The following is a 144179-nucleotide window of genomic DNA, read 5'->3' on the forward strand; positions in this document are numbered from 1 at the left end:
GTTGCAGGTTCAGGATAATCTAATTTCCTGGGGCCCAATTACCACACTTATACTAATCTGGGGGGCTGGGTTGCCTGCTAGGTCACGCCTTATGGGTGGGACCTGGGAGGGGGGTGGTTACACCCCCTTCCCTTTGTCCAGTTTCGCACCAGGACTGGGGCTGGAGTGCCCCAGCACCGGTTTGAACTGGACTATGCATGGGACACCTTGTGTGCCCCAGGCAGTGTCTCGTTTCATTCATCCCTCCCTGCCCCAATACACTAAGGCCTGTCTGGGGTGGTGCTCGCACCTCCCAAGGCAGGAAACCTATTGTCCAAGCCTCCCTTGCCGAGATCACTCCCAGCAGCAGGAGGTCAGACTTGTGTCGTGGCAGCAGCATCCATTTTGTGATGCTGGGGCTCTGGTTAACTTTAACCGGGTAAGTAGGTTTCAACATGTCTTCTCCCTCTAGAAGGGAGGGATAATATCCTCATCCCCAGAAATGGGATGGGGGTTGTGAGAAGTTGGCCTGATATGTAGTGCTCACTATTCTAGTGATCACTGTGTATCATTCCAAACAACCCCCATTGATGATTGGTTGTAAGTCAACCTTATAGACCAGCTATCCTAGTAGCGTGGATACGAGCAGTCTTAGGCTAAACTCTAGAGGGCGTGTTAAGCCAGCTGTTTACCATCACATATACCCCTTGAACACCAAGTGAAAGGACACCACACAAGTTGTCATGAAAATAAAGGATATTTATTTATAACAAGACTACCCTGGCTCTTTATGAGTCAGGGAGCTAAGCACAATACAAAACTCTTAGGAAAATACTTCTGGTTGCACAATTTACACAAATGCCCGAGGGCACGAAACCATTACACTGCAAGTGGAAGGGGTGAAGTTAGAAAGTCTAAAGTTACTGATTCCGGAGTGATCCGATCAGTGGGACTAAACGAAAAAGGAACTGGACACTTGTAAAGCGAACCTGCGATGGAGCACCGAAATGCTCGAGTTACCTAGCCCAGAGGCTGCGACTGTGGAAGGTTCGGCAAGATGTCGGAAGTTCTCGTTGTAGTCTCAGGAGCCTGAAAGAAGAGTTGCTGGCAGGCGACCAGTGTCGAGGTTCAGCGAGATCCAAGCCTGGATCGGTGATGAAGGAAACCTGAAAGCAGAGGGGACTCAGTTCTCAACCGCTAGCCAGCGATCGGGTGGGCACCAGGAGGGTACCGGCTGAAGTCACCTCGACCAGGTGAGTGGATGACGTCGGACTCGGCTGTTCCTCGGACCAGGAGGCGCGGCGGCGACCAGGATGGAGGGCGAGCTGTCCCACGCAGGTGTCTGCTGTCGATGAGGCTGGGCCCAGGAATGGGGCAGCGGATATTGGCAGTGGCAACCCACGCGGTGGAGTCAAGATGGCGTCTGGAGTGGACCAGGAGGGTCCGTGGTACTCCTCTGTTGAAGGGGAGCAAGAGCCAGTCTGGAGCAACCAGACTAGTGATGAAACAGACGTGGTGCGTCGTGAAGAGGGCCACAAGCCGGTCGGCAAGTGGTCGACAACGCGTTGAACAGCAAGGAGCGGAAGGGCCCCCACGCAGATCTCGGGGATGCTGGGGAGGCAGGCTTCGGTGCTGGAGCTGCTCAGGGTTAGGGCTTCTCAAACCCTAGGTGCACTCACTCGAGGGTCCCTCGGTGGGCGTGCTTAGATAAGCGTTGTGCAGGTTCTGAAGATGGCCGGTCCCGCAGGTCTCGTCACACCTACGACTCTCAGCTGGGCTGATGAGGGAGGTAAAAGGTCAGAGATGGCAGGGAACTCGGGTCTCGTCGAGCTGGGCAGTCTTGATCCGTAGGAGAGACTTACAGCAAACCGCAAGTGCTTAGGTGGTGCCTGCTGGTGCAGGGTGGCTACTCCTTAGCCACAAGGGAGAGTCTTCAGAAATAGTCAAGAGTTCCTTTCGTGGAAAGTAGTTCAAGATTCAGAATTATCCAATTTGGGAAGGGGACTCGCTCCTACCTTTATTCTAAGAAAAGGGGCTGGCCCGTGACTAGGTTCTACCTATGGGTGGAGCCAGGAGGGGGGTGGTTACACCCCTCTCCTTTGTCCGGCTTCGCCCCAGCTCAGGGGCTGGTGTGCCCCCGAAACTGGTTTGAGCCGGGCTATGCACAGTGAGCACCGGGGTGCCACTGGCAATCACCTTCCTTTCAGCCCTGCCTACCTGGGATACACAAACCCTGTCTGGGATGGTGCCAACACCGCCCTCGACAGGAAACCCTTTGTCCAAGCTCCCCTCGCTGGAAGGTCTCCCAGCAGCAGGAGGTCAGACTTGTGTCTGGTGGCAGCATCCATTTTGTGATGCTGAGGCTTGAGTCAACTTTAACCGGGGTTCAAGGTTACTTCCATGTCGTGCCCCTCTAAAAGGGGGGAATGCTAACCCCGTCGCCAGAACTGGCGAGGGGTTCGTATTCCAATTCGTATGACACCTTACTCGACATGTGTAGGTGATGCGATGCCAAAGTTAGCAAATAACCGCGAGGATTATAATGCATTTAAAAGTAGTTGGCCCGCGTCACCATGGAACGGCTATTAGGACTTGGTTCCGCAAACCGTCGACGGGCTCAGCTCGCGCCAGAGCACCGTCCCACATGATTCCCTGCACTCTGCCTTCAGGATTGATAAGGCCTGCCATAGGAGTGACTGATAGGAATCCATGTGTCCATTTTAGGGTTAGGTGTAGGAATACTACACCTACAGCAACGGGTGATTACACCACGTTGCCCCAGCTGTCGTGCAGCCAGTTGTGTCAGATTTGGGCGGCCATTCCAGGGGTGGCATAATACATGCTGCAGCCCCTGGTAGGCCCTGGGTACACCGATGCCCTGGATACCTGTGGTATGCTGAGACAGGGACTGACAACGCGGCCCAGTTCCAATTGGTGGATGCACCTAATGTACATGTGTTTAATTTCGAGAGAGAACAGCTAGGCTGTGGGTCTGATTGGCAGGCCCACAGCCGGGGAAAGTCATAAACCAATGAAGCAAAAGCAAAAAAATCTGGGTGATCATAGGATTGCAGACCCTACTCTCCTACATGACCTCCCCCCCAAACTTTGGGACAATAAGCTAACCTTGACCAGGTGAGTCTTCTTGCTCTAAGTGGAAATACCTGGAGAGCCCATCTGCATTGCCATGATCAGTGCCAGGTCTATGCTCCACTGTGAAGTCCATCCCCTGTAGGGAAATGGACCACCTAAGTAGTTTGGGGTTTTCACCCTTCATTTGATTTAGCCACAAGAGGGGCTTATGGTCGGTCTGAATCTTGAAGTGAGTGCCAAACAAGTATGGCCTCAACTTCTTCAGGGCCCAAACCACAGCAAAGGCCTCCCTCTCAATAGCTGACCAATTCTTCTCTCTGGGGGTCAGCCTCCTGCTAATAAAAGCTATGAGCTGGTCATGACCATCAAAATTCAGTTGAGATAGAACAGCTCCCACACCCAGCTCCGAAGCGTCTGTTTGGACAATGAATGGTCTGGAGTAGTCTGGACTCTTTAGGATAGGCGCTGTGCACATGGCCTGCTTTAGGTCATCGAATGCCTTCTGACAGCTTGCTGTCCACTGAACTTTTTTTGGCATCTTTTTACTTGTCAGGTCGTTTAGCGGGGTCACAATGGATCCGTAATTTCGGACAAATTTCCGGTAATAACCAGTCAGGCCCAAGAAAGCTCGAACCTGAGTCTGGGTGGTTGGAGGAGCCCAGTCCTGGATGGCCTGTATTTTGCTCTCCAATGGTTGAACCTGGCCCCCACCTACAAGGTGGCCCAGGTATACAACCTGTGTCTGCCCTATCTGGCACTTAGTGGCCTTGATAGTGAGGCCTGCCTTTTGCAGGGCCTCTAACACTTTCCTCAGGTGGACCAGGTGATCCTCCCAGGTGGAGCTAAAGACAGCGATATCGTCCAGATACGCCGCGCAGAAGTCGTCCAACCCAGTGAGAACTCGATTCACCAGCCTTTGGAAGGTGGCAGGTGCATTTTTCAAACCAAAGGGCATTACCACGAACTGATAATGCCCACCCGGGGTAGAAAATGCTGTTTTGGGCTTGGCCTCCTCAGCTAACCTGATTTGCCAATACCCAGCTGTCAGGTCAAACGTACTTAAGTAGCTGGCCGAAGCCAACCGGTCGATAAGTTCGTCTGCTCTTGGTATTGGGTGGGCGTCAGTCTTAGTGACTGCATTGAGACCTCTGTAGTCCACGCAAAACCTCATCTCTTTCTTACCGCCCTGGGTGTGAGGTTTCGGCACGAGAACTACGGGACTAGCCCAGGGGCTGTCCGAGGGTTCAATGACTCCCAGCTCCAACATTTTCTGCATCTCCGTCTTGATGCAGTCTCTGACATGATCAGGTTGCCGATAGATTTTACTCTTTACGGGCAGACTGTCCCCAGTGTCGACCTCATGGGTACACCAATTGGTCTGACTGGGCGTCAGAGAGAACATATGTCGAAAGGATTGAAGAACCTGTTTACAATCCTTTTGTTGATGTCCAGAGAGGCTGCCACAAAAGACAACACCATCTACTGACCCATCGTCAGGGTTCTGAGAGAGCAGGTCCGGGAGAGGGTCACTCTCCTCCTCCTGTCCCTCATCTGTGGCCATGAGCAAGCCCATGCCCTCCCTGTCGACATATGCCTTGAGCCTGTTTACATGGAGCACCCTGTGGGGGCTCCGGGGAGTTCCCAGGTCTACCAAGTAGGTGACCTCTCCCTTTTGCTCAATGATCGTGTGGGGCCCAGACCATTTGTCTTTGAGTGCTGCTGGGGCCACTGGCTCCAGCACCCACACCTTCTGTCCAGGCTGGTACACAGTCAGGACAGCCTTTTGGTCGTGCCAAGCTTTCTGTAATTCTTGGCTCGATTCAAGGTTTTTAGACGCCTTTTCCATGTACTCCGCCATCCGCGAGCGGAGACCGAGTACATAGTCCACAATGTTCGATGCCGGCTTTCTGAGAGGTCTCTCCTATCCTTCCTTTACCAAACAAAGGGGTCCCCTTACAGGATGTCCGAACAGAAGCTCAAAAGGGCTGTAGCCAACCCCCTTCTGCGGGACCTCTCTGTAGGCGAACAAGAGGCAGGGTATCAGGACATCCCATCTCCGCCGAAGCTTTTCAGGTAGTCCGTGAATCATCCCTTTTAGGGTCCTGTTGAATCTCTCAACAAGCCCATTGCATTGTGGGTGATAGGGTGTGGTGAACTTGTAGTTGATACCACACTCCTTCCACATTGCAGTCAGATATCCCGACATGAAGTTTGCACCTCTGTCTGAGACGACCTCCTTAGGGAAGCCCACTCTGGAGAACACTCCAAGTAGGGCCCGTGCCACCACAGGTGCTGTAGTGGTCCTAAGTGGAATAGCTTCAGGATACCTAGTGGCGTGGTCCACCACCACCAGTATAAACTTGTGCCCTGATGCTGTCTGGGGTTCCATTGGTCTGACAATGTCGATCCCCACTCGTTCAAAGGGTACCCCCACCACCGGTAGTGGTATGAGGGGGGCCTTTGTCATGCCACCTGACTTACCGCTGGCTTGGCAAGTGACACAGGAGCGGCAAAACTCCTTCGTATCTTCGGACATGTGGGGCCAGTGAAAGTGTGGAACAATTCTGTCCCAAGTCTTATTCTGGCCTAAGTGACCTGCAAGGGGAATCTCGTGGGCCAAGGTAAGAAGGAAACCTCTCAGAGACAAGGGGATGACCAGCCTCCTGGTCGCACCAGGTTTGGGGTCTCTTACCTCGGAGTACAGGAGTCCATCGTCCCAGTACACTTTGTGGGTACCTGTGGCGTTCCCTGCAGCCTCAGCAGCAGCCTGCTGTCTGAGGGGTTCAAGGGAGGGGCAGTCTAACTGTGCCTTCCCCAGGTCTTCCCTGGAGGGTCCCCCTGAGCCCAGAAACTCAACCTGACCAGGTTCAAGCTCTTTCGGCTCAGTTTCCCTCAGTTCTTTAAGGTCAGCCTCCTCAGAGACTTGATCCACGACCTGGGGCAAGGGGGAAGGCGAAGCCTTACCCTTACTGCTCCTCTTCTTGGAAGGTGTCTGGTCCGTTCTTCCAGGATCCAGCACCTGTTCAGCGGGGCACCTTTTGGCCTGTGACCTGGTCACAGCAAGGACATGTGCTGGCAAGCCTAACATTTCCATGTGAGTCCTCTGCTCCACTTCTGACCATTGTGACGTTTCCAAATCATTGCCCAACAGACATTCTACGGGGAGGTCTGAACTAACCACAACCTTTTTCGGGCCACTTACCCCTCCCCAGGAGAAATCAACAACTGCCATACTGTGATTGGTAGTGACGTTGCTGGCATTGGTCACTAGGTAACTGGTACCTAGCATGATCTGTCCAGGGTCCACAAAGTTAGGCGTCACCGTGGTGACACTGGCACAAGTGTCCCTGTAGGCCTGAGCCACTTTTCCATTAATCAAAGGTGTCTGTCTGTATTTGCCCAAAGTATTGGGACTGGCATCAGGGGACATATCCATATCCCCTGTACAGACAAGGACGGCCTGAGTGAGGGTGCCGACTAAGTCGTCACTCCCCTCGGTTCCCAAGGTTAACCCAACTAATGCCTTGGGAGGCGCACTACCACTGCTGACTGTACTAGGGGGTGCAGGTGCCTTAGGGGCTGCAGTGGTAGGAGTTTGCCCTCCTTTCTTGGTGCACTCACTAAACCAGTGAGTCTTACTTTTACAGTATTGGCACCACCTTTTTGACTGGCCTTCTTGAGTCTTCTTCTTCTGTGAAGCCTGACCCCCACCCTCTTTGGTTTGTTGGGGACCTGTCGAAGACTTCTGGTCATTTTGTTCATTCTTGTTACTACCCTTCTGGTCTGCTTTCTTCTGACCACCCTGGTTCTGGTTCTGGTTCTGCTTGACCCTTTTTCTGACCCATCTGTCTGCCTTCTTTCCCAATTCTTGGGGAGAGGTCAGATCCGAGTCGACAAGGTGCTGATGCAACAATTGGTTCTGACAGTTGTTTAAAATCTGTTCTCGCATGATAAGATTGTACAATCCTGTGTAATCAGTAACCTTGCTACCCAGCAACCAGCCTTCCAAAGCCTTAGTGGCACAATCGACAAAGTCAGTCCAATCCTGAGACTGAATTTTCTGGGTGTCCCGGAACAGCACCCGGTACTGTTCCGTGGTTAAGCCGAACCCATCAATCAGTGTGTTCTTCAGGACTTGGTAGTTGTTAGCATCCTCAGCTCTTGTAGTGAGGAGCTTGTCCCTTCCTTTACCTTCAAAGGAAAGCCACAGTATAGCTGCCCACTGACTTGGGGGGACGCACTGGACAGTGCAGGCCCTCTCCAAGGCAGTTATCCACTTGTGGATGTCGTCCCCTTGTTTAAAGGGGGGCACTATTTTACTCAGGTGTCTAGTGTCTATACCCCTGTCTTTCTCTCTATTGAGAATGCTGCCACCAGTGGGATCTAACCCACTTAATTTCTGCTCTCGGGCCAGGGCAAGTCTTTCTTTGGCGAGGGCAAGTTCTTCCCGCTCGATCCTCAGATTGACTTCCCTCATCTTCGCTTCATGCTCCCTTCTCTGAGGGGACGTCATTCCTCTCTGAGAAGATGCCTGAGAGACATGTGTATGAACCGATCTGCCAGAGCCTCTGGAGAGAGACCTAGCTCGTCCGTTCCCAAGGTTAGGCCTGCTTGAGCGTGGGCCCGGGGCTCCCCCAGTTCCACTCTCATGCCTGCTTAAGTTGGTCCTTGTAAGCCTGCCGACTACCACTGGACCTTTGTCTGCCTCGTCTCCTGATAACTCCTCCTCGTCCTCCTCCTCTGTGTGGAGGTCGAGGTCTGGGTCACCGAGGGTTCCCTCTAAGGGAGGCATGTTCCCATCAGCACTGGGGGGACCTGTGTTAGAGGACCTCCTAGCATCGTACGCCTCTAAGAGACCTATCAGAATTGCGATGGTAGGGTTAGAACCCTGGTTTAGCTTCCTGGAGGCACACAGTTGTCGCATCTCCTTGAAGCTAAGATCTGCATATCGTGACACGACCTGTGGAGGGTCACTGACCACTAAGGGAGTCTGCGAAGACTCTCCGTGGACCGACATGCTTTTCTAGTGAGGTGTAAGTGATGCACCTACCTACACTATGGGTTTACCTACTGATCCCTTGCTAAGAGTTGTAGTCAGGGTGTGCTAAGCCCTGTTACACTACAACAGCCGGTTCAGTAGAAATCGGAGTATTCTAAGTTAAGTTATATGTACCTGGGTACTTATGTGATCTTTCACTGCGATATTCTTAGGATACGTGTGTGGTAAAACAACAGCAAGCTCAAATCGCAACCGCTGCTCACCAATGTGAGAAGTTAGCCTGATATGTAGTGCTCACTATTCTAGTGATCACTGTGTATCATTCCAAACAACCCCCATTGATGATTGGTTGTAAGTCAACCTTATAGACCAGCTATCCTAGTAGCGTGGATACGAGCAGTCTTAGGCTAAACTCTAGAGGGCGTGTTAAGCCAGCTGTTTACCATCACATATACCCCTTGAACACCAAGTGAAAGGACACCACACAAGTTGTTATGAAAATAAAGGATATTTATTTATAACAAGACTACCCTGGCTCTTTATGAGTCAGGGAGCTAAGCACAATACAAAACTCTTAGGAAAATACTTCTGGTTGCACAATTTACACAAATGCCCGAGGGCACGAAACCATTACACTGCAAGTGGAAGGGGTGAAGTTAGAAAGTCTAAAGTTACTGATTCCGGAGTGATCCGATCAGTGGGACTAAACGAAAAAGGAACTGGACACTTGTAAAGCGAACCTGCGCTGGAGCACCGAAATGCTCGAGTTACCTAGCCCAGAGGCTGCGACTGTGGAAGGTTCGGCAAGATGTCGGAAGTTCTCGTTGTAGTCTCAGGAGCCTGAAAGAAGAGTTGCTGGCAGGCGACCAGTGTCGAGGTTCAGCGAGATCCAAGCCTGGATCGGTGATGAAGGAAACCTGAAAGCAGAGGGGACTCAGTTCTCAACCGCTAGCCAGCGATCGGGTGGGCACCAGGAGGGTACCGGCTGAAGTCACCTCGACCAGGTGAGTGGATGACGTCGGACTCGGCTGTTCCTCGGACCAGGAGGCACGGCGGCGACCAGGATGGAGGGCGAGCTGTCCCACGCAGGTGTCTGCTGTCGATGAGGCTGGGCCCAGGAATGGGGCAGCGGATCTTTGCAGTGGCAACCCACGCGGTGGAGTCAAGATGGCGTCTGGAGTGGACCAGGAGGGTCCGTGGTACTCCTCTGTTGAAGGGGAGCAAGAGCCAGTCTGGAGCAACCAGACTAGTGATGAAACAGACGTGGTGCGTCGTGAAGAGGGCCACAAGCCGGTCGGCAAGTGGTCGACAACGCGGTGAACAGCAAGGAGCGGAAGGGCCCCCACGCAGATCTCGGGGATGCTGGGGAGGCAGGCTTCGGTGCTGGAGCTGCTCAGGGTTAGGGCTTCTCAAACCCTAGGTGCACTCACTCGAGGGTCCCTCGGTGGGCGTGCTTAGATAAGCGTCGTGCAGGTTCTGAAGATGGCCGGTCCCGCAGGTCTCGTGACACCTACGACTCTCAGCTGGGCTGATGAGGGAGGTAAAAGGTCAGAGATGGCAGGGAACTCGGGTCTCGTCGAGCTGGGCAGTCTTGATCCGTAGGAGAGACTTACAGCAAACCGCAAGCGCTTAGGTGGTGCCTGCTGGTGCAGGGTGGCTACTCCTTAGCCACAAGGGAGAGTCTTCAGAAATAGTCAAGAGTTCCTTTCGTGGAAAGTAGTTCAAGATTCAGAATTATCCAATTTGGGAAGGGGACTCGCTCCTACCTTTATTCTAAGAAAAGGGGCTGGCCCGTGACTAGGTTCTACCTATGGGTGGAGCCAGGAGGGGGGTGGTTACACCCCTCTCCTTTGTCCGGCTTCGCCCCAGCTCAGGGGCTGGTGTGCCCCCGAAACTGGTTTGAGCCGGGCTATGCACAGTGAGCACCGGGGTGCCACTGGCAATCACCTTCCTTTCAGCCCTGCCTACCTGGGATACACAAACCCTGTCTGGGATGGTGCCAACACCGCCCTCGACAGGAAACCCTTTGTCCAAGCTCCCCTCGCTGGAAGGTCTCCCAGCAGCAGGAGGTCAGACTTGTGTCTGGTGGCAGCATCCATTTTGTGATGCTGAGGCTTGAGTCAACTTTAACCGGGGTTCAAGGTTACTTCCATGTCGTGCCCCTCTAAAAGGGGGGAATGCTAACCCCGTCGCCAGAACTGGCGAGGGGTTCGTATTCCAATTCGTATGACACCTTACTCGACATGTGTAGGTGATGCGATGCCAAAGTTAGCAAATAACCGCGAGGATTATAATGCATTTAAAAGTAGTTGGCCCGCGTCACCATGGAACGGCTATTAGGACTTGGTTCCGCAAGCCGTCGACGGGCTCAGCTCGTGCCAAAGCACCGTCCCACATGATTCCCTGCACTCTGCCTTCAGGATTGATAAGGCCTGCCATAGGAGTGACTGATAGGAATCCATGTGTCCATTTTAGGGTTAGGTGTAGGAATACTACACCTACAGCAACGGGTGATTACACCACGTTGCCCCAGCTGTCGTGCAGCCAGTTGTGTCAGATTTGGGCGGCCATTCCAGGGGTGGCATAATACATGCTGCAGCCCCTGGTAGGCCCTGGGTACACCGATGCCCTGGATACCTGTGGTATGCTGAGACAGGGACTGACAAGGCGACCCAGTTCCAATTGGTGGATGCACCTAATGTACATGTGTTTAATTTCGAGAGAGAACAGCTAGGCTGTGGGTCTGATTGGCAGGCCCACAGCCGGGGAAAGTCATAAACCAATGAAGCAAAAGCAAAAAAATCTGGGTGATCATAGGATTGCAGACCCTACTCTCCTACATGGGTATTATTCCAAAGTGTTAGACACCTTACACGACATGTTTTGATACTGCCCAACCATAGTTACCATAACCGTTTAAGATTATAAGGCACTTTAAGAGTATATGGTAGGCTATATCATAGAACAGCTATAAGGACATGGTTCCGAAAGCTGCAGACAGGCTCAGCTCATGCTAGAGCACCATCTCACATGTTACCAAGCACTCTGCCTCCAGGATTGTTAAGGCCTGCCATAGGAGTGGCTGATAGGTACACATGTGTCTATATCTAAGATAGGTATAGGAATACTACACCTAAGCAAGGGGTGATTACACGACCTTGCCCCAGCTGAGTGATCAGCCAGTTGTGTCATAATGGAAGGCCAAGGGTGGCATAATACATGCTGCAGCCCCTGGTAGGCCTAGGGTACACCTATGCCCTGGGTACCTAAGGTACACTGTACAGGGGCCAATAAGGTGATCCTATCCAAATGGGTTATGCACCTAAAGTACATAGTATTAATTTAGAGAGAGAACAGCAGGGCTGTGGGTCTGATTAGCAGGCCCACAGCCACATCTAAGTCAAAAACCAGTAAAGCAAAAGCAAAAAGTGGGGGTGAACATAGAAAGCAGACCCTACTCTCCTACACAACCCCCCCCCCAAACTTAGGGACATTAAACTAACCTTGACCAGTTGAGTCTTCATGTTCTAAGTGGAAATATCTGGAGAGTCCATCTGCATTGGCATGGTCAGTCCCAGGTCTATGTTCCACTGTGAAGTCCATCCCCTGTAGGGAAATGGACCACCTAAGAAGTTTGGGATTTTCACCCTTCATCTGATTTAGCCGCAAGAGGGGCTTATGGTCTGTCTGAATCTTGAAGTGAGTGCCAAACAAGTATGGCCTCAGCTTCGTCAGGGCCCAAACCACAGCAAAGGCCTCCCTCTCAATAGCTGACCAACGTTTCTCTCTAGGGGTCAACCTTCTACTTATAAAAGCAATGGGCTGGTCTTGACCATCTATATTAAGTTGTGAAAGAACAGCTCCCACACCCAACTCAGAAGCATCTGTCTGGACAATAAACTCTTTGGAGTAGTCTGGACTTTTCAGAATAGGTGCACTGCACATGGCCTGCTTCAGGTCATCAAATGCTTTTTGACAGCTTACTGTCCACTGAACTTTCTTTGGCATTTTCTTGGAGGTCAAGTCATTAAGTGGTGTCACAATGGACCCATAGTTCTTAACAAACTTTCTGTAGTACCCAGTCAGGCCCAAGAAAGCTCTGACCTGCGTCTGGGTAGTTGGAGGAGTCCAGTCCTTTATGGTCTGGATCTTGCTCTCCAGTGGTTGAACGTGACCCCCACCGACTAGGTGGCCCAGGTATACAACCTTGCTCTGCCCTATCTGGCATTTAGTGGCCTTGATAGTGAGGCCTGCCTTTTGCAGGGCCTCTAAAACATTCCTCAGGTGGACCAGGTGATCCTCCCAGGTGGAGCTAAAGACAGCAATATCATCAAGATAAGCTGCACCGTAATCATCCAACCCAGTAAGGACTTGATTCACCAACCTTTGGAAAGTGGCAGGTGCATTCTTCAAACCAAAGGGCATTACCACAAATTGATAATGTCCTCCTGGGGCCGAGAAAGCAGTTTTGGCCTTTGCATCCTCAGCTAGTCTGATTTGCCAGTAGCCTGCTGTCAGGTCAAATGTGCTCAAAAACTTAGCAGCTGCCAGTCTGTCAATGAGCTCATCTGCCCTAGGTATTGGGTGGGCATCTGTCCTAGTGACAGCATTGAGACCTCTGTAGTCCACGCAAAACCTCATCTCTCTCTTACCATCTTGGGTGTGAGGTTTTGGCACCAGAACTACAGGACTAGCCCAAGGGCTCTCTGAAGGTTCAATGACTCCCAGCTCCAACATCTTTTGTACCTCAACTTTTATGCAGTCCCTGACATGGTCAGGTTGCCTGTAGATTTTACTCTTCACAGGCAGACTGTCACCAGTGTCCACCTCATGGGTGCACCAGTTTGTCTGACTTGGGGTCAGAGAGAACATATGTCTGTAGGATTGCAGAACTTGTCTGCAATCCTGTTGCTGATGGACAGTGAGGCTGTCAGAAAAGACCACACCATCAACTGAGCCATCATCAGGGTTCTGAGTCAACAGGTCTGGGAGAGGGTCACTCTCTTCCTCCTGCCCCTCATCTGTAGCCATGAGTAGCCCCATGTCTGCCCTGTCAACATATGCCTTCAATCTGTTGACATGAAGCACCCTGTGGGGGCTTCTGGGAGTCCCAAGGTCCACCAAGTAGGTGACTTCTCCCTTTTTCTCAACAATAGTGTGGGGTCCAGACCATTTGTCTTGGAGTGCTGCTGGGGCCACTGGCTCCAACACCCACACTTTCTGTCCTGGCTGGTAAACAGTCAGCACAGCCTTTTGGTCATGCCAAGCTATTTGGAGTTCTTGGCTTGCCTCAAGGTTTTTAGAAGCCTTCTTCATATACTCTGCCATCCTGTACATAGTCCACTATATCAAGTTTGGGTTGTCTGAGAGGTCTCTCCCATCCTTCCCTTACTAAACACAGGGGTCCCCTTACAGGATGCCCAAACAAAAGCTCAAAAGGGCTGTAGCCAACCCCCTTTTGTGGGACCTCTCTGTAAGCAAACAGAAGGCAGGGTAAAAGGATGTCCCATCTTCGCCTAAGCTTGTCTGGTAAACCTTTTATCATTCTCTTTAGGGTGTTGTTGAATCTCTCAACAAGCCCATTGCACTGTGGGTGATAGGGTGTGGTGAACTTGTAGTTCACCCCACACTCCTTCCACATTGCAGTCAAGTATCCTGACATGAAGTTGGCACCTCTGTCAGAAATGACCTCCTTTGGAAAGCCCACTCTGGAGAATACTCCAAGTAGGGCCCTTGCCACAACAGGAGCTGTTGTGGTCCTCAGGGGAATAGCTTCTGGATACCTGGTGGCATGGTCCACTATCGCCAGTATAAATCTGTGCCCAGATGCTGTTTGTGGGTCCATTGGTCCTACAATATCTATGCCCACTCTTTCAAAGGGAACCCCCACCACAGGTAGTGGTATGAGGGGGGCCTTTGTGGTGCCACCTGATTTGCCACTGGCTTTGCAGGGGACACAGGAGCGACAAAACTCCTTGGTATCTTCTGACATACGAGGCCAGCGAAAGTGAGGGACAAGCCTATCCCAAGTCTTGTTCTGGCCTAAGTGTCCTGCAAGTGGAAAGTCATGGGCCAAGGTAAGAAGGAAGCCTCTGAACTTCAGTGGTATGACCAACCTCCTGGATGCACCAGGCTTGGGGTCTCTAGCCTCTGAATACAGTAGCCCTTAATCCCAATACACTCTATGGGTACCTTGAGCCTTCCCTGCAGCCTCAGCAGCAGCCTGCTGTCTGAGGGGTTCAAGAGAGGGGCAGTCTACTTGTGCCTGCCTCAGATCTGCCCTTGAAGGTCCCCCTGTCCCAAGAAACTCAACCTGATCAGGTTCAAGTTCTTCCAGGACAGTTCCTTCAGGGCTCTCTGAATCATCCTCCTGGGAGGGCTGATCCACTACCCGAGGCAGGGGAGAAGGCACAGCCTTTACCCTACTGCTCTTTCTCTTGGGTTGTGACTGGTCCATAGTTCCAGGATCCAGCACTTGTTCAGTGTTGCACTTTTTGGCCTGTGACCTGGTCACAGCAAGGACATGTGCATCTATCCCCAGCATTTCTGCATGGGTCCTATACTCCACTTCAGACCAAACTGAAGTTTCAAAATCATTGCCCAGTAAACACTCTACAGGAAGGTCTGAACTAACAACAACTTTCTTGAGGCCAGTTACCCCTCCCCAGGAGAAGTTAACAATTGCCACACTATGGGAGGTAGTGGCATTGCTAGCGTTGGTCACTAGGTAGTTCTCACCTAGTATGATCTGTCCAGGGTCCACAAAGGCAGGTGTCACCATTGTGACACTAGCCCCAGTGTCCCTGTAGACCTGAGCCATTCTTTGGTTGATAAAAGGAGTCTGTCTGTACTTGCCCAGGTTACTGGGGCCTATAGTAGAGGACAAAGCTATGTCCCCATCACAGATCAGAACAGCCTGAGTAGGTATCCTGACTAGGCCAGAATCCTCCTCAGTACCCAGGGTTAACCCTACTACACCCTTTTGCTGGGAACCACCACTTACAGCTGAACTAGGGGGTACAGTTGCCTTAGGGGCAATGGTGGCTGGGGGCTTATCCTTTTTGGTGCACTCACTAAACCAATGTGAGTTGGACTTACAATAGTTGCACCATGGTTTCTTTTGGCCATCTTTCTTTTTATCCTTTTTGGGACCACCCTCCCCCTGAGCCTTTTGGGGGCCTGGTGAAGACTTCTGGTCTTTTTGTTTCTGATCATTACCCTTCTGGTCTGCCTTTTTCTGATCACCGCCCTGGTTCTGGTTTTTCTGCTTAACTCTAGTCCTGACCCATCTATCTGCCTTCTTTCCCAATTCTTGGGGAGAAGTCAGATCAGAATCAATCAGGTGTTGATGCAGTAGCTGGTTTTGACAGTTGTTAAGGATTTGTTCTCTCATGATCAAATTATACAATCCTGTATAGTCCTTAACCTTACTTCCCAATAGCCAGCCTTCCAAAGCCTTAGTGGCACAATCTACAAAGTCAGTCCAGTCCTGAGTCTGTGTCTTCTGGGTATCCCTGAACAACAACCTGTATTGTTCAGTGGTTAGGCCAAACCCATCAATTAGAGCACTCTTCAGGACAGTGTAATTATCTGCATCCTCATCACTAACTGTGAGGAGCTTGTCTCTACCTTTCTCAGAGAAGGAGAGCCACAAGATAGCTGCCCACTGACTTTGGGGTACCTGCTGTACTTTGCAAGCTCTCTCCAAAGCAGTTATCCATTTGTGGATGTCATCCCCACACTTGTAGGGAGGGACAATCATGTTCAGGTTTCTATTATAATAGGTCCTGTCTCTATCCTTAGGGATATTGCTGCCACCAGTGGGTTCTAACCCACTTAACTTTTGCTCTCTAGCCAGAGCAAGCTTCTCCTTGGCAAGGGCAAGTTCTTCCCTCTCAATCCTTAGATTAGCTTCCCTCATTCTGGCTTCATGCTCTTTTCTCATGGGGGAAGTCATTCCCCTATGAGAAGAGGCATTAGAGATGCTAGAGACATGGGAGTGGATGGATTCCCTTGAAGGGGATCTGTCTCTCCTGCTTCTCTGGTTAAGCCCACTTGGGGGTCTGTATGGGGGGACCCCATGTAAACTCCCATGTAAGCTTAGGTTAGCCTGGCTAAGTCTTATAACTCTGACCTGGCTGTCTACCTCCTCATCTGAAGTCCCATCTGACTCATCTGTAGCTGGTAGACCCTCCCCTGTACCTAGGGTACCAGCCTGGGAGGCCCTAAGAGCATCATACTCCTCTAGGATCTCTACTAGCTGAAGGAGGGTAGGGTTTGCACCCTGTTTTAACTTTCTGGAGGTACACAATTGTCTCATCTCCTGAAAAGTTAGGGTATCATATCTAGAGGGGATCTTTTTAGGACCCCCCCCCCCCCTCCTGAGAGAGTATCAACTTGATCTCCTCCGTGAGACATGATCTAGTGAGGGTGTGGTGTGTGCACCTACCTACACTAGTTGTATCTACTAAACCTCTCTAGTAGTTGTAGTCAGGGTGTGCTAGTCCCTTCAACCTACAACAACTAAGTCCAGTAGGACTTAAGTATTATAATTTATGTTATATGTACCTAGACAATATCTGTGTGATCTTTCAATTTAGTATCTCAAGATTACAATGGTATTACAACAGCAAGCTCAGATCCCAACCGCTGCTCACCAATGTGAGAAGTTGGCCTGATGTATGATGTCACTAATTCTAGTGTACACCTTATATCAGTCCAAACAACCCTTATGGTGATTGGTTGTAAAGTCAACCTTATAGACAAGCTATCCTAGTGGTAGCATGGACAAGAGCAGTCTTAGGCTAAACTCTGAATGGCATGTGAAGCCAGCTGAGATACCATATATAATCCCTTGAATACCAAATGAAAGGACACCACAACAGATATATATATATAACATAAAGTGTATTTATTCTAGTCAAACCCTCAGCACTCTTTATGAGATTCGAGGTAAGTACAACACAGTCTTATTTAAGCATACATTAAGTCACACAGGTAAGTAATACAGTTAGGCCCTAGGGGCCACGCAAACCATATACTAAAGAAGTGGTATAAGGACCACTGTCACGGAAATAGAATAGGCCTAGGCCTAGGGAATCGCTGGGGCTACACTACACTACCAACAGTTAGGAAGTGGGAGGCCCACGGGATTCAGGTGCAGAGTGGAAACACTCACGCGTAATGCGTATAATCGATAGAAATAGTACAGTTCTGAAATAAGCAGTTTTAGGACACTTCTGGAGTAGCTAGAAAGTCGAGACTCGGAAACTAGACCCTAGGATAGTCAATACCCTTGTGAGCACCGAAGTACCCAAGTTACCTAGCCCACGGGCTGCGGGTGCATAGGTGTGAACTTGCGTCGGGTTTCGTCGTTGACTTCTATGGATGCCTGAAGGAAAGTTGCTGACAGGCAGTCAGTGCAGAGTGTCCGGTGGATCCCAAGGCCGGGATCAAGAAGGAAGGGTACCTGCAAGCAGAAGGGACATTGTCAAGGTCACTAGCCAGTGACCACGTGGAACCAGGAAGGAACCAGGCGATGTCGTGAAGATTTCAGGTGAAGGGTTAAGCTTGTCGCTGCAGCCACGGGTACCAGGAGACGTCGAGGACCACCAGGACCAGGAGGCGAGCTGTCCCACGAAGGCTCTTGCTGTCGGCGGCGTCGAAGTCGAACTAGGACTCGCCAAGCCTTGGCAAGCGGAACCCACGAAGAACGGAGGACTTGCTTCTGGTGCAGACCAGGAAGGTCTGGGGTGCTTCTCTTTTGCAAAGAAGCGGGAGCCAGTCTGGAGGAGCCAAACCAGCAGTGAAGATTTCAAGGTGTGTCGTCACAAAGGCCGCTAGCCAACGGGCGAGCAACCGGACAGACGCGGCAAGCAGGAAAATGCAGAAGGGCCCCACGCAGGACTCGTGGAGTGTGGGGGGCTGATCTTCTGTGCAGATGGTGCTTGGGGTTGGGGCTTCTCAATCCCCGGTGCACAACTTCGAGGGTGCCTCAGAAGCTGCGCTGGAAGATACTCGCCACTTTTCCCAGGTAGCCGGTCCCACGTCTCTCGTCGCCTCCACGAATCTCAGCTCGGCTGTGGATGTGGATCAGGGTCAGAGAAGTCTGGAAGTCGAGGCTCTGGTCGGGCTCTGCAGTCGGTCCCTCGTAGAACTTTAGCAAAGCAAAGGGTAGTCTCTTGATGGTGCCTGTTTGCACAGGGTAGCCACTCCTTGGCCACAAGGGAGATTCTTCAGTCTTCTTCTTTCGTCGAATGTCCAGAGTTTCTGTTCAAGTTGCATGTTCAGGATAATCTAATTTCCTGGGGCCCAGCTACCACAGTTATACTAATCTGGGGGGCTGGGTTGCCTGCTAGGTCACGCCTTATGGGTGGGACCTGGGAGGGGGGTGGTTACACCCCCTTCCCTTTGTCCAGTTTCGCGCCAGGACTGGGGCTGGAGTGCCCCAGCACCGGTTTGAACTGGACTATGCATGGGACACCTTGTGTGCCCCAGGCAGTGTCTCGTTTCATTCATCCCTCCCTGCCCTAATACACTAAGGCCTGTCTGGGCTGGTGCTCGCACCTCCCAAGGCAGGAAACCTATTGTCCAAGCCTCCCTTGCCGGGATCACTCCCAGCAGCAGGAGGTCAGACTTGTGTCGTGGCAGCAGCATCCATTTTGTGATGCTGGGGTTCTGGTTAACTTTAACCGGGTAAGTAGGTTACAACATGTCTTCTCCCTCTAGAAGGGAGGGATAATATCCTCATCCCCGGAAATGGGATGGGGGTATTATTCCAAAGTGTTAGACACCTTACACGACATGTTTTGATAAAGCCAAACCATAGTTACCATAACCGTTTAAGATTATAAGGCACTTTAAGAGTATATGGTAGGCTATATCATAGAACAGCTATAAGGACATGGTTCCGAAAGCTGCAGACAGGCTCAGCTCATGCTAGAGCACCATCTCACATGTTACCAAGCACTCTGCCTCCAGGATTGTTAAGGCCTGCCATAGGAGTGGCTGATAGGTACACATGTGTCTATATCTAAGATAGGTATAGGAATACTACACCTAAGCAAGGGGTGATTACACGACCTTGCCCCAGCTGAGTGATCAGCCAGTTGTGTCATAATGGAAGGCCAGGCCAGGGGTGGCATAATACATGCTGCAGCCCCTGGTAGGCCTAGGGTACACCTATGCCCTGGGTACCTAAGGTACACTGTACAGGGGCCAATAAGGTGATCCTATCCAAATGGGTTATGCACCTAAAGTACATAGTATTAATTTAGAGAGAGAACAGCAGGGCTGTGGGTCTGATTAGCAGGCCCACAGCCACATCTAAGTCAAAAACCAGTAAAGCAAAAGCAAAAAGTGGGGGTGAACATAGAAAGCAGACCCTACTCTCCTACAGTACCCTCTCTGATTTCCACATGCTCTGATGGCCGAACAAGTAACGGAACAGACCAGCAGTTATTCAGATGCTGCAATAACATCGTATCACACTCACGGGTGGGGACATTACCTTCGTGGTTGAGGTCCACGAAGCATTTAGGAAAGAAGTATTCTACTCATGGGTTACATTCCCAGAAGCAGACTATCAAACAAGATTGTTTCACAATTCCACTGCAACGTGCGTTCCCCGTAACTGCACAGCGTACAAAGATCTAGAATTACCGCTAACATACTGTTGTGTAGTTTCCCCTAATCAGTAGGAACAGCACGTTTGGGAACGAAATAAACGTAGGATAGTGCCAGACTGTTTCCATGCACCCCAACAGGATATGTTGTCCCTTGGACCAGCTAGCTCACAGTGCCACTATGAGCCCCCTTAAACAGGGAGCAAACAGTTCTGGCAACTCCTGACCATGACAACCGTCTTTCCTCAGGAAACTCAGTGACAGAACTAGAACTTTTCGCTCAGTCACTCATGCGCTCTTTCGCTCAGAGAAATATACAGAGAACACACAAAGTGATGTTTTTCAGTATTTGTTGAACCGTAGTGATTCTTTTATAGAAGATGTGTGCTGCAATGATTAGTAGACAGAAGCAGACAAAAGTTATAAGGAGTGTCATATCTGTGAATAAAACAAAGAGTTCCACCATCTTGTTGAGACAACTTATATATGCATACATATTCAGTTTTTTAACAATCTAGCGTACTCCCACAATGCAAATCCTAACCTACGTGTCTAGGGTGTAAATATATGGTCTGCCATTAAACCCTCTTCTGGGTAAGAATGTAGTACCACGCCTTGGTCACAAAATGAACACCCCTCACAGAGTTGTCAGTCAACTGTTAGGCAAAAACTTCAGCATGCAGGGAAAAAGATGATTATTTTTCATATAAGATAAATCACAATTGCAGACAGTGTCTCTTCTAAATTATAAAATGGCAGTGGTATGACATACTGTTAGAGCTATGAATCCTGTTAGAACTAGGGTTACTTGAACAGGAGCAACCACACTCATAGACCCTACCATATGGATAAGGTTGTTACTAGCTGTTCCATCAACCCACGGCGCAGCCCAGATTTGGACACTCACTCACATATATCTGAGATGCCCAGTAGAATTCTTTACAAGACAAGATGAGACTACTAACTCACCTCTCATATATTTTTTTCAGAGTGGTGACCACCCCCCTGAGCTGTTTGCCAGGCTGAGGTGAGGTCTGTTTCCTGCAACCATACAGGTAAGCTGCAATCACCTACCTTTACTTTACCTATAATATTAGAAGAACAAACAGTGACAACCACTAGTCATGTTGAAACGTATCTGATTCATAGCGCTAACAGTATGTCATACCACTGTCATTGTATAATGTAGAAGAGACTGTCCACAATTGTGAGTTAGCTTCTATGAAAAATAATTATATATATATTTTTCTCTCTTTGTACACACTTATAGGGGGGATTGCGATTATTTTTAAAGATATCTACTCCTGCTCTCTGGATGCTGTTCCTTTCCCGAACTGTGAAGCCGCACTGTTTAAGATAGCAGTTTCCCCTCGACTGACGTTATCGGGCATTTTAATCTACCGCCCCCCCTGACAAGCCTACACAGTGGCTAACCTTATTTGCTGAGTACGTAGCTCCCCATGCTATGAAGGCAGCGAACTTCACTATCCTGGGAGACCTAAATCTCCATCTAGAGGATTCGCAGAACAGACTAAGCAGAACGTTTTTATCCGATTGCGAGGCCATTAACCTAACACTGCGCAACCAAGGCCCTACCCATCAGGCAGGCCATCTACTTGATCCTGTCATTTCTAACATTCTGTTTGACTGTACCTCTCCTGCTCTTCCCCTTGATTGGTCCGATCATTTTGCCATACATTTCACTCTGCCTGCTGACACTATAAAGTGCATGTCTCTTCCTGGCTTTAGGAATAACCATAGATCCTGGTCTAAGCTGAATATCTCGGCGTTTAACGCCTCTCTTATGGACACCTGCCCCGACATCAACCTCAGGTGCATCTCCTTAGCTCAGGAAGTGTCCTACTGGTTACCTTCTAATATAAATCACCATTTGCCGTCGCGTCCGAGACTACCGACCCCGCATCTCGCCCCTGCCCCATGGTTCACGGATGATCTGAAAGTATCTAAATCCGAATGCTAACATCTGGAGAGATCTTGGCGGAAAACCTATGCCCTGAATGACAAATTAATTTATCGTTCAGCACTCAGGCAATACCATCAAGCCTGTCGAAAGGCAAAAGCCCTGTTTCTCTCTGAGTCTATTGAAAAGGCTATTAACCGTCCAAAAGCCCTCTTCTCTATGGTCAAGAAGCTAGCTGGCTCAAATACCGTCCCCACTCCACCTGCACTAGGGGAAGTTGAATGCAATGAAATTGCTGACTTTTTTATATCGAAAGTCGAAACCATCTACAATGCCCTATCCCGAGCTTCCCCCATACTCCCTTCTGACCTTTCTACTCTGGACTCACTGAGCATGCAATCTCAGGAAATACAGATCTCTGAATGGCCCCTGCTAGATTCCAACTCGCTGCTCGCCTGTATAACTAAGGTCAACTCAGGCTCCCCCCTGGACCCAATTCCTATGAACATCCTTCGTAAGCTTTCCCCTGATGCTCTACTAATCATTCAAGAGCTCTTAAATTCCTCATTGCGAGAATCCACAGTCCCGGAGGAATGGAAAAGAGCTTTGGTAGTGCCACTTTTTAAAAAACCTGGTGCAGACCCTAAGACGCTCGCCAATTTCCGGCCTATCTCCTTGCTGCCCATGTTCTCAAAAATCCTGGAGAGGCATATCAACATACATCTTACATCTCACGTGGAGACTACAGGCTTTTTACATCCGTCCCAATCGGGATTCCGCTCTCACTTCTCCACTGAAACAACCCTCCTGGGGGTTACCGAGAACCTACGCACCCGTCTTGATCATGGTGAGACCGCGGCGCTTATTCTTTTAGATTTAAGCGCCGCATTCGACACGGTCTCACACTCTATTCTTCTGAGAGCCCTGAGAACGGCTGGAGTGACTGGCCCTGCTCTTGCTTGGCTGGCCTCTTTCTTAAATCACCGCACCTTTCAGGTTGTTTCTTCTGGCTCTTCTTCCTCTGTTCGTTCATCTGCGTATGGTGTCCCGCAGGGGTCTTCACTGAGCCCTATGCTCTTCAATATCTACGTGAGACCCCTAGCTACCATCGTGGAAGACTCTGGTCTCTCCCTCTACTCATACGCCGATGACACTCAGATTCTTTTTTGCCTCTCCTCAGCAAACGCTCCATCTGCTCTTAAATTAGGACTTAGGCGAGTGGCAGAGTGGATACAGGCGAACCTCCTGAAATTAAACGGAGATAAGACGGAGGTGCTCATTCTGGGCAAGCAAAAGCATCTCTGGAGCCCTGCACACTGGCCGTCAGAAATGGGCCCTCCTCCCCTTCCAGTGACCCAGGTTCGCAATCTTGGCTTTGTCTTGGATGATTCGCTTTCCATGCGACATCAAGTGGTTAAGGTGGCAGCCACTTGCTTCTCCATCCTGGGGTGGCTCCGAAAATTTGTATGGATGCTCCCAGTATGGACTAGACGCTCAGTGGTCCAGGCATTAATCACCTCTCGCCTGGACTACGGCAATGTGCTTTACCTAGGAGTTACCCTAGAGCTTCGGAGGAGACTTCAGCTTGTACAGAATTCAGCTGCTCGCCTCCTCTGTAAGGCCCCATGGAGATCTCCTATTTCCCCTTTTCTTAGAGACCTTCACTGGCTCCGTATCGATAACCGTGTCAAATTTAAGGCCCTTTGCTTTCTGCATAAAATCAAGCAAGGGTCGGCCCCAGGTTACCTTAAGGCCCTTGTCCAACAATACTCTCCATCCCGCCCCCTTAGGTCATCTGCTCATGGCAACTTTCTGATTCCGCGCTTCAACCTGATGAGAATGGGCGGATGCTCTTTCTCTTGCGTTGCCCCCAGGTTGTGGAACTCTCTCCCGGCTACGCTGAAACTTGAACCATCTCTGCTAAAATTTCGCAAAGACCTTAAAACCTGGCTCTTCTCTCACTAACAACTGCAATGCGTAATCATTAACTCTATTGGCGCCGGGAGACCCCTTGTGGGTAGCTGCGCGCCCTATAAATTCAATTACATACATACATACATACATACATACATACATACATTATAGGTACCACCAGTGAATCCCTCCACAAACAAAACTAAGACAGATTAAGGATCGCTATTTTTGTAGTGTTGCATATATATCTTTTGAACTCTTATTACTGTTATTATTTGTGTCACTTTACGTTAGATAGTTTCACAAATTTATAGACTGTCAAGCCGCAGCACAAGTTGGTCCTGCCGAAAGCTACGACACATCTAATGAGGGTCATCTGGCTGAAACATGTTAACCACCTTTGTCACTAACTGCACGTAAATGTTTTTCCTGCCTGTGCCTGGTTTTAATCCTGGCCCAGGGACATTCTAATAAAGGCACTTCACATACCCTGGAGCAAGTTTTACTCCTTAACACCCAATCACACTTCTTTCTTTGCACTGCGTCCCCCACCAAACCTGAAGCTCATTATTGTGGTATTTAGAATACCCCCTTATTAGAATCAAAACATCCCTGAGCTCCTCCCTCTAAGGGATGGGCTTGTAGCCTGTGCTGGGACTAGGCATCATGGCACAAGGAGAATTCCAATGATGAAGCATGCCACCATTGGTAGGTGGGGGATTTTGTCCTAATAAAGGGACATTCAGTTTTCACTGGGTCACTCCCCTGGCTTCATCCCACAACAACTTTGACTGTTCAACATCAATTAACTCCCATTCAAGAGAACTCTGAAAGTCGGACTTAACATAGCCACTAGAGACTCTTTCAAGTTGCAAGACAGATTCATACAGATGCATTACATGCCCTGTGCAATGAAACGTCTTTGCATACAAGGGACCCCTTAAAGTATTTTCGCAGTCTGAGCCGCTGAGAAAACTTCAGTATCCTTATTCCAACACCGGAATGTGAAAGGAAGTTTCCATTGTTCATGAATGAACTTTCTGTAGGAAGGTAGGATCCTTCTATCATGGTTACCCCCACTTTGTGCCTGGTGTCAGTGTGTTTTTTTACCAAGTCTGCTGGTATCCTGCTAATCAGGACCCCAGCAACTGTCATTTCTCCCCTAAATTGACGTGGTAAGTACTTTGGCACCGCCACCATGGCTAATGGTGTGCCGTTATAAGTCCCTAGCATATGGTACTAAGGTACCCAGGGCATAGGTACACCAGTGGTATCCCATGGGCTGCAGCAGGTAGTCTGCCACCCATGGGAGTCCACTTGAACTGTGACTACATGCCTGCCATTGCAGCCTGTGTGAGTTGGTGCATACACTTCTCGCAACAGGTATACGTTTTCTTATATCTGAGGTCCCTGCACTTAAAACCTATAAGTCACCCCTATGGCAGGCTCTTCTGTCCTGAGAGCAGGTGTGAGGTTGCATGAGCAGGACATCCCACAATCCCCAGAGTCGGTTCTTCAGGCTTTGTAAATGCAGTCAGCTATTTTAATACATATAGTGGACATCAGTCATTACAAGATGTCTAACTCTATAGTGGCTGCACCGAACCCGTTATGTTTGGTAACAATTCAGTTCATAATCTTTATTTGATCTCTTTTTAAAACAGATCATAAAAGCATCAATTCATCAGATAAGCCATAAAACAATATTATAAAACCATATTAAAACAATTAAGATCTTTGAAGGGTTATTGGCAATTTCAACAAATGGGCCCTGCATGAGAAAGATAGTATCTAAAACCATATGTAGGAAAACGTCATAGTCTTTGTGCAGTTTTTGGCTTCTTAGGCCCCCATCACTTAAATAAAACCAATTATTCCTGTTATTGCAGCAGGTTAAGTCAACATATTCTGGTTCTTCCTCTTTCTCACACATGCCCACAAAAAACATGCTCCAGAGAAGCAGACAAAGGGGTCAGAGAGTGCCTTTAAAAAATACAATGCCACCCTGCATTGAGTGAAGGTATAGCACCTTAAAATCAGAAAGATAAAAGCTTTTTGTTCAGTATGGTAGTACTTACAGAATAGTACTACATGTAAATCCGTTTGGGGCGAGCAATTGTCGCAAGGGCAGGGGAGCAAATCTGAGTGTTTAAACTTTCTCACTGGGAGAGCTAGGATCAGAGGGATGTAATTCAGGCGAAAGCGCAATAGAATAAATCTGGTATAAAACATGTTGGAATCATACTCCAACACAGATTCCAGTGTTGGGAATATGATTCCATGTACTGGGGGGCTCCATTGTGTATTCCTCTGTACTCCCGGTAACAGCCCTTTAGGGTCTGCCAGCAAGCTAGTGCTGCTGCCGACCACAGACACAATTCTGCCTTCCTGCTGCTGAGCTTAGCTTGAGCAGGGAAGGTAGAACACTAGGTTTCCTGTCTCAGGGAGGTGACGCCACCTCCCTGGCAGGGCTTAGTGTATTGGACTGCCGTGGGGGTGCTTGTTACCGCCACCAGACTGCTTTGAAGGGCACATTCGTTGCTCTCCTTGCATACTCCAGTTTGAGCAAGTTTAGGGATCCCTTTGCTATGCTCTGGGGCAAAACTGGACAAAGGACATGGGAGTATCCTCTCCTCTATCCAGCCCCTCCTCCTGGAGGGACCCCTGAGTTGTCCTAACCATTTCCTTGGGGTACTTAAGGGTTTACCTGTGGGTGGTTCCTTACATTCGTCATGGGACAAGACTCAACCCTGAAACTACATAGCTCTTCGATCGTCTGGGCACTTATACTTCGGTGGACTTCGACTGGAACCAAGGCTGCACCAAGGTAGAATCCTGCTGCTCCTGGTCTTGCTGTTCTTCAAGTCTTATTCATCATCTGTGCCTGTGCTTCTGCCAGATTCTTCAACAGACCTGTGGGCATCAAGGACACCTGAAGAAATCTCCCTTGGTGTGAAGGAGTCACCCCCCTGCAGGCATCGCAGCGAAGCTGACTGGTCTGCTGCTTCTGTCATCCTATGAACTTCCTGAGGCTTAGCAACACAGGTGGTGATTCTGCAACTCCCTCGAGGCCTGACCTGTCCTTTCTGCAATTTTGAGACCTGTATCCCTCGCCATAACCGCTGGAAAAAACCCCTGTGTACTGTGTTGACTTGCTGTTGCCAAGGCTTGTTGGCTTTGCACTCCAGGGATCTTCAGGCTACACGAAGCTCCAAAATCTCTTCCCTCCAAGATCGGCATCCCCGCCATATCTTCTGCACCGGGGGCCATCAACTTTGGTGAACTGCTTGAGGTCCTCTTGCGACTCATGTGCCTTTGGCCAGTGGGTGCTCCTGAGGGTCTTCTACTGCTTCAGTGGGCTCCCCTGATTGCTCAGGCCTGCTCTGACTCTCGTACTGTTGGCGAGTCCCTTGGTCCTTGCTGATCCCAACGTTGCAACTTTTGCGTCTTCCATTCCAGTTGCGGCTACCAAGGCTTTGTGGTGCATCCGCCGGCCACAACTACCTAGTCACCAACATCCGCCGTTGTGCAGCTTGTGCATGGCTCCAGATCTTCTTCAGCGTCCTCATTGCTGCAGCTATAAGGTTACCGTCAACTATTCAGAACCTCCCGACATTGGTGGGCATTGCATCTCCGTGCCTCCTGGCTACTGTTATATTCCGTATAGGTACCCTATATAGGCACAGGTAACATTGCAACCTTTCACCTATATCCTTCTCTACATTTAATACATAACGGTTCAAAGGGACTTAACTCTTACCTAGATACGACACTGCATTCAGAACGTGGGTTTTTCCCTAGTTCAAATCTCATACATTATGCATGAGGCTTCTTGGAAGCACAGCAGGACTAACGGCAGGAATGACATCTCTGGTATAATATCTCTGTATAAAGTTCAGGCCCAACGTCATCCTTTAGGGCGACACAGTAACACAGCAAGGTAGGACCCCTGGGGAGACATATGGGTATATATACATCATGTCTTGCTTAGAAAGACAAAGGAGACGGTGACTTCCCGGCTGACACACTGACCAGAGACGCTGGGGTCCCTGCATGCAGACACTCCAGCTCGCAGTGATCTAACATCCCTCGTGGAGTGTCCAACTCGAGACCAGGATGGGGTCCCATACTCTCTCAAGTAATGGGGTTGACTAGACCTAGAGGGATCCTTGGCATAACACCTAAACAGATGCTAGGTACATTTAGGTACATCTACTTAGGGAGGCATCGTAGGAGTACGCACTTTTTATCATGTGTTTTAGATACGTATATGTATTTATGAATGTTACATATTGGTGCAGCTATACCATCCATTTACTTTCACAGGGGCATATCAGCAAGCTAGCGATAAAAAATTATCCCCGCTTTAGCGTCCGTTTTCGGACAAAAAGCGGCGATAATTTTATCGCTAAATCAGCAAAGTCACGCTAATGTGTGATTGTTTGCTTTAGCTCCCTTTCCCATAATGCCCACCTTTCCATCTCTAATGAGATGCAAAGTGGGCGTTCTGTCCCAAAATAACTGGAGAAATGTCACTAACCGACATTTCTCCAATTATCAAGGGAATCGCTAACAGGCATAGCGATAAGAAAAGTAGCGCTAACCACAGTTAACGCTACTTTCCTTACGCCTGCTTTCACCCTGACTTAGCCATTATATCCAATGTAAGGTGGCTATAATGGCTAAGTATGCTCTGCCTTATCAGCAAGCTAACGCCAAAATGTGTGAGATTATCGCTGGATTTCCAGCGATAATCTGACTTTTGGCTGTTAGCGCGAGGAATTTTATCGCTTTTAATATAAGCGTTGCTGATAGCACGCTATCTCAGCGATAAAATTCCACGATAGCCGGCGATAATTATCCTAGCTCTAAGTGCGCTTAGCGATAATTATTGCCGGCCCTTGCTGATATGCCCCTTAGTGCTTCTGATCATATATCTCTGCTACTGTCTAATGGTTGTTGCAGACGGAGCAACTGGCTCTTCTGACAGCGCGGGGACACACTGACAGTGTAACCAGGCGCTATACAAAATCAGAAATAATAATAATCTATTCTACACTATAACAACTGTTCAATAAATCTTTATTGACAAACGCCCGGTATGTTTATTCTGTGTATCTCTGAGAGAACTAAGTGAGCATGAGTGACTGAGCGAAAGGTTGTATATTGTTTCCACGATCCTGAGGGATCAGGGTTGTCGTGTTCTGAGGTTGCCAAGAACTATTTTCTCCCTGATAAGAGGAGATTCTAGTGGCACTGTGAGCCCAGCTGATACAGACAGGCTAATGTATCTGGAGGGGGTGCACAGAATCAGTCTGCCACCAGTCCCACAGTTTATGTTATCCAAACGCGCAGATCCTGTATAGGTCATATAGGAACTACACGACATGGCGCCTCCAACGTTGGTTAGGTACTTATTTAACAGTAGAATCTGAGTCGTTCAGTTGTGCTATTCTCAGAGACCCCTACTCACAGAACACTAGAGACATCTGGAGTGGGTGGGAACAAACTCCACCACAGCTGAGTAGGCGAAAAATCCTATTTATTGGCTGTTGGTTAATCAAGCTTGAAGGACACAGTGTTACTAAAATTGTGCATAGGAAACCTTATCTTAGTTCCCTTGGACAAACTTCTTCTTTACAAAAATTGCTGAGACCAGACATGACTTAAGAGTAGATCTACACCTCTCAGCCGGAGAAGAAGATGCAGTTGCAATTCCGATTGCAGAAAAATTAAGAAATACAGTCACCCTGAAACAGCTAGAGCATGGTTTAACACCTAGGGGTGGCATAGTAGCTTCTGTAATCGATGCACACAAATCATATAAGACAGAGGTATTTTATTTGTGTGTTACATTACCAGCAGCAAATACAAGAATAAAAACATTTCACTCCTACACGGAAGCAGATGCACCAGCGGAATATTGCCCGTTTGAGGACATAGAAGTTCCGCTCACGTACCAGGAACACTTATACTGGTTTAAAGGCACCTACCCCATATAAGAAGAAGAGTAAGACTCGGCCCGCTCGGAGGAGAAGGGGCAACATGGCCGATATTAGTAGCCTACACACCACATCCTGACATTGAAACCACGCCAGTAGGAGACTTACTCACACAACACAAAGATTTCATTAAAATCTATAGAAACTTGACATAATCTATACTAAAATCACACCACAAACATTACACGCAGTGATGGGCAAAATGCTCACAAAACGCAAACAAATGCCATTCTGGGTAGCTCAGAAAATAACACAGCTAGAGGCAGTATTCCCGAATACTACCCCGTACGAAAAACACAGAATGCTAACAATCAGCTTGCCCATGGGGATAACACCACAAGTAGAAGATTGTACCACTTGGGGTACAGTCGTTAGGGCCATTTATACCAGGACTCATGGTATTCCTTCATTAGCAGTGATACCAGATGTATTGAGACAAATACAAAACGAGTACGGAGCAGAGCCTGCCCTGAACTTAGGGATGAAGTTACTAGGTAACCATGCCCAGGTATCAGCCATAATACTAGCTAATATTAAAGGGGAAGCAGCTTCAGTGGCAATCCTCCAATGTCTAAGGGAGTTCAGTCCTTTAGAACAGGAACACGAACTACGGAAAATAATTGAAACTTCATATGCAGAATTAGGCAGAGACAGTTTGGGTGGGAAAGCTTTAAAACCACAACTGATAAGCAGTCCTGAAAAGGACACTTCCAAGCAGACACCTGCATCAACTAAAAAGAAGTGGGACAATAAAAAACAACAAAACTTTAAAGGAAACAGATCTCAAGCCTGAGGTAGATCTCCTCCACAGGAGCTCTCCAAAAAGATATACCCTTAGGAATAGGATAATCTTGGGAAACCTGACAGGTATCAGGATAATGATACATGTTCCTCCTGTTCATGTCAGGGTTCATCGAAAAACTCCGAGAGGGAAGGACAGTCAGACAGACAAGAAGAGCGTTCAAAGTCCATAGACAAGCAGCACACTTAAGATTACACTTCTAAAAAAGAAGAAAAACCAAAGTAAAAGCCATGGTTCAAAATGAAGAAAGTTGCAGGTCTAAAGATCAGACATGCCAAGAATTCTGATGAGTCGACTACTGAACGAGGAGTGGGCTCTGACGATGCTAGACAGTGCGGCAGAAATAACAATAGCTCGCCAGAACCTGATGGGATTTCTGGTGACAGCGGACTTCAATGATTATATCACAGTAGAACCACCCGATACTAGGGTTAGTGTCCCACATAAAGTATATGAAATAATGCTCCAGATAGAGGGGGACAAAAGTAGAAAAGTAAGAGGTCTCTTTTGGGAGAACCTGACGTTTAGCTATGATATTTTATTAGCTGAACAGGATTGGCCGCCAGCATTCGTCATGGATTGCCCTAAAGGAGAAACTATAATTCTACCGGCATTCTTGGACCATATTCCCAGGCACTTACAACCATATATGCGCAGGAGTGGGTGGTAGCCCAGGCTTCAGCATTATACAAAAACCATGTCGGATGGGATGAGGATTCAACCCACCACATAATTCCTTTAAAAAATACTCCAATTGCACAGAGGCTGTATCCAATAAAGCATGAAGCTAAAAAACAGGTCAGGGAGATCTTAGAGCAACTTGAATACCAAGGGGTGATTAAAACGTGTACCTCTCAAATGAACAATCCTTTGTTTCCAGTCATAAAACCGGACAATTCATATCGTCTAGTTTTATATTACAGACATTTGAACACTTGCACTAAGACATTTGCAGTCCAAAATGCACACAGTGCCGCATTATTGAATAACATTGTGCGGACAAAATATAAAACAACAATTGATATCTTAAATGGATTTTTCTGCCAAAATATAGCGCCTGAAAGCAGGTATCTAACAGCATTCTCAGCGCTAGGGTCTCAGCATCAATTTTGTTAACTTCCCCAAGAATATAAGAATAGCCCGGGTTTGTTTTCGGCCAGAGTAACTGAGTTACTTCAAAATTTGGCTGAGGAGGCATTGTCTTATGTGGATGATATTTATTCAATGGACGATGACCTAGAGGAGCACTTGAACAGAGTGAATACCATCATTTTGAGATTTGTGTCTAAAGGCTACAAATTCAACTTAAAAAAATCTAAAATTGACCACCTCAGCTTCCTGTTTTTAGGATATAAACTTTCAAGTGAAGGAAAATGCCTGGCAGCCAATTCTTTAGAAAAATGCGCACTGGTCCACCCTCCAAAATCATAAAAAATTAACAATCAATCTTGGGATTCCTAAATTTTGGTAGAACATATATTTTAGATTACGCATGGAAAAAATCTTTCTACGACTTAATAAAACCTGATTTTTCAGTTATACACTGGACACAGGCACACACAGATACTCTTTGTTCCCTACAAGCTGATATGATAGCTTCAAAACATTTACAGACACGTGTAAACGTACGCAACCTGGTGATCCGTATAGTTGTGGGTCAATCTGGGTACACGTATCTGACATATAATGAATGTGAAACAGTACCAATTGCATAAAAATCTAAATTGTACACAAATGCTGAGATGCACTGGGAACAGGTAGTGGAGTTAAAATCCGGACTACCAAGGGCTCACGTGATACATACACTGAGTCATCAGTGTGATGGCGTTCACGTTGAAGGGAATCCATTGGCTGATGAAGCCTAAAAGGGGGCTGTACGCACGGCTTCCGTAGCTGCAATCCCTTGTTCTAAAGCGAGAATAGACGGTGAGATTATGTTAGCTGTCATTGCTTCACGCAAAAACAGCAAAGCACTACTAAAAAAGTTTACACTCAAGTACTCCTATAAGTTAGGACATTGGCGGCAGAAGAAGGCAAGATGGTGACTGGGTGAGTCGGTCGCTCTGCTGCTCTCCAACCATGACTAAACTTCGGCGGTGAAATGCGGCAGTAAATGGCAGCAAAGGATCGCAAGTCAAGGAGGAAAGTACGCTGACTGAGAGTCCCAATTATTTAAAAAGAAGACTAAAAAACAAAAAGATTACGAGTGGGAGAAAAAGCAGGAGAGAAAATGAAAAAAAGGAACAGAATGCATGAACAAAGCGGAATGGAATTACCGCTCGTCCACCTGAAGCTCTGTGATGGTCCCATTCAGTGTGAAGCCGTGCTGTGCTGCACGGAACTTGTAAGGGTGCTCCTCATCTCTTTGCGTGCGCTGACGACTGGTGGAGAACAGACGAAACGCTGCCGGCTCTGCTCAGGCTTCTCCCGGGTGTGCTGTGGGGAATCTATGGCTCCAAAAATTCCTGTGGCTCCCGCAGCTAAGGTGAAAACGCGGTCAGGCGTGGGTACAACCGCTGGCTTGTCCCCTAAAGGACAATGTCCTCGGACCCCCACCCGAGACAGGGCGGGGAGAAAAACCAAACCGCGGGGGGTGCCGTATCCAGGATTGATAAGCTGGAGGAGCAGAAAAATCAAACTGGGGTGCCGCCTACAAACGAACCCTCTGTGCTGGATCTCCTACAAGCAGTGACAGGCTCAAAACACCCACAACCAAAAGAAGGTGATCAGCTACGGGGGGGAGAGATAAGGATGGAGATAATGTGATCGGGGAGGCTGATGGGGGGGTCCTTGATGTCACACAAGAACCCTTATCTGTGACTACGACTCTGACAGCGGATGCATCTAAGGACAGTCAGCTTAATTTGTTTAATCACTCCCCTCCGGCTGTTTTTGGCCTCTCTGGAGGAGGAGGAGAAGGGGGAGAGGGGAGAAGGGAAGGAGAAGCGAGAAGCGAGAGGGGAGAGAGGAAGAGGAGGTTTTGTTCTGTTTTTCTGGTCTTTGCTTTTCTTTAGATCTGTGTCTCCTAGCTGCTGGGAAACGAACGTCGGGTTGAGGGCAGCATTCATCACAACAGACTACTCAGCCTGGCAGCGTTTCTACAGGGGACGGGTGTGCGAAGGGCTCAAGGGCACTGGGGGGTGGGAGAAGAGCCGACGATGGGGATGGAGGGGGGAAGGAGGGCTTGGGGGATAGGACACAGGGTGGAGAAAGAAAGAAGTGGAGAAGTTATAAATAAAAGAGATAATAAGTTTAAATAAGCAAGAGCACCTAGTTCAGAGAAAATTAAATGACTTAGATGAGTAGAATCACTATTTGTTCAGTCAATATTGGCGGTCTTAATGACAAACAAAAGCGTATCAGAGTTGGCGAAATATTAAGAGGCCTAAAAGCCGATATAATATGCCAACAAGAAACGCACATTCCCTGTTAGCTATAAGGGGATATAATCTCCTCGCTTGTTCTACCCAAACTTCAACCATGGATGACCCACACATTTTTAATGACTTAGAAGTTCAGCTAGCATTATGGCCAGGCCCATTAATAATTTGTGGGGACTTGAACATCCATTATGATCCCGGTTATGAGGGAATCCAGAAGTACCAAGGCAGGAAACCCCATGTTCATCGTGCCCTCTTGGCCTTACGGGCTACCTATGACTTGAAGGATGTGTGGGTGGTAAAATATCCAGCTGACCCTGGTTATACTTATTTTTCAAAGTCCCACAAGAAGTATGTCAGGTTGGACTACTTTCAGGTGTCACCCTCTTTGATTACGACGGTAGGGATAAAGAAACTGCCCAGATTACTGTCAGACCACAATCCCCTACTTATAGATTTAGCATTTCAGACAGAAGACCAACCACAGGCAAAGTGGACGTTTGACAGATCCTTATTATCCAACGATCAATATCTTAAACATATTAAACAATGGGTCATAAAATATTATGAAATGAACCGATTTAGCTCTTCGAGGGGCGTAGTTTGGGATCGTTTTAAAGCAGGCCTCCGGGGACAAACAATAAGTTTTGTGGGGAAGAGGATAAATCAAGAGAAAAAGGAGATAACTGATCTGATAACTGTATTGGGGCAATTAGAAGAACATACTAATGCAATTAGACAAAAACAAGAGGAGGAAGAATTATTACGGCGACAAAACATTATGATCACAAAAGCAGAAATAAATAGTTATTACATCAGGAAGAGGGCAGCCAGGTATCAGACACACAAAAACGAGAGATATGAATATGTCGAGACCGTAGGTAAGATACTTGCTGTGCGGACTAAGCAAAGAATAGCCAGAAATAACATAACGGGTATAAGAGCCCAAGATGGTAAACATCATACAGAATTAAAAGATATTATTAAGATCTTTGAAAAGTTTTATCAAGATCTGTACCAGCAGGACAACCTTGATCCTATGCTTTCTAATGAAACTGAGCTAACCTTAGGAAACCATCATAGGCTTAGCGTAGAACAGCGACAAGAGCTCGACAAAGAAATTACGATTGAAGAGGTTCTATTAGCTTTGAAATCAATGGCCTCAGGAAAAGCGGTAGGTCCTGATAGAATCCCACTTGAACTATATAAGCTAATTCAAGAGGAAATAACTCCGATACCCTTAGACCTATTTCTCGGAATACAATATAGTGGGACCCCCCTGGAGTCTTGGCAGGGGGCAGACATAGTGGTCTTTTTAAAAAAAGGGAAGCCTGCTGACACCCCTGCATCATACAGGCCCATATCCCTCATAAACGCTGATGCCAAACTCTATTAAAAAATTCTCGCATCTCGGCTAGGGGGGATTATAGTTCATCTAGTTTCACCGTGGCAGCATGGCTTTATACCTACAAGAAGCACAACAGATCATATCAGACGTGCTATAGCCTTGTTTGACATAACGGAGACAACTGGTGAAAAGATGGCCATGATCCTCCTAGATGCTGAGAAGGCATTCGATAGCCTTTCATGGCAGTATCTGTGGACAACTATGGCACAGAGAGGATTTGGGCCTGGCTTTATGACAGCTATACAAGCAATGTATCACAGGCCATATGCTAGGTTAAATATAATGGGTCAAGAATCAAAATCTATTGACATTGCAAGAGGGACAAGGCAGGGCTGTCCCTGTTCCCCAATATTATTTGCCCTTTATATTGAGATTTTTATGGAGCAAATTCTTCAAGATCAAGTAATTACGCCAGTTAAGTGCAATGGATTTGAAACAAAGATATTGGCCTATGCCGATGATCTGGCAGTGGTCACTACTGACCCAGTAAATGCAATCAGCCAAATTCAGGATTTAGCTTACGAATATGGCCGAACATCTGGCTATTTATTAAATATAGTGAAAACTCAGATTTTATGTAACTCTGAAATCTTTTGTAATGTCCCTCGAAGATTAGATGAGGTAATCTATCTCGGCATTAAGATCAACAGCAAAGTAGAAACCATCTGGAAAATAAACATGGTCCCCATGATTGATAAGATCAGCATGGATCTACGTAGTTTAGATAGACTGCACCTAACCCTCATAGGAAGATGAAACATACTTAAGATGGTTATGCTTCCTAAGGACCTGTATTTGTTTAGATCGATCCCATTAGCAATTGATGATTCACTTTAAAAGAAAGTAGACAGTATATTTAGCAATTTTCTTTGGAAGTATTCAAAAATTTGACGCTCCCTTAAATTTCTAGCATTACCACAAGATCGAGGAGGATGGTCTGTCACTAATTTTAGATATTACTATTATGCAACTTTTCTACAGCAAATGGCTTTTGTGATTTTACCTGGTGTCGGTAGTAGACAATACGACGTAAATAGGGACCGCCCCTCGATTTATGAGTTAGCAATAGGAAGAAACGCACAAGGAGTACTTTTACGACAATTAGAGCCCAGTTACTACAAAAAAACCTAAATTTAAGGTCATAACTGTAATTTGGAATATATGGAAAAGAATGGTAGAGCTTACAAAGATATCGAAATACAACAGGTATACACCACTGTGGCAATCCCCTCTCTTTCCCGCATCAATGTATGATAATCTGGCTAGGCAATGGGAAGAAAAAGGAATATTGAAGATGGGGGATATCTATTTAAATGAACAAAGGCTGTCGTTTTTTGAGCTGCAACAAAGGTTTGGTATAGCGAACAAAACATACTTTAAATACAGACAGCTTACCAACTTTGTAAATCAAATCAACGAAGAGAGATTTTCCCTATGCAGGAATTTGTTAATAGAAACTATGTTTCTGCCTCAGTCAAGAATCAAAAACATATATACAATTTTGATAGATACCCTTCCCGATGAGCTTGAGGCAATAGAAACCAAATGGGTTACTAAAGTAGGAGTTCCCGGCATCGATGTGTATAATTCATTAGCTTTAGCCAAAGGGACATTCCTCGCAGCCAATGTGAAAGCTCAACATTATATTACGGTATATGACCTCTATTTCACCCCCGCAAAATTACATCGGTGGGGTAATAGAGAGGATGATAACTGCCCGCGATGCGATCAAGGGCCAGCAGATATAATACACGTGTTCTACGGTTGTGAGAAATTGAATCCACTGATTAAGCAGATAGGGGAATCTTTTTCAGCTGCAATAGACACATGTATTAACATAACTCCAATCCTAATGCTGCTGGGATGTGACGAGAAGGCGCAATATGACCGTCACAAGGACAAGTTTGTCTTTGTCTCAGTAGCTGTAATTCAACTCCTCAGTACTACACACTGGAAAGATGCGGAACCCCCTCGATTTCATGCCTGGCTGGGTCGCTTGCTGGCTATTTATCATCTCGAGAAAGCTCTATATAAGTGTAAAGGCCGCAGCGCAGGAAGGAGAGGTAGGGCAATCTGGGCCCCTATGAATAACTGGATTATAAAGCAAAATACTTTTTAAAGAGATAGGGCGAATCATGATGTATTTTCTTCTTTGGTTAAAGACCCTATGAAACAAAAGAATACCCATGTTTTTAATGATTTTTATGCTCTTTTCGGCCTTTGTCTCCTCTTTCTTCCTCTTTCCCCTTTCTGATCTACCTGTACTGTAAATATTTATGAACTCGCTCTTGCACCACACAATCTTAGTTACATGTATATATTAAAATGCTCATAAAGTGTAAAGGTTTTTCCTGTTGTTATACTCTCTCCAAATAAAAATAAATAAATAAATAAATAAAAGTACTCCTACAAGTTAGATGCCAATAACATTCCATTTGCCCAGATTCCTGGAGTGGGGGATAGAGTAATTCCAAACATGGATCGTAGGTTAGGTTTAATTCTGGCAGCACACAAAGGGATAGGTTCTGCACATGCAGGAGTTACGGCGACTGTTTCCTTTTGAAACATCGTTATTGGTGGCCTGGATTAACAAAGTAGACTAAGGACTATGTCTTCAAATGCGACATCTGCCAGCAGATGAAAGGTTCCACCGTAACACGTCCAGCGCAGACACCATTGTTAATATCTGACAAACCTCTAGCATGCGTTTACTTTGACCACTGTGGCCCGTTAAAAAGAGATGGGCCTTACAGGTATATCATGGTTGCAGTGGATTCCTGCTCAAGATTCCTATGGGTGTGGCCCCAACGCTCGGCTGACGCTCGAACTGTTATAAAAGATTTGCAAGTCTTTATAAGGACATACGCAATTGGCACATTACATTCTGAACAGGGCCCTGCGTTTAGCTCTCGGGTTTACAAGGAGGCTATGCGAGGATTGGGTGTAGCATTGCGGTACTCCTCTCCGTACCATCCCGAGGGAAATTCGGTCGTGGAGAAGAAAAACTGAGACTTAAAGCAGTCTTTAATAGCTAGAGTATTAGGCACGGGTGAGAGCTGGGTAAAACATCTGTATGGAGTACAGCGGGCATTGAACAATATGTCAAGAAGTTCTCAAGGGGGTGTCACTCCTTATGAGGTCCTATTTGGGACAAGAATGTGGGTACCTGATCTTGGTTGGGAAGGGGCAGTGGCGTTTGAAAAGCCTTTTGACATCATTTTGGCTATTTTACAGGATCTAAATGAATCCAGGACACAACAAAGTAATGTCCACCTGAAGCAGACCGCCACAACCGCTGGCTTGTCCCCTAAAGGAACAATGTCCTCGGACCCCCACCCGAGACAGGGCGGGGGGAAAAACCAAACCGCGGGGGGTGCGGTATCCAGGATTGATAAGATGGAGGAGAAGAAAAATCAAACTGGGGTGCCGCCTACAAACGAACCCTCTGTGCTGGATCTCCTACAAGCAGTGACAGGCTCAAAACACCCACAACCAAAAGAAGGTGATCAGCTACGGGGGGGAGAGATAAGGATGGAGATAATGTGATCGGGGAGGCTGATGGGGGGGTCCTTGATGTCACACAAGAACCCTTATCTGTGACTACGACTCTGACAGCGGATGCATCTAAGGACAGTCAGCTTAATTTGTTTAATCACTCCCCTCCGGCTGTTTTTGGCCTCTCTGGAGGAGGAGGAGAAGGGGGAGAGGGGAGAAGGGAAGGAGAAGCGAGAATCGAGAGGGGAGAGAGGAAGAGGAGGTTTTGTTCTGTTTTTCTGGTCTTTGCTTTTCTTTAGATCTGTGTCTCCTAGCTGCTGGGAAACGAACGTCGGGTTGAGGGCAGCATTCATCACAACAGACTACTCAGCCTGGCAGCGTTTCTACAGGGGACGGGTGTGCGAAGGGCTTAAGGGCACTGGGGGGTGGGAGAAGAGCCGACGATGGGGATGGAGGGGGGAAGGAGGGCTTGGGGGATAGGACACAGGGTGGAGAAAGAAAGAAGTGGAGAAGTTATAAATAAAAGAGATAATAAGTTTAAATAAGCAAGAGCACCTAGTTCAGAGAAAATTAAATGACTTAGATGAGTAGAATCACTATTTGTTCAGTCAATATTGGCGGTCTTAATGACAAACAAAAGCGTATCAGAGTTGGCGAAATATTAAGAGGCCTAAAAGCCGATATAATATGCCAACAAGAAACGCACATTCCCTGTTAGCTATAAGGGGATATAATCTCCTCGCTTGTTCTACCCAAACTTCAACCATGGATGACCCACACATTTTTAATGACTTAGAAGTTCAGCTAGCATTATGGCCAGGCCCATTAATAATTTGTGGGGACTTGAACATCCATTATGATCCCGGTTATGAGGGAATCCAGAAGTACCAAGGCAGGAAACCCCATGTTCATCGTGCCCTCTTGGCCTTACGGGCTACCTATGACTTGAAGGATGTGTGGGTGGTAAAATATCCAGCTGACCCTGGTTATACTTATTTTTCAAAGTCCCACAAGAAGTATGTCAGGTTGGACTACTTTCAGGTGTCACCCTCTTTGATTACGACGGTAGGGATAAAGAAACTGCCCAGATTACTGTCAGACCACAATCCCCTACTTATAGATTTAGCATTTCAGACAGAAGACCAACCACAGGCAAAGTGGACGTTTGACAGATCCTTATTATCCAACGATCAATATCTTAAACATATTAAACAATGGGTCATAAAATATTATGAAATGAACCGATTTAGCTCTTCGAGGGGCGTAGTTTGGGATCGTTTTAAAGCAGGCCTCCGGGGACAAACAATAAGTTTTGTGGGGAAGAGGATAAATCAAGAGAAAAAGGAGATAACTGATCTGATAACTGTATTGGGGCAATTAGAAGAACATACTAATGCAATTAGACAAAAACAAGAGGAGGAAGAATTATTACGGCGACAAAACATTATGATCACAAAAGCAGAAATAAATAGTTATTACATCAGGAAGAGGGCAGCCAGGTATCAGACACACAAAAACGAGAGATATGAATATGTCGAGACCGTAGGTAAGATACTTGCTGTGCGGACTAAGCAAAGAATAGCCAGAAATAACATAACGGGTATAAGAGCCCAAGATGGTAAACATCATACAGAATTAAAAGATATTATTAAGATCTTTGAAAAGTTTTATCAAGATCTGTACCAGCAGGACAACCTTGATCCTATGCTTTCTAATGAAACTGAGCTAACCTTAGGAAACCATCATAGGCTTAGCGTAGAACAGCGACAAGAGCTCGACAAAGAAATTACGATTGAAGAGGTTCTATTAGCTTTGAAATCAATGGCCTCAGGAAAAGCGGTAGGTCCTGATAGAATCCCACTTGAACTATATAAGCTAATTCAAGAGGAAATAACTCCGATACCCTTAGACCTATTTCTCGGAATACAATATAGTGGGACCCCCCTGGAGTCTTGGCAGGGGGCAGACATAGTGGTCTTTTTAAAAAAAGGGAAGCCTGCTGACAACCCTGCATCATACAGGCCCATATCCCTCATAAACGCTGATGCCAAACTCTATTAAAAAATTCTCGCATCTCGGCTAGGGGGGATTATAGTTCATCTAGTTTCACCGTGGCAGCATGGCTTTATACCTACAAGAAGCACAACAGATCATATCAGACGTGCTATAGCCTTGTTTGACATAACGGAGACAACTGGTGAAAAGATGGCCATGATCCTCCTAGATGCTGAGAAGGCATTCGATAGCCTTTCATGGCAGTATCTGTGGACAACTATGGCACAGAGAGGATTTGGGCCTGGCTTTATGACAGCTATACAAGCAATGTATCACAGGCCATATGCTAGGTTAAATATAATGGGTCAAGAATCAAAATCTATTGACATTGCAAGAGGGACAAGGCAGGGCTGTCCCTGTTCCCCAATATTATTTGCCCTTTATATTGAGATTTTTATGGAGCAAATTCTTCAAGATCAAGTAATTACGCCAGTTAAGTGCAATGGATTTGAAACAAAGATATTGGCCTATGCCGATGATCTGGCAGTGGTCACTACTGACCCAGTAAATGCAATCAGCCAAATTCAGGATTTAGCTTACGAATATGGCCGAACATCTGGCTATTTATTAAATATAGTGAAAACTCAGATTTTATGTAACTCTGAAATCTTTTGTAATGTCCCTCGAAGATTAGATGAGGTAATCTATCTCGGCATTAAGATCAACAGCAAAGTAGAAACCATCTGGAAAATAAACATGGTCCCCATGATTGATAAGATCAGCATGGATCTACGTAGTTTAGATAGACTGCACCTAACCCTCATAGGAAGATGAAACATACTTAAGATGGTTATGCTTCCTAAGGACCTGTATTTGTTTAGATCGATCCCATTAGCAATTGATGATTCACTTTAAAAGAAAGTAGACAGTATATTTAGCAATTTTCTTTGGAAGTATTCAAAAATTTGACGCTCCCTTAAATTTCTAGCATTACCACAAGATCGAGGAGGATGGTCTGTCACTAATTTTAGATATTACTATTATGCAACTTTTCTACAGCAAATGGCTTTTGTGATTTTACCTGGTGTCGGTAGTAGACAATACGACGTAAATAGGGACCGCCCCTCGATTTATGAGTTAGCAATAGGAAGAAACGCACAAGGAGTACTTTTACGACAATTAGAGCCCAGTTACTACAAAAAAACCTAAATTTAAGGTCATAACTGTAATTTGGAATATATGGAAAAGAATGGTAGAGCTTACAAAGATATCGAAATACAACAGGTATACACCACTGTGGCAATCCCCTCTCTTTCCCGCATCAATGTATGATAATCTGGCTAGGCAATGGGAAGAAAAAGGAATATTGAAGATGGGGGATATCTATTTAAATGAACAAAGGCTGTCGTTTTTTGAGCTGCAACAAAGGTTTGGTATAGCGAACAAAACATACTTTAAATACAGACAGCTTACCAACTTTGTAAATCAAATCAACGAAGAGAGATTTTCCCTATGCAGGAATTTGTTAATAGAAACTATGTTTCTGCCTCAGTCAAGAATCAAAAACATATATACAATTTTGATAGATACCCTTCCCGATGAGCTTGAGGCAATAGAAACCAAATGGGTTACTAAAGTAGGAGATCCCGACATCGATGTGTATAATTCATTAGCTTTAGCCAAAGGGACATTCCTCGCAGCCAATGTGAAAGCTCAACATTATATTACGGTATATTACCTCTATTTCACCCCCGCAAAATTACATCGGTGGGGTAATAGAGAGGATGATAACTGCCCGCGATGCGATCAAGGGCCAGCAGATATAATACACGTGTTCTACGGTTGTGAGAAATTGAATCCACTGATTAAGCAGATAGGGGAATCTTTTTCAGCTGCAATAGACACATGTATTAACATAACTCCAATCCTAATGCTGCTGGGATGTGACGAGAAGGCGCAATATGACCGTCACAAGGACAAGTTTGTCTTTGTCTCAGTAGCTGTAATTCAACTCCTCAGTACTACACACTGGAAAGATGCGGAACCCCCTCGATTTCATGCCTGGCTGGGTCGCTTGCTGGCTATTTATCATCTCGAGAAAGCTCTATATAAGTGTAAAGGCCGCAGCGCAGGAAGGAGAGGTAGGGCAATCTGGGCCCCTATGAATAACTGGATTATAAAGCAAAATACTTTTTAAAGAGATAGGGCGAATCATGATGTATTTTCTTCTTTGGTTAAAGACCCTATGAAACAAAAGAATACCCATGTTTTTAATGATTTTTATGCTCTTTTCGGCCTTTGTCTCCTCTTTCTTCCTCTTTCCCCTTTCTGATCTACCTGTACTGTAAATATTTATGAACTCGCTCTTGCGCCACACAATCTTAGTTACATGTATATATTAAAATGCTCATAAAGTGTAAAGGTTTTTCCTGTTGTTATACTCTCTCCAAATAAAAATAAATAAATAAATAAATAAAAGTACTCCTGCAAGTTAGATGCCAATAACATTCCATTTGCCCAGATTCCTGGAGTGGGGGATAGAGTAATTCCAAACATGGATCGTAGGTTAGGTTTAATTCTGGCAGCACACAAAGGGATAGGTTCTGACACATGCAGGAGTTACGGCGACTGTTTCCTTTTGAAACATCGTTATTGGTGGCCTGGATTAACAAAGTAGACTAAGGACTATGTCTTCAAATGCGACATCTGCCAGCAGATGAAAGGTTCCACCGTAACACGTCCAGCGCAGACACCATTGTTAATATCTGACAAACCTCTAGCATGCGTTTACTTGGACCACTGTGGCCCGTTAAAAAGAGATGGGCCTTACAGGTATATCATGGTTGCAGTGGATTCCTGCTCAAGATTCCTATGGGTGTGGCCCCAACGCTCGGCTGACGCTCGAACTGTTATAAAAGATTTCCAAGTCTTTATAAGGACATACGCAATTGGCACATTACATTCTGAACAGGGCCCTGCGTTTAGCTCTCGGGTTTACAAGGAGGCTATGCGAGGATTGGGTGTAGCATTGCGGTACTCCTCTCCGTACCATCCCGAGGGAAATTCGGTCGTGGAGAAGAAAAACTGAGACTTAAAGCAGTCTTTAATAGCTAGAGTATTAGGCACGGGTGAGAGCTGGGTAAAACATCTGTATGGAGTACAGCGGGCATTGAACAATATGTCAAGAAGTTCTCAAGGGGGGCGTCACTCCTTATGAGGTCCTATTTGGGACAAGAATGTGGGTACCTGATCTTGGTTGGGAAGGGGCAGTGGCGTTTGAAAAGCCTTTTGACATCATTTTGGCTATTTTACAGGATCTAAATGAATCCAGGACACAACAAAGTAATGTCCACCTGAAGCAGACCGCCACAACCGCTGGCTTGTCCCCTAAAGGAACAATGTCCTCGGACCCCCACCCGAGACAGGGCGGGGGGAAAAACCAAACCGCGGGGGGTGCGGTATCCAGGATTGATAAGATGGAGGAGAAGAAAAATCAAACTGGGGTGCCGCCTACAAACGAACCCTCTGTGCTGGATCTCCTACAAGCAGTGACAGGCTCAAAACACCCACAACCAAAAGAAGGTGATCAGCTACGGGGGGGAGAGATAAGGATGGAGATAATGTGATCGGGGAGGCTGATGGGGGGGTCCTTGATGTCACACAAGAACCCTTATCTGTGACTACGACTCTGACAGCGGATGCATCTAAGGACAGTCAGCTTAATTTGTTTAATCACTCCCCTCCGGCTGTTTTTGGCCTCTCTGGAGGAGGAGGAGAAGGGGGAGAGGGGAGAAGGGAAGGAGAAGCGAGAATCGAGAGGGGAGAGAGGAAGAGGAGGTTTTGTTCTGTTTTTCTGGTCTTTGCTTTTCTTTAGATCTGTGTCTCCTAGCTGCTGGGAAACGAACGTCGGGTTGAGGGCAGCATTCATCACAACAGACTACTCAGCCTGGCAGCGTTTCTACAGGGGACGGGTGTGCGAAGGGCTCAAGGGCACTGGGGGGTGGGAGAAGAGCCGACGATGGGGATGGAGGGGGGAAGGAGGGCTTGGGGGATAGGACACAGGGTGGAGAAAGAAAGAAGTGGAGAAGTTATAAATAAAAGAGATAATAAGTTTAAATAAGCAAGAGCACCTAGTTCAGAGAAAATTAAATGACTTAGATGAGTAGAATCACTATTTGTTCAGTCAATATTGGCGGTCTTAATGACAAACAAAAGCGTATCAGAGTTGGCGAAATATTAAGAGGCCTAAAAGCCGATATAATATGCCAACAAGAAACGCACATTCCCTGTTAGCTATAAGGGGATATAATCTCCTCGCTTGTTCTACCCAAACTTCAACCATGGATGACCCACACATTTTTAATGACTTAGAAGTTCAGCTAGCATTATGGCCAGGCCCATTAATAATTTGTGGGGACTTGAACATCCATTATGATCCCGGTTATGAGGGAATCCAGAAGTACCAAGGCAGGAAACCCCATGTTCATCGTGCCCTCTTGGCCTTACGGGCTACCTATGACTTGAAGGATGTGTGGGTGGTAAAATATCCAGCTGACCCTGGTTATACTTATTTTTCAAAGTCCCACAAGAAGTATGTCAGGTTGGACTACTTTCAGGTGTCACCCTCTTTGATTACGACGGTAGGGATAAAGAAACTGCCCAGATTACTGTCAGACCACAATCCCCTACTTATAGATTTAGCATTTCAGACAGAAGACCAACCACAGGCAAAGTGGACGTTTGACAGATCCTTATTATCCAACGATCAATATCTTAAACATATTAAACAATGGGTCATAAAATATTATGAAATGAACCGATTTAGCTCTTCGAGGGGCGTAGTTTGGGATCGTTTTAAAGCAGGCCTCCGGGGACAAACAATAAGTTTTGTGGGGAAGAGGATAAATCAAGAGAAAAAGGAGATAACTGATCTGATAACTGTATTGGGGCAATTAGAAGAACATACTAATGCAATTAGACAAAAACAAGAGGAGGAAGAATTATTACGGCGACAAAACATTATGATCACAAAAGCAGAAATAAATAGTTATTACATCAGGAAGAGGGCAGCCAGGTATCAGACACACAAAAACGAGAGATATGAATATGTCGAGACCGTAGGTAAGATACTTGCTGTGCGGACTAAGCAAAGAATAGCCAGAAATAACATAACGGGTATAAGAGCCCAAGATGGTAAACATCATACAGAATTAAAAGATATTATTAAGATCTTTGAAAAGTTTTATCAAGATCTGTACCAGCAGGACAACCTTGATCCTATGCTTTCTAATGAAACTGAGCTAACCTTAGGAAACCATCATAGGCTTAGCGTAGAACAGCGACAAGAGCTCGACAAAGAAATTACGATTGAAGAGGTTCTATTAGCTTTGAAATCAATGGCCTCAGGAAAAGCGGTAGGTCCTGATAGAATCCCACTTGAACTATATAAGCTAATTCAAGAGGAAATAACTCCGATACCCTTAGACCTATTTCTCGGAATACAATATAGTGGGACCCCCCTGGAGTCTTGGCAGGGGGCAGACATAGTGGTCTTTTTAAAAAAAGGGAAGCCTGCTGACAACCCTGCATCATACAGGCCCATATCCCTCATAAACGCTGATGCCAAACTCTATTAAAAAATTCTCGCATCTCGGCTAGGGGGGATTATAGTTCATCTAGTTTCACCGTGGCAGCATGGCTTTATACCTACAAGAAGCACAACAGATCATATCAGACGTGCTATAGCCTTGTTTGACATAACGGAGACAACTGGTGAAAAGATGGCCATGATCCTCCTAGATGCTGAGAAGGCATTCGATAGCCTTTCATGGCAGTATCTGTGGACAACTATGGCACAGAGAGGATTTGGGCCTGGCTTTATGACAGCTATACAAGCAATGTATCACAGGCCATATGCTAGGTTAAATATAATGGGTCAAGAATCAAAATCTATTGACATTGCAAGAGGGACAAGGCAGGGCTGTCCCTGTTCCCCAATATTATTTGCCCTTTATATTGAGATTTTTATGGAGCAAATTCTTCAAGATCAAGTAATTACGCCAGTTAAGTGCAATGGATTTGAAACAAAGATATTGGCCTATGCCGATGATCTGGTAGTGGTCACTACTGACCCAGTAAATGCAATCAGCCAAATTCAGGATTTAGCTTACGAATATGGCCGAAAATCTGGCTATTTATTAAATATAGTGAAAACTCAGATTTTATGTAACTCTGAAATCTTTTGTAATGTCCCTCGAAGATTAGATGAGGTAATCTATCTCGGCATTAAGATCAACAGCAAAGTAGAAACCATCTGGAAAATAAACATGGTCCCCATGATTGATAAGATCAGCATGGATCTACGTAGTTTAGATAGACTGCACCTAACCCTCATAGGAAGATGAAACATACTTAAGATGGTTATGCTTCCTAAGGACCTGTATTTGTTTAGATCGATCCCATTAGCAATTGATGATTCACTTTAAAAGAAAGTAGACAGTATATTTAGCAATTTTCTTTGGAAGTATTCAAAAATTTGACGCTCCCTTAAATTTCTAGCATTACCACAAGATCGAGGAGGATGGTCTGTCACTAATTTTAGATATTACTATTATGCAACTTTTCTACAGCAAATGGCTTTTGTGATTTTACCTGGTGTCGGTAGTAGACAATACGACGTAAATAGGGACCGCCCCTCGATTTATGAGTTAGCAATAGGAAGAAACGCACAAGGAGTACTTTTACGACAATTAGAGCCCAGTTACTACAAAAAAACCTAAATTTAAGGTCATAACTGTAATTTGGAATATATGGAAAAGAATGGTAGAGCTTACAAAGATATCGAAATACAACAGGTATACACCACTGTGGCAATCCCCTCTCTTTCCCGCATCAATGTATGATAATCTGGCTAGGCAATGGGAAGAAAAAGGAATATTGAAGATGGGGGATATCTATTTAAATGAACAAAGGCTGTCGTTTTTTGAGCTGCAACAAAGGTTTGGTATAGCGAACAAAACATACTTTAAATACAGACAGCTTACCAACTTTGTAAATCAAATCAACGAAGAGAGATTTTCCCTATGCAGGAATTTGTTAATAGAAACTATGTTTCTGCCTCAGTCAAGAATCAAAAACATATATACAATTTTGATAGATACCCTTCCCGATGAGCTTGAGGCAATAGAAACCAAATGGGTTACTAAAGTAGGAGATCCCGACATCGATGTGTATAATTCATTAGCTTTAGCCAAAGGGACATTCCTCGCAGCCAATGTGAAAGCTCAACATTATATTACGGTATATTACCTCTATTTCACCCCCGCAAAATTACATCGGTGGGGTAATAGAGAGGATGATAACTGCCCGCGATGCGATCAAGGGCCAGCAGATATAATACACGTGTTCTACGGTTGTGAGAAATTGAATCCACTGATTAAGCAGATAGGGGAATCTTTTTCAGCTGCAATAGACACATGTATTAACATAACTCCAATCCTAATGCTGCTGGGATGTGACGAGGAGGCGCAATATGACCGTCACAAGGACAAGTTTGTCTTTGTCTCAGTAGCTGTAATTCAACTCCTCAGTACTACACACTGGAAAGATGCGGAACCCCCTCGATTTCATGCCTGGCTGGGTCGCTTGCTGGCTATTTATCATCTCGAGAAAGCTCTATATAAGTGTAAAGGCCGCAGCGCAGGAAGGAGAGGTAGGGCAATCTGGGCCCCTATGAATAACTGGATTATAAAGCAAAATACTTTTTAAAGAGATAGGGCGAATCATGATGTATTTTCTTCTTTGGTTAAAGACCCTATGAAACAAAAGAATACCCATGTTTTTAATGATTTTTATGCTCTTTTCGGCCTTTGTCTCCTCTTTCTTCCTCTTTCCCCTTTCTGGTCTACCTGTACTGTAAATATTTATGAACTCGCTCTTGCGCCACACAATCTTAGTTACATGTATATATTAAAATGCTCATAAAGTGTAAAGGTTTTTCCTGTTGTTATACTCTCTCCAAATAAAAATAAATAAATAAATAAATAAAAGTACTCCTACAAGTTAGATGCCAATAACATTCCATTTGCCCAGATTCCTGGAGTGGGGGATAGAGTAATTCCAAACATGGATCGTAGGTTAGGTTTAATTCTGGCAGCACACAAAGGGATAGGTTCTGCACATGCAGGAGTTACGGCGACTGTTTCCTTTTGAAACATCGTTATTGGTGGCCTGGATTAACAAAGTAGACTAAGGACTATGTCTTCAAATGCGACATCTGCCAGCAGATGAAAGGTTCCATCGTAACACGTCCAGCGCAGACACCATTGTTAATATCTGACAAACCTCTAGCATGCGTTTACTTGGACCACTGTGGCCCGTTAAAAAGAGATGGGCCTTACAGGTATATCATGGTTGCAGTGGATTCCTGCTCAAGATTCCTATGGGTGTGGCCCCAACGCTCGGCTGACGCTCGAACTGTTATAAAAGATTTCCAAGTCTTTATAAGGACATACGCAATTGGCACATTACATTCTGAACAGGGCCCTGCGTTTAGCTCTCGGGTTTACAAGGAGGCTATGCGAGGATTGGGTGTAGCATTGCGGTACTCCTCTCCGTACCATCCCGAGGGAAATTCGGTCGTGGAGAAGAAAAACTGAGACTTAAAGCAGTCTTTAATAGCTAGAGTATTAGGCACGGGTGAGAGCTGGGTAAAACATCTGTATGGAGTACAGCGGGCATTGAACAATATGTCAAGAAGTTCTCAAGGGGGTGTCACTCCTTATGAGGTCCTATTTGGGACAAGAATGTGGGTACCTGATCTTGGTTGGGAAGGGGCAGTGGCGTTTGAAAAGCCTTTTGACATCATTTTGGCTATTTTACAGGATCTAAATGAATCCAGGACACAACAAAGTAATGTCCACCTGAAGCAGACCGCCACTGGGGAAGTCAAATCAGTCAAGGCAAGACCTGTCTGGATCCCAAAAGTCGGGGATCTGGTCAGAGAGAAAATAGCGGACAAGACATAATTTGGGCCATCATACAGAAAGCCTGTACAGGTCCTAGCAGTTGAAGGAACAGGAACTGTTCTTCTACCGCCTCTTTCCGGAAAAAAAAGAGAAAGATTTGTCTCAATTGACCTAATCAAACCCCAGTATGTGGCCGATACTGAGTAGCAGGCCACATGGACTCCAAAGTAGCTGACGCCCTCCTCTCGCTACAATTCAAGAAGTTCAAACGGAAAGACTCATCACGTTCAAAGAGTCCCCTGTACGGAGTGATGGACTATGCAACAAGGCTATGGAACTCATTTCCCTTGAACCTGAAGTTCAATCAATCAATCAATCAATCAATCAGAATATTTGTAAAGCGCACTACTCACCTGTGAGGGTCTCAAGGCGCTGGGGGGAGGGCGGGGTGCTGCTACTGCTGGATGTATGTCGTTACAACGCACACTTTTACAACGCATGCACTTATAACGCATTTTTTACAACGCAACATCCACTACAACGCATTCCATTACATAGCATGACACTACAACGCATGTTTAAAAACTACCTTTACAACGCATTCCATTACATCGCATACTACCTTTACAATGCATACCATTACAACACATAGTATAGGGGTAAACATTACTATTCTAACTCCAGGGGGTGCAACAGTAGGGTAAGTGTTGGATTGCGTTGTAATGGTATGCGTTGTAAAGGTAGTATGCGATGTAATGGAATGCGTTGTAAAGGTAGTTTTTAAACATGCGTTGTAGTGTCATGCTATGTAATGGAATGCGTTGTAGTGGATGTTGCGTTGTAAAAATTTTGTTGTAAGTGTAGTGCGTTGTAACAGTTGCGTTGTAAAGGTTGTTCACCGCTACTGCTCGAATATCCAGGTCTTGAAGGTTAGTAGATCCTGGGTCTGCCGTAGGAGGATGGGGATGGTGTCCCAGGTTTTGGCGGCGAGGTGGTAGAACGATCTGCCGCCGGTGGTCGCTCTTTGGCGTTGGGGGACGGTGGCGAGGGCGTGGTTGGCGGAGCGGAGCTGGCGGTTCAGGGTGTAGAAGGTGAGTCGTCTGTTGAGGTATGCCGGTCCAGTGTAGTGGAGTGCCTTGTGTGCGTGGGTGAGGAGCTTGAAGGTGATCCTCTTGTTGATGGGAAACCAGTGCAGGTCTCTCAGATGGGGTGTGATGTGGCGAGGGATGTTGAGGATCAAGCGTGCAGAGGCATTCTGTATGCGTTGTAGTCGTTTCAGGAGTTTGTCCGAGGCTTCTGCATAGAGGGCGTTTCCGTAGTCCAGCCTGCTGCTGACGTGGGCCTGGGTGACCGTTCTTTTTGATTCGGTGGGGATCTACCTGTAGATCTTGTGGAGCATGCGGAGGGTGTTAAAACAGGAGGACGAGATGGCAATGACTTGCTTGGTCATGGAGAGTGTTGAGTCGAGGATGACCCCAGGTTGCGTGCGTGGTCGGTGGGTGTCGGTGCTGCTCCCAGTGTGGTCGGCCACCAGGAGTCGTCCCAGGCTGAGGAGGTGGAGCCGGAGATGAGGACATCCATCTTGTCCGAGTTCAACTTCAGACGGCTGTTCTTCATCCACTCGGCAACGGCTTTTATTCCTTTGTGGAGGTTGGTTTTGGTGGTGAGGGGGTCCTAGTTGAGGGAGAGGATCAGCTGGGTGTTGTCGGCGTAAGACATGATGTTGAGGTCGGGCGAAGTGGGCGAGCTGTGCCATGTAGACGTGGGACAATGTCGGGCTGAGGGATGATCCTTGGGGAACGCCGCAGATGATATCGGTGGCTTCGGAACGGAAAGGGGGAGGTGGACGCTCTGGGTTCTGCCGAAGAGAAAGGAGGTGGTCTATTCCAGAGCCTTGTCTCGGATCCCTGCGTTGTGGCGCCATGTGCGTAGGGTGCGGTGGCAGACAGTGTCGAAGGCGGCTGATAGGCCCAGGAGGATGAGGGCCACGGTTTTGCCGTTGTCCAGCAGGGCGCTGATGTCATTGGTGGCGGCGATGAGGGCAGTTTCGGTACTGTGGTTGCTGCGGAACCCGTACTGGGACGGGTCCAGGATGCTGTTCTCCTCGAGGTAGCGGGTCAGTTGTCTGTTGACGGTCTTCTCGATGACCTTCGCTGGAAACGGGAGCAGGGAGATGGGCCGGAAGTTCTTGAGGTTCCTCGGATCTGTCTTGGGTTTTTTGAGTATGGCGGTGATCTCGGCGTGCTTCCAGCTCTCCGGGAAGGTCGCGGTCTCGAAGGAGTTGTTGATGGCCTTGCGGAGATGGGGTGCGATGGTGGCGCTGGCTTTGTTGAAGATGTGGTGTGGGCATCGGTCTGACGGAGAGCCAGAGTGGATGGTGTTCATGATTTTGATGGTGTCGTCGTCGTTTATGTTGGTCCAGGTGAGCAGGGGATCAATGTGGGTGGTGGCCGTGGGGTCAGAGGTCTCGGTGGCTCTCGGGCGGTCAGGTTGTTGAAGCTGTCGTGGATGTCTACGATCTTGCGATGGAAGAAGGTGGCAAGGGAGTCACACAGTTCTTGCGATGGTGGGATTTCGTTGGTGTTGGAGCTCAGGTTGGAGAGTTCCTTCACGATGTTGAAGAGCTCTTTCTGTTGTGCGCGTTGTTGTCTAGGCGGCCTTTTTGGTGGATCTGATGAGGTAATGGTGTCTGCGGATGGCATTCTTGTGGGCTGCGTAGCTGTCCGGCGTCTGTTCGCGGTGCCATTTCTTCTCTAGTTTTCGGCAAGTTTGCTTGGAGGCCTGGAGATCCGTGGTGAACCAGCTGGCTTTCTTTTTGGTGCGACTGTTGGAGGGTTTCTTGATCAGGGAGAGAGTGTTGGCGCAGTCGTCGATCCACTGTCTCATGTTGCCGGTGGCGGTGGTGTTTAGCTGGTCTTCGGTGACTGCTCCAGCTGCGGCGGGGGATCTGTTGAGTGCGGTGGTGCGTGGTGGGTTTCCGGAAGGTGAAGTGGATGCAGCGATGGTTGGTCCAGTGGAGTTCGGTGGTGTGGCTGAAGGTGATGTGGGAGCTTGCGGAGAAGATGGGGTCAAGTGTGTGGCCGGCGGAGTGGGTGGGTGTTGTGACGAGCTGTCTGAGTCCAAGGTTGGCGAGGTTGTCAATCAGGGTGGTGGAGTTGGTGTCGTTGTTGATCTCGAGGTGGAAGTCCAGGTCCCCGAGGAGGATGTAGTCTGTGGAGGCAAGGGCGTGCGTGCTGACGAAGTCAGCGATGGAGTCACTGAATTGTGGCCGGGGGGTGTGTAGACGAGGGTTCCTCTGAGGGTGGTGTTGGGATCAGTGTGGATCTGGAAGTGTAGATGTTCGGCGGTGCTGAGGGTGTCGTCGGTGCTGGTCGAGACTCTGAGGGTGTTTCTGTGGACGATGGCGATTCCTCCTCCTGTTCTGTTGGTGCGGTCCCTGCGGGTGATCTTGTAGCCGTCAGGGATGGCTATGGCGATGTCGGGTGCCGAGGAGGTGTTCATCCAGGTCTCCGTCAGGAAGGCGACGTCTGGGGAGGTGGAGTCGAGTAGGTCCCAGAATTTGATGGAGTATTTGCGGGTGGAGCGGGTGTTGAGTAGAATGCATCTGAGGTGGTTGCGTCCTTTCTCTGTTGGCGGTTTGGGGGCTCAGAGTCTTGGAGGCTGATAAAGCTGCAGCTCCGGCAGGAGAAGGGTGCTTGGGTGCGCTTTGGGGCGGCCAGGAAGCAGGTGTGTGATCGTCCGGTGTTGAGTGCGCGTAGGGTGCTGGCATCGTAGCAGTGTCAGGCATCGTGGCGTTCGCGGGGGCCAGGGGGTCTGGCGCTGGGCGCGGTCCATGCGCGGACGGGCTAAGACGGGCTTGCCTTAGGTGCTCCTTTGGTGCGGCCGCCATATAAGCGGAGGAGCGAGGGAGGAGCAGCTGGGAGGCGGGAGTGGGGCATCGAGCAGGGGGGCGGGGACGCAGCGGCGGGAAATCAAGAGGGTAGAGCGGGCGGAGGATACAGAAGGCAAAAAAGGGTACAATAACTACAACAGTACAAAAAAGGAATAAAAGGCAAAATACAACTAATAACAATACAGGAGCGCAATTACATCAAGCCGATAGGGAAAAAAGGGGCTGATCGAGCACAGAGAGCTTACGGCCTACCACTGGCCACCAGGGATGAGGCGCAGGTGGTAGCCTGTGGGTGGAGGTGGGCCTCAAACTTCCAGCAAGCGGCAGCGGCAGGCTCAGGGACACGGACACACAGGTGGTGCTGTGCGGCGTGGGGGGCGACCTGCCTGAGAAACAGGGTCAAGGGTCGCTCTCCTCACCGCGCAGCGGCCGCCATATAAGGGAAGGAGGAAGGGAGGAGTTCAACTTCAAAATCAAACTCAAAATGAAAGACAAATTGCTATTAGGCCTAAATACAGATGTCGACGTCAACATGCCTCGACAAGAACAAAGTACGATTTCAACAAACGCTGATGCAATTCCAACAATTGATCGAACTGCGTCTGGCTACTTCACAAACTTTGATACGTTTTCTTTGGATCCAAGTGAGCTTGAAACGACGCCAGCCCAAAAATCACCAAGCAGCAAGTTAAAGACTTTCTGAACTTTCTTAAAAAGACTTGCCTGATGTCACCTTGGGTAGAACTATGGGTAATCATCGGGATACTTTTCTTTCTTTTCTGGGTAGGCTTAGCAATAGTTTTTAGCATGCTTGTTAATGGCAAATATCTTCGACAAAGCTCTGAAGCCCAAAAGGGGAATTTAATTTTGAAACCGCTTCAATCATCTAATCGAGAACAAAGAGACCTGTCATCAGTGAACATTACAGCAGTTGCCATTCCAGATGGTATAGTTTGGGACAAGGTTGATTTCGATATATTCGGCCCGACCAAACTTTTAAAAATTCCACATTTGGGGGCGTGGCTAGCAGCCGTGGTGAATGGCCGCTGCCTGAATCGGCTCCGACTTCCCCACCGAATATCTTCTATTATCCTGTGCCATCCACGTTAAAGTATACACGGAGCATACCCTACCTCCGTCCTGTGCCCCCGGGAGAACTTTGCTGCACGAACAACGAGTGGAGGGGCTTCGGCTGCCTGGGACGGCGCCCCGCTCTCGGCGGCGGCTTGCGGCTCTTGGACCCCGGTGGGGGCTCGGGCTGTGGAGCGTCCTCTGAGGCGGGAGATCTATCAGCTCAGCCGAGCTGTGCGGGGAGTCAGCGGGGTCCCCCTCTGCCACTGGGGAACCGGCGGTGACACCTGGACTGCCTGCGGTGAGGCGCGAACTGTATCGGGGCCGACGGCGGTGTGCCCGGGTGAGTGCTGTGGCCGGGGGCAGCCCCGGCTCCGGCGCCTGGAGGATCGCTGCGGCCTGGCGATTGAGGCGGTGCTCTGGCCCCGAGGGGGGCACGGGACGCCCCAGCAGTGGCAAGAAGAGCCTGGCCGAGGTGTGTGCGGTGGGCGGCTCGCTGAGACGGAGACATTGCGGCCAATCGGGCGCTAACAAAATTGAGGCCCCGGCTTGCGGCCTACGCCGATTGTGTGTTGGTGTCGTTGAGGGGCGGTGCAGGCACAAAGGCCAGCCGGAAGGAGCGTGGCGCCCCAGCCGCGGTAACAAGAGCCTGGACATAAGGTGTACAATGGGCGGCCCGCTGGGACAGAGACATTGAGGCCAATCGGGCGCTGGGAAAATTGAGCCCCCTGGTGTCATGGTGGGGAGGTGCAGCCACAAGGACCGGCCAGAAGGAGCGAGGCGCCCCGGGGTGGGGTGTCGGCCGCCCCCCTTTCGGCGGATCAGGCCCAAAAGAATTATTTGCGGCCACTGGCGGATGCAACGACGGTGGAGGCCGGTGCAGAGGCGGGCCTACCAGCCCCTTGCCCTGCCCGCGTTCTCCAAGGCGGGGTTATCCGAGCGAGGAGCGGAGAGGACGGAGTCTGGCTGCGGCGGACGCCCGGGGCCGGAGGTGACTGGCCCTTCGGTGGGCACGGTGGACTGAGGGGGTAATCGGGGGTGAAGCTTGTGGACCCGGTTCATGCACGAACGCCTTTAACAGTCGCTCCGGTGCTGCCCTGTTTTCCCGCCGAGGAGGCTTTCACCAAACGCACCTCCATGGCGGCGGGAGGTAAGGGATCACGGGAGAATGCCCAGAAGCAGCTGGCCAAGTTCGCGTGGTCCAAGGCGGACGAGGCGGCTGGTCCGCCGCAGCGGGAGAAAGATGGTGGGGCGGCTGCTTCCACGCAGGGACCGGAGCCTACCCTTCACGACGTCATGGCGGCCATTAACGGAATGCGCGCTTCGGTGGACACGGTCACAGTGGAGGTATCTCTAATTAGGGCGGATCTCCGGAAGATGGACGATAAAGTCAAAGAGCTCAAGACGGTCACTGGTGCCCTGCAGTCGGACACGGCGGAACTCCAACAACAGATGCATGACATGCAGAAAAAGCAGGAGAGGATGGAGCAACAGCTCGATGAATACGAAGGTAGGGCTCGCCGCGATAATATTCGCATCTTAGGTGTTCCCGAAAAAACAGAGGGGCCGGCAGCAGACCTATATGTGGAAGACCTCATTACAAAACACCTGCGGCCTAAGACTTTGTCCAGCTACTTTTCCATTGAGAGAGCCCACAGAGTGCCAGGGGGTAGACCAAGACCGGGGGCGCCCCCAAGACCTCTCATTGCCAGAGTGTTCAACTATCGGGAGAGAGACATTATCCTGCAGACCGCGAGATCCAACCCCCTGCTGAAGATCAACAACTTTGAGGTGGCTTTCTTTCCTGATTTCACGTCGCAGCTTTCAGGCAGTAAAAAGGGATCTTCGGGACCAGGAGGTGAAATATGCGATGCTGTTTCCTGCAAGGCTGAGGGTGGAGTCGGATGGCAAATCATGGTTTTTTGACTCGCCTGAGGCCGCCTGGGACTGGATGGAGGGCTGGAACACGGTAGGGGGCCATGGCGGAAGGCGTCCTGGTGGGCCTGGCCTACGCAAAGGGGTCCGAACAGAGGGTGCTCAAAATTGTCCCGCGGAGAGTGGACGGCTGACAGAGCAGGAATGATGACCCTTGGCCTCGCAGGTGGGAAGCCGGTGTCCGGCTGAAAACAGCGCAAGAAATAGGGGGTTTAGGGTGGGAGTTGTCAAGCCCGGTCCTGACAGTGCTTGCCAGTGAGTATCTGGTGAGTGCTGTCGGGCCGATGGGTTTCTAGAGCCGTGAACTGAATGGGACCATACTGACCGAACTGTGGATGGCAAAAGTACCAGTCAATCATGATATGAACAGGCGGGGAAGGGAACTGATCACCCCGTGCATACCTAGCATTTTGGGGAGGGAGAGAGGCACTCTGCCATGTTCGGGGGTGGGTAGTTATAAATCCACGGGCAGGGGGGCAGGGAGGGGGGCGGTGGTTGAGGGGTGGGGGAAGTGGGTTGTTTGAAGTTACATGGTTTTTCGGGGGAGGGAGGGGGGAGGGGAGAGGACACTAGTAGGTTTGGACACTGGGAATGTTTCTTCTTTGTTGGTTTTATTGGTAAACATCGCTGTACTGAGATTCAAAAGTGTAAAGTATCCATGCTACACACGGGGCGACAAATGCTTGATAGGCGGTTTCAGGTTTTTTCTCTGCTGGTGTTGATCCGTAGGTTGGGAAACTGGGCGATACAAAGATATGGGGGGTGGATAGAGACCGAACACTTTCCATAATGACCTGGAATGTAAATGGGATTGGCGACAAAATCAAGAGAGGGATTGTGCAACAATACCTGAAAAGACATTCACCGGATGTGGTCCTGCTGCAGGAGACACATCTGGTGGGCCACAAGTCCAGGGCCCTCACTCGATGGGGTTACAAACTCCTAGTGCACTCGGACTACACCACGGGTTCAAGGGGGACAGCCATATTGGTTAAAAAAAGCACACCTCTTATTGTCCACAAGACATGGGCGGATGCGGGAGGCCGGTTCGTAGGGGCAGAGGCCCAATGCGATGGGACACACATCAACATCATTTCAGTATATTTGCCTCCCGCGCTGGGTAAGGCAGCGCTAGAAGACCTGGGAGGTAGACTGATAGGACTCCGAGAGGGCACGCTAATTATGGGGGGAGACTACAATATTACATTAGACGACACGGTCGATCGCCAACCACCGAAGTCTAAGGCGCAAGCTAACACCCTAATGGCTGATTTCACGACTGCAATGGGGCTGACAGATGTGGGGCGTGCTCTTCACCCATTTGACAAATTATTTATATACTTCTCCAATGTTCATAGCAGCCTCTCACGCATAGACTATTTTCTCACCCATCTGTCCTCCGTGGGTGACTTCGCCCAGTATAAAGTTTTACCAAGGGGCATATCGGACCACTCACCAGTCTGGCTGGATTACACGCACTGGGAACGACAACCGCGCACCACCATAGTTCTTAACCCATGGCTCATACACGTACCGGATATAGGGGATGAACTCCGCAGGCAAACCGAGAACTACTTTAAGGAAAACGTGGGGTCAGTGGAATTCGCACAAACACTCTGGGAAGCTTACAAAGTAGTACTCAAGGGTCAAGCTTTGTCCCTGAAAACTGGATACATCACTAAAAAGCGTGAACTACTGGTTCAGGCGGAGGCCGACCTCTTGGCACTGGAGCGAGACCACTCGCAAAATCCCTCCCCAGATGTGAGTCATCGGCTTTTAATGAAGCAGGAGGAATACAGGATGATGACTAGGGAACAGGTGGTGACCAAACACCGTGCCACCCAGCACAGAATTTATGAACTTGGTGACCGGGCCAGAAAAACACTAGCTTGGTTGGAAAGAAGAGAGCAGGGGTCTAGATGGGTGCATAAACTGACGACGCTGGGGGGTGCCGCGGTGCTACATCCACGAGAAATAGCGGAGCAATTCGCTGATCATTTTGAAAGGGTATACACCCCCTCTACGCAATACACGGCTGAAGACTCGCACCAGTTACTTCGGGACAGTGATGTGCCGAGTCTCTCGGAGGGGGAGAGGGAGACCTTAGAGGCGGACCTCTCGAACGAGGAAATACGTAAAGCCCTGGGACAGATCAAATCGGGAAAGGCTATGGTTCCAAATGGCATTCCAGTTGGGTTTCTCAAAGCAACTGCCTCCCTGACTGTACCACACCTGAAAGCCATGTACGAGGAGAGCCTGGAAGTAGGTAGCTTACCAGAGGATCAGCGACTAGCCACCATAGTGGTCATCCACAAGCAAGGTAAACCGGTAGATCAATGTGGCTCTTACAGACCAATCTCGCTGATTAACGTGGAGACAAAGGTGCTAGCCAAAGTCTTGGTTAATAGATTGGTGACAGTTATCACATCGTTGGTCCACCCGGATCAATCTGGCTTTATGCCGGGGAGAAACACAGCCCTTAATATTCGGCGCCTACACAATGTGCTGGCTCGTCGGAAATACATTGAAGAGGATGTGGCAGTGCTATCTCTTGATGCCTCAATGGCATTTGACGCTATTGAATGGCCATATATGTTTGAGGTACTTAAAAAGGTGGGACTGGGCCCTAAATTCGTAGCCTGGGTGAGGCTCCTTTATACCGGAGTGCTGGGTCAGGTGAGGGTCAAGAACTATGCCTCCCGGAAGTTTGAGCTGTGGCGGGGTACCAGGCAGGGATGCCCGCTTTCTCCGTTGATATTCTCGCTTATTCTGGAGCCTCTTGCGGCCTGGGTGCGAAGGGGCGTGATGGTGCGAGGGCTGCGGTGGGCAGAAAGAAGGAGTAGAGGACCGCATATCCTTATAGATGATATACTGCTGTATCTAGCATCCCCGCATAAATCGATCAGAGCGGTATTGGACATATTCACAAGCTTCGGTAAATATTCAGGATATGCTATTAACTGGCATAAATCTACACTATATATGCTGAGGGGCCCGTCCCCCCGACTTCTGCCGAACTGTAGGATAGCGGTGGCGACGGAGGGGTTTTGATACCTGGGAGTCTTTGTCACACCAGACCCTGGCGCTTTCTATAGTTCCAACCTGGCTCCCCCTCTACTCAGATTGTGAGCTAACGTGAAGCACTGGAGGTCGTTGCCTCTAACATTGCTGGGAAGGGCGGCGCTCTCCAAGATGCTGGCCCTTCCTCGTTTTCTCTATATATTACATAACTGCCCGCATAAAGTCCCAGATTCGTACTTTAGAGCAGTTGAGGGTGAGATTCGAACGCTGCTGTGGGATGGAAAGTCCCCCAGGATCACTTTAAAAAAACTGACGAAGGGTTGGTACGATGGAGGCAATGCACTCCCTGACCTGCAGCGCTATCACTGGGCTGCGCAACTGGTTGCTGTCAACCACTGGATTTACCACCCCCCTGATGACCCAGCGTATGCGCTTGACCGATACCAAACAGATCGGTCCGGCTATCTCGGTGCTCTGTACACGGCCGATCGGAAAGGAAGGGGAGGTTTTTTGGTCCTACTCACCATACTCTAGAGATCTGGCACCTAGTTAATTCCAAGTTGGGGTGGGCTGGAGTCCTCTCGCAGGCCACACCGTTGTGGTTCTCCCAGAGGCTTGGCATGCTGTGCCATCAGCCCGGGTTCGACAAATGGGAGCTTATTGGGATTTCGGCAGAAAAAGACCTGGTGCAGAAGAGAGCACTACTTACTTTTGAGGACCTCAGGAGGCGCTACCATATGGCGCAAGGAGAAGTATATAGATACCTGCAGATAAGACATGCGCTTACGGCGGCGTTCCCGTCCTTCACAGATATACCACAAATGTCGCCTCTAGAGGATCGTCTATTAGATGGACCTCTAACCTCAATGCGATATCCCTAACTTACAAAAAGCTGAGCAATAACCTGCCGGACACATTTTTAAAGCTTAGAGAGAAGTGGCAGGACGACCTAGGCGCTATGGATGATGAAGACTGGCAAACGGCTCTCATGTCCCCTCGAGAAGCGGCCATTACACAACGCTTTAGGCTGATTCAGCTGCGCATACTACACCGATCATATATCACAGGGAAAATTCTGGCGCGAATGGGGGCCAGACCTGACGACTCCTGTGTGAGGGGGTGCGGACAACAGGCCACATTTTATCACACGTTGTGGAGTTGCCCAGAGATACGTACACTTTGGGAAGGGGCCGCAGAGCATATGCACACCTCCCTGGGGACGGCCATAGTACTGACACCAAAACTGAGACTTTTGAACATATGGGATGACACTGACCTCACGGAAACTGAACAGCACTTCGGAACCCTGGGATTTACATTGGTGAAGAGAGAATTGGCCAGAGGGTGGTGGGGAGTGAACCCACCACGCGTCACCCTGTGGGCTAATGAGATGGATAGATGCATGCTAGCGGAGACCGCAGTTTTTAAGGCTCGGGGTTGCCCCAGGAGGTGGGATAGAAAGTGGTCACATTGGAATGCATACCGAGGGAATCCCTGTGTATCGCCTACTGTCGAAATGGAAATTAATAGGCAGCTGGGAAGTGAGGGAGTGGGATAATATGCACTGAGAAATAGTGGCTGTTCCTTATTATGTCTTCATACCTTGGATCTGTTGTCCACTCATGTATGCATGGTTATCATTGCAAACCAATAAAAATATTTGAAAAAATAAAAAAAAATCCACATTTATTTAAAATATTATTAAGTGATATCATTACCTCAAGTACATTTTCCGATGATTGGGATTTTGAGACTGTAAATAACATGTTGTCTGATTTAGAAAAATCTGCTGCATTTTCAAATAGTGAAACATTGGAAAGCACAACAGATTTCGGAAAGATGTATTGTTATCAGCACTATGGTCATCATTTTTTGCCTAAATCTGCTAATCCTAGAAATGTGTTCACATAACACCAATGGAAACATTGTCCAACACCACCGAAAGGCAGTTCAAAAACATTTACACAAAAGTTTCCATATTTTTCAGGGTATAATATGTCTGACCCAGCCTTATATTAATATAAGGTTGCATCAACATCAGCACAGAAAAATATGTTAATCTGAAAGAAACACGTTAGTTAGATTCCGCACCTTAGAGTATCCCCAGGCGTTAGGCTGGATCCGGAAAGATTTTTCGTCAGCAATACCCTTGCGCGTCGCTAGGCATCATCTGCGGCTCCGCGTCCGTCGTCGGCGTCGTGATCGCCGGAATGACGTCGTCGGAGTACTTAGACGCCGCCCTTGCGCGCTGACGTCAGTTCTTCTTTTTTCCACGCCAGTAAGCGCCGATCCTGGAAGAGCATACTCTTTTAGTCACTTTTTGATCTCTTTTGGTTCTATTCTTGTCGACATCGACTCTGGTGCCGGTAGGGATGCCTGGCTTTAAGGCTTGTGACTCCTGTTACCGACTGATGTCGGTCATGGACCACCACCGCCGGTGCCTCTATTGCCTCGGGCCCGACCACGATGCCGAGTTGTGCCTCGACTGCCGGGCCTTGACTTCGAAAGCCAGGCGGGAACAGTCCCGCAAGCTACTCGAGTACCGGCAGTCGGTTCCGCGCCGCTCAAGGTCCCGGTCGCGGAGGAGGTCGAGGGACCGGTCGCGGAGCCGCAGCCACCTCCGCTCGTCGGGGTCCAAGTCTTTGAAATCCGATAAGTCGAAGCACAGCAAGAAGTCGAAGAAGCGACATCGCTCTTCTGACTCCCTTCGCCGGTCACGCAACTCGGCTGAGGGTTCGGGTGGCAACACCCGCGCGGCTCTGCTAGAGCCGCAGGGGTCCCGTCCGTCCCCATACCCTCCGGTCCCTGGGAATGACGCAACTCCAGCGGAGGTCAGTGCCTTCCTCATGGCCATGAGGAACCTGGCTCCGCCGTCGACGCCTGCCGATAAGGTTGCATCAACATCAGCACAGAAAAATATGTTAACCAACACCAAACAGATTTACTCTGCATCCTATATTGTCTGAACAAGGTTACGACTTATGGAAAGACACCATAGACTTAAAATCGGTCTGGGGTACAAGAGAATGGCAAGTTCAGGGAACGGAAGCTTTATTTAGAGCATGCCTGATCCCTCAACAAATCATGTTTTTAAACAAGACAGTGCAACAGACGTCTTGCCTTGGACTAGCCAAGAACAAAGACTTGAACACGCCTCGGCTGCCAACACCATCATACACCAACAAAACATCACAAAAAGGGATTGCATTAGATGACATAATACAATATAACAGATCAGACCCCAATTGGAAGAAATGGTTGAATTGGCTCACAGACACCAATAGTTGTCACACGAGATTCATGGGTAAAACCGAAGCGTTCGCTATCCATAGGCCAGATCCGCATTATGTACAGAGAGTTTCAGGCTCCGTGGCTAATGCCGCCCCTGACGGCGCCCGCGCTTGAGAGCAGAGCCGAGAACCTCACCCGCCATTCCTTTACGGCAGCTGGGGACGGCGTTTGAATGATAAAAGAACTGGATCCACGCTGGTAACGTGCTTCGTGTTCCAGTTCGGATCCCGCCAGGCCTCCCACCGCTTTTCGGATTTCCCAGCTTACCTGTTCCTTAGGCTTGCCACTGGTTGTCGTCTTCGGTTATTCTTTGTGTTGCTGGCTCCTGTTGTGTTCCTCTGCTTCCAGGTCCTTGGGTGTTCTTCCGGGTCTGCTTGCAGGCTGCTCCCGGTTGTCAGGATACATTGTAGCTCCAGAGTTCTTGTTGGGCTTAACCCTTTAACGTCCTGATTCTGCAAAATATAGAATTAGGCAAGGGGTTTTAAAGCATCACGGTATCTTTGTTTCTTGGACATTTCCACGCTATGTTTATGCTGGAATAGTACTTATCTGATGATTCTATGTTCTCTTGCACATTTCTTGAGGTCTTCTTGTTCTCAGATCTCTGTGAAGTAAGAAAGCATTATTAGAACTGCAAAGTAACGTAGCTCTTCGCTAGAACTGATTATATAGTTTTGCCCCCGGCAATTTTTGCCTTTTGTCCTGTGTCCCCTCCTGATAAGGGAAATGAGTATTTTTTTCCCCCCTGCAAACAGGAGTAACGGGAACAATTGTTTGTTTTACTTATGGGGCTTACTATCCCTACGGTGATTTTCACCCAGGTCTGTACCTTATTTCTTTTCTTAGTTTTCCTGCTTACTGTCGCTGTCCTATTGCCTATTGACCTGTGTCCCTCCTTCTAGACAGTAGAGGTGTCCTATCGTCCCTGGGAGTGGTTTCCTCACACATAGTTGGCATCTCCTATCTAAGGTATGCCTTAGGAACTAGGAGGGACATAGATATATATCCTGCCTTACCCATACTTGGTACCCACATTATGTTTTCTTTTTTAAGATTGTAGAAGGCACTCTCAGAAGACCCAGCGGGCGTCTACCCCATCTCTCTTACCTTGTTTTGTTTCCCTCCTTTCCCACCTTCCATCTTTGGCTTTGACATAGTTGGGCTAAGAAGGTGGGTGAGGGAAGTTGGGGTCTAGCATCGTGTTCATACATGCCGTTCCTGCAGTAAACACAGGTGAGCCCTCACAGAGAGAACATCCAGGGGTAGTGACCTCGTACACTGTTGGGAAGTTGTGCCTTGATTGGCTAAAAACCTCAACACTCACACAGGTGAAACAACACTTATCCTTACTATCACAAGATGTGGATCTTAGGGATTTTTTACTAGGTCCCAGGAAGCCACGTCAGAAACGTTTCATATATGCTAGCATTTATGCTGCCTACAATGAAATATGGAAAATATCCTAACAAGAGGCCACAGAGAGACAAGGTGAGATAGACCGTATAAATCTAGAAAAATCTCTAACAGTGGTAGACAATGGGTTAACTACATTGACCTCCAGGATATATTCCTTAGGCAACATTGTATCTTCTGCGATAGACATACTAGAACAGGATTTAGCCATATTACAACACGGGCAATCTCAGTTATGTTCTATTATTTTGTTAAGCTGCACGCTGCAATCTTTGCGCGCAGGCTATGTGCCTGGGCTTTTATCAACAGCACGCCTCTGTTTTCTGATAACAATCTAATAGATGAACAGATAGAAAGGGCACACAGGGGAGCAAAATATTCAATGCAGCGTATCAAAAAACTGGATAGATTACCATTTACTGTGGCAGAATCACCGTCCACAGAATGGCTAATCCATGGCCACATAACTCTACCGGTCACTACTTTTCAGTTTCAATATTGCCTTGAAAAAAACAGGCAGGAAGATATGAGAAAATGGGTAAGGAATACATTAAGGAATCTTGGGAATTACCATACAGATTTTGGTGCCGTAGTGGGGATCGAGAAGTGTTTCTAAGCGGTACAGACTGTGAGAACGCTTTAAGTGGATCACTAATATGTCAGGATATAATGCTGCACAGGGCTTGTAATGGTTCTGTAGCAACTCTTCGGGGTCCTCTGGGAAGGGGCTTCTACAAAACTGCCACTGCAACTTCTCCATTGACTGCAATTGGGCATGCGGCTGTGTTCCCAGTCTGCACACTGACTCCGTGGGGTTCCTGGGTACTAACCTTGGGTGATTTCTAGTGTCTCCGGCTCCTCCTCGTCTTCTTGACCAAGTCCAGTTTGCATTCCACTTTCATAATATTTGGTTTGGTCTCCCACAGGAGACCACTATATTTTGTGCTACTTACCCGATTGCCTTTGAAGTATTCTTGGTTATTGTGTTGATATCTCCGGTTAGGAGATATACCAATATGATAGAGATAGTGTGTTGTAATAAATAGACTTGTTTTTGCTAAACACTGTGTGCTTTCTTTTAATCTAATCTACACTACAGATTAAACTGTTAAACAAGCTGCTTAACACTCCTTCAAGATAAGCTACCACTTTGATAGCTTTCTATGTTTATCAAAGACCACTAAAATCACCATAAGGTTTGTCTGGATTAGTTCAAGGTGCACCACTTGAATAAGTGTGCACCATATACTAGGCCAGCCTCCTACACCCTCCACCTAACGCTTCATACCTGCCTACATGATGGTGTTGTAGACAGTACTGAAAGTGGAAAGTTGAGATTGGCAGTGTAATGTACCTATGGAGTATCGAATTTGAAAATGCTATCTCAGCGACGGTAAAAGGTGATTTCTCAAGCTTTTCAATGTGTAACGTGTATTTTGCATCTTTCCGTGCCAAAGCTATCAGTTGATCAGAAAGACTTTAAGGTGAAAACAGGTTTGGAATGTTAATGTGTCACCAAGGCACGTGGCCGGAACGCATTGTTTGTTGTGTCCAGCTCAACATTAGAATTGACCTGAGTTGGGGCTGCCCTTGTTGTAATGCAGACAAGTCTGGTGGAAGCACATCTATTGTAGCTGAGACAATGTTACCTAACGAATAAATTATAGATGATAAAATGGTCAAACCGTTGTCCACTCCTGCCAGAGCCTGTTCAAAGTTGGCCTTATCAATCTTATGCACTCTTTCAGCAGCTTCTTGTTTAGATATTTTCCATATCTTGTTAGAGACATCGTAAAAGAAGCATTCTGATGTGGTTTCAGTGGGACCTTCTAAAATATGTCACTAATCCAGGTCATCAGATAAAAGGGACAGGTTCTGCTGGACCCGAGATAGTGTTGAGATTTTTAGCCAATCAAGGCACAACTTCCTAACACTGTAAGTTGTTACCATCCCAGAATGTTTGCTCTGCACATATCACATGTCGGGCTTATTTGCTGTAAATCCCTCGATGTTGCCCAGAAATCTATCCTGACATTTGTTAGTGTCTAATGGCCACACTAGCCAATCCTTTCCAGTTGGGATCTGACGAGTTATGTCTAAACTTACACAGCATATTATCAATAGTGTTTTCGTCATATGGTGTTAACTGCTGCCAACTATCAAATCTTGTAAGAGAGGGAACCCTCGGTGTGTTGAAATCCTTTATCTTGGCCAGGCCAAGACATGTCGTTTATTGTACAGTGCTATTCAGGAAAGTTATCTATTGCGGTATTAAACAGGCTCTGAATAAAGTCTCAGTTCCCTGAACCAGCCGCTCTTTAGCCCCCCCAGATAGATTTCACATCTACTGCATCCCTCCACAAGTCAAACCCTGGGAGAGAAGGAAGCAGATTAAATCAGCTTAGTATCAATTAACATATTTTTCTTTGACGGTGAAGGAGCAGGCCCATAATACAATGAGGCTGAATCAGATGTGTCATAACCAGAAAAATAGTCAAACTTCTGTGCTAATGCCTTTGAACTACCCCTTGTTGGTGTAGTACAATGTTCCCATTGTGTAAAGTTAAACATTTCATGAGGTGTACTAGCCTTGTGTAGAAAATGATGACCATAGTGTTGAAAACGGAGCAGCTCATAAAAATTAGCTGTACATCATAAAACTCATCAGAAGAAAATACAGTTGGATGTTCTGAGTCTTCTAACATTTCATAGGGCCCGATTCACAGAACTAACTTAAGACAAAATCCTAAACGTACTACTTTTGGTATTCACAGAAGTCTTAAATTTGTCTTAAGACAAACTTAAGACAGACTTAAGATAGACTTAAGACAGACTTAAGTTAGGATTTTGTCTTAAGTCTGTCTTAAGTCTGTCTTAAGTTTGTTTTAAGACAAACTTAAGACAAAATCCTAACTTCTGTGAATACCAAAAGTAGTAAGTTTAGGATTTTGTCTTAAGTTAGTTCTGTGAATCGGCCCCATATACTGTTTCTATATCCCAATCATCAGAAATAGTACTGGGGTGATAATATCATTTAAAGACATCTTAAACAAATTTGGAATTTGCAAGAGTTCAGGGGGACCATACACATCAAAGATACCCTGTCCCATACAATCCCATCCAGAAGTGTAACAGCTGAAATGTTCACCAAAGACAAGAAAGTTTTTTTAGTCTCGATGTGATGATGTGTGTGGTTTCAGAACCAAGTTCACAATGTGTACTGCAGAGCATTCCGGGACAAAGTGTCCATTTAATAGAATGAAGGACGGGGCGTGGCTTAGCAAGCTGTGATGGCGATCGCGTTCTGAGCGCACTCCGTCCAGCCCTAAGTTATCCTGCACAATTATCCTGTCTCTCTGACCTTACTTCAGGACCCAAGTGGCTCAGCCGCAATTGGCGCACGGCGGCTTGCACCCGGACCGGTTTTCCCGCCGCAGGAGTCTCGCGGACGAAACTGCGGCCACCGAGGGGAGCTGAGGCCTGTGGGAGGCGTGCCCTAGGAGAAGCCAGGGAGTTGCCTGGTGTCCGACCGGGCTGAGGAGCCATCGCAGCAGTGGTGCGAGCGGCAGACCGGCCGTTGGTCTCACGAGCCCGGACGAGGGCCCGTGGATGTCTGGTGTCCCCTGATTCGGCCGGGACCGGCAGAGGTGCAACACAGGTCGGTGGCCCTTTCGGGCCACGGAGGTAGGGGGCAGCGGGAGTGAGTGGCGCAGCTGGCCGAAAGACATTTTAGGGTGCCGAGCGTCCCTCTGAGGCTGCCACGTTGGACTTTGGGGGCCAATTCCTTTACTGCGATGCGCTATTGTCTCCCCCCTCTGTCTGGCGGTGACTGCACGTGATGGGGCTTCGGCAGTCGTGCCGGACTGCGGGGAGAGACGGAGGGGACCCGGTATGGCAGCCACGCGAGGGTCCCGCGGTGGATCCCGAGGACAGCTGGGGACACTGCCGAGAATGGGACCTGCAGGGGTACGCCCCCCCTGTTGCATGCCGCCTGTTGAGCGGCCTTGCTCTGTGCACCGCTGGAGGTCTTGGTTGCTGGGCGTGATGGAGGAGTTACTCATCTGCCATTTTGAAACATTGGCCTCATTCTGGAGGCGACCCCACTAGACTCTTGGACGCCAGGGGCCTGTTTGCTGGGTCTGTGAGCCACCTGGTGGTCCGGGATTGCCGCAGTGTCGGTGGGGGACTATCTGCCCGCCACCTCTCTCCCCCCCCACATTGGAACCAGTGCCGGTTGGAGATCCGGCGGCCGTGTCGGGCCGCGAGAGGAGGAGATATTCCTTGGGAGTGAACCCAGTAGCTGTTTCTGGAGGGCCTTCGTTCGGTGGTCGGACCAGACCGCGGGTGTCCACCGGAGTGTATCCCCGACAGCGGCCATGACGCGAGACAAGGGTGTTGGCGGCCAGACAAAGCAAGGCCCCATCGATAAATATACAGGTACCGGGGCAGCTGGTGGGACACCAGGAGGACAACAGGGAGTGGTGCCAGACAATGCAGCACTTGTGGCAGCCATCACCCAATCTAGGGACATGCTCGATGCAAAAATTGGAGCGGTCGGCTCAGATGTCATGCTGCTGAGACAAGACCTGCGCAACGCAGTGTCGTGCATTACAGAGGCCGAAACTCGTATATCGGGGGTGGAAGACAACGTCACCTCGTTGAAGAAAAAAGTAGCTGCCATGGAGTCGGTCCAAAAGGGGCTAGCGATGCGAGTGGAAGATGCAGAAGGGCGGGCCTGGTGTAACAACCTCCGCTTCATTGGGTTTCCGGAGGGTTGCGAGGAAGACAACATGGAGCACTTTCTGACGCAGTGGCTAGAGGGCTGGCTTCCCCCTGAGGCCATGTCCTTTTGCTTCGTTGTGGAACGGGCCCACAGGGCGCTTATGCAGAAGCCGCAGCCGGGGGCTCGCCCGCGGCCAGTTATAGCGAAATTCCTGAACTACCTTGATCGCGACGCCATCTTGAACCAGGCTCGAGCTAAGGAACCCCTTATTTATGACAATGCACGTATTCTCATTTTCCCTGACTATACGAGGTTAGTGCAGCAACAGCGACAGTCGTTCATGGCGGCGAAAGCCCGCCTGAGAGACCTCAAGCTCCCCTATGCTCTCTTGTTTCCCGCCCGCCTGCGGGTGGTGTACTGCTCCCGTACCCACTTCTTTGACACACCGGAAGAAGTCTTCAAATGGACTGATGAGACGGTGCGAGTGAGAGCCCACACGCCGCCTGGTAGAGACTCTGATTCATCAATGAACGAGATGGCCCGGCGAGGCCCGCGGGGCCAGCGGCAGGGCACCAGACAGTCACGATCTAGATGCCTCTCCTGGTCCCGCAGCGCCTCTTCTCGGGGATGCTCCATCTCTGGGCAGCAGGCATCAGCGGATTGATCCTTGGGTCCGCGGGGTGCTGCTGAGACTCCAGACTGCTGTTTGATTATCAGAGAGACAAGGTTATGGGCTGGTCTCTCTGCCAGGCCCTTGCTGGCTGGGGACGTGCCCGAGGGCTATGGACTGAGTTGGGGATCCATTGGTCGGAGCAGCTCTCGTCCCCCTGTTGGGGATTGGGACCTCGCCCGGCCGCGACAGATACTTCAGTGTTTTTGAGTTATAGGGCGGGGGGTTTGTTGGAGGGGTTGTTCATGTTTTCTGATCGCGCGCCTGCTGTAGGTCTACACTGTCCCACACACATACTGGTACATCCTCATGTAGGTTATGGCAACAATAGCTTGACCGGATGGCCAACACATCGAATAGGATACAGGTGACCCCTGGTACTCTCCGCATAGTTAGCTGGAATGTTCACAGGGCCTTAGACAAGGTCAAATGTGGGGCCATACTTCAACAGGCTAAACGGGCCGGGGCCGATGTACTCCTACTACAAGAAACTCATTTATTGGGCATGAAGGCCCTGTGTTTTCAGAGATATGGGTATCAGCAGGTCTTCCACTCAGGTTTCACGAGGGGTTCCCGGGGGGGTGGCGATTTTGATACACCGCAGGATCCCCTATGTACATGATAAATTGTGGACGGATATGCAGGGGGGATATATATTCCTTCGGGGCAAATTTGGGGAGGACATTCTGATATTGGGTAGTGTTTATGCGCCGCCTCCCCTGCAATGGAATCTAGTGGAGCGGATTATGACCCTCTGGGCAGACATGCCAAATGCACCCACAGTGGGGACTGGAATGATGTCATGGAGTTGAGCCGGGATAGATGGCAGGGTGGGGGTGATTTGGAGGGTGGTCGTTCCACAAAATTGCATTCCCTAGTGACAGGGCTGGATTGGGTGGATGTATGGAGGCGCCTCTACGGGTATAGATGGGAATTCACTTATCTCTCAGCAGTTCATGATTCCTATTCCAGAATCAACTATCTTTTTGTCCCCAGAGCGGCAGTGAGCAGAGTAGTTTCAGCAGACATCCTGCCCCGAGGCCTGTCCGATCACTCCCCGGTGGCACTTACGCTCCAAATAGATCGTGGGCGACAACCGTTCAGGTGGCGGCTGTCTGTATGGCATCTGCAGAATAACGATTACAGGGAACACATGAGTGTAGCCATAGATCATTACCTGACAGCTAACGTGGGGTCCGTTTCTCGGGCTGAGACACTATGGGAGGCATTGAAACCCACATTGAGGGGGGTGGATATTTCCTGGTGCGTGGCAGCGCGTAGGGAGTGTAGGGAGGAGCTGCTGCGAGCTGAGGCGGATATAGAGGCAGAGGGCAGTCGGGCTAGACGACAATTGTTGTTGGCACAGCAGAGTGATGCGGCCCTCTTAATGGATGAGGCCCACCAAGTCTGGCTGGCGACATGTAGCAGGGTGTATCAATGGGTGATAAGTCCAGCAAGATGCTACACCGGCTTTGCCGGGGAATCTTTCACTCGCAGGCCCTACCGGGAGTTCTGGGTCCGGCGGGGGAGCCGATTCTCGACCCCCTGGCTATTGCAGAAAGCTTCGCCACCTACTATGCGGATCTGTATGCTCCGAAAGAATGCCTCACGGCCGCAGTCATGGACAAATTCATTGCAGACCTACCACCCAAAGCGGTGTCAGATGAAGTGCGGGACCAGTTAGAGCGACCGCTGACAGATGAGGAGTTGGGCACGGCCCTGGGAGAACTTAATCCTGGGAAGGCGCCGGGACCCAATGGCTTCCCCAGTGAATTTTTTAGACGCTTCTTCACACAATTGGCCCCTCACTTTTGACCGGTGGTGGAGGAAGCTCGGGAACGAGGCTCGCTCCCTCCGGACTGGCAGCATGCGGAGGTGGTGGTCGTCCACAAACCGGGCAGGCCCCCGGAGCAAAATGCCTCATATCGTCCTATTTCCCTTTTGAATGTGGAGGCGAAGGTTCTGGCCAAGGCATTGGCTAATCGTCTCCTGCCCCACATCTCCACCCTGGTGCACCCCGATCAGGCTGGTGTTCATGCCCCGGAGGGCGACCAGACATAATATTAGACGCGCGCATGTGGCAGTGGCGGCCATCAGGCACTTGGGGGAACCAGCGGCACTGTTGTTGGCCGATATGGATAGAGCGTTTGATTCCCTGAGCTGGGTGTATCTCTTCTCCCTGTTGCGAAGGCTCAACCTCGGCCAGCGTTTTCTCTCCTACCTGACGCTACTATATACGGATTTAACGGCGTTGGTGCGAGTGGTGGGGGCGCTTTTGCCGTCCTTCTCCATCGGGCGGGGCACGCGGCAGAGTTGCCCTTTGTCCCCCAATCTATTTGCACTGGCCATGGAGCCCCTGGCTGCATGGGTGCGTCTAGATGCACAGATCCAGGGATTTGAGTGGGCGCCGAGCCTGTCTGATAGGATCGCATTATATGCGGATGATGTTCTTTTCTTTGTTACAGCTATAGACAGGACGGGGCCGCGGCTGTTGCGCATTATGCAAATTTTCAGGGAAACTTCGGGACTCTATATGAACCCCCGTAAGTCCACATTATGGGTTCTTGGCGATCGGGAGGGAGTTGGAGCATGGGCTTCCTCGGTTCAGTTGGCGGCAGGGGGACGGAAATATTTAGGCATATTCCTCTCGGATGTCCCTGCAGTCTCCTGGGAGCGCAACCTGGTTTTAGTGTGGGAACGGACCCATGAGGATCTGAAGTTCTGGTCCCGTATGCCTCTGTCCCTGTATGGCAGATCAGCGATCTTTAAGATGGTGGCGCTTCCCAGGCTCCTCTACCAACTACAGAATAATCCATATCAGATCCCGCCCTGATGGTTCAGACAGGGAACTGCAGCTCTGAGGCAGTTCCTGTGGGAGGGGGGTAAGGTGCGGGTGGCTCTGCGCACGTGTTTCCTGTCCACCTACTGTGGGGGACTGGCGTCCTCGGATGTTCTTTCATACTACCAAGCCTCACATTTCTTAACGAATGGTGGTACGGTGACAGGGGAGACCCAGCTTATGCAGTTGAGCGACATCTCGTGGGACGCCATTCCCTCCACACTATATTATATTCAGCGCCACTGCGCAAGTCATTGCCATCGGCCACACTGGTGGTGTTTCTAATTTGGAGGCAGGCCTTGTGCCGAATGGGGTGGTGGAACACCTTGACTCGGGAGACCCCCCTCTGGGGCAATGGGCGTTTGCCTCAGCTGGCAGCTTTATAGGGCTTCCGGGGATAGGACGCGATAGGCATTTTGGTGCTTGGGGATGTTATGAGGGGTCGGACGCTTAAATCCTTTCAAGACTTGCACACAGAATTCCTCATGCCACGATCCCAATTCTACTGCTATCTTCAATTTCGACATGCCCTGTCCCCCTACCTGGAAGGCTTGGAGACACTGCCGGAATTCAGCCCGCTAGAAGCAAAGGTCTTCATGGGTGATCTCACTGACCGGAAAATCTCTCGTATTTATCAATCCCTAGTCACCCATTGCTCCCCTACGCTTCAGAAGCTTCGGAGGGCTTGGGAGGAGAATGTGGACGAGCTAGAGGAGGAGGACTGGACAGAGGCTTTGGCAGCCCCGCGAGGGGCGGCCATAGCGATGCGGCTTCGCCTGGTCCAGTTTAAACACTTACACAGGGTCTATTTCACCCGGGTGTGTCTATGGAGGGCAGGTTTGATCGCCTCCCCCATGTGCCTTCGTTGTGGTTGTGAAGAGGGTACATTTATCCACACTGTTTGGCGCTGCCCGTCCCTTGCGCGCTTTTGGGGAGGGGTATATTCCTGCCTTTTGGAGGTTCTGGGGTGGGAGCACCCCCACACGCCGCAACTGGCCATACTTCATGTCATGGAGGGAATAGGTGGCAATATTTACGAGCGACACCTTATGTACTTGGGCTTTACACTGGCGAAAAGAGATATTGCCAAGGTATGGAAGGCGCTAAGGGCCCCATCGGTAGCCGCATGGAAGAATTGCCTTGATTTTTGCATGGGGCTAGAACAACCTATTTATGTAGCTAGGGGGTGCCCATGCAAACATTACAAGATACGGAAACGGTGGGCAGATTATCGAGGCCTGTTGTTAGATCCGCCTCCAGTGGCAGAGGATCAACCAGTGGACTGATACGTATTCATATCTTCGGACTATGGGGACATGGTACGGGAGGGCCCAGAGGGGTCTACCCTTTCTGCTGTATCTCTATGTGGTGCTCAGGACTAGGTGGCTGAGGTACGATCAGGGGGGTGGGGGGTGTTGTTGGTATATGTTTTGATATTCTGTATAAAAAGTCAAAGTCACCATGATTGAACTGTTGGATTGTGCAGTTGCCTCTGGGGTACAGAGCACTGCAATATATGTGCAACTTGACGCAATAACATTTGTTTAAAAAAAAAAAATAGAATGAAGGACACAGTCACAAACCCAATTCAAAGGACTAGGAAGTAATGCAATTGTAATCCAAAGGTGTAACCATGGAGAAACAAAGTATGTTCTTCTCAGCTAACGATAAAAGACACGCACCTTTCCTTTACAACAGGTGGAACCTCCAATTAATGGGAGAAGTCTTCAAAGTCGGTGAAGTATCCAGATGCCTTCCAGTCTATTTTAGGCAGCTTAGCTGGCTAGTTGGTATTAGATGAAGACTCGATCTGGGGTACACGGACGTAGAGTCTGTTCTTCTCAGCATTCTGAATTGAAATCTGTGTTTCTGTACTTATAGACTGCACAGTTGTTGTTGGTTTTGAAACAGGTAGAAGACATACCTCATTGTTGTTCCTTGTTGTCTCTTGTTGAAGAGAGCAGGCTTAATTTGGAATTAAAGCTTCCATTTGAACCTCCTGTATGGCAGCGAGAGAAAATCCACTCATGGAATCTGAGCATAGTGTGTTTTGTGCATCTAACTTGTTGGAGTACTTGAGGGGGAAGCCTTTCGGCAGGTGTGTGTCATTGCGCGCAACATGAACGCCAACACTTTGACGACTCAGTGTGTGAATGACATGAGACTGTGCCTAGCATTTTTTTAGCTTTGCCACCTGTTCCCAAAGCAACTTGTGCTTCACTGTGCAGCCTATCAAGTCTCTGAATCCATTCTGCCTCCAATAATGAAGATGCTCATTATATGACTGCATACAACAATACGAATCACACACAATGTGTGGGGAATCCAGCATCCGTATTCTGTTGTGCCAGTACTAGAGCCTTATGTTTTGCTAGCTGTGCTCCGCTATCACCTAGTGACTGCATGTAGGTTTTTTCAGTATGAAATATTCCATCATGCATACGGCCTTTCACAACTTTGCATGCATCTGAATATTGCTGTTTGGTCCCTATAGCAGGCTGATCAGAGCTATCAGCGTAAATGATGTAGTCATGGCGTTCGTGAGGCATCATTTCATTAGGCAGAGGATATTCCTGCTCGGTCTGGAGAAATGCTTGTGCCTGTAATATAAACACAAGGAGATGATGTACGGAGCACTGAAACTTTTCAGGCACACACCCCCAGTCACAGATCTTGGTTGAATCCATCATTATTCCTTAGCTCACTTTGCCACCTCAGTTGAGACCCAGCTATATGCAAATCAGTCTTGACCCTGTGCCTCATGGGAACAGTCCAGCCTGAACTGCCAAGCCAGTTCTTCCCTGAACCGGAAACAGGCATTCTGGGATGGGTTTCTGGGTAACACCCTTCATCAGCCAGGCTAGTTTGAATCCAGTAGCAAAGTGAGTAAGGGACCCACATCTGGGCATACCCTGCCAACTTCGGGCAAACAAAGCAAACACAAGGAGATGATGGACGGAGCGCTGAAACTTTTCAGACACTCACCCCCAGTCACAGATCTGGGTTGAATCCATCATCATTCTTTAGCTCAATTCGCCACCTAAGTTCAGACCCAGCTATATGCAAATCAGTCTTGACCCTGTTTGAGGACAAGGACGGTGCACCAAGAAACAAAATTCAAAGGGCTTCCAATTTTGCCAAAATTAGGTCCTTTATTCTTTTTCAATCTTTAAAAAGCCTCAGCCAACGCGTTTCGTTCCAATGGAACTTAGTCAGGGCTGAAAAAAGCACAAATATAAAAGACATACTAAATATACAAACAGACAACACGAACATATAATACATACTACATATATATATATATATATAAACACATTATAAAACAAGACACAACAAAGCTTCAGGCTGGCTAAAAGTACAAATCTAGGGCAGGGGATTCGTACTACATATAAGAGACACAGTCCTACTCCACAAGACAGATATTGCATCCTATATACATATAAGTATATATAAAGCCTTGGTAGGTCTGATAGGACTGAAAAGCATTGACATGGAATGATTTCTTAAATATCGTACGTATCCAATTGGGTAGCATATAAAAGGGGACATATAAAGCACATATACATAAACACCACAACACTTATGAACTACATTACAACCACATAATTAAAATGAAGCAAAATACTGTATTACATAAAAAAAATCCCACCCTATAAATTTCAGGCATATGTGTAAAGCACATAAAGTATTTACCCCAGCAATGTGCATCAATATAGAAAAGAAGAAATAAAGAGTGAGAAGTAAGAAATTGAGCGTAGTGGAGGGGACAAAGACCGTTGGAAAAAGAGAGAAAAACTTAGCAATCTGTAACCTGATAGTACCAGTAACCAATAACAAAGCTATAATGCTTCTATATATATTACCTATTGTATGGTGTATAGTGCAGGGAAAACGTTAAAGGAAGAATTGTAGACTTGATAGGATCAAGATAGTAGCCACTATAGGAAACAGGGAATATCTCTATATAAATATATAAAGCTAGGAAGAGGCCCTACGACTGCAGACCAACAAGAAAACCAAACCATTGATCTCACCTCGATAATCTCTTGTGGTTCCAAGACAAAGGTCAAAAAGATCTTTAGTGTTGGAAACACTTGCTCTGGTAACCGCCGCTAAAGTTGGTACTGGGGTCAATACAATAATTAGTTTCCCTTGAACCAGGGCATGCTCTCTCACTGAACTTATGTCAGTATTTTGTTAGTCACAGCAAACACATCTCAGCATTTGTATAGAGATGCATTTTATATGCAATTGATACTGTGTCACTTTCATTGACCGTGACATATGTATACCCTGACGCACCTGGGAATACATGGATCACCAAGTTTGTTCTGTTTACACGTTTGTGCAAATATTTGAAAGCTATTATGTCAGCTTGTATAGAACATAACATTTCTGTGTCTTCTTGTGTCCAATGTGTACCTGAAAAGTCTGGAAGAATGAGGTCGTAGAGTGGTTTTACCTGTTCTGCATAATCAGAAATGTATGTTCTGCCAAAATTTAGAAATCCTAATATGGATTGTAATCTTATCAGAGTCGTCAGAAGTTGAAGCAACGCAAATTTTTCAGAAAATGCATCACCAGGCTCTTGCTCCCACTTGACAGCTTATTCTCAGGAACAGGGCACTGAGATGGGCAATTTTGGATTTTTTTTATTTAATCTATAGCCCATGTTAACAAAACACAGAATAATGCAGTCTACTCTGGTCATGTTTTCCATCACAGGACTGTTAAGTATATGTGATTGATATATTGTTATCAACCCCAATGTACCCCAATATAGGCCTAGGTAGTTACACAACCGTTTGCCTACATCTGTCCTACCATTGTTCTACATAACGGTTTTGGTGCTGACCTTTTACCTAGGTAGGTGCTACATGACTGTCGTGGGGTTTTCTCCAAAAACTGGCCTCATGTATTATGCATGAGGATTCTCAGTATCACAGCAGGATTACCATCTTCTGCATAATAACTCTGTATAAGGGTCGCCTCTGTAGTCATCCTTGCCCGACATGCCCATAGTACATTTCTAGGTAGAACCCTTGAGGGTACCTTTCGGGTATATAAGCACTACATTTTCACTGGTTAAATTAGAGGAGATGGACTTCCATGCTGACGCGAGAAGCTGAGTCCCTGCACGGAGCCACGCCAGCATGCAGTGGTCTGACATCCCTTGAGGGGTTTCCATCTCGAGACCAGGAAAGGGTCCTTCGCTTTCCTACATCAGGTAATGGGGTTGGCTCTATTCTAAGGGGATTCTTGCCTATACACCTACATACATGCTAGGTACATTTAGGTACACCTAGTTAGGGTTTGCATCGTAGGAGTACACATTATTACTGTTAAGTATCTATATGCCTGCATATTTTCATTGTTTTAGCACTATGGTAGAACTCACCTTTTCTTTACTCTACTAGTGCTCATAACCGTATATATCGGTTTATGTCTAATGGTTGTTGCAGCACACGTATTTTATACTAGAATGACGCTGGTTCAATAAATACTTATTGAAAGCGTCCCCACAGTTTATTCTGTGTACCGCTCTGAGACTAAGTGAGCACGAGTGGCTGAGCAAAAAGTACTGTTCTGTTTCCACGATTCCTGAGGGGTCAGGATTGTCCTGTTCGATAGTTGCCAGAAACTATTCGCTCCTTGGTAAGAGGGGCTCATAGTGGCACAGTGAGCTAGCTGGTCTTCAGACTAACATATCCTTTGGGGTGCCTGGAATCAGTCCGGACACCAATCCCTTATTTTACGTTGTCTAAACGTGCAGACCCTATACAGATTTATAGAAACTACATGAAAATATGACAATGCCTGATCATCAGAATTCTTAAGTAGTTCTGTGACTCTGGCTGAAAACAATCCTGGGCTATTCTTATACTCCTGTGGTAAACAACAGCAGAACTGTTTCTGAGAGCCGCCTTCATGGCAGTCAAATGTCTGCTTCCAGGCGCCATATTTTGGCAGACGAATCCATTCAAGATATCTTGTGTTATTTTGTATTTTTTCCACACAATGTTATTAACCCCTTCACTGCTAGGCCTTTTCCCCCCCCCGTGCTAAGACTGTTTTTTTGGCTATTTGGGGTAGTGCGCTTAGGCCCCTGTAATTATTTGACCACATAAGATATCCACACCAAATTTGCGTCCTTTTCTTCCAACATCATGGGGATTGTAAAGGTACCCAGGGTTTGTGTATTCCTCTGGAGGGGTCCAAAATACAGCTAAACTTTGTTTTTTATGGGAAAAAAGGGCTGCAATTGAAATCGTCTGGGATTTTACCTGCACATGGTATCTAAAAAGGGTTTGTGGGGCTGAAATCACCATTTTCCCAGCTTTTAGGGAATGAAAGACTTTTGTCAGAAAATCAACATTTTTTACACAGTTTTGCCATTTTTCTCGGACATAGCCTTTTTTGCTATTTTTTGTGCTTTTTACCTCTTTCCAGTTAATGGGAGAAATGGGTATGAAAGCAATAATGGATCCTGGAAAGCTATAAATTTTGGAAAAGTAGAAAATATTCTGAATTCAGCAAGGGGTCATTTGTGTAGATCCATCAAGGTTTCGTTATAGAAACTAACAGTTAAATATAGGAAAAATTGAAAATGAGTTGAAAAAAAACAGCCTTTTGTGTCAACGTTTTCACCTGTAACTTCTTCTAATTATGACAGCTCTTTGAAGGCAATATACCGTTACATCCGCTGGACCTTTCCGGTTGTGGGGATATATAGGACTTGTTGGTTCACCAAGAACCCGACGAACCCAGAGTCAACAACTGAGCAGCAATTTGCAATGGCTTTTTATTATGTACCGGGTATATATCAATTATAAAAATGGAAAAATCGGTATGAAAGACACCTATGTATTTCTGAAATGAGAACAAATTATAGAGTTCAGAAACAGTAGATATTCAGTTTTCAAAATGACTTCTTTTTTACATAATGTCTTTCATTTGGAAGGCAGAAATGCATCGAAAGTCAATAGGTAATAACAGTTGCTTTACAAATCTGAATTACCCTAAGTCTCCCAATAAAAATGGTACCTCTCTTGTGTGGGTCGGCCTAATGCTCGCGACAGGAAACGGCGCAAAATGCAACGTGGTCACACCTCAATTTCGCAGTGAAAAATGACCCTTTTTTGGCAAAGTGCCTAGCTGTAGTTTTTGAACCATAGCTCTGCCGGCACCTAGGGAAACCTATCAAACCTATACATTTTTGACAACTAGACGCCCAGGGTAATCCAGGATGGTGTGACTTGACTGCCTCCCACCAGGTTCTGTTACCCAGAATCCCTTCCAACCTAATTAAAAAACACATTTTCCCCACATTTCTGTGGTGGAAAGGTCTGGAATCTTCGTGGATCCACAAATTTCCACCCACCCCGCGTCCCCCAAAGTCTTCAGAGAAAAATGGTACCTCACTTGTGTGGGTCGGCCTAGTGCCCGCGACAGAAAACGGCGCAAACCGTAACGTGATCACACCTCAATTTCACACTGAAAAATGACCCTTTTTTGGCAAAGTGCCTAGCTGTAGTTTTTGAACCCTAGCTCTGCTGACACCTAGGGAAACCTAGCAAACCTATACCTTTTTGAAAACTAGACACCCAGGGGAATCCAGGATGAGGTGACTTGACTGCCTCCCACCAGGTTCTGTTACCCAGAATCCCTTGCAAACCTAATAAATTGCAAAAAAAACATATTTTCCCCATATTTCTGTGGTGGAAAGTTCTGGAATCTGCGTGGATCCACAAATTTCCACCCACCCCGTGTTCCCCAAAGTCTTCCGGCAAAAATGGTAACTCACTTGTGTGGGTCGGCCTAGTGCCCGCGACAGGAAATGGCGGAAAACGCAACGTGGACACCTCAGTTTCGCAGTGAAAAATGACCCTTTTTTGGCAAAGTGCCTAGCTGTAGTTTTTGAACCATAGTTCTGCCGGCACCTAGGGAAACCTATCAAACCTATACATTTTTGACAACTAGACGCCCAGGGTAATCCAGGATGGTGAGACTTGACTGCTTCCCACCTTGTAATGTTACCCAGAATCCCTTGCAAACCTAAAAAATTGTTTTTAAAAAACAAATTTTCCACACATTTCTGTGGTGGAAAGTTCTGAAATCCGCGTGGATCCACAGATTTCCACCCAACCCGCGTTCCCAAAAGTCTTCCGAGAAAAATGGTACCTCACTTGTGTGGGTCGGCCTAGTGCCCACGACAGGAAATGGCGCAAAACGCAACGTGCACACACCTCAGTTTCGCAGTGAAAAATTACCCTTTTTTGGCAAAGTGCCTAGCTGTAGTTTTTAAACCATAGATCTGCCGGCACATAGGGAAACCTAACAAACCTATACATTTTTAAAAACTAGACACCCAGGGGAATCCAGGATAGGGTGACTTGAATGCCTCTCACCGGGTTCTGTTACCCAGATTCCCTTGCAAATCTAAAAAATTGTTTTAAAAAAACACATTTTCCCCACATTTCTGTGGTGGAAAGTTCTGGAATCTGCGTGGATCCATACATTTACACCCACCCCGCGTTCCCCAAAGTCTTCCGAGAAAAATGGTACCTCACTTGTGTGCGTCGGCCTAGTGCCCGCATCAGGAAACGGCGAAAACGTAACGTGGACACACCTCAATTTCGCAGTGAAAAATGACCCTTTTTTGGCAAGTTGCCTAGCTGTAGTTTTTTAACCAAAGCTCTGCCGGCACCTTGGGAAACCTACCAAACCCACACATTTCTGAAAACTAGACACCCAGGGGATTCTAGGAAGGTATGGCGTAGTGAGGCGACATCAACACTGCCTATCGCAAAACAAACTGGTTTTGTAAAGGGGGTACCCTGGGTTTTTGGCCCGGTGCTTGGCGGACACCTAGGGAAACCTACCAAACCCACACATTTCTGAAAACTAGACACCCTGGGGATTCCAGGGAGGTATGGCTTGCGTGGATCCCCCAACGTTTCCTTATCCAGAATCCCCTGCAAACCTCAATTTTAGCTGAAATAAATCACTTTTTTCACATATTTTTTGTGTGGGAAAGTTGTGGCATCACTGGGCTGACACAAATTTCCTACCACCCAGCGTTCCCCCGGGTCTCCCGATAAAAACGATGCCTCACACGTGTGGGAGGCACAAGTACCCGTGATAGGCAAGGGCCCAAAACGTAGTGAGACGACATAAAAATTGCCTATCACAAAACAACCTGGTTTTGCAAAGGGGGTACCCTGGGTTTTTGGCCCGGTGCTCGGCGGCCACCTAGGGAAACCTATCAAACCCACACATTTCTGAAAACTAGACACCCTGGGGATTCTAGGGAGGTATGGCTTGCGTGAATCCCCCAACGTTTCCTTACCAGAATCCCCTGCAAACCTCAATTTTAGCTAAAAAAATCAATTTTTTCACACATTTTTGTGTGGGAAAGTTGTGGCATCACCGGGCTGACACAAATTTCCTACCACCCAACGTTCCCCCAGGTCTCCCGATAAAAACAGTGCCTCAAACGTGTGAGAGGCACAAGTACCCGCGACAGGCATGGGCCCAAAACGTAGTGAGGCGACATCAAAATTGCCTATCGCAAAACAAACTGGTTTTGTAAAGGGGGTACCCTGGGTTTTTGGCTCGGTGCTCGGCGGACACCTAGGGAAACCTAGAGAAACCTACAAAACCCACACATTTCTGAAAACTAGACACCCGGGGGATTCCAGGGAGGTATGGCTTGCGTGGATCCCCCAACGTTTCCTTACCCAGAATCCCCTGCAAACCTCAATTTTAGCTAAAAAAAATCACTTTTTACACACATGTTTGTGTGGGAAAGTTGTGGCATCCCCGGGATGACACAAATTTCCTACCACCCAGCGTTCCCCTGGGTCTCCCGATAAAAACAGTGCCTCAAACGTGTGAGAGGCACAAGTACCCGCGACAAGGGAGGGCCCAAAACGTAGTGAGGCGACATCAAAATTGCCTATCGCAAAACAAACTGGTTTTGTAAAGGGGGTACCCTGGGTTTTTGGCCCGGTGCTCGGCGGACACCTAGGGAAACCTACCAAACCCACACATTTCTGAAAACTAGACACACAGGGGATTCCAGGGAGGTATGGCTTGCGTGGATCCACCAACGTTTCCTTACCCAGAATCCCCTGCAAACCTCAATTTTAGCTGGAAAAATGACTTTTTTCACATATTTTTGTGTGGGAATCTTGTGACATCCCCGGTCTGACACAAATTTCCTACCACCCAGCGTTCCCCTGGGTCTCCCGATAAAAATGGTGCCGCACACGTGTGGGAGGCACAAGTACCCGCGACAGGCAAGGGCCCAAAACGTAGTGAGGCGACATCAAAATTGCCTATCACAAAACGACCTGGTTTTGCAAAGGGGGTACCCTGGGTTTTTGGCCCGGTGCTCGGCGGCCACCTAGGGAAACCTACCAAACCCAAACATTTCTCAAAACTAGACACCCTGGGGATTCTAGGGAGGTATGGCTTGCGTGGATCCCCAAACGTTTCCTTACCAGAATCCCCTGCAAACCTCAATTTTAGCTAAAAAAAATACATTTTTTCACACATTTTTGTGTGGGAAAGTTGTGGCATCACCGGGTTGACACAAATTTCCTACCACCCAACGTTCCCCCAGGTCTCCCGATAAAAACGGTGCCTCACACGTGTGAGAGGCACAAGTACTCGCGACAGGCAAGGGCCCAAAACGTAGTGAGGCGACATCAAAATTGCCTATCGCAAAACAAACTGGTTTTGTAAAGGGGGTACCCTGGGTTTTTGGCCCGGTGCTCGGCGGACACCTAGGAAAACCTACCAAACCCACACATTTCTGCAAACTAGACACCCTGGGGACTCTAGGGAGGTATGGCTTGCGTGAATCCCCCAACGTTTCCTTACCAGAATCCCCTGCAAACCTCAATTTTAGCTAAATAAAATCAATTGTTTCACACATTTTTGTGTGGGAAAGTTGTGGCATCACCGGGCTGGCACAAATTTCCTACCACCCAACGTTCCCCCAGGTCTCCCGGTGAAAACGGTGCCTCACACGTGTGAGAGGCACAAGTACCCGCGACAGGCAAGGGCCCAAAACGTAGTGAGGCGACATCAAAATTGCCTATCGCAAAACAAACTGGTTTTGTAAAGGGGGTACCCTGGGTTTTTGGCCCGGTGCTTGGCGGACACCTAGGTAAACCTACCAAACCCACACATTTCTGAAAACTAGACACCCTGGGGATTCCAGGGAGGTATGGCTTGCGTGGATCCCCCAACGTTTCCTTACACAGAATCCCCTGCAAACCTCAATTTTAGCTGAAAAAATCACTTTTTTCACAAATTTTTTGTGTGGGAAAGTTGTGGCATCACTGGGCTTACACAAATTTCCTACCACCCAGTGTTCCCCCGGGTCTCCCGATAAAAACGATGCCTCACACGTGTGGGAGGCACAAGTACCCGCGTTAGGCAAGGGCCCAAAACGTAGTGAGACGACATCAAAATTGCCTATCACAAAACAACCTGGCTTTGCAAAGGGTGTACCCTGGGTTTTTGGCCCGGTGCTCGGCGGCCACGCAGGGAAACCTACCAAACCCACACATTTCTGAAAACTAGACACCCTGTGGATTCTAGGGAGGTATGGCTTGCGTGGATCCCCCAACGTTTCCTTACCAGAATCCCCTGCAAACCTCAATTTTAGCTAAAAAAAATCATTTTTTCACACCTTTTTGTGTGGGAAAGTTGTGGCATCACCGGGCTGACACAAATTTCCTACCACCCAACGTTCCCCCAGGTCTCCCGATAAAAACAGTGCCTCAAACGTGTGAGAGGCACAAGTACCCGCAACAGGCAAGGGCCCAAAACGTAGTGAGGCGATATCAAAATTGCCTATCGCAAAACAAACTGGTTTTGTAAAGGGGGTACCCTGGGTTTTTGGCCCGGTGCTCGGCGGCCCCCTAGGGAAACCTACAAAACCCGCACATTTCTGAAAACTAGACACCCGGGGGACTCCAGGGAGGTATGGCTTGCGTGGATCCCCCAAACTTTCCTTACCCAGAATCCCCTGCAAACCTCAATTTTAGCTGGAAAAATCACTTTTTTCACACATTTTTGTGTGGGAAAGTTGTGGCATCCCCGGGCTGACACAAATTTGCTACCACCCAGCGTTCCTTCAGGTCTCTCGATAAAAACGGTGCCTCCCACGTGTGGGAGGCACAAGTACCCGCGACAGGCAAGGGCCCAAAAGGTAGTGAGACGACATCAAAATTGCCTACCACTAAACGACCTGGTTTTGCAAAGGGGGTACCCTGGGTTTTTGGCCCGGTGCTCGGCATCCACCTAGGGAAACCTACCAAACCCACACATTTCTGAAAACTAGACACCTGGGGGATTCCAGGGAGGTATGGCTTGCGTGGATCCCCCAACGTTTCCTTACGCAGAATCCCCTGCAAACCTCAATTTTAGCAGGAAAAATCACTTTTGCACACATTTTTGTGTGGGAACATTGTAACATCCCTGGGCTGACACAAATTTCCTACGACCCAGCGTTCCCATGGGTCTCCTGATAAAAATGGTGCCGCACACGTGTGGGAGGCACAAGTACCCGCGACAGGCAAGGGCCCAAAACGTAGTGAGGCGACATCAAAATTGCCTATCACAAAACGACCTGGTTTTGCAAAGGGGGTACTCTGGGTTTTTGGCCCGGTGCTCGGCGGCCTCCTAGGGAAACCTAGGGAAACCTACAAAACCCACACATTTCTGAAAACTAGACACCCGGGGGACTCCAGGGAGGTATGGCTTGCGTGGATCCCCCAACATTTCCTTACCCAGAATCCCCTGCAAATCTCAATTTTAGCTGGAAAAATCCCTTTTTTCACACATTTTGGTGTGGGAAAGTTGTGACATCCCCGGGCTGACACAAATTTCCTACCACCCAGCGTTCCCCTGGGTCTCCCGATAAAAACAGTGCCTCAAACGTGTGAGAGGCACAAGTACCCACGACAGGCAAGGGCCCAAAACGTTGTGAGGCGACATCAAAATTGCCTATCGCAAAGCAAACTGGTTTTGTAAAGGGGGTACCCTGGGTTTTTGGCCCGGTGCTCGGCAGCCACCTAGGCAAACCTACCAATCCCACACATTTCTCAAAACTAGACACCCTGGGGATTCTAGGGAGGTATGGCTTGCGTGGATCCTCCAACGTTTCCTTACCAGAATCCCCTGCAAACCTCCATTTTAGCTGGAAAAATCACTTTTTTCACACATTTTTGTGTGGGAATGTTGTGACATCCCTGGGTTGACACAAATTTCCTACCACCCAGCGTTCCCCTGGGTGTCCCGATAAAAATGGTGCCGCACACGTGTGGGAGGCACAAGTACCCGCGACAGGCAAGGGCCCAAAACGTAGTGAGGCGACATCAAAATTGCCTACCACAAAACGACCTGGTTTTGCAAAGGGGGTACCCTGGGTTTTTGGCCCGGTGCTCGGCGGCCCCCTAGGGAAACCTAGGGAAACCTACAAAACCCACACATTTCTGAAAACTAGACACCCGGGGGACTCCAGGGAGGTATGGCTTGCGTGGATCCCCCAACATTTCCTTACCCAGAATCCCCTGCAAACCTCAATTTTAGCTGGAAAAATAACTTTTTTCACACATTTTTGTGTGGGAAAGTTGTGGCATCCCCGGGCTGACACAAATTTGCTACCACCCAGCGTTCCTCCAGGTCTCTCGATAAAAACGATGCCTCACACGTGTGGGAGGCACAAGTACCCGCGTTAGGCAAGGGCCCAAAACGTAGTGAGACGACATCAAAATTGCCTATCACAAAATAACCTGGCTTTGCAAAGGGGGTACCCTGGGTTTTTGGCCCGGTGTTTGGGGGCCACGCAGGGAAACCTACCAAACCCACACATTTCTGAAAACTAGACACCCTGTGGATTCTAGGGAGGTATGGCTTGCGTGGATCCCCCAACGTTTCCTTACCAGAATCCCCTGCAAACCTCAATTTTAGCTAAAAAAAATCATTTTTTTCACACATTTTTGTGTGGGAAAGTTGTGGCATCACCGGGCTGACACAAATTTCCTACCACCCAATGTTCCCCCAGGGCTCCCGATAAAAACAGTGCCTCAAACGTGTGAGAGGCACAAGTACCCGCAACAGGCAAGGGCCCAAAACGTAGTGAGGCGACATCAAAATTGCCTATCGCAAAACAAACTAGTTTTGTAAAGGGGGTACCCTGGGTTTTTGGCCCGGTGCTCGGCGGACACCTAGGAAAACCTAGTGAAACCTACAAAACCCACACATTTCTGAAAACTAGACACCCGGGGGAATCCAGGGAGGTATGGCTTGCGTGGCTCCCCCAACGTTTCCTTACCCAGAGTCTCCTGCAAACCTCAATTTTAGCTAAAAAAAATCACTTTTTTCACACATTTTTGTGTGGGAAAGTTGTGGCATCCCCGGGATGACGCAAATTTCCTACCACCCAGCGTTCCCCTGGGTCTCCCGATAAAAACAGTGCCTCAAACGTGTGAGAGGCACAAGTACCCACGACAGACAAGGGCCCAAAACGTTGTGAGGCGACATCAAAATTGCCTATCGCAAAACAAACTGGTTTTGTAAAGGGGGTACCCTGGGTTTTTGGCCCGGTGCTCGGCGGCCACCTAGGGAAACCTACCAAACCCACACATTTCTCAAAACTAGACACCCTGGGGATTCTAGGGAGGTATGGGCTGCATGGATCCCCCAACGTTTCCTTACCAGAATCCCCTGCAAACCTCCATTTTAGCTGGAAAAATCACTTTTTTCACACATTTTTGTGTGGCAATGTTGTGACATCCCCGGGCTGACACAAATTTCCTACAACCCAGCGTTCCCCTGGGTCTCCCGATAAAAATGGTGCTGCACACGTGTGGTAGGCAAAAGTACCCGCGATAGGCAAGGGCCCAAAACGTAGTGAGGCGACATCAAAATTGCCTATCACAAAACGACCTGGTTTTTCAAAGGGGGTACCCTGGGTTTTTGGCCCGGTGCTCGGCGGCCCCCTAGGGAAACCTAGGGAAACCTACAAAACCCACACATTTCTGAAAACTAGACACCGGGGGACTCCAGGGAGGTATGGCTTGCGTGGATCCCCCAACATTTCCTTACCCAGAATCCCCTGCAAACCTCAATTTTAGCTGGAAAAATAACTTTTTTCACACATTTTGGTGTGGGAAAGTTGTGGCATCCCCGGGCTGACACAAATTTCCTACCACCCAGCGTTCCTCCAGGTGTCTCGATAAAAACGGTGCCTCCCACGTGTGGGAGGCACAAGTACCCGCGACAGGCAAGGGCCCAAAAGGTAGTGAGACGACATCAAAATTGCCTACCACTAAACGACCTGGTTTTGCAAAGGGGGTACCCTGGGTTTTTGGCCCGGTGCTCGGCGGCCACCTAGGGAAACCTACCAAACCCACACATTTCTGAAAACTAGACACCTGGGGGATTCCAGGGAGGTATGGCTTGCGTGGATCCCCCAACGTTTCCTTACGCAGAATCCCCTGCAAACCTCAATTTTAGCAGGAAAAATCACTTTTGCACACATTTTTGTGTGGGAACGTTGTAACATCCCTGGGCTGACACAAATTTTCTACCACCCAGCGTTCCCATGGGTCTCCCGATAAAAATGGCGCCGCACACGTGTGGGAGGCACAAGTACCCGCGACAGGCAAGGGCCCAAAACGTAGTGAGGCGACATCAAAATTGCCTATCACAAAACGACCTGGTTTTGCAAAGGGGGTACTCTGGGTTTTTGGCCCGGTGCTCGGCGGCCTCCTAGGGAAACCTAGGGAAACCTACAAAACCCACACATTTCTGAAAACTAGACACCCGGGGGACACCAGGGAGGTATGGCTTGCGTGGATCCCCCAACATTTCCTTACCCAGAATCCCCTGCAAACCTCAATTTTAGCTGGAAAAATCACTTTTTTCACACATTTTGTGTGGGAAAGTTGTGGCATCCCCGGGCTGACACAAATTTCCTACCACCCAGCATTCCCCTGGGTCTCCCGGTAAAAACAGTGCCTCAAACGTGTGAGAGGCACAAGTACCCACGACAGGCAAGGGCCCAAAACGTTGTGAGGCGACATCAAAATTGCCTATCGCAAAGCAAACTGGTTTTGTAAAGGGGGTACCCTGGGTTTTTGGCCCGGTGCTCGGCAGCCACCTAGGGAAACCTACCAAACCCACACATTTCTCAAAACTAGACACCCTGGGGATTCTAGGGAGGTATGGCTTGCGTGGATCCCCCAACGTTTCCTTACCAGAATCCCCTGCAAACCTCCATTTTAGCTGGAAAAATCACTTTTTTCACACATTTTTGTGTGGGAATGTTGTGACATCCCCGGGTTGACACAAATTTCCTACCACCCAGCGTTCCCCTGGGTCTCCCGATAAAAATGGTCCTGCACACGTGTGGGAGGCACAAGTACCCGCGACAGGCAAGGGCCCAAAACATAGTGAGGCGACATCAAAATTGCCTATCACAAAACGACCTGGTTTTGCAAAGGGGGTACCCTGGGTTTTTGGCCCGGTGCTCGGCGGCCCCCTAGGGAAACCTAGGGAAACCTACAAAACCCACACATTTCTGAAAACTAGACACCCGGGGGACTCCAGGGAGGTATGGCTTGCGTGGATCCCCAACATTTCCTTACCCAGAATCCCCTGCAAACCTCAATTTTAGCTGGAAAAATCACTTTTTTCACACATTTTTGTGTGGGAAAGTTGTGGCATCCCCGGGCTGACACAAATTTGCTACCACCCAGCGTTCCTCCAGGTCTCTCGATAAAAACGATGCCTCACACGTGTGGGAGGCACAAGTACCCGCGTTAGGCAAGGGCCCAAAACGTAGTGAGACGACATCAAAATTGCCTATCACGGAGGAGCCTAGCGCGCATCCAAGATGGTCGCGTGAGCACAGGGCTCCCCGGACCCTCTCTGCTCCTCGGAATTTATCCTGAGAATATCCTGACGTGGCTTATGGAATCTGGGAGATAAAGACCAGCTGAGCGTATATCTCTTTTCAAAACTCAAATCGGACCTGGGAATCCTGAGTTGTCGTCGTCGGAACTTTTGGGACCCACCCGACGGAGGTGACCGGGGTGAAGGTGACCCGAGGGACCGGGCTGCAATTGAACAACAGCGGCTTCAGCGCGGTGCCAGCTGCCGATCCACCACTTTCGGTTTCGGTTTTGCACTTCAGGAGACCGGCAGGGAGGTGCGCTCGGGGTGGAGAGGTGCTTCCTGGGCCTCTGCATGAGGTTTTCTTTCATCTGCCACTAGAGCGCCTATCGCCTCGGACCCCCTATACCGACATTTTGTGGTCTTCTTGCTGGTGCCTTACACCTCTTGATTGGAGGTCCCCTCGGGTGACCGTGTTCACATGGGGGGCAAAGGGGGTCCCGAGGGCCGCAAGACCAAGGCTTCCCTCCGCGGGGGGGCAGTCCAGAGCAATAACATGGACCGCTACACCCAGGGCAGGGGGCCCTCTGGCGCTGCTGGCCTCCCCTCGGATACTGCGGAAGGAGGCGCGACCGCCACTACGGAACTATCCTTGCAGGACATTATGGGCGCCATTGATGGCATCAGGGAAACCATCGCGACGCAATATGAGGCCCTGGCCCGTAAGATTGACACTGTCGCGATCGATGTCACCCTGATCCGGGCCGACCTCTCCAAAACTAACGAGAAGGTCCAGGCTCTCGACGCACGGACCTCCACCCTCGGTGCGGATGTGTCGGATCTGCGGGCCGCGCTTGGAGACATCAGGGTGGTTAACGACCATATGGCCCGGCGGCTTGAGGACTTCGAGGGACGGGCCCGACGCAACAACATCCGCGTCATAGGTGTACCGGAGTCCTCTGACGGCCGCCCGGTTGACCTCGTGGTCGAGGAACTTATCCTGAAACAGTTGTCCTCGGCTGGCCTAAGTAAGTTCTTTGCCGTGGAGCGGGCCCATCGAGTTCCGGGCGGTCGGCCACGGCCGGGGTCCCCCCCGAGGCCTATCGTGGCCAAACTGTTCTACTACAGGGACCGCGACGCTATTCTGCAGGCCTCACGGACCCACGGCCCGGTTCGTCATGAGAACTCGACCATCAATTTTTACCCGGACTTCACGCAACTGGTCCAGAAACAACGGATGGGATTCCAAGGGGTGAAGCGTCGTCTCCGTGAGCTGGGCCTAAAGTATTCGATGCTCTACCCTGCAAAACTCCGAGTGGAACATGGGGATCGGACAGCCTTTTTTGACTCTCCTGTAGCTGCAAGTGACTGGCTGGACTCTCTGCCGGACGGAGGTGGCCGTCCCGGACCCTCTGCGGGCACCGCAGGTGATGGGTCCCCTTTAGAATGACTTTTGGTCCTTGATTTTGCCTTTTTGCACTGTACAGTCGGGTCTTATTTCATTTGCATATTGTGTTTTACCAGGACCAGTGAGGGGGGCGGGCGGGGACGGGTCCCTTACCTCCTCTGGGTTCTTTTCGTAGAATGGGGTTAGTGGGGCGACAGGCACACTGCAAGTTGGGGGGGTTTTTTGGCCCGCAGGGGTGCAGGGTGGGGGGAGTTGGTCCTGGGGTGGGGTTGGGGGGGAGGAGGGTTTGTTTTGCTGTGTGTTTTTTGTTTACAGGGCGAGGTACTGATTTTTGTCCACATTTGGGAACTGTGCTGCAGGCTGGGGGACCCTTGATCTATTGGGGGGGATGGGGGGGGACGGGTTGAGGCTTATGTCATGGAACGTCAATGGGTTGGGGGACCGTATCAAGCGGGGTGTAGTACTGCAATATTTGCGTAGTTTGACTCCTGATGTGGTGTTTCTCCAGGAGACGCATCTGGTTGGCAATGTTTGTCATGCAATGAACAGGGGGGGATACCGCCTCGTGGCCCATTCTGGTTTCACAACTGGTTCCAGGGGGGTGGGCATTCTGCTGCGAACCTCACTTCCGGTGGAGATCACTAAGATAGTCTCGGATGACAGAGGGCGCTATGTGTGTTTGATTGGGAGGTGGGAGGGGCAGCCCCTTGCCCTGGTTTCAGTTTACGTCCCCCCGGGCCTCCAGAACTCCACCTTCACTGACTTGGGTCGAATGCTGCTTGACCTTCCGGACAGCCTCCTGCTCATGGGCGGGGACTTTAATTCTGTGGTTTCGGGTGAACTGGATCGTCACCCACCAAGGACCCTCCCCGCTGCCCAGGCATGGCTGGGTGGGATGCTGGAGACCTTCGGCCTGGTGGATAGTTGGAGATTAATGCATCCGACCCAATGTCAATTCACCTTTCACTCGGGGGCGCATGGGAGTCTCTCTAGGTTAGACTACTTCCTTATGCCCGCGGCGCAGACTGGTCGGATTCGAGAGGTCAGGCACCTGGCGCGGGGTATCTCCGACCATTCTCCGCTGTGGCTTGTTTTTGACACCGGGCCGCGGTCTGCAGGGCGGATCGCTCCCATTAACCCATGGTACCTGCGAGACCCTACGACTCGTGACAGCCTGGTTAAGGCTATGGACCAATACTTCCTGGATAACGAGGGGTCGGTGTCTTCTGCAATGTCCCTGTGGGAAGCCTTTAAAACCGTGATCCGCGGACACGCCCTTTCCCAGATAGTGGTGGCTAAGAGGGTCAAGAGTGAGGCAGTGGTGAGGCTGGAGACTGACATCTTGGGGCTGGAGTCGGCCTTGGAGGCGAATGTTACTCCGGACGGGCTCCATGCCCTCAGCCTGAAACAGTTTGAATATAGGTCCCTGGTCACTGACGCGGCCAAAACTATGTATAGGGAGCAGCAGGGTCGACTGTACGATGCCGGGGACAAGGCGGGAAAGTTGATCGCGTGGCTGGACAGGAAGGAGAGAGTGAATCGTGTGGTCCCGGAGTTGCGTGCTGCGGATGGTGTGTGTGTGACGGAGCCTGACGAGATTGTGGAATGTTTTGCCGACCACCTCCGGGCTGTGTACTCCCCAGTGACTGACAGGGATGAGGACGACTCTCGCCTTCTACTGAGGGATATCGCCTTGCCCTGCCTGTCCGTTGAGGACCGTGAGCGGTTGGACGCCCCCTTGTCGGTGGATGAAATAGCGACCGCGATCCGCTCCCTTCGCTCGGGCAAGGCTATGGGTCCCAACGGTCTGCCCATTGAGCTATATAAATTGCGCCCTGACAAGCTTGCGCCCTTCCTCAGTCGCATGTTCCGTGAGTCTCTGGCGGCGGGTTCCCTCCCGGCCGATCAGCGTTTGGCCACGATAGTCGTTATCCCCAAGGAGGACAAGCCGCGAGATCGCTGTACTTCTTACCGGCCTATTTCACTGCTAAATGCGGAGCCTAAGATCCTGGCGAAAGTCCTTGCCAATCGTCTGTTGAGCGTCGTGTGTGATCTGATTCATCCGGACCAATGCGGATTCATCCCGCATCGTAACACCGCTCTTAACTTGCGGCGTCTTCATGGCGCCCTTGCCAGGGCGGAGCTCCTCTCCGAACCGGCCGTGCTGGTTTCTTTGGATGCCACGATGGCTTTTGACACCATCGAGTGGCCATTCCTCTGGGCTGTCTTGGCTAAATTTGGCTTTGGGGAAGGATTTATTGGCTGGGTGAAGCTTCTGTACACGGGACCCATGGCTCAGGTGGTGGTGAACGGGCGGGTCTCTCGGCCCTTTGCCCTCGGCAGGGGCACGAGGCAGGGATGCCCGTTGTCCCCTTTGCTCTTCGCTCTCGCCCTGGAGCCACTCGCGGCTTGGCTCCGCTGGGAGCCCTCGCTTCGAGGGATCCGGTGGGCCCCGGGCTTTGAAGATCGGGTTTCGCTGTATGCGGACGATATTCTCCTATATCTCACCTCACCGCGGCAGTCGCTCAACGTCCTCTTTGACGTTCTGACTTCCTTTGGGAATAATTCGGGTCTCACGATCAATTGGTCTAAATCCTGCGTCTATCCGATCTCCGGTGGTCCTCCACTCCTACCGCCTCGGCTTCCGATCCAGGTATCACTGAGCGGCTTTAAGTACCTGGGGATATACGTTTCGCTGGACCCGGTGGCTCGCTATGAGCTGAATCTCCTGCGTCCGCTTCGGCGATTGCGAGAGGATACGGCCCGGTGGTGCAGGCTGCCCCTGTCCCCGCTGGGTCGGGCCGCGCTGTTCAAAATGATGTCCCTTCCCAGGTTCCTCTATGCACTCCAGAATTCCTTCGACGTCATCCCAGTGGCCTACTTTCGGGAGGTAGAGAGCCTGCAGAGGAGACTGGTGTGGGACGGGCGGGCGCGTATTGCTCTTGCTAAGCTTACTCTCCCCTGGTATGACGGGGGCATCGCGCTTCCCGACATTCGCAGGTATTATTGGGCCGCGCAGCTTTCGGCCATCAACCATGCCACGTATGCGCCTGGCCTGAACCCGGCGTATGAGATGGACAAGTTCCTGCTTCCCGGCGGGGACTATAACAGGGCGCTGTACTCCCGCTCGGCTGGCCGGACCCTTACGGGTCCTACTAAGATTGCTGTGCGGATCTGGAGGGCCGCCACTGCGGCCACGGGCTGGGGTGAGCGACTGACATGTGCTACTCCTTTGTTTGCCTCCGATCGCCTGGGGAGCCTCTGGACTACGAAGGGGTTTGACCAGTGGGACACGATTGGTATCAGCAAAGTGGGAGACCTGTGGCATAAGGGCGCGGTTAAGACTTTCGCGGCTCTTCAGGCCGAATATGAGCTTACGGACAGGGAGTTCTTCCGCTATGCCCAGGTTCGACACGCCCTGCTCTCGGTCTTTGGAGAGGGGACCACGATCCCGGTTTCCTCGCCCCTCGAGGACCGCGTTCTTGACGGACATGTCCCGGACAGCACTATTTCTTTAATTTATAAGAAACTGATTAATCATCGGGCTGACCTCTTGGTGCGCCTTCGGGAGGCTTGGACGGGGGATGGGGTGGAATTGGACGACGAGGACTGGCAGTCTGCACTGTCGTCCCCCAAAGAGGTCGCCATTCCAGCCCGTCTCCGGTTGGTACAGCTTAAGATTCTTCACCGGGTGTATGTGACGGGTCCTCGCTTGGTCTCGATGGGATATTCCGACGATGGGCTCTGTAAGCGGGGTTGTGGGCTCAGTGCCACCTTTCTCCATATCCTGTGGGAGTGCCGCGAGGTGGCGGACTACTGGCGCCGGGTACATACGGTTATGGGACAGGTCACTGGGGTTGTGCTGCTGCCGGAGGTGCGTCGCTGTGTCCTGAATGTGTGGGAGCCCAATGATTATAGCGCGGCTCAGACTCGGTGGGCGGCCCTGGGGAACATGATTGCCAAGAGAGATATAGCGCAGCTTTGGGGTGCCCAGCGGCCGCCCACCGTGTCAGTATGGAAGGAGAATATGGACTGGTGTATGTTCAGGGAGAAGACTGTGTATGTTGCCCGTGGTAAGCCGGGGGCATGGGGCAGAATCTGGGGGCAATGGAATGCTTATCGCGGGGGTATCTGTACGCCCCCCCTGGTGGACACCGATATCGCCATGTCCCCCTGACCCTTGACGGTTCCGGGCACCTTTTGGAATGACTACATATGGACGTTCAGTTCCCTTGGCCCCCCCCCCCGTCCCCAGCCTCCCGGTACTCCTTCCTTTCGTGTGCTGCTTAATGGTCTGACCTGGAGTTCCCCGGAGGAAGCCTGACCTGCTCCGTTTGTCTTTATGCCTCGCCTTTTGTTTTTCTTTTAGTTTTCTGTGTTTGTTTGATCTAAGTCTCCTGTGCCTCTAGAACTATCCGGACTCACTACGGGGCCGACCCCCGGGAACCGACTGCAGCTTTGATAAATGTATATTTCATTCTGTACTTAGCGGCCGGCCCTGGTGGTTGTAGGCCCGTGCTTGTAATCGAATTATTGTTCAATAAAAACTTTAAAAAAAAAAAAAAAAAAAAATTGCCTATCACAAAACAACCTGGCTTTGCAAAGGGGGTACCCTGGGTTTTTGGCCCGGTGCTCGGCGGCCACGCAGGGAAACCTACCAAACCCACACATTTCTGAAAACTAGACACCCTGTGGATTCTAGGGAGGTATGGCTTGCGTGGATCCCCCAACGTTTCCTTACCAGAATCCCCTGCAAACCTCAATTTTAGCTAAAAAAAATCATTTTTTTCACACATTTTTGTGTGGGGAAGTTGTGGCATCACCGGGCTGACACAAATTTCCTACCACCCAGCGTTCCTCCAGGTCTCTCGATAAAAACGGTGCCTCCCACGTGTGGGAGGCACAAGTACCCGCGACAGGCAAGGGCCCAAAAGGTAGTGAGACGACATCAAAATTGCCTACCACTAAACGACCTAATTGCAAAGGGGGTACCCTGGGTTTTTGGCCCGGTGCTCGGCGGCCACCTAGGGAAACCTACCAAACCCACACATTTCTGAAAACTAGACACCTGGGGGATTCCAGGGAGGTATGGCTTGCGTGGATCCCCCAACGTTTCCTTACGCAGAATCCCCTGCAAACCTCCATTTTAGCAGGAAAAATCACTTTTGCACACATTTTTGTGTGGGAACGTTGTAACATCCCTGGGCTGACACAAATTTCCTACGACCCAGCGTTCCCATGGGTCTCCCGATAAAAACAGTGCCTCAGCCGTGTGAGAGGCACAAGTACCCACGACAGGCAAGGGCCCAAAACGTTGTGAGGCGACATCAAAATTGCCTATCACAAAGCAAACTGGTTTTGTAAAGGGGGTACCCTGGGTTTTTGGCCCGGTGCTCGGCAGCCACCTAGGCAAACCTACCAAACCCACACATTTCTCAAAACTAGACACCCTGGGAATTCTAGGGAGGTATGGCTTGCGTGGATCCCCCAACGTTTCCTTACCAGAATCCCCTGCAAACCTCCATTTTAGCTGGAAAAATCACTTTTTTCACACATTTTTGTGTGGGAATGTTGTGACATCCCCGGGTTGACACAAATTTCCTACCACCCAGCGTTCCCCTGGGTCTCCCGATAAAAATGGTGCCGCACACGTGTGGGAGACACAAGTACCCGCGACAGGCAAGGGCCCAAAACATAGTGAGGCGACATCAAAATTGCCTATCACAAAACGACCTGGTTTTGCAAAGGGGGTACTCTGGGTTTTTGGCCCGGTGCTCGGCGGCCTCCTAGGGAAACCTAGGGAAACCTACAAAACCCACACATTTCTGAATACTAGACACCCGGGGGACACCAGGGAGGTATGGCTTGCGTGGATCCCCCAACATTTCCTTACCCAGAATGCCCTGCAAACCTCAATTTTAGCTGGAAAAATCACTTTTTTTACACATTTTTGTGTGGGAAAGAGTTGGCATCCCCGGGCTGACACAAATTTCCTACCACCCAGCGTTCCCCTGGGTCTCCCGATAAAAACAGTGCCTCAAACGTGTGAGAGGCACAAGTACCTACGACAGGCAAGGGCCCAAAACGTTGTGAGGCGACATCAAAATTGCCTATCGCAAAGCAAACTGGTTTTGTAAAGGGGGTACCCTGGGTTTTTGGCCCGGTGCTCGGCAGCCACCTAGGCAAACCTACCAAACCCACACATTTCTCAAAACTAGACACCCTGGGAATTCTAGGGAGGTATGGCTTGCGTGGATCCCCCAACGTTTCCTTACCAGAATCCCCTGCAAACCTCCATTTTAGCTGGAAAAATCACTTTTTTCACACATTTTTGTGTGGGAATGTTGTGACATCCCCGGGTTGACACAAATTTCCTACCACCCAGCGTTCCCCTGGGTCTCCCGATAAAAATGGTGCCGCACACGTGTGGGAGGCACAAGTACCCGCGACAGACAAGGGCCCAAAACGTAGTGAGGCGACATCAAAATTGCCTATCACAAAACGACCTGGTTTTGTAAAGGGGGTACCCTGGGTTTTTGGCCCGGTGCTCGGCGGCCCCCTAGGGAAACCTAGGGAAACCTACAAAACCCACACATTTCTGAAAACTAGACACCCGGGGGACTCCAGGGAGGTATGGCTTGCGTGGATCCCCCAACATTTCCTTACCCAGAATCCCCTGCAAACCTCAGTTTTAGCTGGAAAAATCACTTTTTTCACACATTTTTGTGTGGGAAAGTTGTGGCATCCCCGGGCTGACTCAAATTTGCTACCACCCAGCGTTCCTCCAGGTCTCTCGATAAAAACAATGCCTCACACGTGTGGGAGGCACAAGTACCCGCGTTAGGCAAGGGCCCAAAACGTAGTGAGACGACATCAAAATTGCCTATCACAAAACAACCTGGCTTTGCAAAGGGGGTACCCTGGGTTTTTGGCCCGGTGCTCGGCGGCCACGCAGGGAAACCTACCAAACCCACACATTTCTAAAACTAGACACCCTGTGGATTCTAGGGAGGTATGGCTTGCGTGGATCCCCCAACGTTTCCTTACCAGAATCCCCTGCAAACCTCAATTTTAGCTAAAAAAAGTGAGGCGACATCAAAATTGCCTATCACAAAACGACCTGGTTTTGCAAAGGGGGTACTCTGGGTTTTTGGCCCGGTGCTCGGCGGCCCCCTAGGGAAACCTAGGGAAACCTACCAAAACCACACATTTCTGAAAACTAGACACCCGGGGGATTCCAGGGAGGTATGGCTTGCGTGGATCCCACACATTTTTGTGTGGGAAAGTTGTGGCATCCCCGGGCTGACTCAAATTTGCTACCACCCAGCGTTCCTCCAGGTCTCTCGATAAAAACAATGCCTCACACGTGTGGGAGGCACAAGTACCCGCGTTAGGCAAGGGCCCAAAACGTAGTGAGACGACATCAAAATTGCCTATCACAAAACAACCTGGCTTTGCAAAGGGGGTACCCTGGGTTTTTGGCCCGGTGCTCGGCGGCCACGCAGGGAAACCTACCAAACCCACACATTTCTAAAACTAGACACCCTGTGGATTCTAGGGAGGTATGGCTTGCGTGGATCCCCCAACGTTTCCTTACCAGAATCCCCTGCAAACCTCAATTTTAGCTAAAAAAAGTGAGGCGACATCAAAATTGCCTATCACAAAACGACCTGGTTTTGCAAAGGGGGTACTCTGGGTTTTTGGCCCGGTGCTCGGCGGCCCCCTAGGGAAACCTAGGGAAACCTACCAAAACCACACATTTCTGAAAACTAGACACCCGGGGGATTCCAGGGAGGTATGGCTTGCGTGGATCCCACACATTTTTGTGTGGGAAAGTTGTGGCATCACCGGGCTGACACAAATTTCCTACCACCCAGCGTTCCTCCAGGTCTCTCGATAAAAACGGTGCCTCCCACGTGTGGGAGGCAAAAGTACCCGCGACAGGCAAGGGCCCAAAAGGTAGTGAGACGACATCAAAATTGCCTACCACTGAACGACCTAATTGCAAAGGGGGTACCCTGGGTTTTTGGCCCGGTGCTCGGCGGCCACCTAGGGAAACCTACCAAACCCACACATTTCTGAAAACTAGACACCTGGGGGATTCCAGGGAGGTATGGCTTGCGTGGATCCCCCAACGTTTCCTTACGCAGAATCCCCTGCAAACCTCAATTTTAGCAGGAAAAATCACTTTTGCACACATTTTTGTGTGGGAACGTTGTAACATCCCTGGGCTGACACAAATTTCCTACGACCCAGCGTTCCCATGGGTCTCCCGATAAAAATGGTGCCGCACACGTGTGGGAGGCACAAGTACCCGCGACAGGCAAGGGCCCAAAACGTAGTGAGGCGACATCAAAATTGCCTATCACAAAACGACCTGGTTTTGCAACGGGGGTACTCTGGGTTTTTGGCCCGGTGCTCGGCGGCCTCCTAGGGAAACCTAGGGAAACCTACAAAACCCACACATTTCTGAAAACTAGACACCTGGGGAACTCAAGGGAGGAATGGCTTGCGTGGATCCCCCAAAATTTCCTTACCCAGAATGCCCTGCAAACCTCAATTTTAGCTGGAAAAATCACTTTTTTCACACATTTTTGTGTGGGAAAGTTGTGGCATCCCCGGGCTGACACAAATTTGCTACCACCCAGCGTTCCTCCAGGTCGCTCAATAAAAACGGTGCCTCCCACATGTGGGAGGCACAAGTACCCGCGACAGGCAAGGGCCCAAAAGGTAGTGAGACGACATCACAATTGCCTATCACTAAACGACCTGGTTTTGCAAAGGGGGTACCCTGGGTTTTTGGCCCGGTGCTCGGCGGCCACCTAGGGAAACCTACCAAACCCACACATTTCTGAAAACTAGACACCTGGGCGATTCCAGGGAGGTATGGCTTGCGTGGATCCCCCAACGTTTCCTTACGCAGCATCCCCTGGAAACCTCAATTTTAGCAGGAAGAATCACTTTTGCACACATTTTTGTGCGGGAACGTTGTAACATCCCTGGGCTGACACAAATTTCCTACCACCCAGCGTTCCCATGGGTCTCCCGATAAAAATGGTGCCGCACACGTGTGGGAGGCACAAGTACCCGCGACAGGCAAGGGCCCAAAACGTAGTGAGGCGACATCAAAATTGCCTATCACAAAACGACCTGGTTTTGCAAAGGGGGTACTCTGGGTTTTTGGCCCGGTGCTCGGCGGCCTCCTAGGGAAACCTAGGGAAACCTACAAAACCCATACATTTCTGAAAACTAGACACCCGGGGGACTCCAGGGAGGTATGGCTTGCGTGGATCCCCCAACATTTCCTTACCCAGAATGCCCTGCAAACCTCAATTTTAGCTGGAAAAATCACTTTTTTCACACATTTTTGTGTGGGAAAGTTGTGGCATCCCCGGGCTGACACAAATTTCCTACCACCCAGCGTTCCCCTGGGTCTCCCAAAAAAACGGTGCCGCACACGTGTGGAAGGCACAAGTACCCGCGACAGGCAAGGGCCCAAAACGTAGTGAGGCGATATCAAAATTGCCTATCACAAAACAACCTGGTTTTGCAAAGGGGGTACCCTGGGTTTTTGGCCCGGTGCTCGGCGGCCACCTAGGGAAGCTTATCAAACTCACACATTTCTGAAAACTAGACACCCTGGGGATTCCAGGGAGGTATGACTTGCGTGGATCCCCCAACGTTTCCTTACCCAGAATCCCCTGCAAACCTCAATTTTAGCTGGAAAAATCACTTTTTTCACACATTTTTGTGTGGGAAAGTTGTGGCATCCCCGGGCTGACACAAATTTCCTACCACCCAGCATTCCCCCAGGTCTCCCGATAAAAACGGTGCTTCACACATGTGGCACACGTACCCGCGACAGGCAAGGGCCCAAAACGTAGTGAGGCGACATCAAAATTGCCTATCACAAAACGACCTGGTTTTGCAAAGGGGGTACCCTGGGTTTTTGGCCCGGTGCTCGGCGGCCTCCTAAGGAAACCTAGGGAAACCTACAAAACCCACACATTTCTGAAAACAAGACACCCGGGGGATTCCAGGGAGGTATGGCTTGTGTGGATCCCCCAACGTTTCCTTACCCAGAATCCCCTGCAATCCTCAGTTTTAGCTAAAAAAACAATTTTTTCACACATTTTTGTGTGGGAAAGTTGTGGCATCACCGGGCTGACACAAATTTCCTACCACCCAGCGTTTCCCCAGGTCTCCCGATAAAAACGTGCCTCACACGTGTGGGAGGCACAAGTACCCGCGACAGGCAAGTGCCCAAAACGTAGTGAGGCGACATCAAGATTGCCTATCACAAAACGACCTGGTTTTGCACAGGGGGTACCCTGGGTTTTTGGCTCGGTGCTCGGCGTCCTCCTAGGGAAACCTACCAAAACCACACATTTCTGAAAACTAGACACCCGGGGGACTCCAGGGAGGTATGGCTTGCGTGGATCCCCCAACATTTCCTTACCCAGAATCCCCTGCAAACCTCAGTTTTAGCTGGAATAATCACTTTTTCCACACATTTTTGTGTGGGAAAGTTGTGGCATCACCGGGCTGACACAAATTTCCTACCACCCGGCGTTCCCCCGGGTCTCCCGATAAAAACAATGCCTCACACATGTGGGAGGCACAAGTACCCGCGACTGCCAAGGGCCCAAAACGTAGTGAGGCGACATCAAGATTGCCTATTGTAGGAGAGTAGGGTCTGCTTTCTATGTTCACCCCCACTTTTTGCTTTTTGCTTTACTGGTTTTCGACTTAGATGTGGCTGTGGGCCTGCTAATCAGACCCACAGCCCTGCTGTTCTCTCTCTAAATTAATACTATGTACTTTAGGTGCATAACCCATTTGGATAGGATCACCTTCTTGGCCCCTGTACAGTGTACCTCAGGTACCCAGGGCATAGGTGTACCCTAGGCCTACCAGGGGCTGCAGCATGTATTATGCCACCCCTGGCCTGGCCTTCCATTATGACACAACTGGCTGATCACTCAGCTGGGGCAAGGTCGTGTAATCACCCCTTGCTTTGGTGTAGTATTCCTACACCTACCTTATATATAGACACATGTGTACCTATCAGCCACTCCTATGGCAGGCCTTAACAATCCTGGAGGCAGAGTGCTTGGTAATATGTGAGATGGTGCTCTAGCATGAGCTGAGCCTGTCTGCAGCTTTCGGAACCATGTCCTTATAGCTGTTCTATGATATAGCCTACCATATACTCTTAAAGTGCCTTATAATCTTAAACGGTTATGGTAACTATGGTTTGGCTTTATCAAAACATGTTGTGTAAGGTGTCTAACACTTTGGAATAATACCCCCATCCCATTTCTGGGGATGAGGATATTATCCCTCCCTTCTAGAGGGAGAAGACATGTTGAAACCTACTTACCTGGTTAAAGTTAACCAGAGCCCCAGCATCACAAAATGGATGCTGCTGCCACGACACAAGTCTGACCTCCTGCTGCTGGGAGTGATCCCGGCAAGGGAGGCTTGGACAATAGGTTTCCTGCCTTGGGTGGTGCGAGCACCACCCCAGACAGGCCTTAGTGTATTGGGGCAGGGAGGGATGAAAGAAACGAGACACTGCCTGGGGCACACAAGGTGTCCCATGCATAGTCCAGTTCAAACCGGTGCTGGGGCACTCCAGCCCCAGTCCTGGCGCGAAACTGGACAAAGGGAAGGGGGTGTAACCACCCCCCTCCCAGGTCCCACCCATAAGGCGTGACCTAGCAGGCAACCCAGCCCCCCAGATTTGTATAAGAGTGGTAGCTGGGCCCCAGGAGATTAGATTATCCTGAACCTGCAACTTGAACAGAAACTCTGGACCTTCGACATTCGACCTCAGGAAGAAGACTGAAGGAATCTCCCTTGTGGCCAAGGAGTGACCACCCTGGGCAACCAGGCACCATCCAGCGACCGCTGCTTGCTTTGCGACTGAATCCTACGAGGGACGACTGCAGAGACTGACCAGCGCCGATACTTCCAGACACCTCTGAACCAGATCCACATCTCCAGCGAAGCTGAGACCCGTGGAGGCGACGAGGGACGTGGGACCGGCGACTTGGGAAAAGTGGCTAGTAACTGACTAGCGCGACTTCTGAGGCTTCCTCGAGGCTGTGCTTGGGGAATTGAGAAGCCCCACTCCCGAGCACCATCTGCAACGAAGACCAGCTCCCCACACTTCACGTGTTCTGCGTGGGGCCCTTCTGCACCTGTGTTGCTTGACATGTTGTCCGGTTGCTGGCCCGCTGGCTAGTAGCCTCTGCGACGACAAACCTTTACTTTCAACTTGCTGGTCCGGCTCCTCCAGACTGGCACCCGCTCCTCTGTGAAAGAGAAGCACCCCAGACCTTCCTGGTCTGCACCAGAAGCAAGTCCTCCTTCCTGCGTGGGTTCCGCTTGCCAAGGCTTGGTGAGTCCTAGTTCGACTTCGACGCCGCCGACAGCAAGAGCCTTCGTGGGACAGCTCGCCTCCTGGTCATACTCGACGTCTCCTGGTACCCGTGGCTGCTGCGACAAGCTTCACCTCTTCACTGCAGGCTTCACGACATCGCCTGGTTCCTTCCTGGTTCCACGTGGTCACTGGCTAGTGACCCAGACTCTGTCCCTTCTGCTTGCAGGTATCCTTCCTTCTTGATCCCAGCCTTGGGATCCACCGGACACTCTTCACTGACTGCCTGTCAGCAACTTTCCTTCAGGCATCCATAGGAGTCGACGACGAAACCCGACGCAAGTTCACACCTATGCACCCGCAGCCCGTGGGCTAGGTAACTTGGGCATTTCGGTGCTCACTAGGGTATTGACTATCCAAGGGTCTAGTTTCCGAGTCTCGACTTCCTAGCTATCCCAGAAGTGTCCTAAAACTGCTAATTCCTAATAACTTGTATTTCTATCGATTATACGCATTACGCGTGAGTGTTTCCACTCTGCACCTGAATCCCGTGGGCCTCCCACTTCCTAACCTTGGGTAGTACAGTGTAGCCCCAGCGATTCCCTAGGCCTAGGCCTATCCTAATTCCGTGACAGTGGTCCTTATACCACTTCTTTAGTATATGTTCTGCGTGGCCCCTAGGGCCTAACTGTATTACTTACCTGTGTGACTTAATGTATGCTTAAATAAGACTGTGTTGTACTTACCTCGAATCTCATAAAGAGTGCTGAGGGTTTGACTAGAATAAATACACTTTATTTTATATATATATCTGTTGTGGTGTCCTTTCATTTGGTATTCAAGGGGTTACAAATGGTATAACAGCTGGCTTCACATGCCATACAGAGTTTAGCCTAAGACTGCTCTTGTCCATGCTACCACTAGGATAGCTGGTCTATAAGGTTGACTTTACAACCAATCACCATAAGGGTTGTTTGGACTGATATAAGGTGTACACTAGAACTAGTGACATCATACATCAGGCCAACTTCCCACATTGGTGAGCAGCGGTTGGGATCTGAGCTTGCTGTTGTAATACCATTGTAATCTTGAGATACTAAATTGAAAGATCACACAGATATTGTTTAGGTACATATAACATAGATTATAATACTTAAGTCCTACTGGACTTAGTTGTTGTAGGTTACAGGGCATAGCACACCCTGACTACAACTACTAGAGAGGTTTAGTAGATACAACTAGTGTAGGTAGGTGCACACACTACACCCTCACTAGATCATGTCTCAGGGAGGAGATCAAGTTGATACTCTCTCAGGAGGGGGGGATCCTAAAAAGATCCCCTCTAGATATGATACCCTAACTTTTCAGGAGATGAGACAATTGTGTACCTCTAGAAAGTTAAAACAGGGTGCAAACCCTACCCTCCTTCAGCTAGTAGAGATCCTAGAGGAGTATGATGCTCTTAGGGCCTCCCAGGCTGGTACCCTAGGTACAGGGGAGGGTCTACCCGCTACAGATGAGTCAGATGGGACTTCAGATGAGGAGGTAGACAGCCAGGTCAGAGTTAGAAGACTTAGCCAGGCTAACCTAAGCTTACATGGGAGTTTACATGGGGTCCCCCCATACAGACCCCCAAGTGGGCTTAACCAGAGAAGCAGGAGAGACAGATCCCCTTCAAGGGAATCCATCCACTCCCATGTCTCTAGCATCTCTAATGCCTCTTCTCACAGGGGAATGACTTCCCCCAGAGAAAAGAGCATGAAGCCAGAATGAGGGAAGCTAATCTAAGGATTGAGAGGGAAGAACTTGCCCTTGCCTAGGTGAAACTTGCTCTGGCTAGAGAGCAAAAGTTAAGTGGGTTAGAACCCACTGGTGGCAGCAATATCCCTAAGGATAGAGACAGGACCTATGATAATAGAAACCTGAGCAAGATTGTCCCTCCCTACAAGTGTGGGGATGACATCCACAAATGGATAACTGCTTTGGAGAGAGCTTGCAAAGTACAGCAGGTACCCCAAAGTCAGTGGGCAGCTATCTTGTGGCTCTCCTTCTCTGAGAAAGGTAGAGACAAGCTCCTCACAGTTAGTGATGAGGATGCTGACAATTACACTGTCCTGAAGAGTGCTCTAATTGATGGGTTTGGCCTAACCACTGATCAATACAGGTTGTTGTTCAGGGATACCCAGAAGACACAGACTCAGGACTGGACTGACTTTGTAGATTGTGCCACTAAGGCTTTGGAAGGCTGGCTATTGGGAAGTAAGGTTAAGGACTATACAGGATTGTATAATTTGATCATGAGAGAACAAATCCTTAACAACTGTCAAAACCAGCTACTGCATCAACACCCGAATGATTCTGATCTGACTTCTCTCCAAGAATTGGGAAAGAAGGCAGATAGATGGGTCAGGACTAGAGTTAAGCAGAAAAACCAGAACCAGGGCGGTGATCAGAAAAAGGCAGACCAGAAGGGTAATGATCAGAAACAAAAAGACCAGAAGTCTTCACCAGGCCCCCAAAAGGCTCAGGGGGAGGGTGGTCCCAAAAAGGATAAGAAGAAAGATGGCCAAAAGAAACCATGGTGCAACTATTGTAAGTCAAACTCACATTGGTTTAGTGAGTGCACCAAAAAGGATAAGCCCCCAGCCACCATTGCCCCTAAGGCAACAGTACCCCCTAGTTCAGCTGTAAGTGGTGGTTCCCAGCAAAAGGGTGTAGTAGGGTTAACCCTGGGAACTGAGGAGGATGCTGGCCTAGTCAGGATACCTACTCAGGCTGTTCTGATCTGTGATGGGGACATAGCTTTGTCCTCTACTATAGGCCCCAGTAACCTGGGAATGTACAGACAGACTCCTTTTATCAATGAGAAAATGGCTCAGGCCTACAGGGACACTGGGGCTAGTGTCACAATGGTGACACCTGCCTTTGTGGACCCTGGACAGATCATACTAGGTGAGAACTACCTAGTGACCAACGCTAGCAATGCCACTACCTCCCATAGTGTGGCAATTGTTAACTTCTCCTGGGGAGGGGTAACTGGCCTCAAGAAAGTTGTTGTTAGTTCAGACCTTCCTGTAGAGTGTTTACTGGGCAATGATCTTGAAACTTCAGTTTGGTCTGAAGTGGAGTATAGGACCCATGCAGAAATGCTAGGGATAGATGCACATGTCCTTGCTGTGACCAGGTCACAGGCCTAAAAGTGCAACACTGAACAAGTGCTGGATCCTGGAACTATGGACCAGTCACAAACCAAGAGAAAGAGCAGTAGGGTAAAGGCTGTGCCTTCCCCCCTGCCTCAGGTAATGGATCAGCCCTCACAGGAGGATGATTCTGAGAGCCCTGAAGGAACTGTCCTGGAAGAACTTGAACCTGATCAGGTTGAGTTTCTTGGGACAGGGGGACCTTCAAGGGCAGATCTAAGGCAGGCACAATTAGACTGCCCCTCTCTTGAACCCCTCAGACAGCAGGCTGCTGCTGAGGCTGCAGGGAATGCTCAAGGTACCCATAGAGTGTATTGGGATGAAGGGCTACTGTATTCAGAGGCTAGAGACCCCAAGCCTGGTGCATCCAGGAGGTTGGTCATACCACTGAAGTTCAGAGGCTTCCTTCATACCTTGGCCCATGATATTCCCCTTGCAGGACACTTAGGCCAGAACAAGACTTGGGACAGGCTTTTCCCTCACTTTCACTGGCCTCACATGTCAGAAGATACCAAGGAGTTTTGTCGCTCCTGTGTCACCTGCCAAGCCAGTGGCAAATCAGGTGGCACCACAAAGGCCCCCCTCATACCACTACCTGTGGTGGGGGTCCCCTTTGAAAGAGTGGGCATAGATATTGTAGGACCAATGGACCCACAAACAGCGTCTGGGCACAGATTTATACTGGTGATAATGGACCATGCCACCAGGTATCCAGAAGCTATTCCCCTGAGGACCACAACAGCTCCGTTTGTGGCAAGGGCCCTACTTGGAGTATTCTGCAGAGAGGGCTTTCCAAAGGAGGTCATTTCTGACAGAGGTGCCAACTTCATGTCAGGATACTTGACTGCAATGTGGAAGGAGTGTGGTGTGAACTACAAGTTCACCACACCCTATCACCCACAGTGCAATGGGCTTGTTGAGAGATTCAACAAGACCCTAAAGGGAATGATAAAAGGGTTACCAGACAAGCTTAGGCGAAGATGGGACATCCTTTTACCCTGCCTTCTGTTTGCTTACAGAGAGGTCCCACAAAAGGTGGTTGGCTACAGCCCTTTTGAGCTTTTGTTTGGGCATCCTGTAAGGGGACCCCTGTGTTTAGTAAGGGAAGGATGGGAGAGACCTCTCAGACAACCCAAACTGGACATAGTGGATTATGTACTTGGTCTCCACTCCAGGATGGCAGAGTATATGAAGAAGGCTTCTAAAAACCTTGAGGCAGGCCAAGAGCTCCAAAAAGCTTGGCATGACGAAAAGGCTGTGCTGACTGTGTACCAGCCAGGGCAGAAAGTGTGGGTGTTGGAGCCAGTGGCCCCAGCAGCACTCCAAGACAAATGGTCTGGACCCCACACTATTGTTGAGAAAAAGGGAGAAGTCACCTACTTGGTGGACCTTGGGACTCCCAGAAGCCCCCACAGGGTGCTTCATGTCAACAGATTGAAGGCATATGTTGACAGGGCAGACATGGGGCTACTCATGGCTACAGATGAGGGGCAGGAGGAAGAGAGTGACCCTCTCCCAGACCTGTTGACTCAGAACCCTGATGATGGCTCAGTTGATGGTGTGGTCTTTTCTGACAGCCTCACTGTCCATCAGCAACAGGACTGCAGACAAGTTCTGCAATCCTACAGACATATGTTCTGTCTGACCCCAAGTCAGACAAACTGGTGCACCCATGAGGTGGACACTGGTGACAGTCTGCCTGTGAAGAGTAAAATCTACAGGCAACCTGACCATGTCAGGGACTGCATAAAAGTTGAGGTACAAAAGATGTTGGAGCTGGGAGTCATTGACCCTTCAGAGAGCCCTTGGGCTAGTCCTGTAGTTCTTGTGCCAAAACCTCACACCCAAGATGGTAAGAGAGAGATGAGGTTTTGCGTGGACTACAGAGGTCTCAATGCTGTCACTAGCACAGATGCCCTCCCAATACCTAGGGCAGATAAGCTCATTGACAGACTGGCAGCTGCTAAGTTTTTGAGCACATTTGACCTGACAGCAGGCTACTGGCAAATCAGACTAGCTGAGGATGCAAAGGCCAAAACTGCTTTCTCGACCCCAGGAGGACATTATCAATTTGTGGTAATGCCCTTTGGTTTGAAGAATGCACCTGCCACTTTCCAAAGGTTGGTGAATCAAGTCCTTACTGGGTTGGATGATTACTGTGCAGCTTATCTGGATGATATTGCTGTCTTTAGCTCCACCTGGGAGGATCACCTGGTCCACCTGAGGAATGTTTTAGAGGCCCTGCAAAAGGCAGGCCTCACTATCAAGGCCACTAAGTGCCAGATAGGGCAGAGCAAGGTTGTGTACCTGGGCCACCTAGTTGGTGGGGGTCAGGTTCAACCACTGGAGAGCAAGATCCAGACCATAAAGGACTGAACTCCTCCAACTACCCATTCTCAGGTCAGAGCTTTCTTGGGCCTGACTGGGTACTACAGAAAGTTTGTTAAGAACTATGGGTCCATTGTGACACCACTTAATGACTTGACCTCCAAGAAAATGCCAAAGAAAGTTCAGTGGACAGTAAGCTGTCAAAAAGCATTTGATGACCTGAAGCAGGCCATGTGCAGTGCACCTATTCTGAAAAGTCCAGACTACTCCAAAGAGTTTATTGTCCAGACAGATGCTTCTGAGTTGGGTGTGGGAGCTGTTCTTTCACAACTTAATATAGATGGTCAAGACCAGCCCATTGCTTTTATAAGTAGAAGGCTGACCCCTAGAGAGAAACGTTGGTCAGCTATTGAGAGGGAGGCCTTTGCTGTGGTTTGGGCCCTGAAGAAGCTGAGGCCATACTTGTTTGACACTCACTTCAAGATTCAGACAGACCATAAGCCCCTCTTGTGGCTAAATCAGATGAAGGGTGAAAATCCCAAACTTCTTAGGTGGTCCATTTCCCTACAGGGGATGGACTTCACAGTGGAACATAGACCTGGAACTGACCATGCCAATGCAGATGGACTCTCCAGATATTTCCACTTAGAACATGAAGACTCAACTGGTCAAGGTTAGTTTAATTTCCCTAAGTTTGGGGGGGGGGGGTTGTGTAGGAGAGTAGGGTCTGCTTTCTATGTTCACCCCCACTTTTGCTTTTTGCTTTACTGGTTTTCGACTTAGATGTGGCTGTGGGCCTGCTAATCAGACCCACAGCCCTGCTGTTCTCTCACTAAATTAATACTATGTACTTTAGGTACATAACCCATTTGGATAGGATCACCTTCTTGGCCCCTGTACAGTGTACCTTAGGTACCCAGGGCATAGGTGTACCCTAGGCCTACCAGGGGCTGCAGCATGTATTATGCCACCCCTGGCCTGGCCTTCCATTATGACACAACTGGCTGATCACTCAGCTGGGGCAAGGTCGTGTAATCACCCCTTGCGTAGGTGTAGTATTCCTACACCTACCTTATATATAGACACATGTGTACCTATCAGCCACTGCTATGGCAGGCCTTAACAATCCTGGAGGCAGAGTGCTTGGTAACATGTGAGATGGTGCTCTAGCATGAGCTGAGCCTGTCTGCAGCTTTCGGAACCATGTCCTTATAGCTGTTCTATGATATAGCCTACCATATACTCTTAAAGTGCCTTATAATCTTAAACGGTTATGATAACTATGGTTTGGCTTTATCAAAACATGTCGTGTAAGGTGTCTAACACTTTGGAATAATACCCCCATCCCATTTCTGGGGATGAGGATATTATCCCTCCCTTCTAGAGGGAGAAGACATGTTGAAACCTACTTACCCGGTTAAAGTTAACCAGAGCCCCAGCATCACAAAATGGATGCTGCTGCCACGACACAAGTCTGACCTCCTGCTGCTGGGAGTGATCCCGGCAAGGGAGGCTTGGACAATAGGTTTCCTGCCTTGGGTGGTGCGAGCACCACCCCAGACAGGCCTTAGTGTATTGGGGCAGGGAGGGATGAAAGAAACGAGACACTGCCTGGGGCACACAAGGTGTCCCATGCATAGTCCAGTTCAAACCGGTGCTGGGGCACTCCAGCCCCAGTCCTGGCGCGAAACTGGACAAAGGGAAGGGGGTGTAACCACCCCCCTCCCAGGTCCCACCCATAAGGCGTGACCTAGCAGGCAACCCAGCCCCCCAGATTAGTATAAGAGTGGTAGCTGGGCCCCAGGAAATTAGATTATCCTGAACCTGCAACTTGAACAGAAACTCTGGACCTTCGACATGCGACCTCAGGAAGAAGACTGAAGGAATCTCCCTTGTGGCCAAGGAGTGACCACCCTGGGCAACCAGGCACCATCCAGCGACCGCTGCTTGCTTTGCGACTGAATCCTACGAGGGACGACTGCAGAGACTGATCAGCGCCGAGACTTCCAAACACCTCTGAACCAGATCCACATCTCCAGCGAAGCTGAGACCCGTGGAGGCGACGAGGGATGTGGGACCGGCGACTTGGGAAAAGTGGCTAGTAACTGACTAGCGCGACTTCTGAGGCTTCCTCGAGGCTGTGCTTGGGGAATTGAGAAGCCCCACTCCCAAGCACCATCTGCAACGAAGACCAGCTCCCCACACTTCACGTGTTCTGCGTGGGGCCCTTCTGCACCTGCGTTGCTCGACGTGTTGTCCGGTTGCTGGCCCGCTGGCTAGTAGCCTCTGCGACGACGAACCTTTACTTTCAACTTGCTGGTCCGGCTCCTCCAGACTGGCACCCGCTCCTCTGTGAAAGAGAAGCACCCCAGACCTTCCTGGTCTGCACCAGAAGCAAGTCCTCCTTCCTGCGTGGGTTCAGCTTGCCAAGGCTTGGTGAGTCCTAGTTCGACTTCGACGCCGCCGACAGCAAGAGCCTTCGTGGGACAGCTCGCCTCCTGGTCCTGGTCGTCCTCGACGTCTCCTGGTATCCGTGGCTGCTGCAACAAGCTTCACCTCTCCACTGCAAGCTTCACGACATCGCCTGGTTCCTTCCTGGTTCCACGTGGTCACTGGCTAGTGACCCAGACTCTGTCCCTTATGCTTGCAGGTATCCTTCGTTCTTGATCCCAGCATTGGGATCCACCGGACACTCTTCACTGACTGCCTGTCAGCAACTTTCCTTCAGGCATCCATAGGAGTCGACGACGAAACCCGACGCAAGTTCACACCTATGCACCCGCAGCCCGTGGGCTAGGTAAGTTGGGCATTTCGGTGCTCACTAGGGTATTGACTATCCAAGGGTCTAGTTTCCGAGTCTCGACTTCCTAGCTATCCCAGAAGTGTCCTAAAACTGCTAATTCCTAATAACTTGTATTTCTATTGATTATACGCATTACGCGTGTTTCCACTCTGCACCTGAATCCCGTGGGCCTCCCACTTCCTAACCTTGGGTAGTACAGGGTAGCTCCAGCAATTCCCTAGGCCTAGGCCTATCCTAATTCCGTGACAGTGGTCCTTATACCACTTCTTTACTATATGTTCTGCGTGGCCCCTAGGGCCTAACTGTATTACTTACCTGTGTGACTTAATGTATGCTTAAATAAGACTGTGTTGTACTTACCTCGAATCTCATAAAGAGTGCTGAGGGTTTGACTAGAATAAATACACTTTATTTTATATATATATCTGTTGTGGTGTCCTTTCATTTGGTATTCAAGGGGTTACAAATGGTATAACAGCTGGCTTCACATGCCATACAGAGTTTAGCCTAAGACTGCTCTTGTCCATGCTACCACTAGGATAGCTGGTCTATAAGGTTGACTTTACAACCAATCACCATAAGGGTTGTTTGGACTGATATAAGGTGTACACTAGAACTAGTGACATCATACATCAGGCCAACTTCCCACACCTATCACAAAACAACCTGGTTTTGCACAGGGGGTACCCTGGGTTTTTGGCCCGGTGCTCGGCGTCCTCCTAGGGAAACCTACCAAACCCACACATTTCTGAAAACTAGACACCCAGGGGATTCCAGGGAGGTATGGCTTGCGTGGATCCCCCGTTTCCTTAACCAGAATCCCCTGTAAACTTCAATTGTAGCTGAAAAAATAACTTTTTTCACACATTTTTGTGTGGGAAAGTTGTGGCATCACCGGGCTGACACAAATTTCCTACCACTCAGCATTCCCCCAGGTCTCCCGATAAAAACGGTGTCTCACTTGTGTGGGAGGCCCAAGTAACCGCGACAGGCAAGGGCACAAATTGTAGTGACGAAGAGCCCATCGACGACGACGATCCCGTCGACGAAGAGTACGTCGACGACCATCCCGTCCTCGAGGAGTTTATCGAGAGCGATTCCACCAGTTTCTCAGACTACGCCTATTTCTTATACTCATTTTCAACTAAAGACTTACCATATACAGGATTACAGAAAGATATCTCCTCTTCTGCCATCTCATATCCTAGAGACTTATGTAGAGGATGAGGACTTTTATGAGGAAGATGATGAGGGACCGTTTGGCATAGCTCGGCACCCCTCGGAACTTGACATAAAATGCCAAGATGAAGATGAGGAAGAGGATTACCAGGAACACTATCACCAGGAAGGCCTCTCTACACCACATTACAGGCATCCCAGAAGGGATTGGGATCATAGGGAGACAAGTCATCTTCCTCCTACACTCATACAAGATCTCCAGGCCATGCTGACGGATTACCGCCAACGGTTTCCCCCACATCAGGCTGTCCCTGACATACCACCTTTACCTGCTGAAGAGCCAGACTCACTACCGCAGAAGGAAGTACCAAATTCGCTGCCTCACCCTTCTGGCTCAGTACCACAATTACACCATGACCTCCGATGAGGAAGAGGTCGAAGAGGGTGAAGTGCCTGATAAAGATACTAGTTTGGATCCTTGGGATGATTATATCATACCAATGCCTTCTCCACCCATTCCTCAGCGTTCGGATTCTACTCCTAAGGATATTGGCGCCTTTCACAACCTGATGCAACGTGCTGCAACCAGATTTCAATTGCCAGTCACAGTGGAACACACGGATTGCTTCTTGCATGACTTTAGAGAAGAGCACAGGAAGATCACAAGAGCGATTCCCATCATTGATTATATCTGGAATGAAGGGATAAAAATTATGTAAACGCCTGCCTCTATACCGGCTGTTCTCCCTCGCATTGACAAAAAGTACCGTGCTCGTCTGGAAACTCCATCTTGTCTGATTGGTCATCCCGACCAGATTCCGTTATATCACAAGCCGCCCAACAAAGAACTAAAAATCCAGCGAAGCCAATATCAACGCCGCCGGATAAGGAAGGACGGAGGTTGGACCTTATAGGTAAAAAGTTCTCCACTATGGCAGCAACCTCCATTAAAGCAGCAAATTCTTTGGCCATACTCGGCCGTTATGACCGCCAGATGTGGTCAGAGTTGTCGGAATTTATGGACCTCATCCCTGAGGACGGTAAACAAGATGCAAAGAAGATACTTTTGCAGGGAGAACGAGCCGCATCTGAGATCATAGAGTGCGCTCTGGACATCGCTAACACCAACTTTAGACAACTCGCCGGTGCTGCAGTACTTAGACGCCAAGGATGGCTTAAAGCAACATCTTTTAGGCCAGAGGTACAAGTAAAAATTATAGACATGACCTATGATGGTGACTCTTTATTCGGAAAACACATAGATGAGGCCCTCCTTGCTTTAAAGACGGATACCGATACGGCTAAATCGTTGGCTGCTCTCCAATATAGGCGTGGATCTTTCCGAGGTGCAAGAGGTCGTGGCTTTACATCAAGAGGAGGGTATTAAAATCAACAAAATAGACAATATCAGACACAGTATAGACAGCCTTACGGGCGATCATCTTACAGACAATCCTCCTCAAGTAGTTTCTCTCGCCAGGGCGGACGAAAGCGATCAACAATCAGGGTCGCGATGTACCAATGCCTTCTCCACCCATTCCTCAGCGTTCGGATTCTACTCCTGAGGATATTGGCGCCTTTCACAACCTGATGCAACGTGCTGCAACCAGATTTCAATTGCCAGTCACAGTGGAACACACGGATTGCTTCTTGCATGACTTTAGAGAAGAGCACAGGAAGATCACAAGAGCGATTCCCATCATTGATTATATCTGGAATGAAGGGATAAAAATTATGTAAACGCCTGCCTCTATACCGGCTGTTCTCCCTCGCATTGACAAAAAGTACCGTGCTCGTCTGGAAACTCCATCTTGTCTGATTGGTCATCCCGACCAGATTCCGTTATATCACAAGCCGCCCAACAAAGAACTAAAAATCCAGCGAAGCCAATATCAACGCCGCCGGATAAGGAAGGACGGAGGTTGGACCTTATAGGTAAAAAGTTCTCCACTATGGCAGCAACCTCCATTAAAGCAGCAAATTCTTTGGCCATACTCGGCCGTTATGACCGCCAGATGTGGTCAGAGTTGTCGGAATTTATGGACCTCATCCCTGAGGACGGTAAACAAGATGCAAAGAAGATACTTTTGCAGGGAGAACGAGCCGCATCTGAGATCATAGAGTGCGCTCTGGACATCGCTAACACCAACTTTAGACAACTCGCCGGTGCTGCAGTACTTAGACGCCAAGGATGGCTTAAAGCAACATCTTTTAGGCCAGAGGTACAAGTAAAAATTATAGACATGACCTATGATGGTGACTCTTTATTCGGAAAACACATAGATGAGGCCCTCCTTGCTTTAAAGCCGGATACCGATACGGCTAAATCGTTGGCTGCTCTCCAATATAGGCGTGGATCTTTCCGAGGTGCAAGAGGTCGTGGCTTTACATCAAGAGGAGGGTATTAAAATCAACAAAATAGACAATATCAGACACAGTATAGACAGCCTTACGGGCGATCATCTTACAGACAATCCTCCTCAAGTAGTTTCTCTCGCCAGGGCGGACGTAAGCGATCAACAATCAGGGTCGCGATGCCAACAGAAAACAATGAGTTACGCAGGATGCCAGTCATCCCTCCCTCCCCGTGGGCGCAAAAATGTCAGCTTTTGCACACAAGTGGCAACAGATCACTTCGGATCGATGGGTTCTCGACCTAGTCAACAACGGTCACACCCTGGAATTCATCAAGTGACCACCTACTACCCCGCCCAGGGGTCCCCCTTCCCCTCGTCTTCACTAACTGTTCAAAGAAGCCTTAAAAATGCTCTGCAAGAATGCAATAGAGAAGGTTCCATCATCTCAAAAGGGGACCGGGTTCTATTCTCGCTTTTTCCTCATCAAGAAAAAAATCAGGAGAGTGGCGCCCGATTCTGAACCTCCGCAAACTCAACAAATTTTTGAAGAAACAGAGTTTCCGGATGGTTACGCTTGCCTAAGTTTTGAGCTGCCTAAACAAAGGGGATTTTATGGCTTCTCTGGATCTGGAGGACGCGTACTTTCACATCCCTATACATCTCAAACATCGCAAATACCTTTGATTCACAGTGGCTGGCGTCCACTATCAGTTCAAGGTGCTTCCGTTCGGACTGAAATCGACACCAAGGATCTTCACGAAATGTCTCAGCGACTCTGAGATCTCGAGGAATACAAGTGTTTCCTTATCTATACGATTGGTTGCTCAAGGGTCCTTCGAAGCAGGCAACCGAAGAGGCTATCTCAGCATGCCTGTGTCTCTTTTCAGCACTAGGCCTCACTCTCAATGAAAGCAAGTCTCAACTCCGTCCGCTTCAACTGATTCGTTTTCTGGGAGCAATGCTAGACACCATACAGTGCAAAGCATTCTTGTCAAAAGACCGCCAGCTCAGTCTGCAAAAACTGGCAATATCAATCACAAAAAGAAAGTCATTTTCTGTCCGGATATTTGCTTCTCTTCCGGGGATGTGCTCATCTGCAATAAACCTTGTACCGTTGGCATGACTCAGAATGAGACCTCTGTAGGAGGAATTGCATCTGCAATGACAGCAAGCCGTAGGGTCGTTTGACGACTCCATCATCGCAACATCGCACATGATAGACTCTCTGCATTGGTGGTCTCAGACGGCAAACTTGGCTCCGGGTCTTTCTTTTCTACCAACTCCTCCAGAATTTGGTCTAACAACATACGCTTCCATGGAGGGATGGGGAGGCCATCTCCAAGACTTGCAGATTCAAGGAAGATGGTCCCAAGAATACCGTCAACAGCAAATCAACAGATTGGAGCTTTGCGCCATCTTTCTCTCTCTGCAAGCATTTCTCCAGAGGATTGCGGGCTCTTCAGTGCTGGTCCGTACCGACAACACAACTAGCATGTATTACATCAACAAACAGGAGGGAACGAGTTCGCTGTCTCTTTCGCAGGAGGCTCAGGAGCTGTGGGAGTGGGTTACAGCCCACAAGATAACCCTAAGAGCAGAGCACGTCAAGGGGCTTCACAACACTTTGGCCGACACCCTGAGCAGGTCTCTCTCGGGCTGTCATGAATGGGAATTGGTATTTTTTTATTTGGTAAAGCTACGGGGCCCCTGCTACATTGATATAACACCCAAGCAGGGAAACAATTATTGTTGGGAAAGGTTGGACACCGGGCACAGTGTCATGATCAAATTAGTTGCAAATTAACTCCCATGAACTAGGAAAATACTAAAAATTGAATGACAAAAATTTGCTTGCGTATACTTCTAGAAAATACGTTTACAAATAACAGAATAAACAAATTAGTATGTTTATCTTTTTCTCTGTAATTAGTTTTTTAGTTAATTTGTATTTTCTTGTTTTACAAAATATATATTTTATACAATCACTCAATTACTCTGTATATACATATACATTTATGGAGAAAGATGCATCAATACAGTCTCTCTATAGATACAAATTGATTCACAAGAAGGACAAGTAAATCTCGCTAAAACATGAATAATTATTCAGATACAAAATGCAGTGCAAGCATGTTCATAATTTAATCATTTCAGTCAATCGATATTTCCAAACCACCACAATTCGTTTCAATCAGGTAAATACTCTATAAACAGCTGAAATACATGGGCTGTAGGTAGACCACAATTTGTTTCATTCAGGTAAATACTCTATAAACAGCTGAAATACATGGGCTATAGGTAGACAACGCGTTTCGGCTAGGCCTTCGTCAGGTGCCCATTCAGATTTATGCACTGTATACAAAGAAATATAATAAGACAGTTACAAAATAATTAGTATATGTGTAGATTAAAAAAGCCTATTGTAGACTTAGGGAGTCAAAAATAGCAATCATTTTACTTATTATAAGGGACTATATACATTGATATGTGAATTAAGCTCAAGGAATCCCAGTCTAAGGTTTCCAATCTGAACAAGGACAATACCTATGTCGTAGTTTTATAAAGTATGAAAACACTGCACTAATGGTCTCAAGATTATGCTCGTGTGAAAAATCACTAGCTTGTTACATGTGATTACAATTTATATACGAAATTGCATACCTTTTATGTAGTTAAATATAGATCAGTTTCTGGATGTTCGGAGAGTATCTGTATCAATCTTATGCAATGGTTGTTTATGCCTAATGGAAGCATAAATGCATCACAATTATTTTCACAGGACTAGGTAAGTATGGAGTTAAACTACTCAACTATTATTAAAGTTTGATCCATGTTCCTGTAGCGTATGTGGACTAAGGAAGACTTATGTACTCGGAGAATAATCTTCTTGACTTCATTTTTCTAACGTGAAGATGGTATATCAACAAAAAGGATACAAAAGTTTGAGTCAGTATCCTAAGAAGTATATATTTGCTAACTTCAGGTTTTGTGTTCTGTCTGTATTAATTACACATGTAGTTCGGTCCATACTTACCTAGTCCTGTGAAAATAATTGTGATGCATTTATGCTTCCATTAGGCATAAACAACCATTGCATAAGATTGATACAGATACTCTCCGAACATCCAGAAACTGATCTATATTTAACTACATAAAAGGTATGCAATTTCGTATATAAATTGTAATCACATGTAACAAGCTAGTGATTTTTCACACGAGCATAATCTTGAGACCATTAGTGCAGTGTTTTCATACTTTATAAAACTACGACATAGGTATTGTCCTTGTTCAGATTGGAAACCTTAGACTGGGATTCCTTGAGCTTAATTCACATATCAATGTATATAGTCCCTTATAATAAGTAAAATGATTGCTATTTTTGACTCCCTAAGTCTACAATAGGCTTTTTTAATCTACACATATACTAATTATTTTGTAACTGTCTTATTATATTTCTTTGTATACAGTGCATAAATCTGAATGGGCACCTGACGAAGGCCTAGCCGAAACGCGTTGTCTACCTATAGCCCATGTATTTCAGCTGTTTATAGAGTATTTACCTGAATGAAACAAATTGTGGTCTACCTACAGCCCATGTATTTCAGCTGTTTATAGAGTATTTACCTGATTGAAACGAATTGTGGTGGTTTGGAAATATCGATTGACTGAAATGATTAAATTATGAACATGCTTGCACTGCATTTTGTATCTGAATAATTAATCATGTTTTAGCGAGATTTACTTGTCCTTCTTGTGAATCAATTTGTATCTATAGAGAGACTGTATTGATGCATCTTTCTCCATAAATGTATATGTATATACAGAGTAATTGAGTGATTGTATAAAATATATATTTTGTAAAACAAGAAAATACAAATTAACTAAAAAACTAATTAAAGAGAAAAACGATAAACATACTAATTTGTTTATTCTGTTATTTGTAAACGTATTTTCTAGAAGTATACGCAAGCAAATTTTTGTCATTCAATTTTTAGTATTTTCCTAGTTCATGGGAGTTAATTTGCAACTAATTTGATCATGACATTGTGCCCGGTGTCCAACCTTTCCCAACAATGAATGGGAATTGGAGCAGAAGCAGGTGAACAGAATCTTCCAAGTTAGGAGCAAACCAGCACTGGATTTGTTTGCGACAAGAGAGAACAGGAAATGCCAATATTACGCCAGCAGGTTCCCTCAACAGGGATCAAGAGGGAATGCCCTGTCCATGAGATGGTCAGGGCTTTGTGCGTACGCTTTTCCCCCCGATACCTTTGATTCCGAAAGTGCTCCGCAAAATGAAGATGGAGGGTTGCCGTCTCATCCTGATTGCACCCCGTTGGCCAAGACAATATTGGTTCCAGGAACTGCTTCTTCTATCTCAGGACAATCCTATCCGTCTAGTACCAACACTCACGATGTTGACAAGGGAGAGGGGTAAAATACTTCATCCAGATCCACAGTCGCTGCGCTTGCACGCATGGCTGCTGATTTCTTAGAATTCAAAAATATAAACATCTCTCAGGACTGTCGTGAAATTCCAGCCAAATCTCGTGCCCAGAGTACAGTCAAAACTTATCGCTCAAAGTGGAAGCGATTTTGTCATTGGTGTGATGTGAATGATGTCCACCCTATACAAGCTCCTGAACAAATTCTTCCTTATTTATTATCCCTGGCCAAAGCTGGGCTTGTGTTTTCATCAATTAAGGTTCATCTTGCTGCTCTTTCCAGATTCAGGAAGAGTTCTAATAAACCTTCTCTCTGTTCCTCTTCGCTAGTCAAACAATTTATGAAAGGACTCTTTCGAGTTTTCCCTCCGATACGTGCACCTCCTCCAGAGTGGGAGTTAAACATAGTGTTGGCTCAATTAATGAGAAGACCATTTGAACCTATCCCCAAAGCTGATCTTAAGTTTCTCACATGGAAGGTTGCTATTTTGCTAGCTCTTACATCGGCCCGAAGGGTTAGCGAAATCCAAGCTTTCACTATCTCAGAACCCTTTTTGCATTTCTCTAGGGATTATGTAACTCTCCGGACGAATCCCAAATTCATCCCTAAAGTACCATCTCAATTTCACTTAAATGAACCCGTAAAGCTTAAAGTTTTCTTTCCGGATCCAGCCACGCCAGCGGAGCGAGCATTACACTCACTCGATGTTAAACGTTGTTTAAAGTTCTATTTACAGAAGACTAAGGACATCAGGTGATCCAATCAATTGTTCGTAGCCTATGCTCAAGCTACATTTGGGACTCCTGTAACTAAGGCAACAATAGCCGGATGGCTGGCTTCTACAATTCATTTCTGTCATGACAAAGCCAACAAACCTTTACAAAGAAAGGTCAGAGCGCATTCTACCAGAACTATGGCAGCTTCTACTGCACTATTTGCCGGAGTAAATTTGGAAAACATCTGTCGTGCTGCGATCTGCTCTGCAGGAGGATGCAGCTGTAGGACAAGCCGTTCTTCAACATCTTTTTCACTGAGGTTAGATTTACGTTTTTATCTATACTGCACTGTTTCATGTGTTATATATATATATATATATATATATATATATATATATATATATATATACACACACACACACACACACACATATATATATATATGTATTATGTTTATGTTTTCGAATTTATGGTTTCGAATTTATGCATTTCCTTATATTTTAAATGTGCCTTTCATAGGTACTGTTTCTTAAAGTGCATTCTGTTTATTTGACAGTATAACTAGCTTATTAATGTTCTAACCTTTCTGGATGCGTTTTGGGAGTTTATGAATCCTGTCTCCCACCATCTGCAAACGACACTGTTTTAGCTTACTGCTTGCTATTCTGATTCAGGCATGTGAATCTATGAAAGATACCCCAATACTGGATAAGAAAACAAGTTGCTTACCTGTAACTACAGTTATCCAGTATTGGTATCTTTCATAGATTCACAAGCACCCACCCTCCTCCCCGGCGAGACAGTTCTTTAGTTGGGATCCTTGTCTCCCACTTGTGCTAAGAAAATCTGAGGAGAACTGCCTCTGCTGGGAAGGTTCTAGAGGGTGCTGGTAGCTGATTGGCTGGAACTATTTTTTAGTTCTTTTCGTTTAAAGATGTAGATAGGCTACTAAGTTTTAGGCCTCTGGCTTTCTTTTAGCCTACTACTATTACTTACTTAGGCCCTGCTTTTGTATTTTACCGTAGGACTCCCGCCTCGGCGACGGGGAATTATTCAGGCATGTGAATCTATGAAGGATACCAATACTGGATAACTGTAGTTACAGGTAAGTAACTTGTTTTCTTTTTTTTTTTTTTTTTTTTTTTTTTTTATTTATTTTGAGCAATTCAGTGAGGTCACAATACTTAATCAAGATTCATATTATACAGAAAGAGACAGAAAAAAAAAAAAACTTAAATCGGGAACATATACAAACAGAGAGCCACAATCCAACATAGATAATCCATAATTTGCAGACATATAGCTAATAATAATCGTTAAGATACATTACTATACCCAGTTACCAATCAGCTCCCATATTGCAGCCCCCAGTTTCTTCCTTGCCCTCCCTTTTAATTTGTATAGGGCGGTTTCCAAATTGTAAATTGAGATGAGCTTAGCCCTCCAGTTAGCAAATGACGGGGGTTCAGGGTCGAGCCACTGAGATGTTATGCATAACCTCAGAACCGCCATACACATGAACTTTAGGCCTCTATGGGGTACCAATTTCCTCCCCGAGTCCATACCAAATTCTATCCCGAACAAAACCAAAGGTGCAGTCACAGAAATCGGTATACCCAGAGACCCTAACATAAAACATTCAATGTCTGATAAGAGTTGATGAAGCGAAGGACAGGAGAAAAACATATGTATCGAATCTGCCCCATAGAGACCACATCTGGCACATCTCGTCCCCCTTCCCGCCTTCCACTTTGCAATCTTTGCTGGCGTATAATATAAATTAAACAAGGCCATATAAGCTTGACTTCTTAGACTGCCAGAAAGCAAAATAGAACTAGCGGTCCTCAATACCAACTGAAGATCCAGATTGGTTGATGACAATTTTCCCTCCCACGCTGCTTCAAATCCACGGATATCATCAGGTTCTTTTAAGATAATTTCCTTGTATATTTGACCTATTTTAGATTTCCCTTTTAACAACTCCAATATCCGGATCTGAGACACCTGACAGTTCCCCCTCGCAATTGCAGCCTGCAAGAAACTTCTAAGTTGAAGATATTTAAAAAAATCAGACCTACCCACCCCAAATTTCTCTTGGAGTGTCAAAAAAGAAAGAATATCACCCTTCTCTAGTAAATCCCCAATTACTCTTATACCATGCTGTGACCACCTCCTCATAACCGAATCATGACATACGGTAGATGACAAAGCATACGAATCTAGAGGTGTGTACCACGTGATACAAGGAATAACTAGTTGTTTCCTGAGCCTCTTCCATACTACGTATGCTGCCTGAATAATCTTAAACCGAGTCTTTTTATAATAACTTGGCTCCAGGATTTTAAGTAGTAACCCTCGCGCCGATTCTCCCAAACACCATTCATAGATAGATGGGGAAAAGCGGGATCCAGAACCACAGTGTTCCCAGATACCAACACACCCATAAATTGGAGCAGCGTAGCGCTATAGTAAGCATAAGAGTTAGGGAGGGCCAAACCTCCCCTCTCTACCGGCAGATATAACCATTTCATCGCCCTTCTAGAGCGACGAAACCCCCAAAGAAACCGTGAACACATTCGCTCTATTCTCTTAAAAAAGATATTGGGAAACATAATTGGAATAGCCCGAAACAGATACAGGAATTTCGGGAAAATTGACATTTTTAGGACATTACCCCTTCCATATAGAGATAGATGCAGCCTATTTAAACGCTCCAGAGTATTATTTTATGATACAATCAGTGATTCGACATTAATCCTTGGTATATCTTGAGTTTTAGTAGAGATAAGCACACCTAAATACATTGCTTCTGTGGCTACCTCCATCTCTAATGGTAATCCAGCCTCCGTATGTAACACCTGTGTCTTATCCAGATTTCATTTATAGCCAAACACTGTACCGAAATTGTTAGTAATGACCACAATTCTTTCCATAGCCTTATTCATATCCGCAGAAAGCACCGCAAGGTCGTTAGCATATGCCAAGACTTTCACTGAATATGTATGCGCTTTTACCGGACAGATTTCCATATCGGCCTTCAACTTATTTATGAGGGGGTCTATAAACAAAGCAAAGAGAAGTGGGGAGCAGGGGCACCCCTGCCGCATGTCCCTGCTAACCATAAACCTCTGTGACTCTTCTCCCCCTAGCCGTACTATTGCATTCGGCATAAGGTACATAGACTGTATTGCTCGTATAAAGTCATTTGGAAAGGACTTCCATCTCATCACTGCCCATAAAAACTCCCAGGAGACCCTGTCGAATGCCTTTTCGGCATCCAACAGGGCCACCCCAACAGGAACCCCCGTTGCCTGTGCCCAATCAAAGACAGATATAAGTCGCCTGACGTGATCCTTGGTCCCTCTCCCAGCTATGAATCCATGTTGTCGTGGTGAAACTAAAGGGGTAATAATCCCCCCCAATCTCCTTGCCAAGCATTTCGAGTATATTTTGTTGTCGGCATTTATAAGGGAGATTGGGCGGTATGAAGAGAGCTCACAGGGATCCTTTCCCTTCTTCCTAAAGATTATTATGGCTGTTTCCGACCAAGAGGCCGGGAGTGCCCCCTTAAATGCAGCCTGGAAAACCGAGGTCAATAGCCCAGCTAGACTCTTCCTGAACTTAGTATAAAACTCTAAGGGGATTGAGTCTGACCCCATCGCCTTCCCTAAGGCTAGTGACAGCATAGCTATTTCGATCTCTTCCCAAGAAATCCTTTCTACTAGTGCATCTTTATCCACCTCCTCTAATCCGACAGAGCCCATTTCCTCTAAATATTGTTGCGTTCCTCTGACCGATTCTGCCGTATATAGTTTTTCATAATATTTTTTAAAAGAATCATGAATCAAGGAGGGGGTCTCTAATAGGTTCCCATCCATATCCTTGATCTTGAGAATCCTAGAGTAAACCTCCTTTTGTCGTAGCCTTTTGGCGAGGACACTCCCAACCTTTTCTCCATATTCATAGATCTCGCTTCTATGTACTTGATACTTGGCGGCTGCTTCATCTGCATACCCTTGATATATAGTTGAACGAAAAGCAGCAACTTCCGCATGTACCTCCCTGACCCTCCCAGCACACTTCATCTCAGAGACTAGTTTTTGCTCCAGCATAGAGAGGGCCGCCAGATCATTTAGAGATTTCAGACGGTCCTTTTTCCGCTTCCTTGCTACAAACCTTACTGTCTCGCCTCTTATGCCAGCTTTGAAAGCGTCCCAGACAATCTCCGTCCTGGCAGATCCAATATTCAGCTGAATAAACTCAGTGATACATTTTTCTATCCAACTACAGTAATCATGATTCATCAATAACTTCCTATCAAAAGTCCATTTTCTCCCCTTAGCCATTAACCCAGCACATTCAAACTCTAATACTACTGGGCTGTGATCCGAAATTATCTTAGGGGGTACATTTATAGAGGCCTTTGATAGTATAACATCAGAGACCAAAAAAAGATCCAGTCGTGCCATCTTCTTGTGTGGGGCAGAAAAATACGTAAACCCATCTTGCCCTGGTTTTAACTCCTCCCAAACATCATACAGGCCTTGATCTTGCACCAACGCCTGCAGACTCCTAAAAGCTCTCGGTTTCCTGCCCGTATAAGATTTGGCTGTCCTCATATTTAACTGCGAATAGATATGTATGTTTAGGTCACCACAGACCAACATAGGCTGAGGATATAGAGATAGCTCTGTATTAATTACTTGAAAGAAGTCTGGATCGTCCACATTTGGTGCGTATATTGAGCACAATGTCATGACTTGCTGTGAGATTACTACCTCCATCACAACCCACCTACCAAATTTATCCACTTTATGTTTTTTGACCTCCAAAAACCCCCTTTTAGCCAGGATTGCAACTCCTTTCTGGTTAACTGCCTGAGAAGTACAGGCCAACAGTTCAAGCCCTAGAGAGCCAAGCCAGGCCCTATTGGACCACGCTATATGTGTCTCCTGTAAAAAAAGCAGATCCCATGAACTTGCATAAATAATTCTAGCTAAGACGCGCCTTTTCTTAAAGTCATTCAGACCACAGATATTCAGTGTACAACAAGTTATTTTCATCATTCAAAATCATAATTATTCTTACATAGAGCAGCATTAAAGGGTTCCCCCCGCCCTACAATTTCGACAGCTACCTTACTTAGCTTATATCTGATACACTCAACACTTTTTAAAGACAATGTATAATCCTTATACCTCACTGAATTGATGTAACTTGTTTTCTTAATGCATATACCTGTTTTCCTCCCATAGGATTGCATTGCATTTTCTCCAGTTGTAGGTACAAGTCTATCTTTTACTTTTTGCTAAGTTCTACTGTTTCCGACTGGCAGTACAATAGTATTTCTGTTGCTGAAAAGCATTATTACTGCCTTGCAAAACAATTCCTACTGCATCTTGAAAAGAATTACAGCTATTATTGAAACTGTTACTTACCTGCTACTGAGTTCCTCAAAGTAATAACTTTTTAAACAAAAGAGTGTGTGGAATCATTTCTTGCCTGAGTGTATACAACAAATGCTTAATGCAGCCCTGTGAAAAGCCTAACTTTTAGAGCATACTACCACAAGTAGGGCTTTTAGTATTATCTACTTAAGCCTCTGGGGATACACTGGACTCTAGTATTATCTACTTAAGCCTCTGGGGATACACTGGGCTCTGTGCACACTATACCTTACTTTGGTATAGTATATACAGAGCCAGCTTGCCAGTGGGGATGACTCCCCGGTGGAGGATTGTATCACTTGGGGTACCGTCTTCCCTACAGTATATACCAGAACTCATGGTACACCCTTGTTAGCTCTATTGCCAGAGGTGCTAAAACAGATTCAGAACGAGTATGGTGCAGCTCCTACCCTGGACTTGGGAATGCAACTGATGGGCAATTTTGCCACAGTATCCGCCATAAAGTTAATAACATTCAAGCAGTGCCTAATTTGTAAAAGAATAACTGCCGGGGCACAAACTTCAGCTCAAAAGAGTGTGGCTGGAGCCATGGAATGTTGGGGTGCCGAATACCAATTCTGCGTAGTCTTGTTTTGCCTCATGCCTCTTTTATCCATCACTAGCCACTCCCTGCCTCTCTGTCTCAGTTCTGCAGTTTCTTTCATCCTTGCCTACTCTCTCTTTGCCATTGTGTTTCTGTTTTTCTCTACTTCTTTTTCCCTTCTGTTTTTTCTCTTTGAGGCTCTGATTCATAGTTTGTTGAGGAAAAATAAATAACAGTCCCCATAAATCAGTGCTTGTGGTTTGGGCTCCACCTGCAACCCCCACCTCAGATTAAGCACTGGCAACACAGCCTGTAGCCTCCAGGGCTCAAACTGAGTACCGGGGAATCGCTGTGAGGGAGGCACCAATGGGACGAGTTCTGCCCTTGGCAGCCCACCTCTGCCCTTTATGGAAGGAGAATGGCTCAAACATGTGGTGTTCAGCCCAACAGCTGCCCAAGGTGGAAACAGGGTTTTCAGGGAACAAAGAAAAATACATTGCAGAGCATGTATTCTTTTATGGTTCCTACTCCAATCTAGAAGGAATGTTTGCAAATAGTAGTATTTATCTGTATTTTTTAAATACGTTTTATATTGCAGGATACATTATGCCTCAGTGGGATTTAAATCTTGTTCCTACTTTTTTAATGGGTTCTCCTTTTGAGCCTCTTCATACTTGCCCGTTGAGGCTTCTCTCTTTTCAGACGGTTTTCTTGATTGCCATTACCTCGGCTAGGAGGGTAAGTGAGCTTCAGGCTCTTAGTTCTAAACCTCCTTTCTTGACAATTCATGCAGATAAGTTGGTTCTAAGGACCAGGGCTGCTTTCCTTCCAAAGGTGGTTACCCCTTTTCATTTGGGACAGTCCATTACTTTACCTACCTTCTATCCTCCCCCTCACCCTTCCAAGGAGGAGGAGATGCTTCACCGCCCGGATCCTAAGAGACCTGTCAGCTTTTATTTGGACAGAACAAAGGATCTGAGAATGGACGATCAGCTCTTTGTGGGCTACGTTGGGCGAATGAAAGGCAAAGCTGTGCACAAGCGAACTCTCTCCAGGTAGATCATCTTGTGCATCAAGATCTGCTATGCCTTGGCCAAGAAGGAACCGCCTGAAGGTATCAGAGCTCATTCCACCAGAGCTAAGTCTTCTTCTTCTGCTTTGGCTAGAGGTGTTCCTGTTATTGGTATTTGTAAAGCAGCAACGTGGGCCTCCCTCCACACCTTTGCAAAGCATTACTGCTTAGATTTGGAGGTTAGGAGAGATGGCCATTTTGCTCATTCTGTGCTGCAAGATGTTTTGGTCTGGTCAGGTGGACACCCTCCTCAGGGTGAGGTACGGCTTTGGGATTCTATTCAAAAGGTAAGGAATCCACAGGCAGAAGTATCCATCAGAAGAAAAAGTTACTTACCTTCGGTAACGCTTTTTCTGGTGGATACAGTATCTGCCTGTGGATTCCTCACTGTCCCGCCCACCTCGACTTTGTCCACCTGTTTCTACCAAAAAATGCTTTAACTGTTTGACATGAATGTTTTTTAATATGTCTTAATCATGATTATGTTTTACTATGGAAATGCTTGGTCTGGTGCTCTTTTTCCATGCTTTTATTGGTTATGCATTTGTATATATATATATATTTAGTATACTATGTATACATGTGAAAATGTGTCGGTCCGCCCGTATTGCCTCGGTGGCACGGAAAAAATGGGTGGAACTGACGTCAGCATGCCGACGAGGTCCTCTTATGGCTCCTATGACGTCATACGGAGTCGCGAGCGGAGCCGTGCTATTATGACGTCGACGTTGGAGAGGTAGGAAAGAATTTCCGCTGAATGCTGGCACAGGGGGTATTCAAAAGGTGATGAATCCACAGGCAGATACTGTATCCACCAGAAAAAGTGTTACCGAAGGCAAGTAACTTGTTCTTTTCTGCCTTTTCCAACCTCGTACCAGAATCAGTAAAGAATTAATACACCACCGAGTGGGCATTACTGCCAGCTCCAGCGTTACATCGCAACCATGTGGGGTGGGATGATGGTTCCCCTTATCATATAATACCTGTGAGTTCAATCCTATAGCCTCAAAGGCAATACTCCATCATAAATTATGCTAAAAAACGTATTAGAGAGACTCTCACACAACTGGAATTCCAAAGTGTAATAGAAAGTTGCACCTCTCCTCTGAATAATCCCTTGTTTCCATTAATGAAACCAGACCATTCATATTGTCTAGTATTGGATTACATACACCGAAACCCAGCTACACACACATTTGCTGTACAAAATGTGCATGCACAGCAATAATGAATAACATAGTGATCAAAAAATACAAAACAACACTGGGTATCTCAAATGGATTATTTAGCCAAAATATAGCACCCCAAAGCAGGTATTTGGCAAGATTCAATTTTGTAGGTTCTTAAAAACAGTCTGTCGCTTACCTCAAGGGTATAAGAACAGCGCCAGTTTGTTTTCAGCCCGGGTCATGGAACTGTTACAAAATTCTGATGATCAGACATTGCCCTATGTCTATGATATATACTTGATGGATGATGACCTGTCTACATACTTGAAAAGAGTAGATTGCATTATTTTGAAATGTACTACATATTTATTTTCAAAAGAAATTGCCCAACTCTTTTTTTTTTAAAAAACAAACTTTATTGTGATTTTCATATGCAGGTATTACAAATTACACCTCACATTGCACAGGTAATTATTCCGGAAACACGGGATACAATTCAGGTTTTGTGTATTATCCTTTCAAGTTGTGCTGTTGTCCACAATATAACACGATAATGTCTCAATCACTCTAGGAGGGTCGCCATTATGTCACAGTATTGTGCTCTCCATAGAAGAAATTGGCCAACTCAATGTTTTTAGGATTCAAACTTTAAAGTGAAGGCAAAAGCCTTGCAACACATTTCTTAGAAAAGTGTTTGCTATTGCAACCACCAAACATATTGGAGCAATTTCAATTCATATTGGGATTCCTTACTTTTGGTAAAACCTGCATTCCAGATTATGTAGAATGGGTTAAATCGTTCTACAATTTGATTCATCCAGACTTTTCAAGTACATATTGGACAACTGAACATACACAAATTTTACTTTGAGTCCAAACTGACCTGCTAGCTTCAAAACACATACTCACATGAGAAAAAACGACAAACCCGTTGATCCAAATAATCGCTGGGGCATCAGGGTACACCTACGTTACATTCAATGATGGTGTCACAGTACCAATTGCATATAAATTGCATATATACACTAATGCCGAAATGCGTTTTGCACTGACAGAAAATTTCCTGACTGCAGTACAGACTGCTGTGGTGAGAGAGAGAGCGAGAGAGAGAGAGAGCGAGAGAGCATTTAGCGAGGGGAAACGAATAATTATTGTAAACCGAGTTCCGGTGTTAGAGGCTGTGAAAAAAGCCAAGGTTCCAAACTCAAAAGCTTTACATCTGAGATGGATACAGTGGGCCAACTCTCTCACCGCAATAGATATAGACTACGTCTTTGACTCTATACTACAAACACAAGCATTCCTACAACATGAACATGACTATCCTCTGCCTAATAAGGTTAATCCTCTTGATCAGCGTAAATAGATCATCTATACTGACGGCTCTTACCAGCCTGCCATAGCGACAAAGCATCAATATTCAGCAGCATGCGCAGCTGTAAAAGGGCACAAATGCGGGATGGAGAATTCCATCCTGAAAAGACCTGCACACAGTCACTAGGTGACTGCACTGCGTAGCCTTGATTCTGGCCCTGGAAAATACGGAACCTGGATTTCCCTCACTCATACGGTGGAATTTGTATTATTGTGTTAAGTCATTCAGTGAATAATTACATTACTGGAGCCAGAATGGATTCAGAGACTGTACAGCGTACACAATAAAGAATAAAAGGCTTTGGGGACAGGTGTCTAAGCAGAAAACATTGCCACAGATTAATGTGATTCACATTTTGAGTCACCAACGTGTAGGTGTACACATTGCAGGGAATTCAATGGCTGATGAAGCTGCAAAAGCAGTAGTGCAAACTGTTGTAGTTGCTACAATAACTTGTTCAAGTACAAAGATAAATCAAGACATTATGATGGCTGTCTACGCTGCACGTAATGGCACCCACTTGCTGAAAGGCTTTCAACTGAGTACTCTTTCAAGTTAAGGGGGCAAAACATTAAATTTTCTTAGATTCCCAGAGTGGGGAATTGGGTTATACCACATTCAGACAACAGGTTAAACAGGTTAGATTTATTTCTATCTGCTCACAAGGGTCTAGCATCTGCACACGCAGGGGTGTCAGGTACAATTTTACTATTGCAGCAACACTATTGGTGGCCAGTTCAATACAAACTTTCCAATGATTTTGTCCTTAAATGTGATATATGCCAGCAGATGAAGGGTTCAATCACAGCACGCTCACCAGAGACACCTCTTTTAATTTCAAACAGGCCTCTCGCTTCATTTATCTGGACCACTGTGGCCCCTTGCAATCAGATGGGACTTACAAGTACATCTTGGTTGCAGTGGAATCCTGCTCTCGATTTCTATGGGTCTGGCCACAGCAATCGGCTGACGCCCAAACTGTTATAAAGGACTTGCAAGTCTTTATCAGGACTTAAGCAGTTGGCACATTCCCTTCCGCCCAGGGTCTGGCGTTCGCCTCTAAGGCTTACAAAGACACCATTAGAGGGTTGGGTGTGACCGTGTGGCATTCTTCCCCATACCATCTCGAGTGAAATTCTGTTGTGCAGAGAAGAACCAGGACTTAAAGCAGTCTTTAACTGCAAGGTTATTAGGCTCAGGTCGCAGTTGGGTCCATCACTTATATGGTGTCCAAAGAGCACTAAATAATCTGCCTACAAAATCCCTGGGTGGTTGAACTATGAGATCATGTTCGGGGTTAAGATGTGGGTGCTGGACCTCAATAGTCCCAGCACAGTGGCATCAGAAACACCATTTGAAATTAATGACATTTGGATGTTTTACAGGAACTAAACCGCTTCCGGGACGCACAAAGCAATGTCCAAATAATACGCACTGCCACTGGATAAGAGAATGAGGTACCAGCAACTTCTTGTTGGATCCCTAAGATTGGGACCTGGTCCGAGAGAAGATCATGGACAAGAAAGAATTGGGGCCATCTTACCTGTCTTGCTGTTGAAGGTACGAGAACTGTCCTTTTACTGCCCCATGCTGGTTGCAAAAAAAGAAGAGATGTGTGTCAATAGATCTCTTCAAATCACATTATGTGGCCAGTTGTACACAGTAGACCGCGCTGGCTCTTAGGTGGTTATCTGTGTCCTCTCTCTACATACAGGAAATTGCATTGGAAGCTACAAAAGTTGATGAATCCCCGGCTGGGAATAACTAGCAATGAAGTATCTCTTCTACCTGTTACGTCAACAACTACCAAACAAACAACATGTATGGAAACACAGATTTGAGTTCTAAACCCTAAACCAGATGGTGTTAACGTCAAGGTACCACAGACCGAGCAAACTGCAAGTTCTGTGGGAATTACAGAGCTGCCAAAAATAGATCGAACAGACTCTGACTACCTCATAAACTACAATGAATTCTCTTCAGATGCATCGGATTGACCTCCACCTTCACCTCGGTGAGGTTGACTGCGTGTAGTCTACTTCTGGCTGAAGAAGACATAATTTGTTACTCCATGACTACACCTTTGGATTGCAATTTCACTACTTTTCCTGTTCCTTTGGATTGGTTTTGTGGCAGTCTTTTTCCTACTTCTAAATGGTCACTATCTTCCAGAACTCGCTGTTACAATTCCTCAGGGGAGTGTTTTGGGGAGGATATCGTATGATATATTTGGTCCTACTGAACATTTACAAATTCTATATTTATTCTAAATGTCAATGAATGATTTTATCACCCTAGTTCTATCTCTGATGATTGGGACATCAATACATTGCATGAGATGCTAGAAGACCTAGAGCATTCACCTGTTTATAATTTAGGTGAATAGTATATGAGTAGTGCTAATTATGATAAAATGTTCTGTTTTCAACATTGTGTAATCATTTCTTGCATAAAACAAGTACTCCACATGCAGTATTCAATTATACACAATGGGAACACTACCCTACACCACCTCAAGGTAGCTCCAGAAAATTTGCACAGAAATTTGCATATTTTACAGGTCACAATTCAACACACCCAGGTTCTTATTATTATTATAGGCTCATACCATCACCAGTAAAGAAAAATATGCGTACCAACACCAGTTGTCCACACAAGGGTTTGACATGTGGAGGGACACAGTAGATGTGAAACTGATTTGGGCATCTAAAGATTGGCAGGTTCAGGGGAACAAGGCTTTGTTTAGAGCATGCTTTATATTACATCAAATTATTTTCCCTATCAAAACTGTGCAACAAACTTCATGTCTTGGACTGGTTAGGATAAAGGATTTGAATACTCCAAAAATTCCCACATTTGCACGTTTTGCGGAAGAGGCAGCAGTTCACAAATTATACATAGGAAACATTAGACACCATACTTTGAAATGGCACGTGCACTTCTTCAGTGCCAGTCATAAGCAATGGTTAGTGTGGCCGTTATATACAAAGGGATGTCAGGTCATGTCAGGTCATGGGTGACACAAAAGGGGTTATGATCAACAGGCCTGACTAACTTTATGCTTCGACACAACACTCAGGATGGTAACAACATACAGTGTTGGAAAGTTTGCCTTGATTGGCTAAAGACCTCAACATTGTCTCAAGTGAAACAACACTTGCCCCTTCTTTCTGATGACATGGGACTACAGGACTTTCTCTTAGGTCCACGAAAACCATGTCAAAAGTGTTTCTTGTATGCAAAATATAATAAAGTTTGGAAAGTTTCCCAGCAGGAGGCTGCTGAGAGACTGCACGAGATTGACAGGGCAAATTTAAAAAGGGCTCTAGCAGTAGTTTATAATGATATGACCACCTTGTCTACTTGAATATACTGTCTGAGTAACATTGCCTCGTCTGCGATAGACATCATACAGGGTAGCATGTCTAGACATCATGCAGGGTAGCATGTCTACTTTGCAACATGGGCAATCACAGCTTAGGGCTATCATGTTATTGAGCTGGACTCTTCAGACACTTCATACCGGTCGCGTAGTTTCGGGACTCCTTAATACTACAAATCTAGTTTTACCTTACCATCTTACAAAACAGCAAAAGATCATGGCAAGGAAAGAGGTGACATAAACCATGTTAAACAGGGAAGTTGCACAAATTACCTTTCACTGTTGCAGAAACACCTTCAGCAGATTGGATAATCCACAGGTTTATTTATCTGTCAATTTCGACATTCCACTTTCAATACTGTTTACAACACCATCAACTAGGCAGTTATGCAGCGCTGGGGGAAGGGTATGTACATGAGTCATGGATTTTATCTTTTGGATATCACTATAGGAATGACGAAACTGACGTTTTTGTAAGCGGTTCAGACTGCGAGAGTACTTTAGGACATTCCTTAGTGTGCAAGGACGTGTCGCTGCACGATGCATGTAATGTGTCCGTAGCTAATTTGTCCTGCTATCTGAAGGGTTATCCAGCTGCTGTGATCTGTCCTTCATTCAGATTACTCTTGAATGGAAGATATTTAATGTTGAATGATCAGAGTTGCAGCGGAATGAAGCCAGGAATTGCCCATCTGGTGATGGTTTCTGTAGTTGTGACATGTACACAAGTATTATATCCACTTGCCTGTACAGTTAGGGAGGCAATGGTTTGGCCTTCAATTAATCTTTTGGACGTGCACTTTGACGCCTTGAGCAGACTGAAAGCCTCATTGTTCCAGAAAGATGTGGCCTTAACAGCTGCACAGGAGACGTTTGATCCTCAAGTTACAAGGTCCACTTCTGAAATACAGTCACTATTACGCACACATTTCCCACACCATTTTGGGGAGCTTGTGCACTGTATTTTCAATATGTCTAATTCAGCAGGTGTAGCACACTTTTTAAGACCCTTGGCTCTGGTTTGGTTAGTACCTTCCAGACAGTCTTCGGAGTTACGCCTTCATTTATTCACTCCGTGCTTCAAAGCATTTTTGGAAGTCTTCCGCTGGTCCTGCTCCTGATTGTTGGGACTGTTTTTTTATTTTTTCAGCTCCACAATGGATGTCCTGTCATAAGGCCTAAGGGACCTGGCACTTCCACATGTGCTCCTGTGCCATGAAAAAGTGATGCAGTGCTTTGGCACACCCTTGCTTTAGGAAGTCAATAAACATGGGTTCTTGTCCTTCCGGCCTGTCTGGTTTACTGCGTGCAGCCCATATTCCGTTGTCTTCTGAGCATTTTCAGGTGTGCTTTGGACATATATGCCTGGGATCCTAATTGGTTCAGTAGCAGGACATTGCTATACTGGTAGGTCCGTTAACAGCTCACCTGTACTGTTGTCCGTGGCTCTTACAGTTGCTCCTGAATGCATTTTACGAGCCCTCCTGGGATACGTCTGCTCCTGGTGAAATGGATCTTGGCTCTACTTCTGCAGAATCTGTGCTGGCTACCCCTGCCCCTTCAGCAGCTACTGAGGAGACTGGATAAGAAAATATTTGCTCCATGGATTTTATTAAATTGGTGCCTGTGGGAACATCGTCTAGCAAATGTTGCGCTTTTCTTAGTGATATCTTTTTTGCCTTATGTGCAAAGAGTGGGTGTCACGTGGCTCGAATAGAAACAAAGCCATTTTCATTCTCAGCTTTCTTAAGTTTCCTTTCTTAAGTTGCCTTCGTTCTGCAACATGGTGACTTTTGACATACATTTGTGTACATGTTAGTTCATGAAATCATTCCCTGAAACTGCATTTGCTTACATTTCAACTTCATTGGCACACTTTCATGACACTTTGAACATTCAGTACGATGTATAGAGATCACTGCACAAATTCCATGCCTTATTATTGCCCAGTGGGTGACAACGCTATCAAGCTAACATAAATAATTGCAGCCCGAAATAGCCCTCAATATGCCAGCATGGGCACTGTTTATTATACATACAGATCTACTTCCTTGTTTAAATCAAAGGAGCACTCTGCTGACACTTCGAGGACGCAGCACGCCAAAATTCCTTCTCAGCTGATCCCTGTCATCCCCACTAGGAATGTCCCACTCTATCCCAAGCAGGACAGCCTCATGAGACTTGCCCGCAGGTAATGGGGATTTAGTTAGTCCACCCGGATAGGGATCTGGCAGATCACTCACCTTAGGAAAAACTAGGCTAGGGAGTGCTAGGTAAGAGCATACCATATTACACTACATATAAGCTAGCATATATTCATTGTTTTAGCACAATGGTGGAATTGTTCATTCTCCGCAGTTTTTGCATTGCTAATCATACTAATATGTTTCATTCTATTAGTAATTGCAGCACACGTATTTTACTCAAGAATTGCACTGCTTCAATAAATATTGAAAGTGCAGGTTGTGTATTTCTTGCGTATTTCTCTGGGTATGCATGAGAGTCCAGATGAAAAGGTTCTAGATTTCCTCAGGGTTGTCATGTTCTGAGGATACACACACATTTCTTACCCTGTAAGGTTAGGGGGTACAAATGGTGAACTGTGAGCTAGCAGGTCTATAGGCCAACGTCTCCTGAGAGGGTGCAGGGATTGGACTCACATCATCCCAACGTTTATGTTGTCTAACAAACGCACAGTTTTACCGATGAGGTACAAGCCATACGACAAAAGGCTCCCTGTGTCCCCAAGACACAAGGAAACATCAAGATTTTGCCATACAAATTGACCCATTCTTGCAATGTGGGTAGATGTGGTATTCAGGCAAGGGCTTGGCTGCACCCAGAGAAACCTGGCAGGCCCAGTCATTTCTAAAAACAAGTCGCATTTGGTAGCCTGGGGTGATGTGACTTGCGTGGATTCCGATATTTGTACTTACCCAGAATGCCCTGCAAACACCAAACTTTGTGTAAATCACAGATCTTCCTCATATTTCTGGGAAGGAAAATTCTGGAATCTGTGAGTTTCCAGCCAATTCCTACCACCCAGCGTTTCCACACTTCTCCCAATAAAAACGCTTTTACGCATTTAGGACACTAATTACATAGGACCTTATAACAGCAAGTTATCTGCTATGACCATAAGTTAGATTAGGATAATGCAGAATTTCAAATGAGTCAATAAAATTCAAAAAGTAAATTCATACTACTCAGATCTTAAATTACAGTATTTAAAAATCAGAAATGTAGGTCGATGAGTATATAAAAATCAGAAACTGTTACTCAATGTGAGGTCAATTATAACACAAATGTAATGAGGCTCAAATGCCCCGATTATAGTTTCCACTATATTTGGTTCAAGAAAATGAATCATCTGTGTGTTGCCTCTGGCAGGGTTATCTAGATGTTAAACCTTTTTTGAAAGAAAGATAGTCTGTTATAGCAGCCTTTTGTGACATGAACGGCTATGTTGGGTCGTTTCAGATTCAAACTACTGCTAGCTAGGGTATTTGCAGCGCGCAGCAGAAGGCACATTAACCTAAACAAATATCTGGCTCCTGCACACCAAATAAAGATTTCTAGAACAGAAACATTATCTCACCAGGCCATATTTCACAATAGGCCAGTGTCACTAGAAAGGGTGTAGGCTGTCAAATGTAAGTCATACCTGACTTTTGATGACTCTACCCCAGCACAATAGGTTAATCAAAGCACTATGCCATATTGGAATCTGAAGATTTCCTGATTGGACATTGCTTCCGAGTGGCTGGTAGACTTAGATAGTGACAAGCACTTATGTATCAGTAATAGAAAAGATCATGAAAGTTGCTGGCTTTAGAACAACATGACTCAATATCGTGTACAGTTATGCAATCTTTTCACACTGCAAGTTCTTGTTTGACATAACATGTGAAAGGTGAATAATACCCATTGAATTATTGCCCTCTTAGCTGTGGCTTTACACTCTTGTTGGTACCACTTTTCACATCAGCTCTACACACACAACACTGCTGTGTCCCTCAGTGGTTCATCATATCCCCTCTATTACACAACATCAACCAACCCCCCTTACTAAACCTAATTAATCTTTCAACCTCACCTGTTACAACAATACAGATGAAACCCAAATCATTTAAAAAATGCATGATCTGAAAGGCTTGTACAATGTAAAACTTGATGACTGCCTTTGGGCCATAAACAAATGGATGACAAATAACCATCTAGAACTAAGTACCCTAAAGACACAGATTATGCCCATTGGAGAATTGCAATTACACCAGTCTACCGCCATAAGGCGTAAGGAACATGAGGCCCGTCCAACAATATCAAGAGAAGTCACAAATCTAGAAGTAACCATGAATTCGGACCTATGTCGGATACCAATGTTGATAGCGTCTAACAGAGTGTTTTCTACACAATAACAACACTATGTTGCATACTTTCATACCATCCAAAATGCTGCTGAAAGATTCCCCTCCGCCTTCACCCAAGAGAAAACATGACTCCAGTCTTGCAAACACTCCACTGGCAACCTTTATCAAGAAGGACAATGTTCAAGGCGCTTTTCATTATCCACATAGCCTCCAAGGAAAAGGAGTTCTATAACTACAAGCTAAATTCAAGCAATACAAACAAAACAGAACACTGCTCCCCAGGCTTGTACCACTTATTATCATCTTACCACAGGAAATCCTTAGCAGGTACTGCATTCTCAGTATAAGCCGCCAACCTCTGGAAAGCACTACCAGTCAGCATTCGAAGCATCCAGGAGCATATACTTCAGAACACAGTTGAAAACATGGTTATTTCAAAGACAACTACATAACCACACATTTCGGCAACAGACCCTGAAAGACAGCCACACCCTTAAACTCAACATTCTGCTTATAATCCACAACCAAACTAGCAAACTACTTTCAATAGGCGGGTAAGTTTAAGAAAGGTGACCTATGTTCACCGGAATATTATATAGTTATGTAATTTCATATGTAACATTCCTCGCCCATCCTAATAATACTAATACCATAACACTCAGTGGTAAGCAACCATCTGCAACTTACACCTCTGACATAAGACAGATCTGCTACTACAGTTATTTATCAACAGTACAGTGCAGTCAATAGAACAGATCTGTCACTACAGGTCCCAAATATATATACACTATGGCTGCTTCTTTACATAACCACAATGACACTCAGATATGTGATGATCCTAACAATGTACACCCAAGCAAATCTCTCTATTTCTCTCTCCGTACGACCATGCCAGCTCAGGCCCACAACTACGCACACAATTTCTGATTGGGCAACTTATTTCAGTATCTAGGCAGACTATGGGACAGATGTACGACCCTTACATTTTGCGACTCTAAATTGCGTCGCTTCGTGACTCGCAAAATGCAATTTACAACAGTGTCTCAGACACTGTTGGCGATTCCTAATGGGGTCACAAATTGCCTGCCTCCTTAAAATTCATAAGGCAGGTGCTGTTTGCGACCCCATTAGGAACGGCCAGCACTCACAGGGATGGTGGCCTGCTGGGGTCAAGAGACCACCATGTCTGTGACTGCTTTTTTAATAAATCAGTTTTTTTTTTAATGCAGCCCATTTTCCTTAAAGGAAAACGGGATGCATTTAAAAAAAGAGAAATTAAACAATTCTGTTTCATTTCTCAAGAGCAGGCAGTGGTCCCTGGGACTACTGCCTACTATTAAAAAATATTTTTGCACACACTCACAAAAGGGAAGGTGTGCCCTGCGGAGACCCCTTCTCGTTTGCGAGTGGCTTACCGACTCACAAAATAGGGTGTGTACATGGGGCAGACCAATTTTGCAGTTGCAAACCGGCCAATTTCCCGTTTGTGACCACACAAAACAGTCATACATCTGGCCCCAAAATCATAAGAAATAGCATGATGACAGACGCGGAGTTGACCGACGCCACCTAATGATGTGCAGGGGTACTGCTAAGGAAAATATCCGGATCCATTCTGACGCCTGTGGGAAATTCTAAGGTAAGGAATCTACAACTGACCTATGTCTCTTCGGGCGTTGCTTGACGCCAATGAAGTGAGCAGCAGGGCTCGCGAGCTCCGTCCAACTGGCCGCTGCTCTGCACCATCCTGATCCCCTATGAGGCACATCTCGAGCCAGGAGTGTAGCCCTGCAACCCCGGGGCGAGAACGGACCGGAGGAAAGTCCTGCGAATAAGCCTGCAGGTGAAGAGACCGGGGTAAAGTTGGAGCGGCAGGGGCTGCAGCCAACACAAAATGGCGGCGCCCATTAGAGCAGCCGAGAACGCTGGACCCTGTACACTGTGAGGCCCCGAGGGACGTCCCGGACCCGGCCCAGTGGCAGAGGTGAGAGCTGCAGACTGAACAGTCGACTGCCAGGAAGAAGATTGAGAGGATTGACCGGAGTGGAATGATCAGCCTGGGCGCCTGGTAGCTGCGAGCACAGACGGGACGGGAGGCAACCCGGACCCTCCTCCCCCTCCTTGGACTGCGCAGTGAAGGAGCTGTGAGGAAACGGGTGGCCCTGGCTGGCGTGCTGCGATAGGGGCCTACCTACCTGTGAGACTGGAGTAACCAGGGGGCCCCCAGCTACCGAGCCCCCTTGAATCCCAGGGACACGGGAAAGGCACGTGAGGGGAATGGAGAGCCTTGCGACATGAGATCCGCACTGCCGACCTCAAGGCACGAGCCTAGGGCACGGACATTGCACCCCGGGTTCCCCCCTGGGTCACCGTACTGCATTAGAACCACGATCGTGCCTGAAGGCGTATAAAGTGCATTGCGGACTCCCGCTGAGTGGAGCCCGGCTCCCTGCGAAAAGACATCACCCTACTGCGCCAGAAGTAACCTCACGTTGAGGAGGCAAGAGAGGCAGGAGTGGGAGCGCAACCCGACCGAGCTAGATTTACGCTGAGCGAGACTGTCTACTTGTGGAGGCACGGCCCAAGATACTAGTATAGCAGGCGAGGAGCCCATAACGGCCAGGAAGATAAAGGTGAGCCCCCACATTGGACACAGCTCGAGAAGGCAGTGACGGGGGACGGACAATCTGAGAGACGGGGAAACAGCATACTGAGGAGCTGGAGCTCCCCCCAGAACCCGGAACAGTCTGAACAGTTAAAGCTTTGCTAGCATGATGTTAGGCGCCCACTAGGAAAGCATGAGAAACCTGCTTGCAAGTGTGGGCAACTGTAACAGGGGGACGTACCAGAACAGCAGAGGCACCACAAATAATAATAGGGAAGCAGACCAAGAGAAGAGATCGCGAGAACCTACAGGCTGACAACCCCCCCCAGAGGAGAGTGTGGCGCAAACCTCCACAACGGACGTCTCTGGGAACCCGACCCTCCAAGACATTTTACAAGCCATAAATGCCTCTAGCGAGAGACTGGAGACTAAAATCGACTCAATGGAAGTAGACTTGGGCCTGCTGAGGGACGACCACAGACTCCTAACAGAGAAAATCAAAAGTGTGGGTGCTGGAGCTCCGGGCTGAAGATGCCAAAAACCACTCAAGAAGAAATAACATCAGAGTGACTGGCCAGCCCGAGAAAGTGGAGGGAGCAAGCATGATAGGTTATCTAGAGGCGTGGCTCTGCACAACAGTGGCACCAGAGGGCCTATCACAATTTTTTGCCCTCGAGAGAGCCCATCGAGTTCTGACGAGACCACTTGCCCCAAGAGCCCCTCCACGAGACCATATACTGGCGTAAGCCCGACGGCAAGGAGTTAGCAATGTTGGGGTATGAATATTCCTGGATTGCTCCAGGGAGGTGCAGCAACAGAGGAGCTCCTTCTAGAGCTTCAATGGAACTGAGTTTATACCACCCCACAAGAGGCATGGACTCGGCTGGAACAACACCTTAGAGTATCCCCATCCCGAGACCAAAGACGTTGTGGAGGCCGAAGTAGAAGCTCCCGCATCAGAGCAGCGAAATGAGGCACTCTGGAACCAACACAGGCAGAGGCACAGATGGAGCGCCAAAGCACAATGTAGGTGGTGGCGCTGATCAGCAGCAAAGGACCAGACCTCGATAATTCAGAGGCCGGCGTGTCTGGAGCGGACTTGAGTTCAGAGCAGGACTCGTGTCTTTCTGAAGCCCGAGCAGTGAACGCCCCAAAGTGACTCCGGGAACTGCTGATGAGATCATCTGAAGAAAAAGTAGGGGGTGAGAGAGATGCGGAGAACAGGAGCAGGACAATAGAACACAAAGCCAAACCCAACTATATGGGGGAATGTTAAATGGCAGCGGATGTAGTAGTTGAGCCTGGCAGCTTGCTGGGGGACGGATGCACCTGAAGCATCACCGGCCTCACTTACACACCAATGAGCGAGTTCTTCACGGACACAGACAATCAGTTTGGATGGGAGGGTACTACCTGCTTGTCCTGGGGAAGGGGCGTTGGGAAAATTGTTGTAATGTTACTAGTTTGCATTTTGGGGTAACTCAAGTTGCATCACATGTCCACATCAGCAGGAATACGTTGAAGCAGCAGGTCAGGGAGGCGGACCTGGGGAAACATAGGGAGTGGAAGGTTGAGAGGAGACTTACGCATGGCAAACACTATAAGATGTAAGTGCTTAACTTGGAATATAAGGGGTACGCATACCATGGCCAAGCGCTACAAGGTGTTATCCCATCTTAACAGAAGGGAAAACTCATCTCACAGATAAAGAGGGACAGGCCCTTCTGAAACGATGGTGAGAACAGGCATTTTCCACCACATACTCAGCCTACGCTAGGGGAGTACTGATTTGATAAGGGCTGGAGTGCCTTTCCAGGTAACAAATACGCTGATTGACCCTTAAGGCAGATATGCTGTAGTGCAAGGGAGACTGGAAGCCAGAGCATTGAGTGTGATAAACATATACGCCCCAAATGTGAAGCATGCACATTTTCCGGCCCGACTGAACCAAAAACTAGCCCTATACTTGACTTCCGCAGCAATCATAGGTGGAAACTTTAATATTGTGGCAGACACCACCCTTGGCAGATCCCATCCGCCACTGCGGGACTCCCCGAATACTCGTAATGCGAGAGTGTTCAGAGAATGACAGGGACAATGGGCATTGGTGGACTCTTGGAGGACCGTACATCCCTTCGACAAGAATTACTCTATCGTCTCAGTGACAAATGAGGTACATGTGCGACCTGCAGATATGCACGGTCAGGTACGCACGATTAAGTACCTGGCCAGGACGATCTCGGATCATAACCCTGTCCTCATGGGGCTTAGGTGGACAGGCCCTAACCCGGTAATCCATACCTGGAGACTCCACCCAGCGGTGCTGGAAGAACAGGTTTTTAGAGAAGGAATCTGAGAAAAGATCACACAATATTTCCTAGATAATAATGGGACAGCAGCCTCTCTTCTGCCAGAGTGGGATGCTTTCAATGGTGCCGCGAATGCTAACTTACGTGAAAGTGGTTCAGAAGCATTATTTTTATTCTAACAGACCCTCCTTTTAACATGAGCTGAGCAAACATATTAAGATAACAAAAAGAGAACATATTATTCAATACAACTTAGTAATTCGATTTTATGACCCTTCCATGTCTTCAGCTTCAGGGAGAGAAACAGTAAGGAGGGAAGAGGTTTCAAAAATACCTTCTTCAAACTGCATAGGATCGTTCACCTCCTTTTGAATCATAATTGTTGCATTGGTATCATGGATTGAGAAGGGTGGTGCAGTAAGAATAGCATAATGGGAGATACTTCACCAGAATGCAACAAGCAATTAGAATCACAATGAAGTAGATCACCCTTTCTAGAATCCAACCCCATCCACCAAAGAGTGACCAACTCCAATTTTCGCTCTCCATTCCTTTAACATTTCCCAAAATATCTCAAATATGTTAGGTAATGTTCTTTTCCATATTAGTGATTCTGACTACACACAGGTCTCCTACTACCGTGCACATTCCACCGCTCTTAGCTAGTATGAAATCAACTGCATATCTAGTTTGCTCAGAATTTATTTGCATACTTTCTAATTGGGTGGTGATGGCACGCAAGGGCGCTACTGTGGAGTTAGACAGTATCTGCAATTTACATCCAAAATATTCCCTAGCCCTCTCACCCCTAGCCATAGCGGTACCACCAAAGGTAATAATGGAGGAAAGAATATACCCAAAAGTAATACCGTTACTATAATTATTGACTTCCAGGTCTGTCACTCCGTCACAGAATTCCTTGGTCGAAGTCCTTTTGACCCATCTTATATTTGGTTTACTGTACTTACAGGGCACACCAAGAGGCAGCACCATTCCCAAAGCAACGTCCTCGGTACCATTATAAACATTCGAGTAAGTACCATTGGACAGAAAGTAAAATCCTGGGTGTGCATAAAGTGGACATTGATAATCTATGGGAGCATATCTGGTGTTCATTCCTACTGTACTTCTTTTTCACTAAAGACATTGTATTTTTGAACAATATTATTCCATAACAATTTACGTATAGAAACGCGTCTGTACTGTTTGCTATCGGACAGCATGCAGGATAATAACCTGCCTTTCGGGTAACTGTCAAATCTTGATAATGCCAGCCTACTAAGGTAATGTTCTGTTCATCCATATACAAATTGTCACAATACATATTAGTGTTGCAACCTGGGTATCCCTTCCTTCGTGGCTTCCTGTAATACAAACAAGGATCAGGATATCCCATCCCAAACTCACCCTTTACCTCTACGAATTGGGGTGGACGAACATATGTATAATTAACCAGTGACAATGGGTATGCAGTCCATAAACTTGTGACAGATTCATTGGGGTAACAAACTGTACCTTCACCAAAAAACGACTTGTGTATCTAGAAAGATATTGGTCCGGATTGTCCTTTTTGTACTAACTTGAGAAACAATCTTATATGCAGTACAGGATGATGCATTCTGATCACATTCCGAAACCCAAGGCACCCCACCCAAAATCAACAAAAGCAATAACACAAGAACAGTGCAGAGTACTTTTTACTTAGGAGACCAAACTTTTCGTACATGAACAAGA

This window comes from Triturus cristatus, chromosome 11 (assembly GCF_964204655.1).
Source record: "Triturus cristatus chromosome 11, aTriCri1.1, whole genome shotgun sequence".
Lineage (NCBI taxonomy): Eukaryota > Metazoa > Chordata > Amphibia > Caudata > Salamandridae > Triturus > Triturus cristatus.